Source organism: Muntiacus reevesi, chromosome 7 (assembly GCF_963930625.1).
Source record: "Muntiacus reevesi chromosome 7, mMunRee1.1, whole genome shotgun sequence".
Taxonomy (NCBI): domain Eukaryota; kingdom Metazoa; phylum Chordata; class Mammalia; order Artiodactyla; family Cervidae; genus Muntiacus; species Muntiacus reevesi.
In genome coordinates this window covers 73411226-73555404 of record NC_089255.1, presented here as the reverse complement: position 1 = coordinate 73555404, position 144179 = coordinate 73411226, and the positions used below count along the sequence as shown (strand labels likewise).

General features: G+C 39.1%; 2 protein-coding genes and 2 non-coding genes across 5 annotated transcripts; 1 reads left to right on the top strand and 3 right to left on the bottom strand.

Moving 5' to 3' along the window:
- Window positions 1-12642: 12642 nt before the first annotated feature.
- LOC136172781 (small nucleolar RNA SNORA42/SNORA80 family) lies at window positions 12643-12779 on the bottom strand. Its single transcript, XR_010664119.1, has one exon. It is a non-coding gene; the product is annotated as a small nucleolar RNA SNORA42/SNORA80 family (small nucleolar RNA).
- A 29842-nt stretch (window positions 12780-42621) lies between these two features.
- LOC136172079 (uncharacterized) lies at window positions 42622-86724 on the bottom strand. The gene is given in 9 exon segments (XM_065941194.1): window positions 42622-42948; window positions 43026-43398; window positions 57395-57563; window positions 57613-57732; window positions 57735-58306; window positions 58308-58759; window positions 83033-83302; window positions 83783-84013; window positions 86644-86724. Coding segments are annotated over 9 exon segments (2595 nt in total).
- An 8974-nt stretch (window positions 86725-95698) lies between these two features.
- Window positions 95699-95802, bottom strand: LOC136172753 (U6 spliceosomal RNA). Its single transcript, XR_010664099.1, has one exon. It is a non-coding gene; the product is annotated as a U6 spliceosomal RNA (small nuclear RNA).
- A 2600-nt stretch (window positions 95803-98402) lies between these two features.
- ESR2 (estrogen receptor 2) lies at window positions 98403-143851 on the top strand. 2 transcript variants are annotated; one of them, XM_065941359.1, is made up of 8 exons: window positions 98403-98755; window positions 100308-100480; window positions 107424-107540; window positions 113458-113757; window positions 116495-116633; window positions 122801-122934; window positions 140953-141133; window positions 143665-143851. In XM_065941359.1, the coding sequence occupies exons 1-8, from the start codon at window positions 98403-98405 to the stop codon at window positions 143849-143851; spliced, it is 1584 nt and encodes a 527-aa protein (XP_065797431.1). The 2 variants fall into 2 exon arrangements, with proteins under 2 accessions (XP_065797431.1, XP_065797432.1); XM_065941360.1 differs by lacking the exons at window positions 116495-116633; window positions 122801-122934.
- Window positions 143852-144179: the final 328 nt, after the last annotated feature.

Below are 144179 nucleotides of genomic sequence, written 5' to 3'. Positions count from 1 at the left end.
GGTGGACAGGACTGAGAACCACTAGATTAGATGACATTTGAAGAATAACTGTAGTGATTCTAGTATCAAGAATACGTAATAGGGATATGCTTTCTTAGAATACCAGTTTTTCAAACAAATCATATTTTGCTTTTACTACATTCCATAGTAGATGGAATCATCATTTTTCTCCTCCTTTCAAAGTACTTCTTTCTTGATGAGGTATAGGTGTTTGACCTATTCCAAGAATTTCACAAAGACCCAAAATATGAATTTCCCCTTTGCTGGAATGTTTACTTTTGGTGGAATCACTGTCCTAAGAATTTGTTAAGTTCTCTCATGCTTGATGAAGCCACTTTATGTTTTTCACTTCATTAATTAGGGAAATAAAGACTCAGAGGCCTTACTTTATCACTTTAGGAGGTCCCTTTACTATTCCCTTGACCTCTGTGATGCGTTGACCTAGCAACAGCTCCTTTGATGTACAAACATTCTTTTGGCAAATAGTGCAGGGCAGCCCCTCATATTGAACAATTCAGATTTCTTCTGGGAACTGAACTTGGAGTTGGAATTTTCTCTTGTGCCTGATATGGTAAACATTTATGGTTTTTACTTTCCACTAAATGAAGCATAGCCTACTGTATTTTTCTAATGTGAGTATTGATAAATCTTATGAATGTTGTAAAAGAATTCAGTAGTTATGTACAGACCTAAAATCATAGAATAATTGTGTCATATGGCTGTATTTTATTTTTCACTTCAGACTTCTATTGTATTTTTGTTATATTTTTGTACGGTAAATTTGGAAGAACAGTATTACCACTTATATGAGTTAACCTTGTATTTAAGAGTGGTGTTTTGTTTTGTTTTTCTTTTTTCCTGTTGGGTTCTTTAGTTGTTCAATCTGTATTTTTTGGAATAGTATGGAATGGTATGGAATGATAGAGATAGACCAGAAATAGATTCTGCTCTTAACGTATCTTTAATATAGTAGGAGAGATCAGATTTTTACCTCATACAATACTGAATGAGATAACAATCAAAGGAAACATATAGATCATATACTCTTAAGAATTAGGAAGAGAGATTATCCTCACCTTGCATGAATCAAGGAAGGAGATGGTACTTGAGATACTATAAGATCAGTTCATGCTTCTGGGAATATATTTTGGCTCACATAGTAGCTTGTTTCTTAGAAGCAATATAAATGAAACACGTAAGTTGTTTTTAATAGAGCATAAAATTCATAAAATGGTAAATAAAAATAAAAGCAGAGGATAGATTCTTAAGATCTTTGTCTCCAGTATGATCCTTGTTCCAGGACTGAGGAGCAGTTTATTCTTCCTTTTCAGTTCACCAAAACTTAAGTCAGTTCAGTTCAGTTCAGTCGGTCAATCGTGTCCGACTCTTTGCAACACCATGGACTGCAGCAGGCCAAGCCTCCCTGTCCATCGCAACTCTTAGGGTTTACTCAAACTCACGTCCATTGAGTCACTGATACCATCCAGCCATCTCATCCTCTGTCGTCTCCTTCTCCTCCCGCCGTCAATCTTTCCCAGCATCAGGGTCTTTTCCAGTGAGTCAGTTCTTTGCATCAGGTGGCCAAAGTATTGGAGTTTCAGCTTCAACATCAATGAATATTCTGGACTCATTTCCTTTAGGATGGACTGGTTGGATCTCCTTGCAGTCCAAGAGACTCTCAAGAGTCTTCTCTAACACCACAGTTCAAAAGCATCAATTCTTTGGTGCTCAGCTTTCTTTATAGTCCAACTCTCACATCCATACATGACTACTGGAAAAACCATAGCTTTGACTAGACGGACCTTTGTTGGCAAAGGAATGTCTCTGCTTTTTAATATGCTGTCTAGGTTGGTCATAATTTTTCTTCCAAGGAGCAAGCATCTTTTAATTTCATGGCTGCAATCACCATTTGCAATGATTTTGGAGCCCCAAAAAATAAAGTCTGTCACTGTTTCCCCAGGTATTTGCCATGAAATGATGGGACTGGATGCCATGATCTTAGTTTTCTGAATGTTGAGCTTTAAGCCAACTTTTTCACTCTCCTCTTTCACTTTCTTCAAGAGGCTCTTTAGTTCTTCTTCACTTTCTGCCATGAGGGTGGTGTCATCTGCTGTCAGAGAACGTTTCACAAGAGGATTCCTGTGTGCTGTTTTCTGTCTTTCATAAATCCTCTGTTCCTTATCAGTTCCTGGTAACAGGAACAAGTGGAACGGCACGCTGCTCCCAGGACTGAGGTCATAGGATGAGACACATGCATGGATTTCCTTCAGTAAACATTCTCCTTATGACAAAACTGCCTAGTCACGACCCTTTTTCTTGAAATATGGATTTTCTGACCTTATGACCATTGTTAATTCCTTGTTCCCTTGATAATGGTTGCTGTACATTTGGTTTTCTGATCTTTATCATTGTTGAAAGAACTTCCTTGTACACAGCCTATATATACTCACAGAAAGATCATTAAAACACCCTTGTTCCACCAGAGACTTGGGTCCCCATGTCTTTCTTTCTCTCTCTCTCCCTCTGGCTAATTCTCTGGAGCGTGGAAACCTGCCAAGCTCACTCTCCTGCCCGGGCTTTCAAGACCTCTTCGAGAGGGTGCCCTGTGCCTCCATGGGTACAAGCCCTCTCCTAGGGCTTTATTGGTTCTCTGTGTAACCTAGGGAATATTAGCTTCTTTCTCTTTCACTTTCTTATCATCGACTCTGGACCACCAGGTTCCAGTTCATTAAAGGACCCCAACAATCTGCATATCTGAGGTTACTGATATTTCTCCTGGCAATCTTGATTCGAGTTTGTGCTTCCTCCAGCCCAGCGTTTCTCATGATGTATGCTGCATATAAGTTAAATAAGCAGCATGACAATATATAGCCTTGATGTACTCCTTTCCCTATTTGGAACTCGTCTGTTGTTCCATGTCCAGTTCTAACTGTTGCTTCCTGACCTGAATACAGATTTCTCAAGAGGCAGGTCAGGTGGTCTGGTATTCCCATAGAAGAATTTTCCAGAGTTTGTCAAAGGCTTTGACATAGTCGATAAAGCAGAAGTAGATGTTTTTCTGGAACTCTCTTGCTTTTTGATGATCCAACAGATGTTGGCAATTTGATCTCTGGTTCCTCTGCCTTTTCTAAATCCATCTTGAACATCTGGAAGTTCATGGTTCGCATATTGTTGAAGCCTTGCTTGGAGAATTTTGAACATTACTTTGCTAGTATGTGAGATGAGTGCAATTGTGTGGTAGTTTGAGCATCCTTTGGCATTGCCTTTCTTTGGGATTGGAATGAAGACTGACTTTTTCCAGTTCTGTGGTCACTGCTGAGTTTTCCAAATTTGCTGGCATGTTGAGTGCAGCACTTTCACAGCATCATCTTTTAGGATTTGAAATAGTTCAACTGGAATTCCATCACCTCCATTAGCTTTGTTCGTAGTGATGCTTCCTAAGGCCCACTTGGCTTCGCATGCCAGGATGTCTGACTGTAGGTTGATGATCACACCATCATGATTATCTGGGTCTTGAAGGTCTTTTTTTGTATAGTTCTGTGTATTCTTGCCACCTCTTCTTAATATCTTCTGCTTCTGTCAGGTCTATACCATTTCTGTCCTTTATTGTGCTCATCTTGCATGAAATGTTCCCTTGGTATCTCTAATTTTCTTGAAGAAATCTCTAAACTTTCCAATTCTATTGTTTGCCTCTGTTTCTTTGCACTGATCACTGAGGAAGGCATTCTTTAAGTCTATTCTTTGGTTCTTAGAAAAGGAATTGATATAGTAATGATTTTAAGTATCAAATAATTAAAATGAGGACGAGACTAAAGTTTCATTAGAGATATTTGTTCTTTAATAATTGTCTTCAGTATTAATAAATCTAGAATAAATTAATAAAGGAGTTTCAAAATAGATTTCCAGGGTTAGTAAAGAAAACCAGGGCTTTATACTTTCAGCTCAATGTTCTTCAGCTCACACCCTCTTGATTTTTTTGTCCTCTTATAAACGTTCCTCTCATTCTGGAACTGTTCCATTTTCTGGGCGATACCACCAGCAAAGGAAACTCGTACTCTATTTGCATGCAGCCCTTCCAGTGCACGGTTTCTAAGTGCCACATTTCCCCCACTAGGGTTCATTCTCTGATCTTAAAAAAGAAATCTCCATCTTATTGCTTAATAAAATATATGGATAATAATTTGGAAGATTTCTTTCTTCTATTTCTCTTATTGAAAAGAAAGAATACATGAATTGAACTGGGTAGGGAAAATGGATTTAAGGCAGTATTGAGTTCTTAGGAAATTGAATTTATAAAATTCATAATGTGAGGTTACATTTTATGTTCCTCTGGGACAGAAAGCACTATGAGCTATCACATGTTACATTAACTCATTTTAGATGCTAGCTTTTGACTGAATCTTGAGGGATATAGTTATATTTCCTACAGATTCAGAAATTGAAAATGAAGGAAATTTGCAAGTCAGTTATCTAAAGATATGATTTACAAGTAGCGTTTAAATATGATATTATAACTGCATATGTGTATATCAGCAGGATATTTTCAACCAGTTATAATTTAAGCACTGTTTTGATACTACCGTTAGAAACTAGATATGTCTTATCTCCAAGCTACAGGTTCAGTGGGCAGCTTCTTCTGTTTTCTGGCTAAACTGTAAGGATCTGACGTGGAACCTTTGCAGAGACATTGTTGTGGACGCTGGCCAGACCTCAGCATCTTTTCCTGACCACTCTATGAAAACTCTTCTTGGAAGCACCTTGGTTCACCATTAGTAGATCTGGTTCATGCTTCTTTTATCTCCAGCATGTCAAGCCCTGTCCAGTTTTTAAGCCACTCAAATCCAGGGAAACTGGCTACTGCCCAAAGCAAAGGGCCCCGCAAGGCTAAGCCGTTGGAAGTAAAAAAAAATTTATCAGCTTACACATCTTGGAAAAATAGCTCAGGGGTGAGTTGTACTCTGGCATTTATTTAATTTTTTCCATCCTCAGGAGGAAGAGGTAAAACAGCCTCTTGCATAAGCGAGAGCTGGCAGAAAGGAAAATTCGGTTCTGTTTGCCCCCTTGCCTGTGGAGCACCTTTCCAATGCATGATGCAAGACATGAGTCAAAGATCTCACTTCTAGTTCCTGACTTAACTCTAGAACAAGCAGCAGTGAAACTTCTGAATCTAATGGAACCTCAAAGTGAATTTTACCTTATTTTTGCCTTTTTGGTGATTCTGATATTTCACCAAGACCCACAATCCCAAAACAATATACAAAATAGACTATAAAGGGCCTCTGAGTTAATTTGACCAACCCTATCATTTTGCAGATTAGCAAACTGAACACTGGAAAGAGGCCACAGTGATTTAAGGGCAGAACTGAGTAGTCTGACTCATTACCTTTCTGTTGTCCCATATTACCCCCTTGATATACAGTCTTGTTTTATTAGAGCTGGACCCTGATGAGACTGTTTCTGGAAATTAAATACCCTCTCGGGTCAGATGATATTTTTAAGACCATTAGACAGATCCATCTATTCTTTAGCTTGTAAGTAACTCCTAGTAGATGAAGTCTGAGCTGTGGGGTAAGGGTGGGGGCTTAGGGGATTGGTTTATTTCCATCCACTATTGTCTTTAAATGAGAATAATTAGCCTAGTTTCTTCCGTAGGAAAGGAAATGTATTACATTAAAAGTAAATAAGTCAACAGATGAATGGATAAAGAAAATGTGATATATGTATTCTTTAAAAAGAATATTCTTCAGCCTTTAAAAAAAAGGAAATCCTGCCATCTTCAACAACATAGATGAACCTGCAGGACATTATACTTAGTGAAATAAGCCGAACAAAGACTAATACTACATGATCTCACTTATATGTAAAATCTAAAACAAACTTATAGAAGCAGAGAGTGGAATGGTGATTTCCTGAGGTGGTGGGAAGAGGGAAATGAGGAGATGTTGGTCAAAGGGTACATTAGTTATGAAAGATGAATAAGTTCTGGAGATCTAATGTTCAGCAATGTGACTATAGTTAACAATACTGAATTGTATACTTGAAACTGCCAAAAGTTTAGATCTTAAATGTTCTCATCACAAAAAAAAAGAAAAAATGATAAATGTGTTAGGTGATGGATATGTTAATTAGCTTGATTGTAAAGATTATTTCACAATGTATACAAATATCAAAACATTGTTTTAATTTTCAACTATACGTCTATGAAGATGGGGAAAAGTAACTGATACAATGAAGAAGGACATTGTTCTACAATCTCTAACTCCTTTCAAGTGCATAAATGCTCATAAATCCCTCTAGGAATATAAAAAATTGTTTTACCATTTTTAACAAATTTTAACACCATAAAATATATATTTAAATATTGGTACATTATGAAGTTTATATTAATAAAATTGTCTTATTAGCGTGTCCTCATTTAACTATGAACTTTATTTTAAATCAATTATAAAACAAAATGCTTGAGTTTGTAACAAGTTTAAAAATAGCATGTTTTTTTTTTTTTTTTTTTTTTTTTTTTTTTTTTTTTTTTAATATTATTTTATTAGTTGGAGGCCAATCACTTTACAACATTTCAGTGGGTTTTGTCATACATTGACATGAATCAGCCATATAGTTACATGTATTCCCCATCCCGATCCCCCCTCCCACCTCCCTCCCCACCCGACTCCTCAGGGTCCTCCCAGTGCACCAGGCCCGAGCACCTGACTCATGTATCCCACCTGGGCTGGTGGTCCGTTTCACCATAGATAATATACATGCTGTTCTTTCAAAACATCCCACCCTCACGTTCTCCCCCAGAGTTCAAAAGTCTGTTCTGTATTTCTGTGTCTCTTTTTCTGTTTTGCATATAGGGTTATCGCCACCATCTATCTAAATTCCGTATATATGTGTTAGTATACTGTAATGTTCTTTATCTTTCTGACTTACTTCACTCTGTATAATGGGCTCCAGTTTCATCCATCTCATTAGAACTGATTCAAATGAATTCTTTTTAACGGCTGAGTAATATTCCATGGTGTATATGTACCACAGCTTCCTTATCCATTCATCTGCTGATGGGCATCTAGGTTGCTTCCATGTCCTGGCTATTATAAACAGTGCTGCGATGAACATTGGGGTGCACGTGTCTCTTTCAGATCTGGATTTCTCAGTGTGTATGCCCAGAAGTGGTATTGCTGGGTCATATGGCAGTTCTATTTCCAGTTTTTTAAGAAATCTCCACACTGTTTTCCATAGTGGCTGTACTAGTTTGCATTCCCACCAACAGTGTAAGAGGGTTCCCTTTTCTCCACACCCTCTCCAGCATTTATTGCTTGTAGACTTTTGGATAGCAGCCATCCTGACTGGCGTGTAATGGTACCTCATTGTGGTTTTGATTTGCATTTCTCTGATGATGAGTGATGTTGAGCATCTTTTCATGTGTTTGTTAGCCATCTGTATGTCTTCTTTGGAGAAATGTCTGTTTAGTTCTTTGGCCCATTTTTTGATTGGGTCGTTTATTTTTCTGGAATTGAGCTTCAGGAGTTGCTTGTATATTTTTGAGATTAATCCTTTGTCTGTTTCCTCATTTGTTATTATTTTCTCCCAATCTGAGGGCTGTCTTTTCACCTTACTTATAGTTTCCTTTGTTGTGCAAAAGCTTTTAATTTTCATTAAGTCCCATTTGTTTATTTTTGCTTTTATTTCCAATATTCTGGGAGGTGGGTCATAGAAGATCTTGCTGTGATTTATGTCGGAGAGTGTTTTGCCTATGTTCTCCTCTAGGAGTTTTATAGTTTCTGGTCTTACATTTAGATCTTTAATCCATTTTGAGTTTATTTTTGTGTATGGTGTTAGGAAGTGTTCTAGTTTCATTCTTTTACAAGTGGTTAACCAGTTTTCCCAGCACCACTTGTTAAAGAGATTGTCTTTTTTCCATTGTATATCCTTGCCTCCTTTGTCAAAGATAAGCTGTCCATAGGTTCGTGGATTTATCTCTGGGCTTTCTATTCTGTTCCATTGATCTATATTTCTGTCTTTGTGCCAGTACCATACTGTCTTGATGACTGTGGCTTTGTAGTAGAGTCTGAAGTCAGGCAGGTTGATTCCTCCAGTTCCATTCTTCTTTCTCAAGATTACTTTGGCTATTCGAGGTTTTTTGTATTTCCATACAAATTGTGAAATTATTTGTTCTAATTCTGTGAAAAATACCGTTGGTAGCTTGATAGGGATTGCATTGAATCTATAGATTGCTTTGGGTAGAATAGCCATTTTGACAATATTGATTCTTCCAATCCATGAACACGGTATGTTTCTCCAACTGTTTGTGTCCTCTTTGATTTCTTTCATCAGTGTTTTATAGTTTTCTATGTATAGGTCTTTTGTTTCTTTAGGTAGACATACTCCTAAGTATTTTATTCTTTTTGTTGCAATGGTGAATGGTATTGTTTCCTTAATTTCTCTTTCTGTTTTTTCATTGTTAGTGTATAGGAATGCAAGGGATTTCTGTGTGTTAATTTTATATCCTGCAACTTTACTATATTCATTAATTAGCTCTAGTAATTTTCTGGTAGAGTCTTTAGGGTTTTCTATGTAGAGGATCATGTCATCTGCAAACAGCGAGAGTTTCACTTCTTCTTTTCCTATCTGGATTCCTTTTATGTCTTTTTCTGCTCTGATTGCTGTGGCCAAAACTTCCAACACTATGTTGAATAGTAGTGGTGAGAGTGGGCATCCTTGTCTTGTTCCTGATTTCAGAGGAAATGCTTTCAATTTTTCACCATTGAGGGTGATGCTTGCTGTGGGTTTGTCATATATAGCTTTTATTATGTTGAGGTATGTTCCCTCTATTCCTGCTTTCTGGAGAGTTTTAATCATAAATGAGTGTTGAATTTTGTCAAAGGCTTTCTCTGCATCTATTGAGATAATCATATGTTTTTTATCTTTCAATTTGTTAATGTGGTGTATTACGTTGATCGATTTGCGGATATTAAAGAATCCTTGCATTCCTGGGATAAAGCCCACTTGGTCATGGTGTATGATTTTTTTAATATGTTGTTGGATTCTGTTTGCTAGAATTTTGTTAAGGATTTTTGCATCTATGTTCATCAGTGATATTGGCCTGTAGTTTTCTTTTTTTGTGGCATCTTTGTCTGGTTTTGGAATTAGGGTGATGGTGGCCTCATAGAATGAGTTTGGAAGTTTACCTTCTTCTGCAATTTTCTGGAAGAGTTTGAGTAAGATAGGTGTTAGCTCTTCTCTAAATTTTTGGTAGAATTCAGCTGTGAAGCCATCTGGTCCTGGGCTTTTGTTTGCTGGAAGATTTCTGATTACAGTTTCGATTTCCTTGCTTGTGATGGCTCTGTTAAGATCTTAAAAATAGCATGTTTTAAAAAAAATAGTATGTTTTCTTTGGGACTGTGTGTGTGTGTTAGTTGCTCAGTAGTGTATGACTCTTTGCGATCCCATGGACTGTAGCCCGCCATGCTCTTCTGTCCATGGGATTCTCCCAGCATGGATACTGGAGTAACGTGCCATTTCATACTTCAGGGGCTCTTCCCTACCCAGGTATCAAACCCATCTATTACATCTCCTTCATTGACAGGTGGAGACAGATTCTTTTTCACTAGCGCCACCTGGGAGTGAAGTGAAGTGAAAGTTGCTCAGCAATGTCCAACTGTTTGCGACCCCAGGGACTATACAGTTCATGGAGTTCTCCAGGCCAGAATACTGGAGTGGGTAGCCTTTTCCTTCTCCAGGGGATCGTCCCAACCCAGGGATCGAACCCAGGTCTCCCGCATTGCAGGCAGGTTCCTCACCCGCTGAGCTACGTGGGAAACCAGTGCCACCTGGGAAGGCCTACGGAAAAGTATAGAGACTGATACACCAGGTACCTACATTGCGTACTTAAATTTGACACTTCCCTCCAAACTTGCTTTAGTTGTTCTTTTAAGAAAATAAAACTTCACTGATAAAATTGAAGGCCACTTTGTAACCTCTCATCCTTCTCCAGTCTTGGGTTGCATGCATGCGTGCATGCTGAGTCACTTCAGTTGTGTCCAATTCTTTGCCACCCTATGGACTGTAGCATGCCAGGCTCCTCTGTCAGTGGGATTCTCCAGGCAAGAATACTGGAGTGGGTTGCCATGCCCTTCTCCAAGGGATCTTCCCAACCCAGGGATCGAACCTGCATCTCTTATGTCTTGTGCATTGGCAAGCGCGTTCTACTCTAGCGCCACATGGGAAGCCCCTCTTGGGGTGGGTAATATAAATAAATTTAACAGTACAATCAGACATCAGCCAGTAAGAATCTTTGCCACTCTTAGCTCTAGGGCAGTTCCTGGGGCCTCTGGCATTAGTCATCTTGGTAAGGGAAGTGAGTGGATTCAGGGTCTGGGATGGTGAGAGATGAGGGCATTACGGTAGCTACTGTTACAAGTCTGTGTGAAAGTACTGCTGGACCATCCTGGACCTTTTTTTTTTTTCTTTTCAGAGATAATTTCTGAAGTGAGTATATAGCCTTTGTGTCCATGTTTTTAATGTTTCAGTTCAATTCAGTCACTCAGTCGTGTCTGACTCTTTGCGACCCCATGAATCACAGCAAGCCAGGCCTCCCTGTCAGTCACCAACTCCTGGAGTTTACCCAAACTCATGTCCATTTAGTCGGTGATGCCATCCAGCCATCTCATGCTCTGTTGTCCCCTTCCCCTCCTGCCCCCAATCCCTCCCAGCATCAGGGTCTTTTCCAATGAGTCAACTCTTCGCATGAGGTGGCCAAAGTATTGGAGTTTCAGCTTCAACATCAGTCCTCCCAGTGAACACCCAGGACTGATCTCCTTTAGGATGGACTGGCTGGATCTCCTTGCAGTTCAAGGGACTCTCAAGAGTCTTCTCTAACACCACAGTTCAAAAGCATCAATTCTTCGGTGCTCAGCTTTCTTCACAGTCCAACTCTCACATCTATACATGACCACTGGAAAAATGTTTAGATATATGTGAATGCTTCTTATATTGTTTTGGCCATTTTAAAAATTACATTAATGATATTCTACTAAACCTAACTTTCTACCTTGCTATTTGCACTCAGTCTTTTTGTTGTTCAGTTGCTCAGTCGTGTCCAACTCTTTGCAACCCCATGGACTGTAGCACACTAGGCTTCCCTGTCCTTCATTATCTCCCAGAGCTTGCTCAAACTCATGTCCATTGAGTCAGTGATGCCATCCAACCATCTCATCGTCTGTCGTCCTTTTGTCCTCCTGCCTTCAATCTTTCCCAGCATTAGGGTCTTTTCCAGTGAGTCAGCTCTTCGCATCAGGTGACTGAAGTATTGGAGCTTCAGCTTACATCATTCCTTCCAATGAACACCCAGGACTGATCTCCTTTAGGATTGACTGGTTGGATCTCCTTGCATTCCAAGGGACTCTCAAGTCTTCTGCAACACCGCAGTTCAAAAGCATCAATTCTTCAGCTCTTAGCCTTATGTGGGTATTTTCTGTTTGTTTGTTTTTTGGTGGTCTTTTTTTGTTTTATTTAATGAACTTTTTTTAAAAATGGAGTATAGCTGCTTTATGATGCTGTGTTAGTTTCTTTTTATAGTGAAGTGAATCAGCTATATGTATGCATATATCCACTCCCTCTTGGACCTTCCTCGTACCCTCTGCTCCTGCCATCCCATTCATCTAAGTCACCACACAGAGCCCCCAAGCTTAGCTCACTGCTATACAGTAGGTTCCCACTATCTACTTTATACATGGCTATGCACACATGTCAATTCCAATCTCTCAATTCATCCCCTACCCTGCCAATGTTCATGTATCTGTTTTCTATGTGTGTGTCTATTCCTGCCCTGAAAAGAGGGTATGTTTTTGAGAGTAGTTTTTTTTATTCATATAAATTTAGTCTGTGCATGAAAATTCCTGCATAGAATTCCATTACAAATTATGTTACTATATCAATTTTTATGCAGTTTAGTTTTTTATTGTATAAACAAGCTTCAGTGAGCTTCATATACAGCTTCATATACAGCATGCCTCTTTGTTCATTTCTTCTAAACTATGAAATAAAAAAATTTGAAAGAACTTGGCTATAAAAATTAATTGCAGGTTGAATGTTTCTTATTTTTATAAATAAAAGCCTAATTGAACATAATGGTTACTGTTTTTTTTTTTATTACTGGTGTTTGAAATCTTAGTGATATTGTGATGTATTAAATAAGAATTTAGCTCATTTTAATCAGTTTGCTCTTTTGTTTTATATCTAAGGTACATTGTCAAGTTAATCATGCTTAGTTTGTGGTGCAATATCATCTTTCTGTTCAGGGCTACTCTCGCTTTACTTTTTCTCCATCTCCATTTCTGTCTCATCTAGTATATTTGATGTATGTCTTTGGATATATATGCATCTTTTAAAAATATGTAGTTTTGTTTTGTGAATGAATTTTTAAAAATATGTCATATGTAGAAAAGAACTATAAAATGTATATGCACAGGTTAGGTAGTAAAACAAATACCTGTAAACCCACCACCCAATATCTTAAAACACTCCAGTACCTTAGAAGCTTCCTCTTTGCCCCTTACTAACTGAATCCCTTTATTCCTACCTATATTTAAAAATAGTGGGTATTTTGAGTTTTTTTTTTTTTCTTCTTTTTTTTTTCTTTTCTTCCACTGTGCAACCCGCTTCAGTACCTGCAGCCTACTGGCAGAGGCCAGGCAATGGTTCGGGGCCGCGTTTGCTCTGGCATGGGACGCTGTGAGAGGCCCAGGGGGATATTTTGAGTTTTATATCAATCATTCTCTTGCTTTTCTTCCTAGTTCTGGCACTTATGTAAGAATCCCTAATAAATATTAATTTATGTTTAAAAGTTTGTTTAATGTAATTACACTGTTTTTGTCTTTCTGTTACTTCTTTCACTTCATGAGATTTGTGTCATTCTGTGTGCAGTTATTCAGTAATGATTCTGTTGTATACCATATATATATACATATATATATAGTATACCAATATACCATAAATTATCCATTAAATTCTTACTTGAAATATGGTTTGTTTTCAGTTTTTGCTTTTTCAGGTAACATTGATAATCTTTGCTTTTAACTGGAAAGTTTAGTCCATTTACATTTATTGATATTATTGATTATGTTGGTGTGTTTCTATTATCATATGTTTAATCTATTTGTCCTGTTATATTTGTTTCCTTTTCTCTCCTTCTATCATATCCAAAACTGATTGTTTTTGTTTTGTTGTATCGCATTTCTTTCTTTTTCTCTCGTTCTATTTTTTTTTCTTCTACAAGTTTAGGAGTTATATGTTGTATGACTTGTTTTAGTAGTATTTTAGTTATTTTAAAATATATACTCAGCAAAGGTAACTGAAATTTTTACAGTTACTTTTGAGAAATCTGAATATTTTATAATGCTTTAAACTAATTTTCTCTTCTCAGTCTATATGCTTTTATTTTGTCCTGCACTGGTTCTGTTCTTTATTTTCAACTCCATAAGCCACGATTTTAAAATTAATGTTTATGTAATTGTGTTCACATAATATTTACTGTTATTTTTTTATTAATTTTTCTTTCTTGTATCTCAGACTTTGTGAGTTCATTTTCTCTCTTTAGAATTCTCTTAAGTAAGGGCCTGTTGGTGGTAAATTCAATTTTTGTTTGTCTAAAATGTGTTTATTTTACTCTTAATCTTGAAACATAATTTAAGTAGAAGTTCTGGTTGGCACTTACTTTATATCTTTGATTTGAACAAGTAGTCCTGTCTTAGCCACTATTTTGAAATTTGAAAGTGTGCTTTTGGCTAACCAAGCCACACATGAGTTAGCAGCAATTCTAAGATGCAGCCCAGATGCAGAGATGTGAAAATTTGTGGCTCTTACACTCAGTGAAAGATGACATATTTTTCTTAGTACCTTACAGATGTCATTTTGCTGTTTCTCAGCTTCTGTTACTATTGAGAAGTTGCTCACCTGTCTAATTGCTATTTCTTTGTAATTATGTCCTTTCTATTATCTGCTTTTTAGATCTCTTTCTTTGAAGTTCTGTAGTTTCATTATGAGTGTGTTGGTAAAGAAATTTTTTAAATTTACTTTTCTTGGGACTTGCTGAACCACCTAGATTAGTATCTTTCAACAATTCTGTAAAATTATCAAGGCATTATTTCTTCAAATATTGCCTCTTCATCATTCTATAGAATATAGCCTTCTTGGCCTCCAAACAGACATATGATAGACCTTTTCATTTTAATCTCTCTGCCTTAAACTCTCTTTCACCATTTATTCCTGTATGCTAAAAAGTTTCCTTCATATTTGAGTTCATTCGTTCCTCAGCTATGTCTAATTGCTTTTTAATGTGTTCATTTAGTTTTCAAATTAAAGTTGTTATATTTTTTATTTCAAAAAGTTGTTTTTCCAAAATGTTTTCCAATGTTAATTCTTTGTGGTCTCTTGTGACTTAGTCATATTTTCAAAAGTTCTCTTTATTTTTTTTAAGCATTCAAATATAGTCATTTTGTATTCTCTTGCAGATCTGCATTCCTAGTATCTTGGTAAGAATAAAATTTTAAAAACTGATAACTTTAGAAAAATGCATTTTGTTTTTTAATACAATAAGTACCATGTGATACATTTATACACTTTTTAGAGATTTAGATCAATATAGTTTTCTTGGTTTCATTTGAATCATATAAACCTTGTTCTTAACCAGTTATGCTAATTAAATTTAGAACATTATATAGTCTCTTTTGGTAAGAGGAGGAGATATTGTAATACAGATAAATCTCCCTAAGTTTTACTCTCAGTAAAGTGTGAAAGAAACACAAAATTGATGTTGATTTACTGAAATCAGATTTTTTTAAAAAATAAGTTTGTATAAGATATAAGCATAGGAATTTACTTATAATAAAAATAAAACAAATACTGGTAAATCTTTCACCAGTGACCTTGTAATAGTTTAAGTTTCTGTAAAGGCTTTATTAGGTGTGAATTAAGATTTTCTGACATTTTATGTGTGCTTTCTTTCCTATGCTCTCAGAAATTATATTTATTAGATGTGCTGCATTTACTTATGGCTGGTATTATAAATTACTGGGTAAGAATTTTTAGAGAAATGTAAAGTAGACTTTTAGGTTATCATGTTACTTTCTACTTTTTGAGACCTATTTCATTTGTTAGAATACTACCTCAAAATGAATATTTTATTTTATTTTATTTTATTTTTTCAAAATGAATATTTAAAGTTGTATTTTAGAGTTACTTATTTGAGTTTGTGGGTTAAAACAGTGCAGTTTTTATTATAGGGTACATGTTTAGCTAATTAATTTGAAATTTCTTTTTGTAGGCTTGTCTTAACCCACCTCTTGAAGTGGTTCCCACCAGGAACCCAGTCAAGTGCACCAAAAGGGCAACTGACTCAGTCCATCCTGACCTTGCTGGTTTGTTGGTGAAAAACAAGAATCTTTTAGCTGAGGTATATGGATTACTTGAAAATAAAACACCACGGGAAATTATATCCTCTGTAGGGAGAGAAACATTCTGATAAAAGTCTCCAAGTATTATCTAAACTCAGTTTTGCTTTTTTTCCCTCAATACTGAACCCTTTTATCACTGAGGGGCACTAATGTAGATCCAAATCTATCTTTTGCCAGAGAAGTCCCTTTGGAGATGGTACATGTTGCTGCTTTTGAGTGATTACTGAATGACATGGGAACTGCCATGCTCAAAATGTACATAATAATAATCTGCCTGTGCATGCTCAGTTGTGTCCGACTCTTTGTGACCCCAGGGGCTGTAGACCACTAGGCTTCTCTGTCCATGGAATTTCCTAGACAAGAATAGTGGAGTGGGGTGCCATTTTCTACTCCAGGGGATCTTCCCAACCCAGGGATTGAACCTGTGTCTCTCATGTCTACTGCACTGGCAGGCAGATTCTTTACCACTGCGCCACCTGGGAAGACAACAGTTACATGTATCAAGCATTTTTCCGATGGAAAGGATGAGTTCTTACTTTCAGTAAAGTGCCAAATGGCAAATATCTACTAATCTTATTAAATACTTGATGAAACATCTGAGTAGTATCAACAGATGAAAAAGAAACCACATTTGTAAGAAGTGCCTTGACTTTGCCTTTGATACCCTGCAATGAAATAAAGGATACTTGCAGAAATTTTTTAGCTGAACTCTAGTACCCTAAAATATTTGTTGCAGGAGATTGATAATCAAGATTGGAATCCCAAGGCCACTGTCATTTTTAAAGATAACATAATGTGGATGCGAGTCTGTATTGCTTCTATGGTTATCTTTAAGTAAAATGTTCTGAGTGCTTTTATTGTGGGATATTGAATAATGCCTTCTGAATAAATAACTATCTGTTGCTTCTATATTGGTTTGCTTGGGCTGCTGTACTAAAGTGCCATGGACTGGCTGGCTTAGATAACAGAAATTTACTTTTTCACAATTCTGGAGGTGAGAAGTCCAATATAAGGTGTCAACAGGGCTAGTTTCTTCTTCTTTTTATTGTGTTCCCCAGCTTTATTGCCATATAACTGACATAACATTGTGTAAATTTAAGATGTACAATGTGGTGATTTGATGTACATATGTGTTGTGAAATGATTACCACAATAAGTTTGATTAATAACATCCATCACCTCACATAATTACTTTTTTTTTTTCATGATGAGATGGTTAGTTTCTTCTGAGGCCTCTCTCCTGGGCTTGTAGATGGTCATCTGTTTTCTGTGTCCTCACTTGTTCACTGTGTCCAGGAGTTTATGTCTATCTCTAATTCATAAAAAACCTTTCAACAGATTTAAAGAAAATATGTAAGCTATTCATATAGAATGAATTCTATTCATATAGAATTTCCAAGTACTTCCTAAAAGCAATTTTTTACATGTACACAAAGCATTTGGTACCTATACATATTTTTTGTTTGTCAAAATAGATATCTAGAAGCTTCTACAAGGTCTCATTGTGAATTGATTTCAGAGGCTATATACTTGAAAAAGTATTTCATAACTCACATTGCCATTTTCTAAATTTAATAAAAATCAGTGACAATTTAACTCCAAGCTTTTAAAAAAAAAACAAAAACAGAAACAAAACGATTCCCTGGTGGTCCAGTAGTTAGTACTCCATACTCTCCTGCCAAGGGTCTGAGTTCAGTCCCTGGTCAGGGAACTAAAATCCTACAAGCTGTGCTGCCGAAAGAAAATGAAAAAAAAAAAAAAAAAACACTTCAATAAATAAAATAAAAACCAAATTTTAAAGAAGTCTGTTAGTTATAATAGAATACCTTCAGCTTGAGTCATCTTTCCCTTTCCCAAAAACCTATTATTTAATCCTATAGTAACACAATTGTCTTGACGAGACAGTTTTTCTCTTCATGCATACATTTAAGTCTTTTTGTTATAATTGTCTCTTTGTGGGACATACAAAAATAATTACCATATGTTTCTGTCCAATAATGGAGAAACAGGTGCAAAAAACTATATTTAGGAAAAGTCAGATACAGATGAGATAAATATTAAAGATCAGTTGGTGACTGGATCGTCTAATTTAGGCAATATGATATTGAGCTAAAACTCTTGCATAGTGCTAGGAAGGCTGCTGTAGTCATAAAAGTTAAACAGGGAATTCCCTGGTGGTCCAGGTGTTAGGACTTAGCACTTCCACTGCAGAAGGCCTGGGTTAGATCCCTGGTCTTGGAACTAAGATCGCAAGAGCTGTGAGGCTCATTGAAGCGAGCTAACAACTTGTTAAAAAAAATTACTGATAATATGTATAATAAGGTCTACTTAAATTTAAGATAAATTTAATGTGTTTTGCCAGTATTTTTAATTTGATTTTCAAGGAAATTTCTGTTTATGAGGGCAATATGACTGTTTTTGCAGATTTTTTTTCCCTTAGTGTAGTAACAAGGCAAATAATAGAAACCTGGTGAATGCACCAGTTCTGGAGGGGGTGAATGGAGGCAACATAAATTTTGCAGCTAAAGAAAAAAAATCATGAGAACCAGTTATTGTTAATTTTAGTTGAACTTTTTATTGAGATAATTATAGATTCATTTGCAGTTTTAAGAAATAATACAGAGATATTCATTGTAAACTTTGCACAGTTTCTCCCAAATTTTGCAAAACTGTAAATGTAACAGCCTAAATATTGACATTGATGCAATACAATCCACCAGTATTATTCAGGTTTCCCCAGTTTTACTTGTACTCGTTTGTGTGTATTATGTTCTAAATAATCAGTCAAAATACTGAACAATTAGTTTTAACAGCACAAAGATCCTTCACATTGCCATTTGATATGCACATCCACTTCCTTCCCATCCCAACTCCTGGCAACCACTAATCTCTTCACCATTTCTAAAATGCTGTCATTTCAAAAATGCTATATACTGGGAAAAAAAAGTTATATACTGAAAAGCTAAACATAGAGTTGCCATGTGACTCAACAGTCACACTCCTAGGTAGAAACACAGAGAATTAGAAATATTTTCACATAAAAACTTGTAAATGAATGTTCATTATAGCATTTTCTGTAAAATCAAAAAGTAGACATAACACAAATATCCATTGATGAGTAAATGTGCAAAATATGGTATATCCACACAGTAGAATATTATTTAGCCATGAAAAGGAATGAAGTACTAATTGATGCTTACATGGATGACCCTTGAAAACACTATGGTAAGTGAAAAAAAGCCAGTCACAAAAGACAGCATATTGTGTGATTCCCTTTATATAAACGTCCAGAATAGGCAAATCCATAGAAACAGAGAACAGATGAGTGGTTTCCAAGGGCTGGGGTGGAGGTAACTACTAATGGGTATGGGATTCTTTAAGGGATAATGAAAATGTTTTGGAATTAGATCACAGTGATGGTTACACAACTGTGAATATACTAAAAACTGAATGGTATACTATAAAGGATGAGTTTTACAGTGTATAGGTTATATCTCAATTTAAAAAGTAAAAAAAAAAAAGTTCAATATGGCTACACAACTCTATGAATATACCAAAAACCATTCAGCTGTGTACTTTAAATGGATAAATCTGTGAATTATACCCAATAAAGCTGTTTTTTAAAATGTTTTGCAAATAGAATCATGCATATACAACCTTTTTAGATTGGTTTGTTTCACTCAGCATAATTTCCTGGAGATTTGTTCAAGCTGTTGTATCAATAGTTTGGTCCTTCTTATTGCTGAGATTGTGGTATATATATACCACAGTTTGTTTAACCATTCACTTGTTGACAAATACCTGGATAACTTCCAGTTTTTTAGCTATCAAAAGTAAAGTTGCTATGAACATTCATGTACAGATTTTTGTGTGAACATAATTTTTCATTTCTCTGGGATAAGTGCTCCAAAATACAATAGCTGGGTCATATGGTATTTGCATATTTAGTTTTATAAGAAACTGCCAAACAATTTTCTAGAGTATTTGGACTGTTCTATTTTCCTACCAGCAACATATGAGTGATCCAGTTTCTTTGCATCCTCACCAGGATCTGGTGTTGTCCCTGTTTTGTATTTTATATATTTTAATATTAATACATAGGGAGTGTTATCTCACTGTGGATTTAATTTGCATATCCTTAATGGCTGGTGATGTTAAATCTATTTTTATGTGCTTGTTTGCCATCCATATATCCTTTCTGGTAAAATTTCTGTCCAAGTCTTTTGCCCAGTTTTTTAATCAGATCATTTTCTGAGAATTTAGAATTCTTTATATTAATATATTCTATTCTAAATATCTAATATATTTATATTCTATATAAATCCTTTGTTGACAGTTTTTATGAACAAGCAGTTTTTATGAGTTTTGGGGTACCTAAATTTTGTTAAGTTCTGAATATATTTCAGGTTTCATTATGTCCAAATCCAACATCAAGCTATTAAGAAATTTGGATTATTTAGCATAAACGATAGCAGGCAGACCTCTTTTATTGTGTTCCACTTTATTTCACCTCACAGATTCTGTGTTTTTTATAAATCGAAGGTCTGTGGCAGCCTTGCATTGAGCAGGTCTGTCAGCATTCTTTTTCCACTAGCATCTGCTCACTTTGTGCCTCTGTGTCACATTTTGGTAACTCTTGCAATATTTCAGACTTTTTCATTGTTATATTTGTTGTGGTGATCTGTGATCAGTGATTTTTGATGTTACTATTGTAATTATTTTGGGGCACCATGAACTGTACCCATATAAGATAGTGAGCTTAGTTGGTAAATATTGGGAGTTTTGACTGCTCCATTTACCTGCCATTCCCTCTCTCTCCCTCTCCTCTGGCCTCCCTATTCCCTGAGATACAACAATATTAAAACTAGGCCAATTTATAACCTTACAATGACATGTAAGTGTTAAAGTGGTAGGAAGAGTTGCACATCTCTCACTTTAAATCAAAAGCTAGAAATGACTAGCTCAGTGAGGAAAGCAAGTCAAAACCCAAGATAGGTTGAAAGCTAGGCCTCTTGCCCCAAACTGTCAGCTTAGCTGTGAATGCAAAGGAAGAGTTCTTGAAAGAAATTAAAAGTGCTATTCTGGTGAACACTCAAACGATAAGAAAGTGAAACAGCTTTATTGATGATATGGATAAAGTCCTTGTGGTCTGGAGAGAGATCAAATCCAGCATTCCCTTAAGCCAGAGCCTAATCCAGAGCAAGGCCCCAACTCTCTTCAGTTCTAGGAAGGCTAAGAGAAGTAAAGAAGCTGCAGAAGAAAAGTTTAAAGCTAGCAGAGGTTGGTTTATAAGGTTTAAGGAAAAAGTTGTTTCCATTACATGAAAGTACAAGGTGAGGCAGCAAGTGCTGACATAGTAGCTGCAATAAGATCCAGACGATCTGGCTAAGATCAAGATGAAGGTGGCCACACTAAACAACAAATTTTCAATGTAGACAAAACAGCCTCTTGGAAGAAGATGCCATCTAGGGCTTTCATAGTTTGAGAGGAGAAGTCGATGCCTGGCTTCAAAGCTTCAAAGGGCAGGCTGACTCTCTCATTAGAGGCTAATGCAGCTGGTGACTTTCACTTGAAGCCAGTGATCAATCCCAGTCTTAGAACCCTTGAGAATTATTCTAAATCTACTTTGCATGTGCTCTGTAAATTGAACAACAAAACTTGGATGACAGCACATTTGTTTACAACATGGGGTAACTGAGTATTTTAAATCTGCCGTTGAGTTTTACTGTTGAGAAAAAAAGCCATTTCAAAACATTATTGCTCTTGGTCACCCAAGAGCTCTGATGGAGATGTACAGTGAGGTTAAATTTGTTTTCATGCCTGCTAATACAATCTCCATGGGTCAGTGGTCTGCAGTATCTCTGAGGTATGCCTGTAATGCAAGAGTGGTGTTTTTGCTTTCTTTTGTCGTTTATAAAATCATGACTTTTTAATCAAAATATTTGTCAATCACAGTTTTTCATTATACAAGCTGTAATTTTTTCAGACTTTCCTGAATATTCCACTACATGTATCAAACTATCTTTTTAAAAAAATTTTATTATTTTTGCCATACATTGACATGAATCAGCCATGGATTTACATGTGTTCCCCATCCCAATTCCCCCTCCCGCCTCCCTCGCCATCCCATCCCTCTGGGTCTTCCCAGTGCACCACAATATTGTAAAGTAATTAGCCTCCAACTAATAAAAATAAATGAAAAAAATAAAAATAAAAACAAACAAATGAAAGAAAAAAAATTTATTATAGTTAATTTACAATGTTGGGTTAATTTCAGATGTATAGCAAAGTGGATCAGTTATATATGTATCTACTCTTTTTTAGATTATTTTCCTATATAGGTCATTATAGAATATTGATTAGAGGTCCCTGTGCTATACAGTAGGTCCTTATTATCTATTTTATATATAGTAGTATATATATGTAAAATTCAGTCTCCCAATTTATCCCTCTCCTCCTTACCCCTTGGGAGCCATAAGTTTAATGCTGATGAGAATAAAATTACTTATTTCAAATCTTTTGTATCAATTTGATATGATTTTTTAAAATTTATTTATTTTTGGCGGCACTTGGTCTTTTGTTGCTGCACATAGGCTTTCTCTAGTTGTGGCTCACAGGCTTTGTTGCTTCACAGCATTTTGGGGATCTTCTCAGACCAGGGATCAAACCCATGTCCCCTGCATTGCAAGACAGATTCTTAACCACTGGACCACCAGGGAAGCCCTGATAGGATTTTTTAAGTGTATTTAATATTGGAATCTACTGTTAGGAGATTCCAAAATCCTCATTTTATTGTGTAACGTATAATTTAAATGCTCATAATGATTTTAAAATCATGGATTTTCTAAAGCCAAAATTATAAATGACTTTAAAATAACACTTGTCTTTTCTCATTAGCTAAGAAATCTTCGAAACAAACTTTTCATAAAAGAAACTTCATTGCAAGAGATGAAGAGTGAGCTAGAAACTTACAAAGAAAATAATGTGCAACAGTCATTCCAGATAATGTCCCTGAAAGATGATATCAAGGACTTAGAGGAACTTATTGCTTCTCTAACCAGAATTAAATCTTTGAAAAACACCAGTATTCAGAGTCTTGAAAGAGGCAACTGGGATCTAACTGAAAGAATTACAGAACTAGAAAATCTTCTAAGGTAGGGAATTTTCTGGTTTGTTTTCAAAAATGTCATTCATTTTTCATAAGCTTACAAATATTAAATGAACATCATACTCCTGACTGATCACAGAATTTAAATCTAATAAAATTACAAACAAGAAAAAAAAGAATAAAAAAAAGATAAATCTAACAAAATTAACATACCTGACTCAAAATTAAATTTTTAATTGAGATATAATTTCCATTCCATTAAAATTCACCCTTTTGCAGCATACAGTTTAGTAGTTTTTAGTATATTCACAAGGTTGTACAAACATCACCACGCTCTAATTCTAGAACACTTCATCAACCCCTAAAAATATCCATGCCAACTAATAGTTACTCCCCAGTCCACTCTCTCCAGCTTCTGACAACCAGCAGTCTACTGTCTTTCTCTATGGGCTTGCCTTTTCTTGACATTTCATATGAATGAAATGCTACAATATATGGCCTCTGTGTCTGACTTCTTTAATTTAACACAGTGTTTCTAAGATACATCAGTGTTTAGCCTGAATCAGTACTTAATTTTTTTATGGCTGAATAATATTCTGTTATAAGGTTATACCACATTTTGTTTGTCCATTCATCAGTTGATGAACATTGGGTTGCTTTCTTTGCAAGGGACTTTATGAATGAGCTGTTATGTACATTGTTGTGTGAACTCTTACATGACTGTAAGTTTTATTTCTCTTAGTTAAATGCCTTAGGAGTAGAATTGCTGGGTTGTAAAGTAACTCTGTGTTTAACTGAGCAACTTCCAGGCTGTTTTCTAAAAATTTTTGATGAAGCTTACCTTTTTATTCTTTTGTCATTTTGTGTCTTTGGTGTTATAGCAAAGAAACCTAATCTAGTATCACAAAGGTTTACACATATGTTTTATTTTAATAGTTACTGTTTTAATACTTAAAATTTTATCTTTGATCCATTTTGACTAATTTATTTATTCATTTATTTTTGACTGACTGGTGCTTCATTGCTGTGTGCAGGCTTACTCTAGTTGCTGTGAGAAGAGGCTACTCTCTAGCTGCAATGCGTGGGCTTCTCATTGTGGTGGCTTTTCTTGTTGTTGTAGGTGTGTGGGCTTTAGTAGTTGTGGCTTATGGGTTCAATTGTTAGCTATCCTATGGCAAATGGAATCTTCTCAGACCGGAGGTCAAACCTGTGTCCCCTGAATTGGCAGGTGGATTCTTTTTTTTTCCACTTATTTTTATTAGTTGGAGGCTAATTACTTTACAGTATTATAGTGGGTTTTGTCATACATTGACATGAATCAGCCATGGAGTTACATGTATTCTGCATCCCGATCCCCCCTCCCACCTCCCTCTCCACCCGATTCCTCTGGGTCTTCCCAGTGCACCAGGCCTGAGCACTTGTCTCATGCATCCAACCTGGGCTGGTGATCTGTTTCACTATAGATAATATACATGTTTCAATGCTGTTCTCTCGAAACATCCCACCCTCGTCTTCTCCCACAGAGTCCAAAAGTCTGTTCTGTATTTCTGTGTCTCTTTTTCTGTTTTGCATATAGGGTTATCGTTACCATCTTTCTAAATTCCATATATATGTGTTAGTATGCTGTAATGTTCTTTATCTTTCTGGCTTACTTCACTCTGTATAATGGGCTCCAGTTTCATCCATCTCAATAGAACTGATTCAAATGAATTCTTTTTAATGGCTGAGTAATATTCCATGGTGTATATGTACCACAGCTTCCTTATCCATTTGTCTGTTGATGGGCATCTAGGTTGCTTCCATGTCCTGGCTATTATAAACAGTGCTGCAATGAACATTGGGGTGCACGTGTCTCTTTCAGATCTGGTTTCCTCAGTGTGTATGCCCAGAAGTGGGATTGCTGGGTCATATGGCAGTTCTATTTCCAGTTTTTTAAGAAATCTACACAGTGTTTTCCATAGTGGCTGTACTAGTTTGCATTCCCACCAACAGTGTAAGAGGGTTCCCTTTTCTCCACACCCTCTCCAGCATTTATTGCTTGTAGACTTGGATAGGAGCCATCCTGACTGGTGTGTAATGGTGCCTCATTGTGGTTTTGATTTGCATTTCTCTGATAATGAGTGATATCGAGCATCTTTTCATGTGTTTGTTAGTCATCTGTATGTCTTCTTTGGAGAAATGTCTGTTTAGTTCTTTGACCCATTTTTTGATTGGGTCATTTATTTTTCTGGAATTGAGCTACAGGAGTTGCTTGTATATTTTTGAGATTAATCCTTTGTCTGTTGCTTCATTTGCTATTATTTTCTCCCAATCTGAGGGCTGTCTTTTCACCTTGCTGAAGAATCAATATTGTCAAAATGGCTATACTACCCAAAGCAATCTATAGATTCAGTGCAATCCCTATCAAGCTACCAACGGTATTTTTCACAGAACTAGAACAAATAATTTCACAATTTGTATGGAAATACAAAAAACCTTGAATAGCCAAAGTATCTTGAGAAAGAAGAATGGAACTGGAGGAATCAACCTGCCTGACTTCAAACTCTACTACAAAGCCACAGTCATCAAGACAGTATGGTACTGGCACAAAGACAGAAATATAGATCAATGGAACAGAATAGAAAGCCCAGAGATAAATCCATGAACCTATGGACACCTTATCTTCAACAAAGGAGGCAAGGATATACAATGGAAAAAAGACAACCTCTTTAACAAGTGGTGCTGGGAAAACTGGTCAACCACTTGTAAAAGAATGAAACTAGAACACTTTCTGACACCATACACAAAAATAAACTCAAAATGGATTAAAAATCTAAATGTAAGACCAGAAACTATAAAACTCCTAGAGGAGAACATAGGCAAAACACTCTCCGACATGAATCACAGCAGGATCCTCTATGACCCACCTCCCAGAATATTGGAAATAAAAGCAAAAATAAACAAATGGGACCTAATGAAACTTAAAAGCCTTTGCACAACAAAGGAAACTATAAGCAAGGTTAAATATCTTTTAAATTATCATTAACTTTTTACCTTAGACCTTGTGATTACAATTAAAGTCTAGATTAGTACTGTTATGTTATCTGAAAATAGAAATCTTATAACAACGTAACTCTACTTACCCATTTTATGCTCCTGTACTATTGTTATGATACATTTTACTTTTCCAAATGTTATAAATCTCATAAGATATTAATTTTCAGTATTAATTTTTATTGACCCACACACTCACTCCTGGTGCTTTTCATTCCTTTCTACAGTTCTGTGTAGTCACCAGGGATGGTTTTCCTTTATATTGAAAAATTGCCTGTAATTTTTCTGCAATTTAATGCAGTTCTTCTAAGGATGAATTTTTCCATTTTTCCTTCTGAAAGGGTTTTTGTTTTTTTTTTTTTTTTTTTTAATGAGTATAGAGCTCTAGGTTGCCAGTATTTTTTCTTTCTGCACTCTAAAGTATTCTTCAATTATCTTCTGACTTACATGGTTTCTCTTTGAAAAGCCGGTGTTCAGTCTTATAGCTATATGTTAGAAGGTAACATATGCTTTTCCTCTGACTTTTTTTTTTTTTTTTTTTTTTCCTCTGACTTTTAATTGGTAGAAATTTGATGATGATATGTCTTGGTGTGGTGCCTTTGTATCTATCCTACTTTGGATTTGCAGAATTTACTTAATCTATCAATTGATGTTTTTCATCAGGTTTCAAAAATTCCTGGGAGGTATTTTTTAAAGTATTGTTTCTATCTCATTCCGTGTCTACTCTCATTCTAAGGCTCTAATTACAAGGAATGACCTTTTGAGTGTGACCTACATGTCTCCAATATAATTTTATTGAATTATGTTTTCTCTGAGATAATTCAGATATTTTCTTTGACCTGACCCATATTCACTAGTTCTGTATGATGGAAATCCTCTATAGAAAAGAATATAACTAACATGGAAGGTGGACTGAAACTTTAACTTAGCTTCAAGGTAGAAAATATTATCAAACCTATCAATTATTAATCAAAACAAGAACCAAATAATTAGTTGTTTGTATTTGATAATAAAACAAATTTTTACATATGCTGTTTTCTATTGTACCATTTCTAATTCCTTTACCTTTCTTGAAACTCTATTCAGGGATTCAGTTGGAGTGCCCATGAGGGTGTTACTAAAATGGGAATACAGTTGTCCTTCATCCCTTGTGCCTCAGTGTCTGCAGGGGATGGTTCTAGGACCCTTGAGACTACCAAAATCTGCACATGCTAAATCCTTTATATAAAATAGTACAGTATTTGCATATAACCTATGCACATCTCTTGTGTACTTTAAATCAACTCTAGATTACATGTAATAGCTAATCCTATGTAGATGGTTGCTGGTTTAAGACAAATTTAAGTTTCACTTTTTGGAACTTTCTGAAAAAAATTTTTTTGAATAGTTTCAATCCATGGCTGCTTGAATCCATGGATGTGGAACTTGCAAATACAGGCCCATGGTACTTGTACCCATGTGGAACCTTCTGATCATCACAATATTATCATAGTAGCAGAGACATATTCATACTCAAATTTCCTCTTGAAAAAGAGTGGTTTCAAAATTGACCTCTCCCAACTACTACAGACTTAACATTGAATCATTCTCTCCATTTCTCATCTCTTCCTAGAAATAATTTGGGAACTTGCACAGCTCTTTTCATAAGGCATACATTTTTACTTGATACACATATTTAATTTGTTTTACATGGGGATATTTCTTGTTATTATTTGAAGTTTGAAAAATTAGTTTCATGATATTGTTACCTGCCAATACACAGGGTACATCTGATTGAAAGAAAAAGAGCAGAGCAAAAAGCAGACCTTTTGGAGAAAAAGTTAGCAGGTGCTAACAGATTCACCCCTTATATGAGTATGAAAGAACAAGAAGATTCCTTGGATAGTTTCATGACAAAGGTGAGAACAAATTTTGATTGATTTTTGAATAAAAAGGATTTTTGTTACTTTATGTTATCCCAAGAGATAATTGGCAAATGTTGAGTGGTCTGTTGGTCCTCTTCTTGTGGAGGATAAAAGGAAGCAGTACAGCACGGTGAACTGAAAGCGTTTCTGAAGTATGGAGAGAAAGTGCAAGGCAGATCTGAAGGTCTCTGTGATACTAAAGAGGAGGTTAGAGAGAATGGAGCTGTGAGAGAATTGGGGGGAGGTGGTGGTTAGAGAGTGAAATATTGAAGTTTTAAATTTCTGGTATGGGGTAGTTCCTGCTGCTGACAAAATCTGGGTTTTTGGATTTGGGTATAAGGATTGAATAGGGGTGTAGAAGAAAGTCATTGAAACTGAGGCATAAGGGTCACAAAACTAAACTGGTGGATCATCTACACTGGATACTGAAATCTAGATGTATTCATGAGTTGGGTTTAGAAGGAAGAGGTTAGCCTGGTCCCTAGTAGATAGCAATTCACAGGATGAATAGAAGTTTTATGGAGGAATGTTGAAGGAGGATGGGAGATGAATTGCTGTCAAGGAAGTGGTAAAAGTTTATTCTGAAATCATAGACTATAATTGTTTACTATATGCATGCTAAGTTGCTTCAGTCATGTCTGACTCTTTGCAACCCCATGGGCAGTAGCCCGCCAGGCTACTCTGTCTGTGTAATTTTTGAGGCAAGAATACTGGAGTTGGTTGCCATGCCCTTCTCCAGGTTTATAATATTCTGAATGTAAAATAAGGTCCATCATGATACAATTAATATGAGGGGTTCCAAAAAAAATTCAGCAACTACTTTCGCAGTTTAAAGTAATTCCAATTTTTAATTACCTCTTTCAAGTAATTCACAGTAACACTTTCTATGTTTTTCACTTCTCTGTCATATCTCTGAAAAACTCTCCCACACCAGTCTGTGTAGCTCTGACCTTTTCTTCCACTGCTCTTTTATTCTACCTCTTTTCTTCCCCCTAGGCTTTTAGTGAGACAAACCCATCATTACTTCAACAAGTCTAGCTCCCCTTCTATCTCCCAGTTTCACAAGACAAAAAGTCCAGAAAGTAAACTTATTTACTCAGTTTTCAGAACTGAAGGTGAAAAGAATTTATAAAGGCAGAATCTTCCTGGGAGAAGTAGGGTGAAGGAGTAGTATTGCATTATTTTTTATTTTTTCCTGTTTACAATGAAAGCAGGGTGCTTACAAGGGAAAGGTTGGGGGGAAAGAAATGTGACTTATTTATGATTTTACATTATCAAAACTGTTACTATTAAATGATGTTCTATAATCATAGTTAAGTCTTTATGAAAATATACACTTCCCTGCCAACTTTTCACTTAGTCTTAGCATTCATTGATGATCCTTGCCTGAATCAGTTATTTTGTTAGGAGAACCAAAATGCTGACCTGTGAATTTCTATCATTCCTTCTACATTTATTACCTCAAAATATTCTGTAAACAGTTCCTTCATAAACTGGAGCAGTTGGTTAGCCACTTCTCTAGGTTAAACTTCCTGTGTTCTCAAAATACTTTCTCCGTGACATCACTTTTTTTGCCCTTCCCATATGCCCCCCAAGAAGTATTTTAATACCTCTTGATGTTCTAATTTACTCTTATGAGTATATTCTTATCTCTCTTATAACTCTGTAACTCTTTGTTTCTATAGAGAGCCTTTTCTCCTCAAGTTCTGTGTTTGACTATACTTATATTTCAAAAGGACAGAAAAAGATGTCTCAATGTTAAATTCCAAATGAGAAGTTTAACACGTGTGTTTGTATATTTAGGATAAGGATGAAGCTATCCTGTTTGAGAAAGACAACATTTTTTGCTCTGAAGGACCAAAAGATGGACAGAAAATTTGGGATAAGTGTCAACAAGATTTGATCCATGAGGAAAAACAAATACCTGAGTTAGATAGACCTACACATTCATACAACTGGGAAACTAAAACAGCGCGATCCGACTATCAGAAATTCCTCAGTCAGCTGTCTGCTCTTCCCAGCAACAGTGTTGAACCCATACCAGCCATAGAGGAAGCTATGAAAGAGCGCATTCTGGAGACTGGTGCAAATGAGCAATCTTGGAAGTTTGTAAGTGTATCAACAGATGAGTTTTCAAATTAGTTTTAAGATGTGAATTTTGATGTTAATTCGGTAAGCCCTGTGGCTCTGATTTGATTACTATAGTGATAAGAGGGACGAAGATGTCCATCACAATAGGGGTAATATAGTATGTTTAAGAGCAGAGAGGCTGGGTATGAATTCCAGCTCTGCGATTACCAAATGTGTGCTCTTGGGCAGGTTATTTATGCTCTCTGTGCCTCAGTTTTGTAAATTTTGGCAGGAGTGGGAGTGGGTTTGGGGGGGATATAGTTCGTGTACCACAGAATGGTTGTAAGGATTAAATGGATTAATATATAATAAATGCTTAGTACAGGTCAGTGTAAGCTCAATGAATGTTAGTTTAAAAATAGTGGTGTGGTGAGGATGATGTTTCTGTCATGACCAAACACTGGTCAGTTTAGTCAGTACAGTGAAGTAAATTATCAAGTCAGTCATTTGTGTGAATATACTGGTCAAGTCTATCAAAAGATTGATCCAGCAAGTTCAAGTGGATATATCTCCTGTTATGTTCAAATTATTGCAGTAAAATTTCATCACTGTTCATCCTAACATTCAAATGAAAATAGGTGTTGCTTAAATTCAGTGTGTTAGTGGAGAAGGCAATGGCACCCCACTCCAGTACTCTTGCCTGGAAAATCCCATGGACGGAGGAGCCTGGTAGGCTGCGGTCCATGGGGTCGAGAAGAGTCAGACACGACTGAGCAACTTCACTTTCGCTTTTCACTTTCATGCGTTGGAGAAGGAAATGGCAACCCACTCCAGTGTTCTTGCCTGGAAAATCCCAGGTACGGGGGAGCCTGGTGGGCTGCCGTCTATGGGATCCCACAGAATCAGACGCGACTGAAACGACTTAGCAGCAGCAGCAGCAGCAGTGTTAGTAAAACCTGCTACACGGTAGTATGCTTATTGTACAGTTATAATTTTTTTACACTCTCTCTTAAAATTCATTATACTACTTTATTTCTCAGTACTCACTAAAATGTCTTATTTTTGTATATCAAATCTTTGTTTCTTTTTTTTAAAACCAGCTTATACATGTTGAGTCTTCTTAAACATCTTCCCCATTCATCTATTTAGTAACAGTGTTCAGTTCAGTTCAGTCGCTCAGTTGTGTCTGACTCTGCGACACCATGGACTGCAGCACGCCAGACCTCCCTGTCCATCACCAACTCCTGGAGTTTACTCAAACTCATGTTCATTGAGTTGGTCATGCCATCCAGCCATCGCATCCTCTGTCGTCCCTTTCTCCTCCTGCCTTCAATCTTTCCCAGCATCAGGGTCTTTTCCAATGAGTCAGCTCTTCGCATCAGGTGGCCAAAGTATTGGAGTTTCAGCTTCAACATCATTCCTTCCAATGAACACCCAGGACTGATCTCCTTTAGGATGGATTGGTTGGATCTCCTTGCAGTTCAAGGGACTCTCAAGAGTCTTCTCCAACACCACAGTTCAAAAGCATCAATTCTTCGGCGCTCAGCTTTCTTTATAGTCCAACTTAACATCCATAAACAACTACTGGAAAAACCATAGCCTTGACTAGATGGACCTTTGTTGGCAAAGTAATGTCTCTGCTTTTTAATATGCTGTCTAGGTTGGTCATAACTTTCCTTCCAAGGAGTAAGAGTCTTTTAATTTCATTACTACAATGTTGATATAAATAGAACTTGCACATAGTTTTGAAAATAGAAATCATGGACCATTGGGATGTTTTCTCTATTTTTTTTCCCCTACAGAGAGCTGAAGTCCTCCAGCAGGAAATTCAGATGCTCACTAAGCGATTGGAGAAGCAATCTCATCATTCTGAAGAAACTGCTAGAGAACTATCCGACACTGAGAAAAAATATATGGAACAAAAAAGACCCTTGAAATGTCTGGAAGGAAAAATTGCTATTAGTAACCTTTTTCAAGGGAAATTAGATTTGGACACGAACAAAGTAAGAATTTCCTGAAGTATAAGGCATTTTTTTGACAATGAAAATGATCATCTTATATCATCTAATGTTCAAAGCTATTTATGCTATTTGTACTTTTTTAATAGTGGGAAAGGGAGGAAATTTTGCTACAAATTTTGAACCTTCTGATTTTATCAAAAAAACCTCTCCTTATTCCATATCTCTCATTTTTCTACTGTACACATTTGATATTTATTGTAAGGGCATTTGTTGATATATATATTTTTTTAATTGGAGGATAATTGCTTTACAATGTTGTAGTGGTTTCTGCCATACATCAGTGTGAATCAGTAATAATAATACAGATAGTCCCTTCCTCTTGAGCCTCTCTCCTGCCCGTTCCACCCCTCTAGATCATCACAGAGCGCCAGGCTGGGCTCCTTGTGTTACACAGCAGCTTCCTGCTAGTTACCTGTTTTACACAGGGTAGTGTATATATGTCAGTGCTACTTTCTCAGTTTGTCCTACCCTCTCCTTCCTCCACTGTGTCCACCAGTCCACTCTCTACATCTGCCTCTCCATTTCTTCTCTGTAAATATGTGCATCAGTACTATTTTTCTAGATGCCATATACATTAATAAACAATGTACTTCTTAATATACTTTTAAAAGAAGATTAGAGGGAAATGAATTCAAAGGAATGATTCTCTAAAGATGGAATTTTAGCTACCGTGTCAGATACGGTGGGCATTGGGAAGGGGCTATTGGTGAAATTCCTCAATAACTACCTTATAGACCATTTCCTTTTCTATTTTTTGCTTCTCTGCATCTATAAAGTCAATCCTAAAAGTGGAATGGGAATAGGTAGGATGTTTTTCAGGAGATTTTGATTCTATTTCACTACCTCTTCACAGAATTGCTTGTCATACCCATACCCATGCTATACTATTTCTATACTTGCTGTGCCCCAGAGTATAAACTCACTCACTCACTACTGAGTCTTGTCATTCCATTCATTCCTTCATTCATTGACCCCATATAGTTTGATCACTCAGTTTTTAAAAACTTCCAACACTTGGTAAAGTGGTATTGGCAATGCACTCCAGAGCACAAAGATGAATCCAGCATCTACCTCTGCTCTTGAAAATGTAGTTGACAATGATTCATTTCCACATAAAAATTTTAAAAATATATTATGTTAAAATTTAAGAATATATAAACAGCACATGTTTTCCACAGCCCTTGAAACCATGCTAAAAGATTTGCTGAAAACAATAATAATCTTCTCTAACCCTCTTTCTGCCTATTTCACCTCAGTAACCAATGTATCTGTATCTTCTCTAACTATTGCAGTGATTATGGAAATATATGAGTATATACATATATGTAAATGTTGACATTTTTACAAAATTGGGACTGTACTAGTCAAAATACTCATCTTACTTGATAGTAAGTACTTCGTGGTCTTTCCTTAGATCAAAAGATACAGGTTTAACTCATTCCTTTACAGTTGCATAATATTCCATACTATATATATAACTTATTTAACCAGTTCCCTGTTAAGAACTATTGATGGTCATTCTCTTATTCCTACTTTTTATGCCACTACAAATAATGCTGAAATAAGTATGTTCATACATATGTATTTCCACGCTGGTGCTTTCTCCCTCTATGGGTGGGTGTGTGTGTGCTCAGTCACTTAGTTGTGTTCTGCTTGGCTACCCCATGGACTGTAGCCCATCAGGACCCTCTGTCCATGGAATTTTCCAGCAGGAATCCTAGAGTGGGTTGCCATTTCCTAGTCCAGGGGATCTTCTTGACCCAGGAATTGAACCCTCATCTTTTTGCATCTACTGCATTGGCAGGCAGATCCTTTACCGCTAGCACCACCTGGGAAGCCCCCTCTCTCTATGGGATTGAGTTCTAAATGTGTTCAGTTAGTGTTATGAGTTCAATACAGTGTATGAGTATTTTTTTTTCCTTTGGTTGCACCACATAGCTTGCAGGATTTTTGTTCCCTGACCAGCAATCAAATCCAGGGCCCTGGCAGTGAGAGTGCTGAGTCCTATCCACTGGACCACCAGGAAGTTTCCTCAGTATTTAAAAGTTTAATGGCTTCCCTGGTGACTCAGATGTAAAGAATCCACCTGCAATGCGGGAGACCCAGGTTCAATCCCTGGGTCAGGAAGATCCCCTGGAGAAGGAAATGGCAACCCACTCCAGTATTCTTGCCTGGAGAATCCCATGGACTGAGAAGCCTGGCAGGCTACAGTCTACGGGTCGCAAAGAGTCGGACAGAACTGTGCGACTGAGCTCACGCACGTGTACGCATGCACCACCTTACTGAATTTACTTATAAAGTTCAATAATTTACTAGAGTTCTAGGGATTTCTTGATACAGTTGAATATTATATTGTTTTATAGGAAACCATGTATTTCTTTTAGGTTTCAACTTATTGCCACTGAGTTACAAAGTAGTGTTTAGAATTCTTTTCATGTTTTCTATATCTGTGTATTCTGTATGTTTCTCCTTTCTAATATTGTGTGTTTTCACTTTCTCTCTTTCCTCCTTAACCAGACTTGCCTGGGACATCTATTTTATCTTTTCAAAGAACTAATGATTCTTTTTTATATACATTTTACCAGTTTAGTTTTGATGTATACATAATGAAAATATATGGTATCTTTATTAAATCTATACCCCTTGTTTCTCTTTTTCCTTATGTGAATATGCTCTTTGGGGGGGGGGTTCCCTTGTTTTAATTGATAAAAACAGCAAAGGCTGTAAATATTCCTCTCTAAGTTGTTCAGTATATTTTTATATGAAGTTCTTTCACTGTATTTTATAAATGTTTATAATTGTTCTATTAATTTTCATTTCTTCTTTGAGCTGCAGTTATTTAGGAGAATTTTTTTATCTTTTACACTTATATGTATATATTATACATACATATATTTTTTTAAAATTAAATATACCACATGTCTTCTATTGAAAAGCAGCAGCCCATTTCTGTACTTTCACCTATCCTATTTCCCAGAGGGAACTACTTTTAACCATTTTAGCTATTGCTTCTGGTAGTAAATTCCATTTTCTTAAATAATTTGCTTATATTGCTATGTGTGCTGTGCTGTGCTTACTCGGTGCTCAGTCATGTCCAACTCTTTGCAACTCCAAGGACTGTATGTAGCCTGCCAGGTTCCTCAATACATGAGGATTCTCCAGGCAAGAATACTGGAGTGGATTGTCATGCCCTCCTCCAGGGTATCTTCCCAACCCAGGAATTGAACCAGGAACTCCTGCATTGCAGGTGGATTCTTACCAGCTAAGTTACCAGGGAAGCCCTTATATTGCTATGTCTTGAGTTATTTGTTTTAGACATTATCTGTTGACTTCCTATTATACGATAGATGAAGGTTTATCTCTTTCCCCCTCCACCTTCTATCGTCCCAGTATATCTATGTCAGTATTTTTAGATAAACCCCTAATCAGCATTTACTTCACTATGACACTAAATAATGTTTGCAAAATGCCCAGTATTATACTCTTGTGACATTTCCTTTCTTGTAGTAGTGTGTGTTATTTTTCCTAGAATTAATAGTTTTCTCGTGTTTTCATATGTATAATTTTCAACATTCACTTATTAGTTTTTCCCCAATACTATGTCAGATGATCTTATAATCTACAAAAATCTCCCATTCTTTCTCACCCAGACTCCTTAATTCTCTTGCATCAGTCTGGACTGTTTGCTCTGTGGGCATGGGCACAGCTATAATCCTGTGACTTTTCTTCTCCAGTCTCTTGGTTAGGTTGCACTGTTTCCTGAATCTTTTGTCTTCCTTTCTTTTGATTAACTTTCTTATTTTGCTGGGGTACATCTTCTAATAGATTTCTAAGAAATGGTATCTTGGAGGGAAAAAATTCTGTGACTAACTTACAAGGTCTTTTTGTTGTTGTTTACCTTCAGGATCAGTTGATAGTTGGGTTTAGACTTTATTTTCACACAGAGATTTGAAGGCATTACTCCATTGTCTTCTGATTTCCAGTGTGTTTTTAAGAAAAATGGTGGCATTCTCATTCTTATTCCTTAATATGTTACTTGTTTTATTTTTTTAATGGATTAAGACATTTGTAATAACATTTTAAGTAACTTTTTTCTCATTATAAAACTAATTTATGTACATTAGTTCTGTATGTTTCTCTTTCCTAATAGTATTTTCATTTTCTCTTCCTTTTTTTAAAATTTAAAAAATGTATTTATTTATTTATTTATTTTGGCTGCGCTGGGTGTTCATTGCTGGGTGCAGGCTTTCTCTAGTTGCAGCAGGCAGGGGCTATTCTCTAGTTCTGCTGCACAAGCCTCTTGTTCAGGTGGCTTCTCTTGTTGTATATCATGGGCTCCAGAGCAAGTGGGCTTTAGCAGTTGTGGCAAGTGGGCTCAGCAGTTTCAGCACACTGGCTCAGTAGTTGCGGTTTGTGGGCCTAGTACTTATGGAACATGGCTTAGTTGCTCCCTGGCATGTGGAATATTCCAGGACCAAGGATCGAACCTGTGTCCCCTGTATTGGCAGGCAGATTCTCAACCACTGCACCACCAGAGCAGTCCTCTCTTTCTTCTTTAACTGGCCTTGCCTGGAGTATCTACTTTCTTATTGGAAGAACTAGTGATTCTTTTAAATATATTTTATTAATTTTTAGTTCATGTATAATGAAAATATGTGGTATCTTTATTAAATTTGCACCTCTTCTCTTTCTCTCTCTTTTCTGGTAGTAACTTTACAAAGTACAAAATAGTAGAAAGGATACAATGAAAATAGTCAGTAATTCTACCACTTTGAGATAACCAGTGTTAACATATAGGTATATTTTACTACGACTATTTTGCATAGTCATACTTTTCTTCATCCTGCTTCTTTCATTTAACTATATCATTAGCATTTTCTCTTAGTAAGTATTTTTGAAAACTTGATTTATAAGAAATGTATTAATCAGAATGGAATGCTAGATTTATAATTTTAAAAAAAGGATATGTAACAAGCCACAAAGGTTTACTGTATAGCACAGGAAACAATAGTCAATATCTTATAATAACCTATAATGGAAAATAATCTGAAAAATAATATATGTGTATATGTATAACCAAATCACCTTACTGTGTACCTGAAATACTGTAAGTCAACTATAATTTCAATAAAATGTATATATTAAGGAAAAAAAACCCCAAAAAGAAATATATTAATTCATAATACATGAAATGTATTCATTAATCACATGTAATTTAATTATTTTTTGACATTGGTATTTCTGCATGTTATAAATAATGTTGTAGAGGATATCTTTCTGCTTGAATCTTTATCTAAATATTTTATTATTTCCTAATCATACCTTATTAGAAAAGTTAAACTAATACATGCTATCATGTGGTGTTTATAAATTATCTGCTTAAATGTATCCTTGTTAGCATTAAGCCATCACTTTTACTGTCATATTTTATTTTCTGAATTATTATAATGCATATTTATGGTGAAAACTATCCTATTTATATAAGAATTAAGTCTATAATTTATCAGTCTAGAGTAGATCTGGTATGCTAATGTGGAATACCATCTTAAAGCATAGCTTCTTTATTTCAATACTGTTGATTTCTGTAAAGGAAAACTCTCAATCTAAGATTTCCCAGGTGGATAAGCATGGCAAAACATTCAAGCAGCTAGGGAAAGACAACAAGCAAGAAACATTACTGAATATTCAGCAGAATTTTCAGACTGTTACAACTCAAAGATTAGAGGAGAAAATTCAGAAACTTCAGAAACAGCTCAGTGACTTGAAATTGTCAAATAAAAATATGAAAACTCAACTGACAAGAGTAAATATCCTTAAAGTAAGTAAAGGACGTGAGACTTTCAAAAATTCACTTAAGTTTTGTTCTGTTACTGTTTTTGCTGTATGTTTCTATTGAACTTTAAAATTATTTTACACCCATAAAAATAATATATATAATTAAACATATAGAATAATAAAGTTAGATGTTGTAAATCCACCACTCATCTTAAGAATCAGAGTATCTTTGGATCTTCGCTACATCAAGCTTCAGTTGTAGTATTTCGAAAGTACATTTTATGTCTGAAACCAAAGATGCACTAGACACTTATTGATCAACTTTTTTCGCCAGTTTATCAAGAATATTTATTCTTACTGTATCCAGTTATTCTCTATTTCTGTGTTTGATTACCACAGACTAAGACTCTTGAGAACATGGAACATGTGTTAAACCTCTTTAAATCCCAAATGCCTAGTTAATAAAAGTTCTCATTAACTATTGGTTATTGATGAACATAGTGGAGAAATGTCCTCTTAATTCATAAATTGTGGAATTTTCTTTTTCTACATTATCTAGCTCATAAAAGAAAAAGAAAGAGAGAGGAAGAAAGTATAAAAGCATGAGTTATCATGCATCATGCCTGTCTGTTACTTAGAAGAAATCTAATCATAGTCTTCTCCTTTCCCACAACCTCTACCTTCATAGGACAAAACAATTGAGAAGCTCAGGGAATCTCTAACCAAAGTTGAAGCAATGAAAGGGAAGGCAGCTATGGAAACAGACCTGAATACCACAGTAGACTCTGATGAGCAAGAAGCAAGATGGAATAAAAAGAAGGTCCATCAAATGTTAGAAACTGCTACTCCTGAGCTCAGCACAGCAAAGAGCACACTTGAAGAAGTACCGAGAAAACAAGAAGAGGTTTGTTTTCTTTTAATACTATATTAAAATTCTTTAAGTTGAAGTGATAAACACCCACCTCAATTTAGACTACCCTAACTTAAAAAAAAGATAATTGATTGCCTTGTGGAATCAGAGTTAAACAACCAGAGCTCCAAGAAGACAGAGAGATGCACCTGGGCTATGGATCAGCACCTGGAATCTTCAATATAAGGCCTTTGTCACATTTCTTCTTGGCATCTCTCAGTCAACTTCTGTCTGACTGACAGCCACAGGGTTAGAGTTTCTGTGACAGGAGAGAGAATCTCAAGAAAGGGTCTTATGAGCCCTGAACAGTTTGGATGTTAGTGCTTTTCTGTTTTCTTCTCATCACAATTTTGAATGTGTATTTGCCATTTATCTATTCACTTTAAAATCCCTTTAATTGCCTTGCCCTCTCAATTTCAGGTATTTCTATTTTAGTACTAGGGGGCAGGGTTTACATACTAGGTTTCTTAACTCAATACCACCCTCTTCCGTTGACATGATGAGTGCAGTTTCTTAGTTTACTTAGGAAGTCAAGCCTTTTATTTTGGGGTGGGGTTTATGTGATGTCTGTTTCTGCAGTACTCTCTTGTTTATATAAGTCCCTAATTTCCAGGGCTTGCTTTTTCCTTTTCCTTTATCACGAAGCCTCCTCAGAAACCTTGCCCTCTAGATCTGCCTTTTCTGCTCTCACATACTTTTATGCACCTTTCTTTTCCTTCCAAAGACACCAGTGTTCTGATCTACCAGTTCTGACTTGTTCTTAGTATTCCCTCCTTTGTGAACTGTCCCGAATCTGGGACACCGGAGGAATCTAGCTGCATACTCCAGCTTGGGTTCTGAACTAGCCTTTGCTGGTTTAGAATATTTATTTCCCCACTTATATGCAGAATGAAGTTTGTGGTAGTCTCTACTTGTGCTTTAGGCATGATTTATGGATGATTTTATCTACTCTCCTGTTGATCATTATAGTTTTTAGAGAATGTGTGGAGAGAGATGTACTTCGGGGACTCTATTACCTACAGCAAATCAGAAGCCCCCAAAATAATTACCTCATGGTTGAAAAACAAGCAGCAATAAAATTAAGTTTATCCTATAAAACTGTAAAACTAAAAACAAATCTTAAAATACAAAAGTAAGTTTAGATTTCTTATAATAGAGTTTTTTTAGCTTAAAAATACATTTGAATGTAGAATATGTTATACTTCATAAAGAAATGTTTAATAAAACTAAATTTCTTAATATTTCATTGTACATAGTAAGGTGATCAACTCATGACATATCTTGATTTTTGTGGGGTGGTTCTTTGTAGCTTGTTGACTTTCGAGAAACTATTATGAAGATGTTGGGCTTTAACATGAAAACAGCAGACAATAAAATCATCAATCACCTAAGGCTTATTATACAAGTATATGAAGCATCTGACAAATCAAAGATGGCTTCTGAGCGTGAGACTGGACAGGATAATGAATAAAGAATTTCTGCCAACAAGAACTCACAAATATGGACATTTCCTCTAGCATCTTGAATATGGTTACATTATGAATAAAATGCATTTGAAACTTTTCAGTTAAATCTGTTCTCTCCTTTGATATATGGCAATTCACTTTTCTTTGTTGCAATCATGTTCTGTACATTTATTTGTGGTCTAGTCTGGATGGTTATTATAATGTATAGTATCTAATTATATTTATTACCTGTATTTTAAGCAGAACTAGCCCTTAGTTGGAATATTCGTATCTACGTTAATGGCTTGTGTCTAGAATGAATGGTTTCTTGGGGTATACCCCCTTATGAATCTAGGTAAAGTTACAGTCTATAATTTGAATCTATTTTATCTATTTGAGTAACTGAGAGTTTGAAAATCAGATATGAAATGTTGAAAGGTAGGAAACTCATTAAGAATTATTAGTAATGTGCAAGACTATAGTTTATTTTTCTTAGTTAATAGTGTCTGCCAGTGTTTTCCTAATTGTAGATAGATCTCTAAGTTAGTGGCATTTTAAAATATATTATTTCTTAAATTTTACTTAGAACAGGAAACTGTTCATCTTACAAGCTAGTTTTAGATTTATCCAAGATGTCCTCTGTAGGAACAGGTCAAAATCTGGACAGGCCTGTGGACAATCAGTGCCTGCTGTTGTCATTTGAAAAGATCTCCTGTAGGGCTTAGTTTTAGAGGGATCTCCAGGGTGGAAGAAGTGACGTTACACTGGACCTTATAGTGGTAACACTTTGGGAGAAAATGATTCTCTTGAATACTCATTCAAGGAAAAGATGAGTCAACTTCTAAAATGCTCACAGCCATGGTTCTCAAATGTGTGCCAAGGCACTCTGGAGCACTACAAGATCTCAGCATGCCATGGAGTGTTTAAAATTTTAAAGGGACACAGTGACATTTGACACTTGTCAGGAAAGTACTTGAACTACTAGCCCCTACTAGTTTATAGTTTGAACACTGGCTCACTCTTCATTCCTTTTGATGACATACATTTTTAATAAAAACTGCTCAGGGCTTCTGAGGACTTTTGAATTTGTTGCCAAGTGGGGGTCAGCAGTTGGTGGTATCATTACCAAGTAAGGTAATTCCAGGATCTCTGGAGGCAATGTAAGAGGTTCACTTACCTTTTTTTCTTAAGAATATCCTTAAGGAAAGGTAGGGACACCCTGCACAGAGCCTCCACCTACAGCCCAACCTGCTCAAGCTCTAAGAAAACCACCTTGTTCAGGATTCCCCCAGGGTCAGTGGTCAGGGGGTCAGGGGACTGCTCCAGCCTCAGCTTCTAAGAGCTGGAAGGATAGCACAACCCCATGAGCCTGACAAGCTGCCGGACCCCTTCTCCCAGCTCCTCCTTTCTGAGGAACTGCAAGTACTACCAGTTCCAGGGTCAAGTTCTACATGAATGTGAGCAGTGGCAAGGTCTGGCAGTCTCAAAGAGTCAGTTCATAAGCATGTTAAAGAAAATTCATCTTTAAGTACAGAGTCCTTAGTCTTAAGGCTCCTTTATGAATTGTGTTAATAGAAACTGTTCCACCACACAGCACTGTATAAGGTCAGCTATATTAGCTCTGAGCAGAGGAGGGAAAGGAACCCTTCCAGTACCTGGAACGTCTTTTCTAGAACTGCTTTTATCTTGTGACCAAATTGCTGCCACTCTGTTCAGTTAATGAGAGATGAATTTAGACTTAAGGACTTAGACAAGTAATTTTCAACCTTCAAGATGCAGCAAAATCATCTAATTTAAAAGAATACATTTTCTGGACCTATCTGGAGATTCCAGTTCAGTGCATGTGGGATAAAGTATGACATGTATTCAAAGCTGTTTAAGTGTATGAATTGGTAAAATTACTTTGGAAAAGTTTGGCAGTGTATCAGTTTCCTATTGCTGCTGTAACAAGTTATCACAAACTTTGTGGCTGAATCAAATGTTTATTATGCTACATTTCTGGAGGTCTCAGAGCTATGTTCCTTCTGAGGAGGGGAGATAATTCATTTCCTTATCTTCCCCAGCTTCTAGAAGAATCCCACAGTCTATGCTCATTGCCTTCTCTCTTCAAAGCCAGGGTCTTGAGGCTTGCCAAGTCTTTCTAACACTACTATTTCTCTTATTCTCCTTCTGCCGCCCTCCTCCTCTCTTAAGGATTCTTTTCATTGCATCAGGCCCACCTGGATCGATTCAAAATAAAATCCCTATTATAAGGCCAGCTGATTTGTGAGTTCAACTCTAGATTCCAGGCATCCCCGATTGTGGCAAACACTTTCGGGCCAGTTTACAGGAGCTTGTTGCCACAGAAGTATAAGAGCCAGCAGGTACAGCCACCAGGCACTTATTGCCCGAGGACACTTCCTCACTGCAAGGCGCCTATTGTCCCTTTCCCAGAAGGGCTATTAGTGCCCCTTCCCTACTCTGAGCCTTTGCCAGCTTTCCAACACACCCTAGAGACAAGTGCAGCTGCAGAGGCGACTCCACCTTACAGTGCAGCATTTCTACTCAAGATTCCACTGGGGAATGTAGCCAAACTCCCTCTCCAATGCGTTCAGTTCAGTTCAGTCGCTCAGTCATGTCTGACTCTTTGCAACCCCATGGACTGCAGCACGCCAGGCCTCCCTGTCCATCACCAACTCCCGGGGCTTCCTCAAACTCATGTCCATGGAGTCGGTGCTGCCATCCAGCCATCTCATTCTCTGTCGTCCCCTTCTCCTCCCGCCTTCAATCTTTCCCAGCATCAGGGTCTTTCCCAATGAGTCAGTTCTTCGCATCAGGTGGCCAAAGTATTGGAGTGTAATATTCAGGACTGATTTCCTTTAGGATGGACTGATTGGATCTCCTTTGGAACGGTCCATTCCACTAGCTTAGGCAGCTTGCAAGTTCGCGCAGGCAACGCCGGAAGCACTTGTTTTTGTGGGGCTTTCTCTGTGAAAGAGAAAAGAGGGCGGGGGAGATACGGAGCTGACGATGACTGGCTGAGGGAAATGATTGGCTGGTGGAAAGACCATTCCAAATCGCACCTTCGTGTAGGCGGGGAACCAGCTGAATAGGGGATCCAGCCGGTAGGTGGCGGGGCAGGTCGGAGCCGAGGGGCGGACTCGCTGATTAGTCGGGCCCGCGCGGGGGCGCAACGCGGGCTGCGGGCGCAGGTCTTCCCCTGAAGGGTTCTGGCTCGGCTCCCTCGTGGGGAGCTTCAGAGTGTGGGGCTGTGTCCAGCGTTCTCGGTCCCGGCACCCTCAGACTGCTGTTGGGGCCCCCAACCCGATACTGAATCGGAGGGTCTGGGTGGCGCCCCTGACTGTTTCGAAATACTTCTCGGGAGAAGCTGACACTTGGCCAGGGTTGAAGCCCAGCCCGCCGTTGCCCGCCGGCGGAGCTGGAACGCGGCGTGATTTCCGTCAGGGTTCTGGGTAACCGCAGGTTGGCCAGTGAGGTGGTCAGCTTTGCAAGTCTCGATTTTGTCCGATCCCCCACGCAGATCTGGGGTTAGATGCCACGTGACCAACGAGGGCGGACACTCTTCCTCGTAGGCGGATTGGGCGTTTGCATAGGTAGCAGGCTGGAAGACTGGGGAGCAGCGCTCCGGCCCGGCAAGTTGAGTCCGTTGAGTGCTGTCTCTACTTGAGGAACTTGGCTGGTTTCTTAGGCGCTCAGATTACAAACGGTTACCTTGATACAGTTATGTAATTAATCTGTTACGCTGATCACGTTGCACCAAATATCTGGGTTTCTTCTACAGACCATTTCTTAGGATGGTGTAAATCAATGGCAGGGCTCATCTACTGAACTTTATTCATTTTTGTTTGTTTAGGGGTTTTGGCAGATGGCTTTTTGTTATTGTTTAGTTGCTCAGTCGTGTCCGGCTCTTGTTTTACCTTATTCTTAAATTCTGAGGATATCATCAGTTTAGTCACTCTGTCGTGTCCAACTCTTTGTGACCCCATGGGCTGCAGCATGCCAGGCTTCCCTGTCCATCAACAACTCTCTGAGCTTACTCAAACTGATGTCCGTGAAGTAGGTGATGCCATCCAACCAACTCATCCTCTGTTGTCCCCTTCTCCTCCTGCCTTCAATATTTCCCAGCATCAGGGTCTTTTCCAGTGAGTCAGTTCTTCACATCAGGTGGCCATAGTATTGGAGTTTCAGCTTCAGCATCAGTCCTTCCAATAAATATTCAGGACTGATTTTCTTTAGGATTGACTGGTTTCATCTCCTTGTAGTTCAAGGGACTCTCAAGAGTCTCCAACACCACAGTTCAAAAGCATCATTTCTTTGGCACTCAGCTCTTTATATTCCAACTCTCACATCCATACATGACTACTGGAAAAACCATAGCTTTGACTAGACAGACCTTTGTTGGCAAAGTAATGTCTCTGCTTTTTAATATGCTGTCTAGTTTGGTCATAACTTTTCTTCCGGTGGAGCAAGCATATTTTAATTTCATGGCTGCAATCACCATCTGCAGTGATTTTGGAGCCCAAAAACGATATAAGAGCCACAAATATGGAATTAGAGAATCTCTTATGAACAGTTTTATTGAGATGTAATTTACATACTATGAAATGAACCAGTTTTAGGTAAACAATGCAATGATTTTTAACATATTTATAGAGTTCTGCAACCATCACCATAATGGAATTAGGTGATTTTTTCCCCCCCTGGTAATAGTCTTTACTATTCTCAAAAGTTAGTCTAAGTGGACATTTTGGAAATACAACCTAAGAGCCTCTGAAAATGTAAGTGCAAGTCATTTTATACTTGAGCAGGTGAAATTAAGAGGAGAATTGAAGCAAATGTTCCTAGAAGTTGCAGGTAGTGAAACTTTTGTGTATTGTAATACGAAGTAGATTGTAATCATTCCAAGTGTTTTGTTTTATGAAGAATATGGCATAAATCCCATTTTACAGACAAAAGAGTTTGAATAAGTTGCCTAAAGCTATATATTTGTGCCTAGGCTAGGCCCCAACCCTGGATGCTTTATCTGCCTTTGCCACCTCACTGGACTGATTCCCAATTATATATGACCTGTACAATTCATCCATTTATTGAGGAAATAATTATATAGTGACCACTATGCCAACAACAACCAAAAACACTCCTCGAAGTGCTGGAGGTACCATAGTGAACCAGCTAAGTTTCTAACTTCACCTAATATTCTAATGAGGAGACAATGATCAATTGAAGAGAGAAAGTGAAAGTGTTAGTTGCTCTGTTGCTTCAGACTCTTTGCGACTCTGTGGACTGTAGCCCACCAGGCTCCTCTATTCATGGAATTCTCCAGGCAAGAATACTGGAGTGGGTTGCCATGCCCTTCTCCAAGAGATCTTCCTGACCCAGGGGTCAAACCTGGGTCCCCCACATTGCAGGCAGATTCTTTACCATCTGAACCTTGAGGGAAGATTCATGATCAACTGAATATATATATATATATATATATATATATATATATATATATTCTAATTTTAAATATTGGGAGATGCTATTTTCTCTGTTTTGGCTATGCTGCAAGGCTTATGGAGTCATCATTCCCCAGCCAGGGATTGAACCCAGGTCCCAGCAGTGAAAGCATGAGTCCTAACAACTTGACCACCACCCAAGACATGCTATTTTTTTAAAAAATAGTTAAATTAAGAGTATAGGAAATGGTGGTGGAAGGCAGGATCTGATTTTGAACAAAAATCTGAGAGAAGAGAGAAAGTTGGGGCATAAGACAAAGAAAGCAAGGATTTGGTTTGAGCAACTGGAAAGATGGTGTTGCCATTTACTGAGTTGAAATCTATTAGGTAACACTATGGAAGTACCAGGTTTGGGGATTAAGATTCAGCTTTAGATATATTTTGATGCCTCTTAGTCATCCATGCAGTGATGACTAAGAGAAACAGCAAATGTTATCTGACTAAGGGAATGGGGTCGGTAGAGAGAGGACCAAGAACTGATTCTTTATGACACTTCAATATCTGGAATTCAATGAGATGACAAGGAACCTGGAAAGAAGATTGAAAAGGCTAGTTCATTGTGTTAGGAAGAAAACCAGGTGAGGATTCAGCCTTAGAAGACAAGTAAAGAAAGTGTTTTGTAGAAGAAGGGGTATGTCAAAAGTTACAGATGGATCAAATAAAATGAAGACTGAGAATGGCCCATTTGTTAGAGAAATAATTAAAATCTTTTGATCTAAATGTTCATGCTGGCAATAGCTATAGAAACAGAAACCCCATGTTGGGATTATTGTTCTTAAAGGAAGACGAAAGGAGACTTGAACTCTGTTCTCTTTGCCATGTGTGGACACTACAAGCAAGGAAGTGGGGGCTTATCAGGGACTGAATTGACTGATATCTTGATCTTGGACTTACCAGTCTCCAGAACTGTAAGAAATGAATGTTCATTGTTTAAACCATCCAATCTATGGTAGGGCTAGCAGCCCTAGCCTTATTAGATGGTAAACTTATGTTTTCTAACAGAATGTATTGTATGATCTCAGTTATTTTAATATATCCATAGGAGGCCTATCTAATCACACCATCAAAAATTACTTCCTCATTTACTGTGCCTGAACACTGTTACATTATTCTTTCCTATCTGTGGCACTTATCACTATCTAAGATTATTTTATTAATTTTTATGCTTATTTACTGTCTTTCTTGTTATCGTAGGAGGTAAACACTGTTACATTATTCTTTCCTATCTGTCGCACTTACCACTGTCTAAGACTATTTTATTAATTTTTATGCTTATTTACTATTTTTCTTGTCATTGTAGGAGGTAAGTTCTATCACATTTTTGCCTCTGTTATTTTTCTTTGTATCCCCAGTGCAGGGGTATGTAATTTTTAAATACATTGTTTTAGGTGAAAAACCCAAACAAACAGTATTCCTGTGGTGGTTTTAAAATAAGACCACAAATTCACTGATACTGTTCCCTGCAAAGTCTGGTGGCTGATTCCCCTCTTCTTGAGTGTGGGCTGGATTTAGTAACTAGCTTCTAATAAGTAAAATATGGCAGAAGGGGAGGCATGTCAATAGGTCATAAAAGGCATCCATCATGACTTCCTCTGTCTCCCTCCCTTGGCTCATTCATTCTGCTAAACCATCTGCCCATATCATACATGCATGCTTAGTCACTTCAGTCGTGTCTAACTCATTGTGACTCTATGGACTGTAGCTCACCAGGCTCCTCTGTCCATGGGATTCTCCAGGCAAGGATACTGGAGTGGGTGGCCATACCCTTCTCCAGGGGATCTTCCCAACCCAATGGTCTAACCCACCTCTCCTGCATCTCATGCATTGCAGGTGGATTCTCTACCACTGAGCCCTATCATGAGGACATATCAAGTCGTACTTTGGAGAGGCCCATGGGGCCAGAAACTGAACTCTATTCCCAACAGCCAGGGAAGAACTGAAGCATCCTGCCAACAATTATATGCACGAACCACCTTAGAAACATTTTTTTCCTGGCCCCAGTCATGCCTTTAGATGTTTGTGTCTCTAGGTGACAACTTAACAGCAGTATCACAGGAGACCCTGCACCAGATCATTCAAGTAAGCCACTCTCAAAATTCTCTTAGATAATACATTTTTGTTGTTTTCAGCCACTATGTTTTGGGGGCGGTATTGTTATCAACAGTAAATAGTAACAGTTTTTTGGTAAATGTTATATTCTATTTTAGTTAATAATTATTAGTTCCATTCCTAAGAAAGTCACATTTCTCACTGCCTGAGGGGTTTTCTTTAAGCTCATTTTATTATATTATATATTTATTTATTTTTGGCCGTGCTGAGTCTTTGTTGTTGCGTGGGCTTTTCTCTAGTTGTGGCAAGTGGGGGGCTACCTTGTAGTTATAGAGCGTGGGTTTCTCATTGCGGTGGCTTCTCTTGTTGCAGAGTACAGGCTCTAAGGCACACAGGCTTCAGTAGTTTCGGCTCATGGGTTCAGTAGTTATGGCTCCTGGGCCCCAGAGCACAGGCTTAATAGTTGTGGCCCACATAGTACATGGTTTCTTTTCAAAAACTCTTGTGCTTCTTTGGCACATTTTTGTTAAATCACATGACATACATCAAGCTGTGTTTCAGAGCATTATGTCAGGATTTAGAAGTCTTGTATCCTAATACTCACCTCTATCATGAGCTGTGATTGTGACCCCAAACTTGTAGTTTTTTTTTATCTGTAGCATAGAAGTACAAAATCTTAGAAGTGTAAACAATATTAAAATTTATATACCAATTTTTCAGTCAACATTCTTTACAGGTATTTCTCTACTTCTATTTCTGCATTTATAGTGACTTACTCTCCCCCCACTGAAGCCATTACATTTTCAGATAGCTCCAATTGTAATAAAATTCTTATTTTTTAAAGCTAAAACCTACTTCCTTCTAACTTTCATCTTTTTAATTCCCTTTAAAATTTTCCTTCTCTATGGTCAGTTACTGAATTCTAGAAATGATTTCCTAATATTATCATTTCAAAACCTGTTAGCATTCTAGTTTGATGACTCATAAGTCTCTCTTTCTATGTGGGTTTTTTTGTTCTGAAGTTTCATGCTATGACTGTATTTACATTGCAAAAGGAGAAAAATAGATGTCTTCATAGTAGATTCTAAATGGGAAGTTTAACATGTATGTCAGTATATTTAGGATAAAGATGAAGCTATCCTGGGGACTTCCCTGATGATCCAATGGTTAGAACTGAGCACTTCCAATGCAGGCAGGGGGTGCAGGTTCAATCCCTGGCCAGGGAACTAAGATCCCACATGCCATGGGGTGCAGCCATGAAAAAAAGAAAAAAAAAGTGAAGCTATCCTGGCTGAGAACTTTGGAAGAGACATTTTTTGCTTCAAAGGACAAGAAGATGGGCAGAATATTTGGAATAAATGTCAACAATATTTGATCAATAAGGAAAAATGAATATCTGAATTAGATATATCTCCTTGTTTATTCCACTGGAAAACTAAGACTATGTAATCCCATTATCAGAAATTCCTTAGTCAGTTGTCTGTGCTTCTCGGCAAGTGCTGCCCCATACTAGCAATGAAGGCAGCTGTGAAAGTGAGAATTTTGGAAATTGGTGCAAATGAGCCATCTTAAATGTCTATAAGAATATTGGCAAATAGATGAGTTACTCTTTCAAATTTGTTTCTTTTGAAAGATCTAGATTTTGATATTAGCCAATTGATAAACTCTGTGGCTCTGAACATTAATTTGGATTTTGTTCCTATAAACATAAATGATAACTATCAGGTAGTGTTTTTTTCCTTTTCTGTTGAGAAAGGACGATTTTCAGTAGGAAATTCAGATGCTCACTCAGCAAATGGAGCAGCTGCACGTCTTTATGAATAAAATGTTTATGAATTATCCCAGGCTAAAAAAAGTAAAGGGAACAGAAAACAGCCTTGAAATATCTGAAAAGAAAAATTGCTGTGAGCTTTTTTTTAAGAAAGATTTGTCTTAGTTTTTAAAAAGCCTTTTCTGAATGATAGATGTTAATTTGGGTAAACAAAATGATGATATATTATTGTAATATTGATAACTAATTTTGTTTATTGTAGAAACCTGATAAAACTATTTTAGTTCAGTTCAGTTCAGTCGCTCAGTCATGTCTGACGCTTTGCGACACCATGAACCGCAGCATGCCAGGCCTCCCTGTCTGTCACCAATTCCCAGAGTTTACCCAAACTCATGTCCATTGAGTCAGTGATGCCATCCAACCATCTCATCCTCTGTCATCCGCTTCTTCTCCTGCCCTTAATCTTTCCCAACATCAGGGTCTTTTCAAATATGTCAGTTCTTAGCATCAGGTGACCAAAATGTTGGAGTTTCAGCTTCAAAATCAGTCCTTCCAATGAACACCCAGGACTGATTTTCCTTTAGGATGTACTGGTTGGATCTCCTTGCAGTCCAAGGGGCTCTCAAGAGTCTTCTCCAACACCACAGTTCAAAAGCATCAATTCTTCTCTGCTCAGCTTTCTTTATAGTCCAATTCTCATGACTACTAGAAAAACAATAACCTTGACTAGACGGACCTTTGTTGACAAAGTAATGTCTCTGCTTTTTAATATGCTGTCTAGGTTGGTCATAACTTTTCTTTCAAGGAGCAAGCGTCTTTTAACCTCATGACTGCAATCACCATCTGCAGTGATTTTGGAGCCCAAAAAAATAAAGTCAGCCACTGTTTCCCCATCTATTTGCCATGAAGGGATGGGACCAGATGCCATGATCTTAGTTTTCTGAATGTTGAGATTTAATTCAACTTTTTCACTCTCCTCTTTCACTTTCATCAAGAGGCTCTTTAGTTCTTCTTCACCTTCTGCCATTAAGAGTGGTGTCATCTGTATTTCTGAGGTTATTGATATTTTTCCTGGCAATCTTGATTCGAGCTGATGCTTCCTCCAGCCCAGCGTTTCTCATGATGTACTCTGCATAGAAGTTAAATAAGCAGGGTGACAATATACAGCCTTGACGTACTGCTTTTCCTATTTGGAACCAGTCTGTTGTTCCATGTTCAGTTCTAACTGTTGCTTCCTGACCTGCATACAGGTTTCTCAAGAGGCAGGTCAGGTGGTCTGGTATTCCCATCTCTTTCAGAATTTTCCACAGTTTATTGTGATCTGCACAGTCAAAGGCTTTGGCATAGTCAATAAAGTAGAAATATATGTTTTTCTGGACTCTCTTGCTTTTTCGATGATCCAGCGAATGTTGGCAATTTGATCTCTGGTTCCTCTGCCTTTTCTAAAACCAGCTTGAACATCTGGAAGTTCACGGTTCACCTAAGTGAGGAAAGTGAAGTGAAGGTCCCTCAGTCGTGTCCGACTTTTTGCACCCCATAGACTATACAGTCTATGGAATTCTCTAGGTCAGAATACTGGAGTGGGCAACCTTTCCCTTCTCCAGGGGATCTTCCGAACCCAGGGATCAAACTCAGGTCTCCTGCATTGCAGGCAGATTCTTTGCCAGCTGAGTCACAAGGGAAGCCCTAAATGAAGTAAAACAGCTATAAATCCTTAAAGTGATGTGTCTATCTTCACCAAAAAGCCTTTCCTTTTGTGTATTTTATGCTTTTTGATTGTATATGTATTTGATATTTGCTATGAGAGCACTTATATATAATTCTTAATGTACTTATAAGGATGATTATAGGGAAAGGAACTCAAAGGAATGACTCTCTAATAGTGGAATTTAGGCACTGTGGTTCCTAGATATGGTGGGTATTGGGTACTGGGGCCTTTGATGATATCCCTTAATAGTGACTGTGTAGATTATTGTTTTTCTACCTTTTTCCCCTTGCATCTGCAAAGACAATGTCAGATATATCACACTTTAAAAAATCAACGGACTATTCTTTAGAGCATTTTTAGGTTTACAGAAAAAACTGTACACACTAGTTTCTCTTATTATTAATGTCTTTTTTTTTTTTTTAGTGTGGTATATTTGTTACAATACGGGAACCATGAACTTCCAGATGTTCAAGCTGGTTTTAGAAAAGGCAGAGGAACCAGAGATCAAATTGCCAACATTCGCTGGATCATCAAAAAAGCAAGAGAGTCCAGAAAAACGTATATTTCTGCTTTATTGACTATGCCAAAGCCTTTGACTGTGCAGATCACAATAAACTGTGGAAAATTCTGAAAGAGATGGGAATACCAGACCACCTGATCTGCCTCTTGAGAAACCTGTATGCAGGTCAGGAAGCAACAGTTAGAACTGAACATGGAACAACAGACTGGTTCCAAATAGGAAAAGCAGTACGTCAAGGTTGTATATTGTCACCCTGCTTATTTAACTTCTATGCAGAGTACATCATGAGAAACACTGGGCTAGATGAAGCACAAGCTGGAATCAAGATTGCTGGGAGAAATATCAATGACCTCAGAAATGCAGATGACACCACTCTTATGGCAGAAAGTGAAGAGGAACTAAAGAGCCTCTTGATGAAAGTGAAAGAGGAGAGTGAAAAAGTTGGCTTAAAGCTCAACATTCAGAAAACTAAGATCATAGCATCTGGTCCTATCACTTCATGGCAAATAGATGGGGAAACAATGGAAACAGTGACAGACTTTGTTTTTCTGGGCTCCAAAATCACTGCAGATGGTGATTGCAGTCATGAGGTTAAAAGACGCTTACTCCTTGAAAGAAAAGTTATGACCAACCTAGACAGCACATTAAAAAGCAGAGTCATTCTTTTGCCAACAAAGGTCCGTCTAGCCAAGCTATGGTTTTTATGGTAGTCATGTGTGGATGTGAGAGTTGGACTATAAAGAAAGCTGAGTGCCAAAGAATTGATGCTTTTGAACTGTGGTGTTGGAGAAGACTCTTGAGAGTTCCTTGGACCACAAGGAGATGAAACCAGTACATCCTAAAGGAAATCAGTCCTGGGTGTTCATTGGAAGGACTGATGCTGAAGCTAAAACTCCAATACTTTGGCCACCTGATGTGAAGAACTGACACATTTGAAAAGACCCTGATGCTGGGAGAGATTGAAGGTTGGAGGAGAAGGAGACAACAGAAGGTGAGATGGTTGGATGGCATCACCGACTCGATGGGCATCAGTTTACATAAGCTCTGGGAGTTGGTGATGGACAGGGAAGCCTGGTGTGCTGCAGTCCATGGGGTCGCAAAGCGTCAGACAGGACTGAGCGACTGAATTTACTGAACTGAACTGAACTGAAGGATATATGATGTAAGTATATTTGTGTTTGCTTCTTTGCCATCTGTATATCTTCTTTGGTGAGGTTCTCTTCAAGAACCTTTGCTCATTTTAAAGTTTTTTTTTTATTGTTGAGTTTAAGATTTCTTTGTATATTTTGGATACCAATATTTTATCAGGTATGTATTTTGCAAAGATTATCTACCAGTTTGTGGCTTATCTTTTCATTTTCTTACCAGTGTCTTTCACAAAGCAGAAGTTTGTTTAATTAATACTTTTTTTAGAAGAGTTTAAGGTTCACAGCAAAACTGAGGGGAAGATAAAGATATTTCCTACATACCACCCCACACATGCATAGTTTCTTCCGTTTTCAACATTCCTTATCAGAGTGGTACATTTATTACAATTGATGAATCTACATTGATACACCATAAACATCCAAAGCCCATAGTTTACATTATAGTTTCCCTTGGTGTTGTATATAAAGTAGAAGTTTCTGGCTTTAATGAAATCCAACTTACTAATTTTTTCTTTCATGAATTATACTTTTGGTATTGTATCTAAAAAGTCACTTCCAAGCTTAAGATAACCTCTATTTTTTCCCATGTTTTCTTCTAGGAGTTTTAGAGTTCATGTTTTATGTTTAGGTCTGTGATCCATTTTGATTTATTAATAATTTTTGTGAAAAGTGAAAGTCCTATGTCTAGATTTATCTACTTATTTTTGCATGTTGATATCCAGTTGTTTCACAGTATTTTTGAAAAGACTATCCTTTCTCCATTGAATTGCCTTAGTTCTTTTGTCAGAGATCAATTGACTATTTTTACATGGGTCTATTCTGAGCCTCTAGTATGTCCATTTTTCCACCCCTACTACATTGTCTTGATTACTTTAGCTTTATAGTACATCTCTTTTTTTTTTTATAGTAAATCTTGATGTTGGTTATTATTAGTCCTCAAACTTTTTTCTTCTCCTTCAATATTGTATTGGGTCTTTTGCCTTTTGATATTAACTTCAGAATCAGTTTGATGATATCCACAAAAATAACTTGCTGGAATTTTGATTGGGATTGTGTTGAATTTACAGATTAAGTTGGAAAGAATTGACATTTAATAATATTGAGTGGGTCTTTTTATGCATGGACATTGAATATCTCTCCATTTATTTAGATCTTTGATTTCTTTCATACAAAGATTTCATTTTCTTCATGATGACCTTATACATGTTTTGGTAGATTTATACCTATGTATTTTACTTTGGTTAGTGATAATTTAAATAGTATTGGGCTTTTAATTTCAATTTCCTGTTATTACTGGCATATAGGAAAGCAATTGATTTTTGTAATGTTAACCTTGTAGCCTGTGACCTTGCTATAATCTCTTACTAATTCCAGGCTGTTTGTTGTTGTTGTTGTTGATTTGTTGATATTCTCATACAGGCAATAATATATTTCTGATCTGTATTCATTTTATTTCATTTTCTTGTCTTACTGCTCTGGCTAGATCTTCAAGCACTGTTTTCAGTGAGAATGACGAGCATAGACATCTTCTTCCCAATCTTAGAGGGAAAGGGTTCAGTTTTTCAATATTAAATATAATGTTAGATATATATTTTTGGTACATACTTTTTATTAGGTTAAGGAATTTCACTCGTATTTCCATTTTTCTGAGTTTTTATCATGAATGAGCTTTGAATATTGTCAAATGTGTTTTCTGTGCTATTGACATGATAACATGATTTTTATTTTCTAGCATGTTGATATGGTAAGTTATACTGATGTTTGACTGTTGAACCAGTCTTCTACCCTTAGAATAAACCCTACTTGGCCATGGTATATAATTTTTATATATTGCTAAGTTTGATTTGCTAATATTTTGATAAGAATTTTTGTGTTTATTCATGCTGTATATTGGTCTGTATTAGGTTGGTACAAACATAATTGCAGTTTTGAATTGTGAACTTTAAATCATTATAACTCAACTCAAACACATCTTTATTAATCAAAATAGCAATCATTACAATCAATACATTTTAGCCAACAATAAATAAGTTTGTTTATTCCTATAGCATAGACATCCATGCTTCGGGACTCAACAAACACTTGGAAAGCATTTTCTGCTTCCTGCTGGTTGTGGAAGCATTTTCTCTGCAAAAACTTGTTGAGAAGTGGTAGTCAGTTGGCAAGAGGTCAGATGAATATGGCAGAAAAGGCAAAATTTCATGGCCCAATTTGTTCAACTTTTGAAGCATTGGTTGTACACTGTGTGGTTGGACATTGTCATAGAGAAGAATTGGGCTCATTCTGTTGACAAATGCCGACTGCAGGCGTTGTAGTTTGCAGTGCGTCTCATTGATTTTTGAGCATACTTCTCAGATATAATGTTTTCACTGGGATTCAGAAAGCTGTAATGGATCAGATGGGCAGCAGACCACCAAACAGTGACCATGGCATTTTTTGGTGCAAGTTTGACTTTGGGAAGTGCTTTGGAGCCTCCTCTCTGCCCAACCACTGTTGCTGGTTGTTGTATAAAGTCCACTTTTCATCACGGATCATAATCTGATTAAGAAATGGTTCGTTGTTGTTGCATAGAATAAGAGATGACATTTCAAAATGACAATTTTTTTGATTTATGGTCAGCTCATGAGGTGCCCACTTACTACCTTTCCAATTTGCTTCAAATGCTGAATGACATAGAATGGTTGACATTGAGTTCTTTGGCAACTTCTCTTTGTTAGTTGTAAGAGGATCAGCTTCGATGATCCTCTCAGTTGATCACTGTCAACTTCCAATGGCCAACCACTGCATTCTTCATCTTCAAGGCTTTCATCTCCTTTGCAAAACTTCTTGAACCACCAAGTTTGGTTCACTGTACCAAACTGTATGTTGGTTAGCTGTTCCTGGTCCAAATGCATTGTTGATGTTGCAGGTTGTTTCTGCTGCTTTACAACCCATTTTGAACTCAAATAAGAAAATCATTTGAATTTGCTGTTTGTCTAACATCATTTCCATAGTCTAAAATACATATAAATAAGTAGCAAGTAATGTCATTAGCAAAAAGACATAAAGCAAGAAATGTGCATTAAAATAATGTATAAGATAACCACATTTATTTAAGAACCACGTTTATTTATGTATTCTAATACTTAATGGCAAAGTTCAACAATGCAAAACCACAATTACTTCTGTACCAACCTAATAGTTTTCTTCTTTTCTATTGTCTTTCTTTTGTTTTTGTGTCTGGATAATACTAGCTTCGTAAAATGAATTGAGTCAAATAAATCATTGTGTTGTATACTTAAAAGAATGGCATGTGAAAATTTCATCTCAAATTTTTTAATAAGATGAAAAATACTTTAAAAATGAATTGGGAAATAGTCTTTTCTTCTCCATTTTTTTGAAGATATTGTGTAGAATTGATGTTAACTCTCTTTAAATGTTTGGTAGAAATCTCCAGTTAAGTCATCTGAACCTGAAGGGATTTTTGGAGAGGAGTGTTTAAATTATGAATTCAATTTTACTAATATTTATAGGGCAATTATATTATCTATTTAATATTTGATGAGTTGTGGTGAGTTTTGTTTTGCAAAGAATTGGTCCAGTTCATCTAAGTTTATACATTACTTTACACATAGATATCACCAAATGGTCAATACCAAAATCAAATTGATTACATTCTTTGTAGCTGAAGATGGAGAAGCTGTATACAGTCAGCAAAAACAAAACCTGGAGCTGACTGTGGCTCAGATCATCAGCTTCTCCTAGCAAAATGCAGGCTTAAACTAAAGAAAACGGAACAAACCACTAGGCCAGCCAGGTACAACTTAAATCAAATCCCCTGTGAATATGCAGTGGAGGTAATGAATAGTTTCAAAGGATTAGAACTTGTAAACAGTGTGCCTGAAGAACTATGAACAGAGGTCTGTAATATTGTACAGGAGGCAGCGAACAAAACCATCCAAAGAAACAAGAAAAGCAAGAAGGCAAAGTGGTTATCTGCGGAGGCCTTACAAATAACTAAAGAAAGAAAAGAAGCTAAAAGCAAGGGAGAAAGGGAAAGGTATATCCAACTAAATGCAGATTGCCAAAGAACAGCATGGAGCAACAAGAAGGCCATCTTCAATGAACAGTGCATAAAACTAGAAGAAAACAACAGAAGGGGAAAGATAAGAGATCTCTTCAGGAAAACTGGAGATATCAAGGGAACATTTTGCCCAAAAAGATGGACACAGTAAAGGACAGAAACAGTAGAGACCTGGTCGATGCTGAATAGGTCAAGAAGAGATATAAAGAATACACAGAAGAACTGTACAAAAAAGATTTTAATGAACCAGATTACTATGATGGTGTGATCAGCCACCCAGAGCCAGATATTCTGGAGAGCAAAGTCAAGTGGGCCCTAGGAAGCAGTGCTGTTAATAAAGCTAGTGGATGCGACAGAAGTCCAGTAGAGCTATTCAAAACCCTAAAGGATGATGCCATCAAGGTGTTGCATTCAATATGTCAGCAAATCTGAAAGACCTAGCAGTGGCCACAGGACTGGAAAAGGTCAATCCTCATCCCAATTCCCAAGAAGAGTAGTTCTAAAGAATGTGCTAACCATCGGACAGTTGCACTCATCTCTCATGCTAGTAGGGTCATGCTTAAAATCTTGCATGCTAGGCTTCAGCATTATGTGAACCAAGAATTTCCAGATGTCCAAGCTGGGTTTATTTATTTATTTATTTTTAAAGGTTATCTGTTATTTTATTTTGACAATTAATTTTCTTTCCCCTTAAACAGGAGGTAGGGTGTTTCCATATGAGGTTGTCTGGATGGGAAGAATCTTCAGCTTTGACTTGGCTTCATGAATTTGAGGATAAAATGCTTACATGAGAGCACATGTATCAAGTTGAAAGTGGGCAACTCAGAGCACGCGGCATCTCTGGCATCTCGAGGCACTGGACTCCCGGAAGGCTCACTGCTGGAGAAGTCACTGGCTGAGGGACCACTGCAGAGCCTCATACATTGCTCGATCCTCTTTTGATATAGATGATTTTACTTTCTTGAAAGCTTCTTCAAAGTGCTTCTGACTAACCTTCAGTTCACCTTTTTCACTTCCACTCTTCTGTCTTGCCATTTCCTGCTTCAGGGCACAGATAGAAGCCTCCCGTACCAAAGCAGAAAGATCTGCAGCTGTATAACAATCACAGCGAAGGTCACCAGCAATTGCTTCCAAGTTTACATCTGCATCCAGTGGGGGTTTTGTGCCATTTTTTGTGATAGTTTTTAACATGGCGGTTGACTGCACACATGGCTGCCTCTCAGCAGAGCGCCATCAGGTCAGCACCAACGAATCCCGGGTGAGGTGTGCTAAGTGACAAAAATGAAAAGTTTCAGGAAGTCTCAGTTTTCTGCACAAAGTTTGAAGTATTCTTTCTCTGGATGCTTCATCTGGGATACCTAGGCATATTGCTCGGTCAAATCTTCCTGCACGTCTCAAAGCAGGGTCTAAGGAGTCTGGTCGGTTGGTAGTTCCAATGACTAGGACCCGAGTTGTAGCGGCCACGTTATTCAGATCATCCATGCAGGTTAGGAGCTGGGCTACAATTCTTCGCTCCATATCTTTTGAAGCAATTTCTCTTTTGGGGGTAATAGCATCAATTTCATCAATAAAGAGGATACATGGTACATTTGACACAGCTTGTTCAAATAGTTCTCTTAGCTTCTGTTCGGATTCTCCAGACACGCCAGATACAATCTCCGTAGCAGCTGCTTTCAGAATTGGAAGATCAAGTTCCCCAGCAATTGCATGTGCAAGTAACGTCTTCCCACAGCCTGGTGGTCCATGAATGAAAACTCCACGTGGGGGTATGACGCCCAGGTGGTGGTACACCTCTGGGTGACGCATGTGTATAAGCATCTTGCAGACCTCCTTTCTTCTGCAGGATAGCTTCTATTTCCCCATCTACTTCCTGGAGATCTTTCTTCTTTTTGCTTCCTTTGCTGTTTAGCTTGCCTTTTCTTTTTTTGTTACTCTCCAGAAGAGAAGAATCTTTTGAATTCTGTGGGTCTGGGTAATCTTCCATACTTGAATCATCAGAATAGCTTTCAGCATACTCATTATCCTCTTCACCGTGTCTTGCTCTTTTGGCCAAATGTTCATCTTCTAAGTCTGCTAGATCCTTATGTTCTTTCTCACTACTAATTATGCTAAAAACTTTTTCCACCTGAATCCTAAAGGCATTTCTTTTCCTTCGACCATAGTCTATACTGTACATTCTTTGTAGATCAGATGCTAAGACTCCAGTGTCCACATATTTGCCGCATCTGTTACTGGTGAGGTACTGGATGACGCACTGCTTCAGTTTATTATCCACGAACCTCCCAAACTGGGTTTATAAAAGGAAGAGGAACCAGAGATCAAATTGCCAACATTCGCTGGATCATAAAGAAAACCAGGGAATCTCAGAAAAACATCTACCTCTGCTTCATTGACTATGCCAAAGCCTTTGACTGTGTGGATCATAATAAACTGTGGAAAACTCTTAAAGAGATGGGAATATCAGAACATCTTACTGTCTCTTGAGAAACCTATATGCAGATGAAGAAACAAGAGTTAGAACTCTGTATGGAACAACTGATTGGTTCAAACTTGATAAAGGAGTACGACAGGGCTGTCTGTTGTCACCCTGTTTGTTTAATCTATATGCTGAGCACATCATGAGAAATGCCGGCCTGGATGAGTTACAGGCTGGAATCGAGATAGGTGGGAGAAACATCAACAACCTCAGATATGCAGATGATACTGCTCTAATGGCAGAAAGTAAAGAGGAATTAAAGAGCCTGTTGATGCCGTTAAAAAGAATTCATTTGAATCAGTTCTAATGAGATGGATGAAACTGGAGCACATTATACAGAGTGAAGTAAGCCAGAAAGATAAAGAACATTACAGCATACTAACACATATATATGGAATTTAGAAAGATGGTAACGGTAACCCTATATGCAAAACATAAAAAGAGACACAGAAGTACAGAACAGACTTTTGAACTCTGTGGGAGAAGGTGAGGGTGGGATGTTTCGAGAGAACAGCATGTATATTATCTATGGTGAAACAGATCACCAGCCCAGGTGGGATACATGAGTCAAGTGCTCGGGCCTGGTGGGCTGGGAAGACCCAGAGGAATCAGGTGGAGAGGGAGGTGGGAGGGGGGATCGGGATGGGGAATACGTGTAACTCTATGGCTGATTCATATCAATGTATGACAAAACCCACTGAAAAATTAAAAAAAAAAAAAATTGAATAATAGCTGGAAAAAAAAAAAAAAGAGCCTGTTGATAAGGGTGAAGAAGGAGAGTGAAAGAGCTGGCTTAAAACTGAATGTTAAAAACAACTAGGATCATGGCATCCAGCCCCGTTACTTCATGGCAAATAGAAGGGGAAAAGTGGAAGTAGTGACAGATTTCCTCTTCTTGGGCTCTAAAATCACAGCAAATGGTGACTGCAGCTATGAAATCAGAAGACATTTGCTTCTTGGCAGGAAAGCTATGACAAACCTAGACAGTGTGTTTATTACTCTGCTAACAAAGGTCCGTATATACAGTCAAAGCTATGGTCTTCCAATTGGTCATGTATAGTTATGAGAGCTGGACCGTAAAGAAGGCAGAGTACTAAAGAATTGGTGCCTTCAAATTGTGGTGCTAGAGAAGACTCCTGAGAGTTCCTTGGACAGCACAGAGATCAAACCAGTCAATCTTAAGGGAGATCAACCCTGAATACTTGTTGGAAGGGCTGATGCTGAAACTCCACTATTTTGGTCATCTGATGCGAACAGATGACTCATTGGAAAAGTCCCTGATGCTGACAAAGACTGAGGGCAGAAGGAGAAGAGGGCGTCAGAGGATGAGATGGCTGGGTGGCATCACCAATCAGTGGACATGAACTGGGAGATGGTGAGGGACAGGGAGGCCTGGCGTGCTGTAGTCCGTGGGGTCGCAAAGAGTCAGACACAACTGGGCAATTGAATAACAACAACAAGAATTCTCCAGTTAAGTCATCTGGATCTAGAAGGTTTTTGGGAGGGATGTTTAAATTATTGATTCAGTTTTCCTAATATTTATAGGGCCATTATATTATCTATTTCATATCTGATGAGTTGTGTGTGGGTTTTGTTATTCAAAGAACTGATCCATTTCATCTAAGTTTTCAACTTTATGTGTGTGGAGTTGTTTATGGTGTGAATGTTTGCATCCACTCCCAAATCATATGTTGAAACCCTAACGCCAAATGTAATGGTACTGGGAAGTGGGGGCTTTGGGAGGTGATTAGGTCATGAGGTAAGAACACTCATGAATTGGATTAGTGCCCTTATAAAAGAGATTCCAGAGAGATACCTTATCTCCTTCCACTGTATATGGACCCAATGTGGACTTCCTAGTCTCCAGAACTATGAGAAATAAAATTATGTTGCTACCCAGAGTGTGGTGTTTTGTTATATCAACTCAAATGAACTAAGAGAGTAATATTCCCTTGTTATTTTTTAGATGTGGGCATTTCTGGGCAGCTGACTCCTCCTTTTCCAATTCTGAGATATATGAGATATAAAAGAAAACCCAGGTAACTAAATATGCTGTTCCTCAGGGTCCAAGGTCCCTAGTTGGTCTGTTTTATTCTCTCCATCTATTAGAGTCTCCTTATGGTTTGTTTTATATACAATGTCCAGAGTTGTAGTTTTATTTAAGTAGCAGGAAGAATAGGAAAAAGTATATCTACTCTACTTTCCTAGAGTGAAAGTTTCCATCTTAAGTTTTTCTTTTTTTTCCATCTTAAGTTTTTTATATTATTGTGTGGTTTGTCTTGCTAAGGTATTTGTGGCCAAATCATTTTTGACAAGATAAAGTGTCACCATTACTATAAGATCATTGTTGTCCATTTGGCAAACCTAATTACATTCAGTTGCCTAAGATGCTTGGTGAATATGACTTTTGAACATGTGGAAATGTTTTAAGTATTGACTTAGAGCAAACTATTTATATAATAGCAAAAGTTTGCCCTAATTTCATTCGTGAGTAGATATTTGTACATAAAACTTTATTTGACAAATAAAATATGATCATTTAATTCTTCAAGGGCAGTTTACAGGCATATCTGCTTTTGGTTAATTATAGATGTCTCAACCCTGTATTTGATTTCACAGATAAATGAATAAGTAGAAGAGAAACACTGCAAACAATTGAGTATAAATGTGCACTAAGATAACAACTTTAATAATTAAACTTATGCCTTCAACTCTTCCTGACAAGAATGTCATATCCATTTCTCATACTTACATTGATTGGTCCAGTAACCTGAAATAAGTGTTCTGAGATTGTTAGTCTGTGTTTAAAATCTTTCCAATTTAGTCAGAGGGAGTAACCAAATCACACACACACCTTTTTCTGTGGAATAAATATGGCTGTTCTGGCCTCTGAAAAAATCCATGTTCTATTTTTGCTAATAATTTCCCCTTCTGTGTTCACATAGCTTTTATAGCAGTGTTTTCATAAACAATACATTATCTTACATCTAGAATTGGTATGTATGTTTCACAGAGAATTGCGAGACTTCTTGATGCCGTCAATGTTCATCATCACTGATTGTATCATTGTAAATGAGTAGTAGAGAATGTAGAACCTTGAAAAAATGTTGACTTTGAAAACATAAAGCAAAAGTGTTATACTAGTTGGCAATGTCAAGAGGCCCAAATATGAATTTAAGTTAGAGTTTTATAAAGTAATATAAGTTCTCCTTTTAATACATTTTAATATAATTTTCTTTAGCATCCTTTAACACCCTCTAAGTCAATAGTTCCCCATAATTATTTTAAAGTCAATGTCCTTTCTCTGTAATTTTGCCATCTCCCATTCTCCTAATAAGCACAGCTGCAAGTTGAAATGATTTTAGAGAACTGTGAGCAAAAATCTAATACCAAAAAAAACCCCAAAAAACCTCTTGTCATTTTGAAGAGACGGCATACTAGGTAATTGACAGAGATTGACCAGGAACATGGACATGGAAGTGGGTCAAACAGATTAAATTGTTAAGTATTTTGAATGCACTGTAAATGAGATTTTGAACTCAATATGCCATTTTGGTTGCATCCAATACGGACTTTTAAAGATAGAGGCAGGATAGAAAAATATGTAATACTGCTTTGTTCAGCCTTGCTAGTACAAATGAAAGTGCTGTGTGTATTAAGTTCCCCAGAATCTCTTGAAAAAGGCAAACCTCACTCTTCTATAATTTTGCCTTTAGAACAAGGTGTTTAAAATTGTATATGAGATAGTTGTATGCTAAATACTGTTGCAATATACATGATGCTAATTTTCATCTTGTAACATCTTACTGTCTTTTTATTGTTATTATTTTAGGATTTTCCTTAATAGCTCTTGACTGGATACAAACTTACTGAGGTTACTCCATCTTTTATTATGCTGCATTCAAATGTAGGGATTCTAAGCAGCCCTGACTCCTCAAGGAATTGATATTCTAAGTGTAGCAGATACTTTTGGTTTCATACCCAATAGCCATTTCCTTTTTGTTCTCTTCTATGGTCCCATACGCTGGGCTGGATGAAGCACAAGCTGGAATCAAGATTGCCGGGAGAAATAATAACTTCAGATATGTGAATGACACCACCCTTATGGCAGAAAGTGAAGAACTAAAGAGCCTCTTGATGAAAGTGAAAGAGGAGAGTGAAAAAGTTAGCTTAAAACTCAACATTCAGAAAACTAAGATCATGGCATCTGGCCCCATCACTGCATGGCAAATAGATGGGCAAACAGTGGAAACAGTGACAGACTTTATTTTTTGGGCTCCAAAATCACTGCAAATGGTGACCACAGCCATGAAATTAAAAGATGCTTGCTCCTTGGAAGAAAAATTATGACCAACCTAGACAGCATATTAAAAAGCAGAGACATTACTTTGCCAACAAAGGTCTGTCTAGTCAAAACTATGGTTTTTCCAGTAGTCATGTATGGATGTGAGAGTTGAACTATAAAGAAAGCTGAGCACTGAAGAATTGATGCTTTTGAACTGTGGTGTTGGAGAAGACTCTTGAGAGTCCCTTGGACTGCAAGGAGATCCAACCAGTCCATCCTAAAGGAGATCAGTCCTGGGTGTTCATTGGAAGGACTGATGCTGAAGCTGAAACTCCAATAATTTGGCCACCTGATGTGATGAACTGACTCATTGGAAAAGACCCTGATGCTGGGAAAGATTGAAGGTGGGAGGAGAAGGGGAGGACAGAGGATGACATGGTTGGATGGCATCCCTGACTCAATGGACATGAGTTTGAGTAAACTCCAGGAGTTGGTGATGGACAGGGAGGTCTGGCGTGCTGCAGTCCATAGGGTTGCAAAGAGTCAGACACGACTGAGCAACTGAGCTGACAGCCCCATATATGTTAGGGTGCCACCCTTTCTTTGCAGTCTTGTGCTCAGTGAAGAGATAAATCCCAATAGGTACAAGCTAGTCAAAGTGGCCTTTTCCCTTAGCCAGTGATTGACTTAGAGGCTGAATTTGAACCAGTTTGGTTAAGGAGACATGAGAAATGTGCTGGAGAAACTCAGTTTTTCCTTGCTCTCAAAAAAAGATGGAGGGTAGAGATAGTCCTTTTTTCTACCAAATGTCCTGTCTTATTGTGACCTTTGGCCTGCTGCTGTTGTCTAGAATCTGAGAAGAGCTGACCTGAGGACAAAGTGAAGCACACTGAAGATGGCAGAACAGAGAATGAAAAGAACAGACTCAATGACGATATTGAGTTTCTGATTTGGAATGAAAGTTACAACTGCCCTATACCTAGACTTGTTGAGTGACATTGCCTGTTTCCAGGAATTTATCCGTTTCTTCTAGGTTTTCTTTTATTTTTTTCATGATATTCTCTTACAACTGATATCTCTGTGATATCAGTTGTAATTTCTCATTTCTTATTTTGTTTGAGTCCTCTTTCTTACCACATTATTGACCAAGGGATTTTTTCAGAAACTGATGCCTGTGGCCTATCTCTGATCAATAATGTGTTAATGAACCTGGCTAAAGGCTTGTCAATTTTGTTTATCTTTTCAAAAAACAGCTCTTGGTTTCCTTAATCTTTTCTATTTTTTTTTTTTTTTGGTCTCTATTTTATTCATGTTCTCTCTGATCTTTATTATTTCTTTTCTTCTGCCAACTTTAGGCCTTGCTCTTTTCTCATTTTTTTCCCATTTATTTTTATTAGTTGGAGGCTAATTTTTCTCATTTTTTTTAGGTAGTATGTTAGGTTGTTCATTTGTGATTTTTGTTGTTTATTGAGGTAGGCCTGTATCACTGTGAACTTTCTTCTTATAACTATTTTTGCTGTGTCCCATAGATTTTGGAAAGCTGTGTTTTTATTTTCATTTGTCTTAAGGTGTTTTCTGATTTCCTCTTTGATTTCTCGGGACAATTCTCAATCCACTGCTTCTGTGAATGCCAGTAATGGCCATCCTCACCCGCTTCAGATACAGTACCAGGTCCAAGCCTGCTCTGACTGCCACAAATGAGCATGCTCCTTGGCACCGGCAGCTTTCACTCTAGTGGGGAGCTGCCCCAGAACAAGGGGTGGCAGAATGGGCGCTCAGCATGGGCTGGGGCATGCACTAGGGCAGTCATGGGAAACTGACCAGAGTGCTAGGTGGTTTACAATCTGCTTCCTCCACCTTGCCCCTCGGAATAAGCAGGCACTGTGTGCATTCTTTGCAAGCTGAATCTAGGTTTCTTACAGCCCTCCTGTTGGTCCCACTCTTTTTCAAACCAGCTAAGGCTTAAATTCAATTATGTGTGTGTGTGTGTGTGTATGAATTCAGTTATAACAAAATAATTAGGAATTTTTGAAACAGAGGTAAGAAATATAACTGCTATGGTCTCAATGTTTATGTCCCCCCAATTCATGTTGAAATCTAATGCCCAAGGTGATGGTCTTAGGAGGTGAAACCTTTGGGAGGTGATTGATCTTGAGGGTAGAGCTTTCATGAGTATGATTAACATCCTTATAAAAAGACCCCTTCCACCATATGAGGACACAGTGAGAAGTCAGCAGTCTGACGGCCAGAAAAGGGCTCTCACCAAGGCTTGACCATGCTTATACCCTCATCTTAAATTTCTAGCCTCTTTAATTCTGAGAATGTATTTCTGTTGTTTATAAGCTACTCAGTCTGTGATATTTTGTTATAGTAGCCCAAAAGGACTAAAATCATAACTTTTAGGAAAAAATTGTGAATTACGTATGCTTTCATCTGTAATCTGTGCTTAGTCACTTAGTCATGTCTGACTCTTTGTGACCCCTTGGACTGTAGCCCGCCAGGCTCCTCTCTCTATGGGATTCTCCAGGCAAGAATACTGGAGTGGGTTGCTGTGCAAATCCTCCAGGGGATTTTCCCAACCCAGGGATTGAACCCAGGTTCAATTGCAAGTGGATTCTTTACCATCTGAGCCCCTGGGGAAGTCCATGTTTTCATATTATTGTCTGACCCTTTGTGATCCCATGGACTGTAGCCCGCCAGGCTCCTCTGTCTATGGGATTCTCCAGGCAAGAATACTGGAGTGGGTTGCTGTGCAAATCCTCCAGGGGATTTTCCCAACCCAGGGATTGAACCCAGGTTCAATTACAAGTGGATTCTTTACCATCTGAGCCCCTGGGGAAGCCCATGTTTTCATATTATTATTCAATCAAATATTATTATGCATCCAGTCACTGTTGTCCTGTCAACTGAACCTACACATGCATGATAATAATTGATTTCAGTCATTTTTTATTTTTTTTCAACTTTTATTTTTTTAATTTTTTATTTTTTAGTGGGTTTTGTCATACATTGATATGAATCAGCCATAGAGTTACACGTATTCCCCATCCCGGTCCCCCATCCCACCTCCCTCTCCACCCGATTCCTCTGGGTCTTCCCAGCCCACCAGGCCCAAGCACTTGACTCATGTATCCCACCTGGGCTGGTGGTCTGTTTCACCACAGATAATATACATGCTGTTCTTTCGAAACATCCCACCCTCACCTTCTCCCACAAAGTTCAAAAGTCTGTTCTGTACTTCTGCGTCTCTTCTGCCCTGCATATAGGGCCATCGTTACCATCTTTCTAAATTCCGTATATATGTGTTAGTATACTGTAATGTTCTTTATCTTTCTGGCTTACTTCACTCTGTATAATGTGCTCCAGTTTCATCCATCTCATTAGAACTGATTCAAATGAATTCTTTTTAATGGCTGAGTAATATTCCATGGTGTATATGTACCATAGCTTCCTTATCCATTCATCTGCTGATGGGCATCTAGGTTGCTTCCATGTCCTGGCTATTATAAACAGTGCTGCGATGAACATTGGGGTGCACGTGTCTCTTTCAGATCTGGATTCCTCAGTGTGTATGCCCAGAAGTGGTATTGCTGGGTCATATGGTAGTTCTATTTCCAGTTTTTTAAGAAATCTCCACACTGTTTTCCATAGTGGCTGTACTAGTTTGCATTCCCACCAACTGTGTAAGAGGGTTCCCTTTTCTCCACACCCTCTCCAGCATTTATTGCTTGTAGACTTTTGGATAGCAGCCATCCTGACTGGCGTGTAATGGTACCTCATTGTGGTTTTGATTTGCATTTCTCTGATAATGAGTGATGTTGAGCATCTTTTCATGTGTTTGTTAGCCATCTGTATGTCTTCTTTGGAGAAATGTCTGTTTAGTTCTTTGGCCCATTTTTTGATTGGGTCACTTATTTTTCTGGAATTGAGGTTCAGGAGTTGCTTGTATATTTTTGAGATTAATCCTTTGTCTGTTTCCTCATTTGCTATTATTTTCTCCCAATCTGAGGGCTGTCTTTTCACCTTACTTATAGTTTCCTTTGTTGTGCAAAAGCTTTTAATTTTCATTAGGTCCCATTTGTTTATTTTTGCTTTTATTTCCAATATTCTGGGAGGTGGGTCATAGAAGATCTTGCTGTGATTTATGTCGGAGAGTGTTTTGCCTATGTTCTCCTCTAGGAGTTTTATAGTTTCTGGTCTTACATTTAGATCTTTAATCCATTTTGAGTTTATTTTTGTGTATGGTGTTAGAAAGTGTTCTAGTTTCATTCTTTTACAAGTGGTTGACCAGTTTTCCCAGCACCACTTGTTAAAGAGGTTGTCTTTTTTCCATTGTATATCCTTGCCTCCTTTGTCAAAGATAAGGTGTCCATAGGTTCGTGGATTTATCTCTGGGCTTTCTATTCTGTTCCATTGATCTATATTTCTGTCTGTGCCAGTACCATACTGTCTTGATGACTGTGGCTTTGTAGTAGAGTCTGAAGTCAGGCAGGGTGATTCCTCCAGTTCCATTCTTCTTTCTCAAGATTACTTTGGCTATTCGAGGTTTTTTGTATTTCCATACAAAGAAGTTTTGGCCACAGCAATCAGAGCAGAAAAAGAAGTAAAAGGAATCCAGATAGGAAAAGAAGAAGTGAAACTCTCGCTGTTTGCAGATGACATGATCCTCTACATAGAAAACCCTAAAGACTCTTCCAGAAAATTACTAGAGCTAATCAATGAATATAGTAAAGTTGCAGGATATAAAATTAACACACAGAAATCCCTTGCATTCCTATATACTAACAATGAATAAACAGAAAGAGAAATTAAGGAAACAATACCATTCACCATTGCAACAAAAAGAATAAAATACTTAGGAGTATATCTACCTAAAGAAACAAAAGACCTATACACAGAAAACTATAAAACATTGATGAAAGAAATCAAAGAGGACACAAACAGATGGAGAAACATACCGTGTTCATGGATTGGAAGAATCAATATTGTCAAAATGGCTATTCTACCCAAAGCAATCTATAGATTCAATGCAATCCCTATGAAGTTACCAACGGTATTTTTCATTTTTGATATTTTGCCAGCTTCCAGTCCTAGTAAACCACACTTTTACATATAGTTTTCAATTTTGTCATTTCAGAGGTGTATTTGCAAAATATATTTGTATGATAGAATACATTTTATTTAACAATTCTTTAGCTTACTTATCACATTTAAAAATTTAAACTGTGGCATATGAGCCTTCGTTTGTATGTTTGAGGTCCTGAAGATGTTAGGGACAGCCTCAAGGAGGGCTTCTTTAAGGTCTTGGAGCTATTCCTGTGGTCGCTGTGGAAACATCTGATCTGAGTCAACCCTGGCTAATCTCCTCTTCTTCCTTTCCTCCCTCTTGTTTTTGTTATTGAAAACTGGGTGAGAGGGAGAAGGAATCTCTTGGAGATCAGTCTATACACTTTCCCTTTCCAAGAAAGACTCACAGGGGCTGAGGAGCCACTGGAGTGGCTTAAGAGGCACCTGGAAAGACTTTTGTGTATGCATTGACCTGCAAGGGGCCTGGCTGACTTCCTCATCCTCACCTAGTTCTGCTCAGTGCTGAAGGATGCATAAAATTCCACCCTTGGAACTTTATCTTAAATTTTAACTCTTGTCTATCTTTTAGCATATTTGTACTTCTTGATTTTGGGAAAGCATCAGAGAGGATCTGGGTTTCCAGGACAACAGAGAGGAAGAACCACAGAATATAGTGGAACTGAGAGAGAGAGAGATGAAGGGAGCTGTCATGGAGTTAGGGGAACTGGGAGGAGGTGAGGGGAGGTGTGATGGAGACAGGGGAGATGGGTGGAGATGAAGGGAGATGAGATGAAGATGAGGGGAGATGAGATAGAGTTGGGAAAGAAGATGAGAAAGTCTAACTGCCTTTTCAGCCGTTTTGCCTAGTGGTGGAATGAAGGGGAGAATGTTGGAAGTCAGGTTTGACAGTGAGAGGGAATTAGGCTTTCTGTAGAATAACTAAGAGAGGGCCTTGTTATGCTGATACTTGAAAACACGGGCTTCAGACAGATGAGCTCAAATCCATCTGACACTTTTTCGCTATCTAACCTTGGACAAGCTGATTAATCTGCTTGAGCCTCAGTAATATCACTTGTAAAATTTAGCAGAATAAAGTAGGACCTATTTCATAGGATTATCCTGAGGACGAATGAGGTGTCATTTGATAAGTATTTGCTGGAATGCCTAGCACATTCTAAGTAAATTACAGTTATTGGGTAATTTACTCTCCTTTCCAATAATTCATTTGAGTAAAGACTCCGTGAATTTTCTTTAACCTAAACTCATCCAAGCCTATTTCTATTCTTACCGTCCAGACATTCTGACCCTAGATAACAGGCTTTGAAGCAGGAAAATTACCAAAAAGGAGTCTGATTCTATTTTGCTCTAGCCTAGACTTCATTGAATCTTCCCTCAACATTAACCACCAGGATGACACTTTAAAATGTGAATCTACTTTTTACTTTCCTGCTAAAGTCTTTGAATAGTTCCTTGTCTCCAAAGCAGAGTGAAAGCTCTTTAGCTTGCCATAGCAAGTCCTCCTTGACCTGGCCTCTGGTGATCTTCCCTCTGTTTTATGTGTATGTGAATTTTCTCCCAAGTAACTGAACACAGGACCTGCCTCATTTATTTCTGTCTTTTCAGTGTTTCGTTTTGATTAGGAAATATCTTCACATGACTTATAGTGTTAAATATGTAAAAGAAATACAGTGAAAACTCTCTTACCTCTGTTTTCTAGATACACTGTTACTCTTCTAGGAGGAAACCAAGTAATGTTAATAGTTTTTTTAACATCTTTTGGGAAATAATTCATGTGACCGTGTGTCTGTGTGCGTGTATTCTTTCTTCTCCCTTTTTAAACAAGTGGTAGCGTATTATTCATACCATTCTGTCCTCTGATTTTTCCCCTTAATGTATCAGCAATCTTTCTATCTCAATATACAGCACATTTTCTCAGTCGTTTTTTTGCCATTGCATGGTGTTATTCATATCTTTATACCTCAACATCTGGCACATAAATGATAAATATTGAGTGAATGAAAACAAAAGGACACCTTCATGCCACTCTTGGAACTAACTGAATAAGCATTATTCATTACATCCCATAACTATAGGTTGTTTCATGTTACATGAATTGAGCATGACAAAGACAAACCATAGAAGTCTTCTGATCTAACAACAAATAGAAACAAGTAGAAATCTAACTTGTCTTATTCTTTCCCATCCATTAGAGGGAGACATGAACCTGTTGTGTAAAGCCAACATGTAGATTCTCTAACTTGAAAATCTGAACCAACTCTACAGCAGGTGTTCCTTTGTAGAGTTCTTAGCTCTTAATAAAGCTACCCAGGACTGTACAATCTGGGATGATAAAGGAAGTCAATTGCAGGAGGAGAAAGCATAATACTAGGAGGGAGAACATAGGTGAGTTCTGTTCAGTTACTAACAGCAAGACAAATTCATCACCTTTGCTCAGTGCTGTCCTAGTAAACCAGTTCTCAAAAAAACAGTCCCACTTGTTTGTAATAATGTTTATAGGTTCCCTAGAGAAAAAGATAATATTCAAAGTGAGCCAGGAGCCAAAAACCATAGAATAGTCAAGAAGCGTCCACGTCAATCAAGTTCTGAAGGAAACAGACCTGAGCACCCCTAACGGTTTCTCTGACCAAGAGACATCTGTAGTGTAACTACTCACCAGGCTGATTTCAAGCTATTACTGGTTAAACAACTGAATTGCAAATTCCTTGCGCATTTAACAATAAGCTCTCCTGAGTGTGACCAGGCTCCTGCATACTTCTTGCTGTGCTTTGTTGGACCATAGTTATTTTGCCTGTAAAATAGGGACAGTAAATCACATATTATACAGTGGACACATTAGCACTTTGAACACTTCAAAGTGATGTTCCCCAAACACCCTAGATTATAAAATCACCCAGTAGCTTGTGGAAAATACACATTTCCAGGACCTGTCCCAGAGCTCCTGGTTTAGAGTCTGCCGGGAAGGAGGGACCTGTAAGTCTGCATTTTCCTTTAAATTTTTAATTGATTTATATTAACAAACAATATTGTGTTAGTGTCAGGCATACAGCATAGTGACTCAATACTTTTATGCATTATGAAATGATCACCGCTGTAGTTTAGTTACCATTTGTCACCATACAGAGTTGCCACAATATTATTGACTAAATGTTCACTATGTGTACATTACATCCCATAACATTTATTTTATAGCTGGGAATTTGTATCTTTTAATTTCCTCCACTGGATTTCATCTGACTCCCCAAACCCCATCCTTCTGGCAATCATCAGTTTGTTTTCTGTATCTATGAGTTTATTTCTGTTTTGTTCATTTGTTTTGTTTTTTAGATTCCACATGTGAGGTCATATAGTATTTGTTTTTCTGTAAACTTATTTCACTTAATATAATATCCTCTAGAACAATTCATGTTGCTCTATATGGCAAGATTTCACTTTTTTTTAAATGGTTGACTAATATTCATGTGTATGTGTGTATATATATAACACATTTTCTTTATCCATTCATCTATTGATGGACATTTCAGTTGTTTGCACATTTCCATGTCTTGCCTACTATAAATAGTGCTGCAGTGAACATAGGGGTACACATATCTTTTTTTTTTTTTAACACATATCTTTTTAAATTAGTATTTTCATTTTCTTTGGATAAATACTCAAAAGTGGAATTGCTGAATCATATGGTAATTTTATTTTTAACTTTTTGAGGAATCTCCATACTCTTTTCCATAGTGGCTGCACCAGTTTGCATTCCTACCAACAGTACACAAGGGTTCCCTTTTCTCCACTTCCTTGTCAACACTTTTGCTTCTTATCTTATTGATAATAGCCATTTCGACAGGTATGAGGTGGCTTCTCATTGTAGTTTTAATTTGCATTTCTCTGATGATTAGTGATGTTGAGCACCTTTTCATGTTCCTGTTGGCCTTTTGTATGTCTTCTTTGGAAAAAATGTCTATTCAGGTGCTCTACCCATTTTTCAAATGAGATGCTTTTTGGATATTGAGTTGTATGAGATCTTCATATATTTTAATTGGCCCCTTACTGGGTATATCATTGGAAAATATCTTCTCACATTCAGTAGGTTGCCTTGTCATTTTGTTGGAAGTTCCTTTCACTGTGCAAAAACTTTTCAGTTTCACGTAGTCCCATTTTTTGATTTTTATGTTGTCTTTGCCTGAGGAGACGTATCCAAAAAATATTGCTGAGACAGATGTCAAAGATGTCACTGCCAACTTTTACTTCTAGGAGTTTTATAGTTTCAGTCTTATGTTTAAGTCTTCAATCCATTTGCAGTTTATTTTTGTATTTGATGTTATCAAGTGGTCCAGTTTCATTCTTTTGCAGTAGCTGTCTAGTTTTCCCAGCACCATTTATTTGTCTTTTCCTCACTGTATTTTCTTGCCTTTTTTGTTAAAGATTAATTGACCATATGAGCATGGGTTTATTTCCGGGCTTTTTTTTGTGTGTGTGCCACACCACATGGCATGTGGGATCCCAGTTCCCTGACTAGGGATTGAACCACCCCCCCACATTGAATATGCCCCCACAGTGGAAGCATAGATTCGCAAATGCTGAACTGCCAGGGAAATCCCTGGGTTCTATTTTGTTCCAGTACCATACACTTGATTACTGTAGCTTCATAGCATAGTTTCAAGTCTGGCAGATGATATATCCAGTTTTATTATTCTTTCTCAGTGTTGCTTTGGCAATCGGGTCTTTTGTGGTTCCATACACATTTTAGGATTATTTGTTCTAGTTTTGTCAAAAATGTCATGGATATTTTTATATAGATTGCATTGAATTGATAGATTACTTTGAGTAGTGTTGGTATTTAGGTGGTATTGATTCTTCCAATTCATGAGCACAGTGTATCTTTATATTTATTTGTGTTGTCTTCAATTTCTTTCCTCAGAATCTTATCGTTTTCAGAGTACAGGATTTTTACCTTCTTGGTTAAATTTATTCCTAAGTATTTTATTATTTTTGATGCAGTTGTGTAATAAATAGGATTGTTTACCTTACTTCTCTTTCTGATGGTTTGTTGTTAGTGTATAGAAATGCAACAGATTCCTATGTATGAATTTTGTATCCTACAATTTTACTGAATTCATTTGTTAGTTTGAATAGTTTTTTTGTTTGTTTTGGTGGAATCTTTGAGGTTTTCTACATATAATAGCATTTGCAAATAGTAACAGCTTTACTTCTTCTTTTCCAGTTTGGATAACTTTTGTTTTTCTTGCCTAAATGCTGTGGCTAGGACTTCCAATACTATGTTGAATAAAAGTCGTGAAAGTAGGCATCCTTGTTCCTGATTTTAGAGGAAATGGTGTCAGTTTTCCACCACTGAGCATAATGTTAGCTGAGGGTTTGTAATAGATGGCCTTTATTATGTTGAAGTATGTTCCCTCTGTACCCACTTTGTTGAAAGTTTTTCTCATAAATCAATGTTGAATTTTGTTAAGTACTTTTTCTGTATCTATTGAGGTAATCATATGATTTTTATCCATTTTGTTAATGTGCTGTGTTACATTGATTGATTTATGGATTTTAAGCCATCCTTGTCTCCCTGGACTGAATCCCTCTTGATCATGTGTATGATCCTTTTAATGTATTATTGAATTCAATTTGCTGTATGATCCTGTTAATGTATTATTGAATTCAGTTTGCTAATCTTTTGTTGATTATTTTTTTTCAGTTATGTTCATCAATGATATTAGCCTGTAATTTTCTTTTTTGTATATGGTATCTTTGTCTGGTTTTGGTATCAGAGTAATGCCAGTCTTGTAAAATAACTTTGGAAATGTCCCTTCCTCTTCAATTTTTTGGACTTGTTTGAGAAAAACAGATATTGACTCTTTTTTAAATGTTTGGTAGAATTCACCTGTAAGCCATCTGGAGCTGAACTTTTGTTTTGGGGGAATTTTTTAAATTACTGATTCAATTTTATTACTAGTTATTTGTCTATTCAGATTTTATATTTCTTCCTTGTTCAGTCTTGGAAGATTGTATGTTTTGGTGAATTTATCCGTTTCTTATAGATTTTCTGATCTGTTGGCATATAGTAGTTCATAATATTCTCTTATGATCTTTTATATTTCTGTGATATTATAAATTTTCCTCTTTCATTTACAATTTTATTTATTTGGGTCCTTTCTCTTTTTTTCCTCAGTGAATCTGGCTAAAGAGTTGTCAAATTTGTTTATCTTTTCAAAGAACCATTTCTTAGTTTCATTGATCTTCTATTTTATTTTAAAATTTTAGTCTCTATTTCATTTATTTCTGGCATGCTGTTTATGATTTCCTTGTTCCAACCAACTTTGGACTTTGCTTGATCTTTTTCTAATTCTTTAAATGTGAATTTAGGTTGTTTATTTGAGATTTTTCTTGTTTATTGAGGTAGGTCTGTATCACTGTGAACTTCTTAGAGCTACTTTTGCTGTGTCCCATAGATTTTGGAAAGTTGTGTTTCCATGTTCACTTGTCTTCAGGAATTTTTTTCATTTTCTCTTTGTTTTTTTCAGTGGCCCATTGATTGTTTAGTAGCATTGTTGTTTAGTCTCCACGTTTGTGTTTTTTTCCAGTTTTCTTCTTGTAATTGCTTTATAGTTTCATACTGTTGTGGTCATAAAAAATGCTTGATGTGATTTCAGTCTTCTAAAAATGATTGAAACTTGGGCTTCCCTGGTGGTCCAGTGGTAATGCCAATGCAGGGCACACGGGTTCAATCCCTTGTCTGGAGAGATTCCACATGCTGAGGGGCAACTAAGCCTGTGCGCTATGACTACTGAGCCCATGCTCTGGAACCTGTGAGCCACAGCTATTGAGCCCGTGGCTAGAGCCTGTGTTCTTCAACAAGAGAAACCAATGCAATGAGAATCCCTCATTCCAAAATTAGAGAGGAGCCCCCACTCACCACAACTAGAGAAAGCCCATGTGCAGCAATAAACGCCCAGGTCAACCCCAAATAATAAATAAATAAATAAAAATTTTTTTAAAAAGTGAATTTAGTAAGGATCTAAGGTTATTAGAGGAGAAGGCAATGGCACCCCACTCTGGTACTCTTGCCTGGAAAATCCCATGGTTGGAGGAGCCTGGTAGGCTGCAGTCCATGGGGTCGCAAAGAGTCAGACAGGACTGAGCGACTTCACTTTCACTTTTCACTTTTATGCATTGGAGAAGGAAATGGCAACCCACTCCAGTGTTCTTGCCTGGAGAATCCCAGGGATGGGGTCGCACAGAGTCGGACACGACTGAAGTGACTTAGCAGTAGCAGCAGCAAGGTTATCAGAAAAAGGTTTTATCTCTGTATGACATCAATAGGTACTTCGAAATAAAAATTTGAAAAAAAATTATTGAAGCTTGTTTTGTGACCTATGTGATCTATCCTGGTGGCTTTAACAGACCAGCTGGGGCTGGAGTGGGCACAGCTCAGAGAAGTCCCTGGGAAGAGCCACACTGAGGCCATCTTAAGAGCATTTCTAGAACTGGTGTGAGCACAGACCTGGGACGGTACTGGGGCACACCACACCCAAGACTGCCTTAGTAGGACATCTGGAGCTGGAGCAGGCATGAGGGGTTCCTGGGGGAACCTAAACAATGGCACTTGCCAGCGCCTCTGACCCCAGAGACGGCTGCAGCAGTTCCCTGCCTATTCAGCAGAAGTTCTAGGCTTAGTCATTGATTTCCTTCTAGTACAGTCTAGGTGCGCTGTAAACGGACAGTGTTTTGCTGTGTCACAGGACTGGCCCGTTTATGTTTGGGTCCCTCAGCAGCATCCCTCCCCACTGTAGGCTGCCGTGTGAAGAGGGTATTCCTGTGTCTCCACCTCTTCTCCTGGTTACTGTGGGGTTCTTCTGCGTGCAATTGCTGTCCAGTCGGCCCTCAGGTCTTCGTCAGGAGGAACTGCTCTACATGTAGGTGTAGATTTTACACGGCTCTGGGAGGAAGTGAGCTCAGGGTCTTCCTACCTGCCATCTTGGACCCCTGCTGGGGATCTGCATTTTAAACAAGTGACCCAGGTAACCCTGAGGATACAGGAAGGTGGGGAAATAATGTTCTCAATTAGTCTGCTCTTTTGGTCACCCGTCAGTAGGTCTTTCTCTGACTTCCTTCACAATGGGGCTTGCCTGAAGAGATGTATTCAGAGTTCTAGGACTAACTCCAGGTAGGCATGTAATTTCTGTACTACTCCTCCACCCTCTGAGCCTATACATCTCATATCAGGAAACTTGCTCCTTGCACTTTCCTAGGCCTGGGTTCCCTTATATCCAAGAAGTCCTTTGTTCGAAAGACAGCTCTGTTGTTTTAAAGCTGTCAGTTATTGGGAATTTACCAGGTGTCAGGCATGTTACAACTCATCCTTCCTTTTCATGCATTCAACAAACCTGTGGAATCGATTCTTAATATGTTCTTCCCATTTTACAGAGGAAGATCAAAGAGGCCAGGAAAGTGTTCAAGGGCAAACGACTGGAAGTGGTTAGGCTGAAAACCCAACCCAGGACCCACTGACCCCAAACCTGGACTCCATCCTGCTGTGGGCTCTTGTGGCCTGCCCACACAGGCGCCTTCGTGCTGACTCTCCTGTCTCTGGGAGTCCTGAATGCAGATGCCAGAGGCCAGAGCAGAATAATGAGGGATTCTGAGGGAAGCTTGCAGAGTTGGGCCTGGGCACCTGCAGAATTTGGAGGAGACCCAAGGGGAGATCAGTGCCCTAAGTGTCTAAAACTCAGTGAGCTCTGGTCATGAATTCTGGGGGCAGGGGGTTAATGTAAATCTCTCCCTAAGAGGAACTCAAGCACTCAGGGAAGAGTATTCTCATCCTCTGAATGTCCACAAAACTCCCGGTTTCCACCATTCGTTTGCCATTTATCATTCATAATAGTTCTCATAGGTCATTTCTTAGGCATTTGTCTTCTCTACTTGTTTTTCAATCTCTAACTCGTGTCCGACTCTTTGTGACCCATGGACTGCAGCACACCAGGCTTCCCTGTCCTCCACTATCTCCTGGAGTTTGCTCAAGTAAATGTCCATTGAATCAGTGATGCCATCCAACCACCTCATCCTCCTTAAGTAGAGTATAAAGCCTTAGGGAGGTCAGCAGTTCAGAGAGAATAGGCATTAGACTAAAGCAGATCTCATTTCAACTCTCTGTCCTTACTTTACTAGCTGTATGATAATTGGGCATGTTACTTAAACTTTCTGAGCCTTAGTCTTCTCATCTGTTAAATGGGAACATCAGTCATACCTACCTTGTGAGATTGTTTTAAGGATTAAATGAAATAGTGCAGATAGAGGGTTTACAAGAAATTGCTGAATAAGTGGTAATCACAGCCTCCTCCATCTCCTCCTTCATTCCCACCATCTGAGAGCAAACACCTTCACATGCCTTTGTGTTTCAGGCAGGCTGTTAAAGCACTTGTTCTTCAGCGTTAATGGGGCATTTTCACAATGATACAAATGCATAAGGTCAAGAAGTATTCTAAAAAAAAAGTGTTTTATGCAAGAATAAATGTAATCTCGAGTGTCAGAGTAATTTTAAGGTGAAAAAACACTAAAGAAGCTGTCAGTGATGTTCTCTTCCTTGAATGGAATTTTAGACTGATACAGAGTGGGAAGGGCAGAGGGAAGGGAAGGGGTCAGACTGACCTAAGTCTAGAGACGCCAGTAGCAGCATGGAGTACATTCAGAGACTCCAGTGCTTGGAATGTGGGAAATGAATCTGCTGACGGGAGGCATGTATGGACCTATGTGATGTGTCAGGTGACCGGGGTTCCTGTAACTATAAACCTGGCGGACTCACTTTAATTTCTTTATCTGCAAAATGAAGATAAAATCATTGTTTCAGAGCTGGTGTGAAACTGAAGCATTACGTGGACACCTACGTGATCTATTAACTGTAAAGTGACAGTGAAAGTGTTAGTTGCTCAGTCAACTCTTTGTGAATCCACCAACTGTAGCCCGCCAGACTTCTCTGTTCATGGGATTTTCCAAGCAAGAATGCTGGAGTGGGTTGCTATTCCCTTCTCCAGGGGATCTTCCCGACCCAGGGATCAAACCTGGGTCTCCTGCTTTGCACCAGGGGCTACTATTAACTGTAAAAGCAATCTGTAATCTGTTATCCTAGGGGAGCAGTTCTTAGTAAGCTGTGGCTGGAAGAGTGGGTGGGAACAGGCTGAGGAATCCTATGGCCTGGACATGAGCAGAATCTGAAGGAGAGACAAGTGAGTAAAACTGCCTGGATGGATAGGGGGGAAAGTGTAGACCTGTAGAAAGAAGAGGAAAAAGGTTGGGGGTGGGGATGCAAGAATTCTAGTACATTGGACAACACTGACAAGACCTCAGAAGCTGTATGAACTATTTGGAGAAAATTTTTTCCTGGCTGTAATTCCCAGCAAAGGAGGAGATTGAATACTGGAGAAGACCATTCCTTTCTCCCATTAGGCTCATCAGATCAAGTAGTAAGTAACATATATGAAAGAAACACCTTCTCTCTGTACACAAAAGACAGGATCTGTAGTTTTATAAAAGCCACCATTGCAATGTGCATCACTGGAGTGTTCATTGATGTGGGTCTAAAGGACAATGTGAGACATTTCTAGTAACTTCCCATGATATGAACAAAGAATTTGAACATGTCAAATACATTTATAAGAAATAAAAAAACAAAATTAGTTTTTTTTAAAATTCTAAACTCTAGGGAATCAGACAGTTTTATTAGAATCTGTGGCTTCTTAAGCCATGTATGTCTATAACCTATCTCTTTTTTGACCTTATTTCTGGGAATATTACACTGGCAGACCTGTTATTAATAATATGTTATTCTATGCCAAAAGAGGTAAGGAAGTTGCATTTCTGGAATTGCATTTGAGTCATTTGTGAAATTGCACATTACAATTTCCCACCATTTCTAACAGTTCTTCAAGATGTTCTTTCTCAGCTGGGTTTTCAAATTCATGCCAGTAACCTCCAGGGGCTAGCTACTTTTCTAGCTCAAGATGGGATTTCTTCAAATCAGAATTGGGGCTGAGGTCAGGAACGTATATTCTTCACATTGTTTGGTTTCAGTGGATAAAAAACTAGAAACTCAAGGTCTGCGAGAGATTTGTGTGAAATTTAAGTACCTTCCAGAAGAAGACAGGACAAAAAGTTATTTTACCTGTATATTTGCAAATGTCAAAGACCAAGACTGAAAAAAATAAGGATGACTTGTCAGGAGTTGGCTATACATGCTGACTGCCAGGTGGTTCATTTCAACTGTGGGTCAGAGTAACGTTGTTCTGTGGTCTGGGTGCCCAGGCATTAGGTTAGGTCTATCTTGCAGCTTATATCCTCGGTCACCTTACTAGAGGCTCTAGTCAAATACATGTCAATAAGGAATAAAGTTATGTAAATATGCACACAGGTGGTCAGGCCTAGAGAAGAACTTGGCAAAAATTCATTCAGCAATATCCAGGCTCTTCAGGACAAATATCCCCCAGTTTCTACAACAAATATGAAAAGCATCACAGGATAACAGGAGAAAGCGAGGGATTAGCAGGTAGATGGTAGATAGATGACACAGAGCTGGAACTTTCACTCTGTCATATGCACTTGGGTGATCCTACCAAAATACTCTGCCTCATTTTCTCCATAGGGAGCAGAGATGGCCACAGGGATGTTATCTGGATTAAATGAAATAAAGTGAGCCAGTTTGTGTAGGCCTGCCCATTGTATTGGGGCTAGAAATAGAAAGATGGCATAAATATTAGGTTCACTTTAATTTCTACAGAAGACCTAATCCTGAAGAGCTCTGTCCAAATTCAGCTTTCAAATATCAAGTTCTATTTTACAAACCCTGATTTATGAGCAGCTGAGGTAACCTCTAGTACATTGCATTAGTAACACCACCATCCCAATTTGTCGCCATCAAATAAAAGTGTTATTGCTGGTGCAATGAACCTTTCCCTTCTCTTTTATTAATTTCATCACTTTAGGGTTTCATCTCTTGGATCCTCTTAAAACAGAGCAATTTATACCCATGTAATATGAAGGTACCTGATCCTGTTATACTTTGGAACACATAAGAACATCCCAGAGTCTAAATCCTCCCACCTGCCCTCAGGCTGAGAAGAGAAAGAGTAATGATCCCACACCATTCTGTAGCATGACACTCTTCAGGTCATCTGTAATTCTCCTTCCCCTTTACACTTTTGCACATCAGCTTTTGCTTTCTTGTCTTCAACAGCATTTATTTCTTTAGCCCCTTGGTAGTTTCTTTGCTATAGAAAATCTCTCCCCTTTACCTCTGATCTTTCCAAGTTGAAGCCTTCACGAAGTATTTGTTGAATGCCTGGGTTGTTTTAAGTGGGTACCATGGGCAGGATGCTGCCGTGGTGGGGGGTGCTGGAGATACAAGACGGGCATGGTGCAGTCACAGTGCAGACAGTACTGACAAGGAGGCTGAGCGCTAGGGGAGGCAGTGTGCATGTTCTGCTGGACTTTCACAGTCTTCACTTTACTTAGGCCCTTGGCTTCTCCAGACAGAGAAGGGCTGAGATGAGAAGATGAGGGAGATGCTTCCCATTGGACATGCTTCCCTTTTTCCTACAGCAAAATGCACCGAGTCTTACTCTGACATCCTTTGATTTTCCAGGTGACATTTAGCTCATCTTGCAAGCTCATCTCATGAATGTATTTATAAATGCTAGTAAAATTAATATTATACATCTTATACAACTGAATTATACCAATTCAGAGCTTTAACCCCAAAGGAGGATTGAATGGTGAGGCTTTCAGTCCTTATCGTAGGATATTTGGGAGAGGGAAAAGCTTTTCTATGTCGTTCCATGTGGGTGCTTCCTTAGGTAGGTCATAGGTGAAGTGGAAGTGAAAGACCCTGCTGAAAAAAGGTACGTCCACAGCGCTCGATTTCAGGTGTTATTTGGCCTCACTAATGGTATTAACTGTTTCAAGAATCCCTTCTTGGTTTTAGCCTTAGTTCAGGGGGAGTTGGAATAGTCACCTTGCCCACTCACTGCATTCAGCTAGGCAAGTTTCCATCCCTAAGGTACCATTATCTTTGTTGATCCACAGGGTGAGTCAGAAGGAAATGTCCTCACTCCCATTCATTCTCTTTGCTTAATATTTCCTGCAGTGAGGTTTCCTTGAGTGATAAACAGCTTCTGTGGGTGTTTGAGGGTCTTTAAAAAGAGAACATGTTGTTCTGGTGAGTGGAATGACTTCTGAAGGAAGCATCACAGCAAACAGGGAGCTCTAGTTCCCTGAGTTGAGCAGAAGCTTTTTTCACAGGTGGCAGGAGGCTTTAAGGTGGGGCTTGTCTGCAGGAGATACAATGTTCTGACATTCAAGCCATCTTTATTTCCAATTGATTGCAGCCATGGTGCAGATGAAAACAGTCTTGAGCTCTCACTGGCCTGGATTCAAGTTCTTCTCAGCCATTGACTGGCCATTTGCTCAATCATAAAATGGGGCTAATTAATAACAGAGTTGACACAGAGGCTTGTTGTAGAATGAAATAATATGTATAGAAAGTGAAAAGTGAAAGTCGCTTGGTCAAGTCCAACTCTTTGCGACCCCATGGACTACACAGTCCATGGAATTGTCCAGGCCAGAATACTGGAGTGGGTAGCTGTTCCCTTCTCCAGGGGCTCTTCCTATCCCAGGGACCCAACCCAGGTCTCCTACCTTGCAGGCGGATTCTTCACGAGGGAAGCCCATAGAAGGTGGAGCATGGCTAAATGCCCAATAAGTGGTAGCTGTTTATGAAAGCATTGTTGCTACTGGGTTCTTTTCTTACTATGCATGACTTCAGGTAGCTGATATAAGCTCTGTGGGCCTCTCTCTGTTACCCCATCTGAGAAGTGGGGTCAATGAGGATTAAATGAGATGCTGTGCAAGCACTTAACACACTTTCTGGCATGATGCAGATACTTAATAGATGTCAGTTTTCTTAGCTGTTCCATAATCTTTGTCTCCTCATTGGCCCATGCATGACTGGAATTCCTTCATAACAATTTTCATTCTGGGATATCTGTTGACAAGTACTAAAAATGGAACTGATTTTTTAAAAAAACAAAACAAAACCATCCTTTAAAATTTTCTCCTTCAAGTGAAATGAAGGAAAAAGCACATGGGTATTAGGTACTGGAGAAATACCTAGGAAAAGGAACAGGGGAGCAAAGGCTGGCAAAGATAAGCATTTTGTCTTCTGCCATCCTCCACAGGGTGGATCTTGCCAGCTATACACTCTCCTGTCTAAACTTCTCAGCCTCAATGACCAGGAAACTCTGCCCTACAATTTGAGAGAATCCAGGAGTCCAACTTTCAATGAAACTTGGAGGTGGGGAGAGTACAAATTTTTGATAACTATTGTTTATAAAGTAGGTGACTCTCCATATTTGGAGCGTGTCTCCACCACCTGTGGACTTGACTCTTACAAGCCCAGGGCACACTAGCATCCCTCTAGGTTATTTTTGGTTAAACCCCAGCACTTAAGTCTGCAAAAGTTTCCTTCCATATGCCCCTTTGGTCTTCCTGCATCTGAAATCTGGAGCTGCAACTGCATCAAGAACCGTGTCCGTTTGCCACGGGTATAGATATTAATGACTTAAATCTACTAGTCTATACTGTGGGATACTGCCGGGTTGGGTGGGTGAGAAGCGTGCAGGGGACCGTGCAGACTTGGGAAACTGGAACTACCACCAGGGGGCGCTCGCCTGCGGAGAGAGTTTGACCGAGGCGCCGCCGGGGACCGGGGCCGCCTCCGCAGAGAAGCACAGTACCACTTCTCCGCCCCGGATCCCCTGGGGTTCCTTGCAGTAGGTGAGCTTAAGGAGCTTCCCGGGATCTTGCTCTAGGGCGAGACGGCCTTCCCAGCCAGCCCTTGAGAGATGAGAACCCCCACCCTCCACCTCCCGACCCGTGCCGCGAGGCTTCGCCTCTCCGAGGGCACTTGCCGCTGGGGACTGGGCAAATCCAACGCCTCGCTTAAAGAGGCAGAGTTCTTTATTTAATGACACCGAAGCATACAGCTCCTCTCGGACTCAACGTGGCTCAGAGTCTGGGGAGTCGTCCGTCAATGCGAGGCCCCCAGCCCGGCAGTTTCAGTTTTCGGCATCACCTGTTAGGAATGCACAATCGCAGGCCCGCGCCCCAGATCTCCCGAATCCTAGACAGGGGAGGGGCGCCGTGTGTGCCTGGTAGCCCCTGAGAGTGACAGTGAGGCGTGGACGGTGACAGCCCCTGCCCTGGGGGCTTCCCACTTCGCTCAGGTGAGCGTGGATAGCGAGGCGGGCAGCCCGGGTCCTCCTGCGATCTCCTGGCCGCAGGCTAGGTGGTCACGTGGGCTCTCGGCATCTCCACCCCTCCCCACCCCCGCCGCCTCGCGTCTTTAAGAGGAAGGAGCGGCTCCTAGTTAAGTCGTTTGTGATCTTTGCAGTGTGTCGGACTGCTGGCCCTTCGGATACCCACTCCCCGGCCCCTGCTGCTAGGCCGCTGCGAGCGCGGAGGCTTCGAGAGACGCCTCTGGAAACTTGCAGAGCAGATAAGGGGCGGCGGGAGCCCGACCATAGGGGGACCATCCTGGGCTGCGGCTGGCATCCGATGCTGCGGGTGCAGGCGGGCGTTTGGGTCTGGGCTGCGCGGGGTGCGCTCGCTCTCCGTTTGCGGGGTGCCCCAGCCGCGTGCGGGGCACAGAACTAGTCCGGGGAAAGCACGTGCCGCGGGTTAGCGATTGCTAGGCTGGTGTGCACACGGAAGGTAAGTGCCTCTTCTCTCCAAGTGTGATTTAATAGCCTGATCTAATGTTTGAAATCCAACGGTGGGAAAACAGTACTATTGAGAACAATAAAAGACACTCCCTAATCCGCCCCCCACCCCGAAAATTACTGGAAACAGACATTTCATGTTTTGACTAAATATTTTCATTCAAGAGACTGGCGTATTAACTAATGAGTTTGTGCCTGTAAGCTCCGGGTTCATTGTGCTAATAGACGTTTTCCAAGGAAAAACCTGTATATTCTCTAGGAATTTCCCGACCGTGGATGAAATGGTAACAGAAAAGTTGACCAGGGCGCTTCATGCTTGAGTTTTGTGGGCCTGGGAAGAGGTACATGCATCAGGCAGGTAGCTAGTATTTTTAAATGTATTTAACTGGGAAACCTTAGTCATACCAGAAAAGCAGATTTAACTTCTTTGCTGGCGGATTGAGCGAGATTGAGATCACCTGGACTGTTTCATGTGCTGACCTGGAACCCCGCCGCTGTTCTCTTAACCCGTTGCTTCCCCGTTCCTGCCTAATTAATGTTGGATATTAAATTAAGTCAAGGGAATATTATTTTTGTGACAAACAAAACTTTGGATTTGGGTGAATATTTAGGAAAAAATAAGGTTGACTCAATTTTACTAGCTTCATAAAAAACAGCTTTGTGCTTTGTGTTGGCACACACTTTTGAGGAAAGATTGTATTTTGTTAGGTTTCTACTATTTACATAGGCATTCCATTGGGGATTTTTATTTTTGTTTTAAGTTTTCAGACTCACAGTGGCTGTTTTCCTTTGTGTTTGGGAAAGAGGTTTGTTATTTAGAAAATGAACATGTGGAAAGATTTGTGCTGTGGGTATTGTAAAAAGTAAATGTACTGTGACTATGAAAAAAACATTGTACACTTATTCTTTGGCTTTTGTCTTTGTCCTGCAGAAAAACCTATGTTTCTGCCTACATTCTAGAAGAGGGGAAAATGTTTGGATCTGTTTATCAGCAGGTGGTAAAGCGTAAAACTTAGAATTCCATTTTATGTTCAAGCTTTTTTTTTTTTTTTTTTTAAATTTGAGTTACAGAACCATTTTTATTTCAAAAGTTGCCAGTCTCCTGTAACATTTAAGACATACAAGTCTCTGAAGTCAGTTTAAAAAACGTTTAGGACATCTTTCATAGAGGGATACAAATGAATCATATCACCATTTACATTTCTCAATTTATAAAATGGAATACATAGATTAGTAGAGTCAACCCTTCAAAATAGCACTTGATATGTCTATTTTTAAGAATATTACACCACAGTTTTCTACACATGTGTGTCCAACAGGTAATTCAAGATATATCATTTAATAATTTAAAATCATGTTTTGAATCATTTTACATAATATCTATAAATAATAAAATAATAGGATACTGAAGGCTGAACTTGAACCACTTACTGGCACGTTTTTTGGTAATTACGTTTAGAATCCTTGAGAAATGTATACTTGAATTTTAGATTTCATCATTCAGCATCAAGCACAGTTTTAGACATATAACATTTTTGAAAAGTCAAGCTTATTACTGTATAATTTACAGAGAATAAAATCTGGCCTCTTCAGGTATATCACACTCTGAATCTTGACATTTGCACACAGTCGTATAATCCCCTCCATGATCAAGGCATGGAGCCCTTCCATCAACCCCAGAAGTGCCCTTTGTAGTTGACCCTCTCCACTCAACCCCAGCCCCTGGAAATCACTGTTTGCTGACTATATCGTGTTGCTCTTTAATATATTCTTACTCAGAAATAATTGCTGTCCTTTCCTTTTCTCAGAAGAAAACCTCAGTTCTTCTCCTTTTTTGAGGATGAGCCAGGTTGTCATATTTTTGTTTTAATTCTGTCCCCTTGGGATAAATTGAAGCAAAGACAAAACTATTTTGAAAAGGGGAAACCAGAGACTTGGACTCCATGTTAAATTTATATTGGGCTAATAGATTTAATTCTTAGCAAATTCAGATCCCATTGTGGTATAAGCCTTTGGTTACAGTGTGCATCATTCGTTATTCTGAACTGAATTACAAGGCCATTTAAAACATTTATTACTTATGTAATATTAATAGAATACATGGTTTTTTATAATCTTGCCTTTAAGAGATACTTTTATTATATTTGAGATTAAGAAAGTTACTTGAAATTACATACTATCAAATAATGAGAAGCATAAGAAGAATTGCAAATGACAATTTGTAGTCATTTAAAATTATAGAGTGATTGAGACTACATAGGTTAAAATATTTAATAGTCTCCTTAGTAGGAGCTAAGGTCTGTGCCTAATTTATTGTAGATGTCAGTTTTTTTCTTTTCTTTGTCCATGTCGTGAAATTTAGATTTTTCTGTAGGACATAGATATAACATCTTTTATAAACCAATATTTGTTTCCTGTTTAATACATAATTCATTTCAGTAAGCAGGAGCCTGTAATTGCTAGGCACTCCTAGTAAAGATACGTCAGATTGATGTCGTTTTCCTTTTCCCTTGGTGTTGTGAAAAACAAGAGCCTGTCTTTTAAATGTGCATACAACTTACCTTTCGGAGAACTACACTGGCGGTGACCAGCATACGCAGACTGGCAAGTTTATCAAGACCAGCAAACTGGGTAGTTGGCATTTCTGACTGGAACAGTTACAGCTCTTGATAATAGTTAAGGGCTTTACGAAGGGAATCTTTTGCAGGTGTCCTTGAGAAAGGACAGAAGAATGAGGGTCACCTGGAAAGACAAATTACTGGACTCTCATATTTCCACAAAGCAGGACTGCAGTTTTGTTGATGAATGTTTTGTGTTCTACTCTCAGACCCCGGACTGGCAGGAGACTTGAATGTGCTCAACTCTGCAATGATCACGTCCTTTTGAATATCTTCACCCACAGCTCTCCTCCACCCTCCTCCAAATACTTTAATGTGGATCGGTTTCCTAAAAGTGGAGCATTGTCACTGACAGTTGGTATTGGGAAGGAGCAAAGACTTGATGATGAAGGAGAAGACTGATGGACTTGCCCTCCACAGCCCCACCCTGACTGTGATGACCGTGGGGCTGAGGCTTTGTCCTCTTCCTGTATTCAAGCCCTCAAAATTCTATCTCCTGTCCAACTCAGTAGGCTACGGGGGAAGTTAGTTTTCTCATTTTGGATAATACCTGTACACGGTCTTAAGAGTTGCATGTGAGTCAATTATTAATGATGATTGCATGATGATGTAAGAGTGTTTTTTATTTCTAATATTAAATTGAGAGCATTAATATTTTTCTTTGGGAAAGATACATTTAAGGCTAATGATTGGCAAGTAGCCACCTATACACATCAAGGACACTTGACACCTAAAACATACTTTTTAAATTCCTTCCATTGTCTGCTTTTTTTTTTTTTTCCATTTATTTATATTAGTTGGAGGCTAATTACTTTACAATATTGTAGTGGTTTTTGCCATACATTGATATGAATCAGCCATGGATTTCCATGTGTTCCCCATCCTGAACCCCCCTCCCACCTCCCTCCCTATCCCATCCCTCTGGGTCATCCCAGTGCACCAGCCCTGAGCACTTGTCTCATGCATCCAACCTGGGCTGGTGATCTGTTTCACCCTTGATAGTATACTTGTTTCAATGCTATTCTCTCAGATCATCCCACCCTCGCCTTCTTCCAGAGTCCAAAAGTCTGTTCTATACATCTGTGTCTCTTTTTCTGTCTTGCATATAGGGTTATCATTACCATCTTTCTAAATTCCACATATATGCGTTAGTATACTGTATTGGTGTTTTTCTTTCTGGATTACTTCACTCTGTACAATGGGCTCAGTTTCATCCATCTCATTAGAACTGATTCAAATGAATTCTTTTTAATGGCTGAGTAATATTCTATTGTGTATATGTACCACAGCCTTCTTATCCATTCGTCTGCTGATGGGCATCTAGGTTGCTTCCATGTCCTGGCTATTATAAACAGTGCTGCGATGAACATTGGGGTGCACGTGTCTCTTTCAATTCTGGTTTCCCTCGTGTGTACACCCAGGAGTGGGATTGCTGGGTCGTATGGCAGTTCTATTTCCAGTTTTCTAAGGAATCTCCACACTGTTCTCCATAGTGGCTGTACTAGTTTGCATTCCCACCAACAGTGTAAGAGGGTTCCCTTTTCTCCACACCCTCTCCAGCATTTATTGCTTGTATATTTTTGGATAGCAGCCATTCTGACTGGCGTGAAATGGTACCTCATTGTGGTTTTGATTTGCATTGCTCTAATAATGAGTGACGTTGAGCATCTTTTCATGTGTGTGTTAGCCATCTGTATGTCTTCTTTGGAGAAAAGTCTGTTTAGTTCTTTGGCCCATTTTTTGATTGGGTCATTTATTTTTCTGGAATTGAGCTTCAGGAGTTGCTTGTATATTTTTGAGATTAATTCTTTGTTGCTTTGTTTGCTACCATTGTCTGCTTTGTGAATGTGAGTTTATGACTTCTGCAGGCACAGATGTGGGGTGTTAGTGCTGAATGCTTGGACAAGTGTGATGGGCAGACTGGAAAATACAGCATAGGAGCATGTGGTATTTTGTGTCCCACGCAGGCTACTTGCAGCTCAGCTTTTTGGACAGTGATGGTAGACTGTCAGGAAGGTAAGAGTAAAATTAGGAGGCAGAAATCTTCAGGGTGGCCAAAAGGGCATCTGAATCTAAATCGTCTCTAAATCCTGTCTAACACTCTAAGCATATTCAGTGGCATACCGATAGACCTCATCCTCTTGGATATGTAATGACACCTTGTGGGATGCTCTCATGTACATCATTTCGCTTCATCCTCTAAGCACTGTGATAAGGGGGAACCTGTGTTAGGTCCCTGTTTTTTACTGAAGATGTGGGAACTCAGGGAGTTTATGTGATTTGTCTAAGGTCACCTGGCCTTCAGGCATAGCTGGGCATTGGGCCCAGTGTTCTGCTCTGTCCTCTGGACAAGAATATGTATAAAAACAGGCCTGGTGGTGACTGCCTTCTGATTTTTTTTTTTTAACCAGACTTAATAGGCACTTTGATAAAAATCAGTCTACTCTTTCTAGAGTGTCTGTGCCATTTCTAGGGCCTGCCCTTTTCTTTGGCAAGGAATCACTGTCAATATTTGGATTTTTAAAAATTTTTAAAAAGTTAAAAAAATTATTTTTTAGTTTAAGAGCTGTAGTGCATTCCCCAGCTAGTACATTAGAACACTGTATAATCACAGGTGTGCAAAAAGCTTTCATGCTGGACGCAGACGTGACCTGAGAGGGCTCCACACAGGTGTGTGTGCTGGAAGAGTGTGAGAGAGAAAACTTTGGGCAGAAGACAATGGCTATTCATCATGAAGGATATGGGCCACCTGTTTTAGGCCATGGTGAGGAATCAAAACCAGCACGCCAAGAAATGATTACTTATTGATTCAGGATGTCCGGGTAGACATTTTTTTGTTGGCCTGGTGAAATTCTACACCTGCCAGGCCCAGCAATTAAGGTGTTTAGAGACTGTTTTTCCTTGTTATACCAGAGCTTGTGGTCACAGAGGGAATGCTTGTATGTTCAAACCAATGTGTCGGGAAAATCCAGTTTGTACATCACTGTAAAAATTTATTCTTTTGGGAATTCTTTCCTTCAGTCAGTTTATATTCCTGGTTTAGAGCAGAACTGCTTAAATGACCACAGGTTGTTTATTCACTTTTCTAGACCTCCAATGGAGAAGACTTTCCTTTTGCTACCTGTTCTCTTGTGTCCCAGGTCTCCTGCAGTGATTTCAATTCATTAACCTTTGTTGTGTCTTTGCTTAAGAAGGAAAACACCCTTTGCATTGGCTACCAAGTTATTAGTTACCAAAGACTCCACTGACAAATAGTTGTCATGTGAATCTGGATAATTAAAACATACCCAACCAAAACCCAGCACATCCTCTTAAGCACTGTCCAGCAACCAGCTATCACATTAATTATCATGGTACTGGGGTGTGTGTGGAAATCCCAGAGAAGTTGGTGGATATGTATAAAACCCGTGTTTTCTAAACAAGGTTGCTTTTTTTTTTTTTTTAATTTTTATCAGGGGAAAGCGCGAACGCAGTTGCTGTGGTATCCATTTGATTGCCTGGATGAATCTCCTGGCATTTGCTATTTTGCGGTATGCATCTGACAGGTCATTTCAGCATTTCTGGGTTGAGAATGAACATTTCAGTTGTAGGTGAAAAAGTTTAATGGAATTGATTCTTTGCTCTTGAGAGAAATGTCATTTTCATTTTAAATGGCATTTGCTCTTTCAAACTGGATAATGGGGAGTATTATTTCAAGTTCATGGGTTTCCTTGCTACTATTCATCACTTTGTGTTCATAGAAACTTGATGGTTTTAAGAGGCCTAATGAAAGGAAAAGATAGCCTTGGTTTTCTGATAGTTTAGTGGGTTGACTTTTCTGAGTTACGTAAGCTGAAATGCCAAATACATTTCTTTTGGGCAATGTAAAGTTGAGACAACATGAAAGTCAGTCCAACCCTGATTGGCCAAAATGTTCAGAGAATGATTTTTTTGTTTAAACAATTTAGTTGGTTTTTAAAAGTTGAGTATTTCATTGAAGCCTGTTTTCAAATTCTTATTTTAAAATATACTGCTCTCCTGTTTAATTTCTTGAATATAATTTGATCTTCATTCGATGATTGAGAGTGTTGAACTTATCCTTATGCAAGTTTACTGTGAGTAGTGTTCTATATAAGAAATAGGCTTACCCAGAGGCTCAGCAGTAAAGAATTCGCCTGCAATGCAGAAGATGTGGGTTGGCTTCCTAGGTCGGGAAGATCCTCTGGAGAAGGAAATGGCAACCCACTCCAGGATTCTTGCCTGGGAAATCCCATGGACAGAGAGGAGTCTGGTGGGCTATAGTCCATGGGGTTGCAAATGAGGTGGGCATGACTTAATGACTAAATAACTGTTTAAGAAAGATGGGGTACTCACCATGGTGATCACACTAAACTTTGGATATGCTTTTTTAAAATTATTATTAAATCATGTAAGCCATCTTGTTTTAAGTTCAAGAAATAAAAATTTAATACTGTAAATTAACTATGTGCATGCATGCTAAGTCACTTCAGTCGTGTCCAACTCTTTGGGACCCTGTGAACTGTAGCCTGCCAGGCTCCTCTGTCCATGGAATTTTCTGGGCAAAAATACTGGAGTGGGTTGCCATTTTCTTCTCCATAGGATCTTCCAGACCCAGGGATTGAATCCAAGTCTCATGTCTTCTGCATTGGCAGGTGGATTCTTTACCACTAGAGCCACCTAGGAAGCCCAAATCAGCTATACTTCAGTATTGCTTCTAGATTACATTATGAATAAATACAATTTTTATACATATTACCTTAAGTATTTTGTTCTCAATCATATACTGTTTAAGTTGTGTTTTAAAATATTTTAAATGTCTTTTGATTAAATACTTGGCCACATAAGATGCTCAGATCATTTAGCAAAAATCATGCACTAAAATACAGTCACCGAGGTACAGTATGGAAGGCATAAGCACAGTGAGCAGGTGTATGTGTAGGTGGATTGAAATGGGAGAGGTGTTTTTAGGACAAATGGAGGGATAAAAAGCCTCCTAACAGTACTGTCAATTTTGGAGCTGACATCTAAAGGCTACCAGTGACCTAATTACCAACTCCTGTATTCAGTCGCTTACTCTAACAGGTCATTTTCATGGTTCTATAAATGTTTTCAAGGATCTCTATTAAAGACCTTCCTTGATAGACACAATGTGGTGTAAACATCAGTGGAATATTATTCAGCCTTAAAAAAGAAATTCTGACACTTGTGTCAACATGGGTGAACCTTGAGGGCATTAGGCTTGGTGAAATAAGCCAGTCACAAAAGAACGAATACTGTATGATTCTTCGTATGTGAGGTACTAAACAGTTTAAATCTGTACAGACAGATGGAGAAGGCAATGGCAACCCACTCCAATACTCTTGCCTGGAGAATCCCATGGACAGAGAGCCTGGTAGGCTACAGTCCATGGGGTCACAAAGAGTCAGACATGACTGAAGTGACTTAGCACATACAGAGAGAAGTAGAATGGTGGTTGCCAAGGAGCTGGGGGAGGGAGGAATGGCGAAGTTGTTTAACATGTGTAGAGCCTTAGTTTTGCAAGATGAAGAGTTCTAGAGATTGGTTGCATGACAAAAAGAATGTATTCTACATTACTGAACTGTAAACTTAGAAATAGTTAAGGAGGTAAGCTTGATGTGTATTTTACTACAACTTTTTAAAGTTTGGAAATTGCTAGTTTTGACAATAACTAGCATTATGCTTTATCCTTCATATTTTCTTTTAGGAATCAGGGATTATATACGTTGACTTGGAATCTAAGTAGCTGAAATATGGAATCCTGTGCTCATGATTAATAAATACACACAGATATTTTTTAAAACTTCCTTGATCTTATATTCATCTTCAGCTACCATGCTCTTTCCAGCCCCTTGTGGTCAGTCTGTGTTGATTGGAAGTGTTAGCACCTTTGTATTAGTTCCTTGTTATTTGGCCTGGTCTGCCTGCCTCCCTTACTGGGCACCATGGCTCCTTGAAGGCAGGGTGCATGTCTTGGGACTCCTTCAGATCCTCTGTATCTGCTTAATACGATGCCTACTGAAAGTGCTCCATCTTTGATTAATACTCTTTACTGGCTGAAAGTATGTATTTTTGACACATTTCTTCATTTTTTCCTTGTTTTTAATCTGCACCAAGTGGGATCTTAGTTCCCTGACCACAGATCAAACCTGTGCTGCCTGCATTGAGAACGTGGAGTCTTAACCACTGGACTGCTAGGGAAGTTTCTACATATTCTTTTTTTACAATATATATTCATAGCATTGTATTGAACAGTGACTAAAATATAGTGTGTGCTTTCAGGGAGCTTAAAATCTAATTGTACGTACTTCTTACTCTCCCACTCCACTGTTACCACTTCCAAGGATTCAGTATAGTTGTCATCTAATAGGGGTGCTAGTTTGAAAAAAGTGTTAAGGCATAGAATGCCAACCACTTCACAATGTACTCCGTGTATTTCTTATGGACGTGGCAGGTTTTCTGTAGGAAAATGAGGGAGGTTAGAGTGGAGTGATGAGTTGGGGCAACATAGTGGAATGCCTTGATCGTTAGAAGAGCATGGCTTAGAAGAGGCTGGTGGGGAGCAGAGGGTTGCTCAGAGCTGAGTTTTTAAGAATGTTAATCTGGGGCCCTGCTGCTGCTAAGTCGCTTCAGTCGTGTCTGACCCTGTGCGACCCCATAGATGGCAGCCCACCAGGGGCCCTGGAGAGAGCTAATTGGAGTCTAGGAGCAGTGAAGAACCTATTTAAGATGCACAGGTAAGAAGTACCAAGAGCTTGCTCCAATGGTGGCAAAAGACTTAATAGGGAAAGGCATAAGGGAGAGAAAAACTCATGATGGGTTTGATGAAAGGCAGCTGGATGAAGGGGAGAAGACAGATAACTGTAATGGGCTTTGTCATTAACACAAATAGGAAATGAGTGGCTTGGGGGAGGAAAATGATTAATTTTTCCATGGATGTTTTACCAGTTGGGCTTCCCAGGTGGCATTAACGGTAAAGAACCCGCCTGCCAATGCTACAGATTTAAGAGGCTCGGGTTCGATCTCTGGGTCAGGAAGATCCCCTGGAGGAAGACATGGCAACCCACTCCAGTATTCCTGCCTGGGGAATCCCATGGACAGAGGAGCCTGGAGGGCTATAGTCCATAGGGTCGCAAAGAGTTGGACATAACTAACGATTTAGCATGCATGCATGTATTGTACCATTAGCTAGTGCTCTATAACAAATTGTCAAGCTTAGCAACTTAAAATGACAAACATCTCACGTGGTTTCTGAGAGGAATCCAGAAGCAGTTTAGCTAGGATATTGTCCAGGGCTGCAGTCACCTGACTGTTAGACTGGGGCTTTAGTTCCTTACTGGCTGTTGGCAAGAGGCCGCTGTAGGGCTACTTGAGTGCCCTCACAATATGGCAGGTAGCTTTCCCGCAGAATGAGTGATCCAAGAGAGCAAGCCAGCGGCTGCAGTGCCCTTTACATCCTACTCATGGGAGTGCATGCCATCCATTCTGCCATAATTTATTCTAGAAGGGCGTCACTAAATGTAGCCCTTACTCAAATGGGAGGTTAGACACCATCTTTTGAAGGGAAGAGTGTTGAGGACTGTGGATTTTTTTTTTAAACCACCACAAATATATTGTTTTGATGACAAATGGAGTGAGCATTCAAAGGAAAATGTCAGGAAGAAGGAATTGGGAGCTTTAGAGAGCCAAGCTGCCTGCATATGGAGGTAGGTGCCAGCTGGAGCTGAAAATACTGAAAATGAAGAACTTCTCTAGGCAAATTTCTTAATGATCTCTCTCCACCAGTCTCATTATTAAAGGTCATTGTTCCCTTCCCCAAATTATATTATTCCAGATATTTTAACTTTTTTTTTAAGTTTCCATTTTTAATTTCTTGTATTATTTTGTTTTTTCTCCAAGCTTCTTATCATGAAAAATCTGTTATAGAAAAGTTGAAAGACTAGTATAATGTTCACTATCTGGAATCAGTAATTATCAGCATTTTGATTTATTTGCCTGCTTTATCTATCTATCTATCCATCTGAATATTTTTCTGAACTACTTATTGAGTGACATTCTTTGGTAAAGGGTTTCCCCCTCTATCTTGGGATAAACTACAGGTCCTCTTAAAAAGGCAGAGTACAGGTTTCTTTTCGCCTAATTACTAATTATCAGAGTGAGGACCTGATGTAACAGTCACTTGCAATGGTAGCAGATGATTTTATTTGAGCATCAGTATGGACTCATAGTCCAAAGCATATGTAATTTTGCTATCTATTGCCAAATATCCATGGAAGTTGTGCCATTTTGCATTCTCACCAACAGTGTAGAAGCCAGTCCATGTTTTTTTCCATAACCTTGCCAAGAGAGTCTGTTGTAAAACATTTGAGTTTTTGGCAAACATCAGCGAGAAATGGTATTTTGGTACAGTTTAATTTGTATCTCTTTATTGAACAAAGTTGAACATCTTTTTATGTGTTTTAAGAGCCATTTGCCTTCCTTTTTATGTGTTCTTTTTTGTGTTTTTTGCCTGTTTTTCTAATGAAGTTTGGGTTTTTTAAATCTTAATTTAAGAGCTCTCTCTATATACCAGAGACATTAACCCTTTGTTTCTAATATGAGTTAGGAGTATTTTTTTTTCCAATTTTTCATTAACATTTTGAGTTATGATGTTTTTAAAAATTAATTTTTAGTGGAATATAGTTGACTTACAAGGTTGTGTTAGTTTCTACTATACAGCAAAGTGGATCAGTTATACAAATACACATTCACTCTTTTTAAAAATTCTATTCCCATGTAAGTCAGTATGGAGTATCGAGTAGAGTTCCCAGTGCTATACAGTAGGTTCTTATTGTTACCTGTTTTATATATAGTAATGTATATATGTCAGTCCCTCTCCCAATTTATCCTTCCCCCTTGATAACCATAAGTTTTCTACATCGTTCACTCTATTTCTGTTTTGTAAATAGATTTATTTGTACCTTTTTTAGATAGCATATGAAAAAATATGAAATGCTTCAAAATTTGCATGTCATGCATGCACAGGAGCCATGCTAATCTCTGTATTATTCCGGTTTTTAGTATATATGCTGCCAAAGTGAGCACTGACTTATGCTGATTTTATGATATGCAGATATTTACTTTCATGAGTTTATGTACTTTCATGCACGTCTTTTAGTTGCATCTGGATTTTGAGTCATAGTTAAGGTTTCCCCTACACCCGTATTATAAGGGGATTTATCTACGCTTTCTTCTAGTACCTGTGCAGCCCCCTCTTCCTCTCCCCATTCCTGTCTTACCCCCTCCCTTCCGCCTCCCTCTCCTTTCTCTTTCCGGTTCTCTCTTAACGTTTGGAGTTTATTCTGGCATACATTTCTTTTTCCAGTGATTATTCTGTGTTCCAATGTTTTTGTAGTGATTTGAGATATCACCTTTATCATATGACAAATTTCCAAAAACTTTGGACTTTTAAATTTGCTGTTTTGGGATTTTCTATTCTGTTGCATAGCAGTGTGTCCAGTCAGGAGAGAAACTACACAATAGGTTCAACAGGAGAAGTCTAATATAAGAATTGCCAACTGTGATGGGAGATTAAGTGTAAGAAGTAAGAAACTCTATAAGGCGCCCAAGAGCCGCGGTAGAGTACCCACGGAAGAACAAACTTTGGGGAGTGGGGGTGTTCGGACCTCCTTGGAAAAGATGGTTTGGCCACTAAAATGTTCACTGGTTTACCCAGACAGAGATGGTCTGGAGTTGCAGGTGGGGAGCAGGCAATCAGCATCTGGTGGTGTGGGCGTGCCCTGGAAATCCGGTTACCCGCCAGAGCGGATGGCCTTCAGAGCATGCAGGTGCTGGTGATGAAGCTTGCACAAGGAACAGCTTCTCTCCTCAGGCCATAGTCTGAACAGGTCATTGCAGAAAGGTTCTTGCTGTGCCAGGGCTACAAGTGTGCGATAGGATCTCGTTCTGGACTAGCACAGGCTCCACTGGCTGTTCTCACCCACAATGTCAGCCTCTGCCCCTGCCAGAAATCACAGCGGCCTCCTCCACCTGCAGTCCCTGCAGTGCCCTCTACCGAGAATTCTTAGCACTGGGCTCAGTTTAAATACTTGAAGGAATTCCATTGCCATAGAACATATATTGGGTATATTGAAGAGTACATTAGAAGGTGAGAGGCAATAAATTGATCATTGACAGGTGCACTGGCATATGTATTCCTTTATCATTGGCTATTCATAATATATTTGAAGATCTGTTAATGCTTGTCATGCTTACTGATCTATCCTTTGAGGTAGGTTTTTTTTAAATTTTTCTGTAAGAATTTAAAAATGAATTTATCTACTTCTACGGGAAAAAAAAAAACTGATTGGCATTTTTATTTAATCCTGTATTTTTTAAGTTTGTTTTTTTTTCCCGCAGAGATTGAACCCAGGCCACAGCACTGAGAGCCCAAAGTCCTAACCACTAGGCTACCAGGGAACTCCCTGTGTTTTTTAATTTTTAAAAGTATTCTATATTAAATTCTTATGGTAGAAAATTCTTATAGTTAACAGCAAAAGTTTTATGGAAGTGAATGAAGAAGAAAATGAATGCCATGCATTTTTTTAAAATGTGTTGACTATTTTTTTTTCATTTATTTTTATTAGTTGGAGGCTAATTACTTTACAATATTGTAGTGGTTTTTGTCATACATTGACATGAATCAGCCATGGATTTACATGTATTCCCCATCCCAATCCCCCCTCCCACCTCCCTCTCCACCCGATCCCTCTGGGTCTTCCCAGTGCACCAGGCCCAAGCACTTGTCTCATGCATCCAGCCTGGGCTGGTGATCTGTTTGACCCTAGATAATACACATGTTTCGATGCTGTTCTCTCAAAACATCCCACCCTCGCCTTCTCCCACAGAGTCCAAAAGTCTGTCCTGTACATCTGTGTCTCTTTTTATGTTTTGCATATAGGGTTATCGTTACCATCTTTCTAAATTCCATATATATGTGTTAGTATACTGTATTGGTCTTTATCTTTCTGACTTACTTCACTCTGTATAGTGGGCTCCAATTTCATCCGTCTCACTAGAACTGATTCAAATGAATTCTTTTTAATGGCTGAGTAATATTCCATGGTGTATATGTACCACAGCTTCCTTATCCATTCGTCTGCTGATGGGCATCTAGGTTGCTTCCATGTCCTGGCTATTATAAACAGTGCTGCGATGAACATTGGGGTGCACGTGTCTCTTTCAGATCTGGTTTCCTCAGTGTGTATGCTCAGAAGTGGGATTGCTGTGTCGTATGGCAGTTCTATTTCCAGTTTTTTAAGGATCTCCACACTGTTCTCCATAGAGGCTGTACTAGTTTGCATTCCCACCAACAGTGTAAGAGGGTTCCCTTTTCTCCACACCCTCTCCAGCATTTATTGCTTGTAAACTTTTGGATAGCAGCCATTCTGACTGAATGCCATGCCTTTTATTCCTATCCCTCTGAGGTTGTGTGTATATTTTTCAGGATGTATTTCTAGGTCCATATAAGTATGTGTATATAATAAAAATGTGTCAACCTTTTTCACAGTATGCTGTACCTGTAACTTAGAAATGTCTTTTCTTTTTTCTTTACAGCCATACCTGTCCATGACTCTGAGAACATTATAATGTCCTTTTGTGCCTCTTCTCACAAGGGGTTTCCCTAGCTGTTACCTACTCAAGACATGGATGTCAAAAACTCACCATCTAGCCTTAACTCTCCTGTCTCCTACAACTGTGGTCAATCCATCCTACCCCTGGAGCCAGGCCCCATATACTTACCTTCCTCCTATGTAGAGAGCCGCCATGAATACTCAGCCATGACATTCTATAGCCCTGCTGTGATGAATTACAGTATTCCCAATAACTCGGAAGATGGGCCTGGTCGACAGACCACAAGCCCAAATGTATTGTGGCCAACTCCTGGACACCTCTCTCCTTTAGCCATCCATTGCCAGTCGTCACTTCTGTATGCAGAACCTCAAAAGAGTCCTTGGTGTGAAACCAGATCATTAGAACACACCTTACCTGTGAACAGGTAAATCCAGTCTTCATTCTGAATTATATTATGGCCGATATTCAGATTGCTTTATGATTTAGTGAGAAGAAAGATATGTGTTATGCAAGGTCTTCAATATCACATAGAGCACCTAAAACATCTGATGTTCTGAATTCTAGGATATCTATTCTGCTATTCTAGTCCTTACTAAAAAGTTGAGTGTTTAGATCTGTGTTGTGGGGGAGAATTCACGTCATGACTGTCTTTGGAAAATATTTAACTTAAATCACTTTCTTATTGATGAAGTGATTTGAGTTTGAAAAAGGAATTTTTACTTTCAAGTTAGATCCATCCTATCTTGAAGTGAAATCACAACTTAGTGTTCATGACAAATTATGTCCAAGATAAAAGTAACCATCGGTATTACAACTTGATGAAATACTAGCCAGGTGAAAAGACAAACATTGGTACAAATTTTTAAACAGTGAATTAAATAACATAAAGATTGATGGGAAACTAAATGTGGACTTTAGTTGAACATTCTTAAACTCGAAGTGCAAGGTAACATAATGGATTATTTGCATTCAATTTGTTATACACATACACGTATATATTTTGTGCTATGTGGCTTATGGGATCTTACTTCCCCAACCAGGGATTGAACTCAGATTGTTTTAATGATAATCATGGCTATGGAGGGCAGAGGTGGTATAGGGGGAAGCATGAGGGGGCATAACTTTACAGAACAACCCAAGTACTAAGTTATAGCATATTTAATATTGAAATTTATTACTTTCAAATATCATAAAACTTTGAGAAAGCTGTATTACACACTAACTTTATTTTTCTTCTTTTTTAAAGAACTTTTTGATTGGTAAAAGAGAATATGAAAAATGTAGATAACTTTGTAAAAATAATGTCTTCTCATTCAACTTTTAAAGGAAGAAATATCTTATTTCTGAGGACAAGTTCTAATCAGAGTTCTGCTAATATTTGGGTACATTAAACTGCAGCATATTAAATGTATAAATCAATTACCTCTACCATGTCCTTTCCAAAGGAAACATGCTGTAGCAAAATTAGGAACTAGCCCGGTGTGTCCTTGTGGATTCTCCCTCCCTCTGTGGTAAGCCCTGGCCCTCTCTCCACCCTGCACTGAACACCTGCTTTCTTCAGAGCCGTCTCAAGGGACAGGCATGTGTTTATGCTCTCCCCCTCTCTCCTCTTCTCCTTCGCTCTCCCCTTTTCCCTACTGTTTCCACCCAGACTTGATGTGGTCACTGATTACAGAGATGTACACCCTGATGGCTGTAGCTAGTTCTCCATGGTAACTGGTGTTCATCCGCATTGCGTGAATGGGTGTAAACTCACCTACCCACTTTCAGACACCAGCCATCCTGACAGGGAGAGTCTTAATAGATTTGGTATCAGTAACAAAGGTTTTGCCTGATCACACCTCTTGGAATATATTTATTATGAAGCCTGGAGGGCAAAGAGATACATGAGGCAGTGTTCATGCTGTTCCTTTTTCTAGAAAGGCCTTGTTTTACCGTCAGTGTTCTTTTACAGTGAATGTTCTCTTTGCCCCTAGGGAGACATTGAAAAGGAAGGCTAGTGGGAGCAGTTGTGCCAGCCCTGTTGCTAGTCCAAGTTCAAAGAGGGATGCCCACTTCTGTGCTGTCTGCAGCGATTATGCATCGGGATATCACTATGGAGTCTGGTCGTGTGAAGGATGTAAGGCCTTTTTTAAAAGAAGCATTCAAGGTACAAGAGTGTTGTTAGCCACTTTTTTTGTTTTCCACTTTGCTTTTAAACAACTTTGTGGATGACCTGGTAGAAATTTCACTTTTGTTTGACCTGCTTGATACAGAGTACTTGATGAGTGGTTCAGAGGATCATGTGTCTCTGGGGGTGGGGGTGGGGGGTTGTTTCAAGTAAAGAGTACTTTATCTTTCACACAGATCTCTACCCCCAAACCCAAATAGATCTTGCACCACCATCACCTGTTGCCATCTTCCTAGGAGAAAACATCTTATAACCTTTGTGAAGGTTGGAAAAAATGTGTGCCCATTAGGAACTGCGAAGATTGTTTCTTCCTTTGACTTATGTTTAATATATAGCATACGTAACTGTTAAGATGGTGGGCTGGCTCCTCAGGAAGAGAGAATATGTTTTATGCGGTCAGTAGCTCAACTAGTGGAACCGCCTTCACAATCACGTTTTTCTGGTCTGAGTTTAGACTGTGTCCCCATCCTTCTCCAGATTTCTGCTAGGCTGGCTTTTTGTTTCTGTGATTTTGTTAAATCATCTCTTTAATCAATTTCAATTTGTACGCACCTGGTTTCAAGGCCAGTCAGCCCCTCGCCAGTCCTACTTTGCTGCGGACACTTTCTTGCTTGCTTTGTGCTCTCAGCTGTCTCTCTTCCCTATGACCCCTCCCTCGTCAGCCCTCCTTGCAGGCGGTGTCTCAGAGCTCCCTTCCCTTTTCTGCCAAAGCCTTGTTCTTAACCGGTTGAGGAAAGCTACCTTAAAGCAATTCATAGTGTGCAAGTTGCAAGCAGCAATTTATTGAGTAAATTCACCCAATGAAACTCTAGGTTGAGAGCATTTTACCTCAAGCAGAGAAGCTGATGTAATCTAGAGGGAGATAGGTAGAATGTTAGTAGATAAGGAATCACCTTCCTCTGAGTCCCTGGGAAGTTCACCCTTCATAGATGAGCGCCTCTTTGTCCTCAACCCTCCACTTAGTAGCTCTGTGACTTGATGTCCCGGCCTGGTTCCTCATCTGTGAAATGAAGGTAGTTATTCAAAAACTGAAATGAGGTGAGTTATGTGAAAATATTTGGTCAGTTATGAACACTGCAAGAGAAGAACTACTTGCAAATTCAAGTTATTCTAACTTTTCTTTTAATTCTTTTGTTTTCAAATGTCAGCGTCTTTTCTTGCTGCCTGCGTTGTTTCTCTTCTAACCTTAACCTCATTTAAACCCATCTCCTCTAAAATCTTCATAGTTAGGTGGATGAGGGCCTCTGCCATTTCCAAGCTCCTTTACTTGGCAAAAGGAAAAACAACACAGATAAAGGAAGCTGATGTCATCAAATATTATCAAAACATAAATCATGTTTGGCTATTTTTTCTTTTATATACACAGAACTTTTCTGCATTTAACATTTTCAGTGCTTAAAATTTTTTTGTTATCATTGTAGATTATTAGGTCAGGTCCAGTTTCTTGTGATATATGAGAACAATTAGATTTTCTGAAATTCAGAGCCAAACTCTTGATATGATGACAATTCTCTACTTTGTTGAAGTTCTAGAATTTTATATTCTAAAGGAAGTTTTGATCCAAAACAACTAACTACATCCTTAAAAGAAAGACTTTTGCTTATTTGCTCTTTGGGAAAAATCTCTGCATGGACTATATTTCATGAACCCTGAGACTGCAGTTGATAACAATAAGTTTACTATGCTTTCCCCACATCATTCCTTCCTAATGCATCAGCAAAGGAGCTGTTAGGAAAGGGAAAAGGCATGTCATATCCTAAGAGTGCAATTGGTAATGTTAGTGCTTTTACAACTGCTTAATGACGAACTGATTATTTCTTTGGACTCTGCCTATTTTTGCTGCCCTCTGGTTTAAATGCATTGCAGTAAGTCAAAACAGCTACTCAATTTTTTTGGTATGTTGAATGGAGTGAGAATCAAATATATTTTCATAAATTGAAAAAGAATAAAACAAATTATTTTGGGATTCCCTGGTGGCTCAGCTGGTAAGGAATCCGCCTGTAATGTGGGAGACCTGGGTTCGATCCCTGGGTTGGGTAGATCCCCTGGAGAAGGGAATAGCCATCCATACCTGTATTCTGGCCTGGAGAATTCCGTGGACTGTATAGTCCATGGGGTCACAAAGAGTTGGACACGACTGAGCAACTTTCACTTCACTTCACTTTGTTTTATTAAATAAATACATTTTCATTGATTTAAAAAATATAAGACCTTATTTTCTTGTTATTTGAGATATAATTTACATACAACAGAATTCCTCTATTTTAATTTTATAGTTTCTTGGGATATTTTTGGCCAAGCCATGAGGCATGTGGGATCCTAGTTCCCCACCAGAAATTGAACCCACGCTTCTTGCAGTGGAAGAGTGGAGTCTTAACCAGTGGACCACCAGGGAAGCCACAAATTTTACAGTTTTATGAATTTTGAAAATATATGTAGTCATGTAACCAACACTGTAATTAAGATACGGAACATTGCTGTAACCTCAAAATATTCCTTCATACCCATGGCAGCCAATTTCACCCAAGCTTCCCAGGCTCTGGTGACCCTTGATCTATTTTCTGTCCTTATAATTTTGCCTTTTCTAGAATGTCATATAATTGCACCTTAAAGTTTGTAACCATTTGTATATGGTTTCTTTCACTTGTCATGATGCTTTTAAGATTTATCTGTGTTGTTGGATGTATTAGTAGTTCATTCCATTTTGTTAATAATATTCCAGTAAGTGTACCCCATTTTGTTTATTTTTTTTTTTTTGGTCACATTGCAAGGTTTGTGGGATCTTAGTTCTCCTACCAGGGAGAGAGCTCTGGGATGGAAGTGTGGAGTCCTAACCACTGAACCAGCAGGGAATTACATGTTTATTTGTTCATTTGAATTGTTTCTAGTTTTATGCTATTTTGAATAAAACTGCTGTGAACATTTATGCATATCTCTATGTTTAGACATATCTTCTTGTTTCTTTTGGGTAAATGCTTATGAGTAAAATTGCTACTTGTATGATAAACTCCTTTTGTGGTGCTAGGGGTAAAGAATCTGCCTACCAATGCAGGAAACGTAAGAGATGCAAGTTCGACCCCTGCATCAGGAAGATCACCTGGAGGAGGGATTGGCAACCCACTCCAGAATTCTTGCCTGGAGAATCCCATGGACAGAGGAGCCTGGTGGGCTACAGTCCATGCGGTCGCAAAGAGTCAGGTATGGGTAGCCATTCCCTTCTCCAGGGGATCTTCCACCCAGGGATCAAACTCAGATATTCTGCATTGCAGGCAGATTCTTTACTATCTGAGCCACAGGGGAAGCCCACAAATACATATGCATTCATTTATTCAAAAACTGTAATTGAGTACTTTGTATAGATTCAGTTTAGTCACTCAGTCGTGTTTGACTCTTTGTGACTCCATGGACTGCAGCAAGCCAGGCCTCCCTGTAAAGCTTTATATCTTAAAGAATTAGCTTCATGATTTGCCTTTAATTTTGCTTCGCATCTTTCTTAGTTCTGTTCATATAGAGTAGTGTTCGTCTCAGACTGTTGCACGGAGCAAGAAAACCATTTTAATATGTGCAGTGTTTGGTGCAGTTCAAGGAGGACTTTTTTCTTTTTGCCAGAAATGAATTACTATGACCTTCTTGCACAAGGCATTCTCTAGGCTATTTTCTTCATATTATTGTGTTTTCCAATCCTTTTTAAAAAAATTAAAATGCTTTTTTACAGCTAATTCTGAGACCAACTTCTCAATTCAGTTCAGTTGCTCAGTCATGTTTGACTCTTTGTGACCCCATGAATCGCAGCACACCAGGCCTCCCTGTCCATCACCAATTCCTGGAGTCCACCCAAACCCACATCCATTGAGTCGGTGATGCCGTCCAACCATCTCATCCTCTGTCTTCCCTTTCTCCTGCCCTCAATCTTTCCCAGCATCAGGGTCTTTTCCAATGAGTCAGCTCTTTACATTAGGTGGCCAAAGTATTGGTTTCAGCTTCAACATCAGTCCTTCCAGTGAACACCCAGAACTGATCTCCTTTAGGATGGACTGGTTTGATCTCCTTGCAGTCCAAGGGACTCTCAAGAGTCTTCTCCAACCCCACAGTTCAAAAGCATCAATTCTTTGGCACTCAGCTATCTTTATAGTCCAACTCTCACATCCACACATGACCACTGGAAAAACCATAGCCTTGACTAGATGGACCTAGACAAAGTAATGTCTCTGCTTTTTAATATGCTATCTAGGTTGGTCATAACTTTCCTTCCAAGGAGTAAGTGTCTTTTAATTTCATGGCTGCAATCACCATCTGCAGTGATTTTGGAGCCCCCCAAAATAAAGTCAGCCACTGTTTCCCCATCTATTTGCCATGAAGTGATGGGACTGGATGCCATGATCTTAATTTTCTGAATGTTGAGCTTTAAGCCAACTTTTTCACTCTCCTCTTTCACTTCATCAAGAGTCTCTTTAGTTCTTCACTTTCTGCCATAAGGGTGATGTCATCTGCACACCTGAGGTTATTGATATTTCTCCCAGCAGTCTTGATTCCAGTTTGTGCTTCTGCCAGTCCAGCATTTCTCATGATGTACTCTGCATGTAAGTTAAATAAACAGGGTGACAATATACAGCCTTGACATACTCCTTTTCCTATTTGGGACCAGTCAGTTGTTCCATGTCCAGTTCTAACTGTTGCTTCCTGACCTGCATACAGGTTTCTCAAGAGGCAGGTCAGGTGGTCTGATATTCCCATCTCCTTCAGAATTTTCCATAGTTTATTGTGATCCGCACAGTCAAAGGCTTTGGCATAGTCAATAAAGTAGAAATAGATGTTTTTCTGGAACCCTCTTGGTTTTTCGATGATCCAGTGGACGTTGGCAATTTGATCTCTGGTTCCTCTGCCTTTTCTAGGGCCTGGGGCAGCTCCTCTTGGCCGTGCCTGTGTGCCATCGCAGCCACTGTGATCAACCTCTAGTTGTTCCTTGAATGCTTACTGTTGTAAACCTCATTATAAAATCAGGATAACATCATGTACAGTTCTTTGAGGCTTTAGAAGATATGTAAAAGATTGCTCCTGCTATGAGAAGTACTGTGGGATTACCTTCTAACTATAAAGCATTATATTCAAAACTACAGTAGAAAGTCTCTGATTAGAAGTATATTTTGGTTTATAAAATTTATTTCTGAATATAAGTGAGTATAAAACCAATAACAAGATAATTATCTGTCCCTTAAAATGTTTTATGGTGGTGGTGGTTTAGTCGCTAAGTCGTGTCCTCCTCTTGCGACCCCATGAACTGTAGCCCGCCAGGCTCCTCTGTCCATGGGATTTTCCAGGCAAGAATACTGAAGTGGTTTGCCATTTCCTTCTCCAGAGGATCTTCCTGACCCAAGAATCGAACCCAGGTCTCCTGTATTGCAGGCAGATTCTTTACCAACTGAGCTGTGAGGGAATAGCCATAAATATAAATTAAAATGTTTTATAGCACACCTTATATTACCCCCATTCTCGAGTGTGTATAGAACCTGTATATATGATGAGTGACTGCGTTAGTTAGGTTACATTGTATGGCAAATGGTGATGGGGTCGCCTCTTGTGATTATGCTGTGGTCATCCACAGCATATGTAAGACTCCATCATAGCAGCCTGGGGAGGGGAGTGGAGTTAGAGATGCACTCCTCCTACCCTGCAAGAAAGCAGCCATCTTACTGTCAAGTGCTTCTGGGCAAGTGCCGCTAGGAGCAGTGTCCAGACTATAACTAGCAAGAAAATGGGACCTCAGTCCTACAACTGCAAGGAATTAATTCTGTCAACAACTTGAATGAGCTTGGAAGAGGACCCTGTACCTCAGATGAGGCAACAGCCCCGTCAACACATTGGTTGCAGCTTTGTTGGGACCCTGAGTAGAGTAAACTTTTCCTTGAACTCTCTATTCATGGGAACTATGAGATAATAAATTTGTTTTATTTTAAGCTTTTAAAGGATTTATTATGCAAAGTGAAAAACTAAAGCAGTAATTTTAAGATTATTGAACTGAGCTTAAGTGTTTTCATTTGTAAAATCGGGATCATAGTGCTTTATAGGGAAGTTATATGAGTAAATGAGGTGCTCATGAAAAGAACCTGGAAATCAGTAGGAGGTCAGAAATGTTGATGTGTCAGGCTAAGAAGACATTGCTTTCTGTACATGGCCAGGATGGAGGGTCACTTGAGAGAGTGGTTTTTGCATCTCTCTGGTGCCTTTGCCGGTACCCAAGCTAACTCAGGGCATGGCTGGCAAGTCACATACAACTGAAGTTCAATTTATGTTTTGTTGAACAAATGTTACTGGAATCTGGAATCTACCTGAAAAGAGAAAGGATTATAAAATTTCATTATGTTTCAATCATGGAACTATGTCTTTTTGAAGTAGTCTTTAAAATCTGGTGATTATCAAGTGGCCCTTCTTTCTTTCTTTCTTTGCTGATTTTTATATTCTCTTATTGACCAGTTTAGTTCTCTTAGTTAGCTATGAATTCCCACTAAAAAGTCATGTTAAATCCCAAAGAAAAATGTATGCAAAAGAGTACAAGTTTAGTTTGGTGACCTGACACCAAGTACTACTCTTGAGGAGTTTTGTGACTTGGAGCAAATCAATTTCAGGTGACTGTCTCACTTTCCATGTCCGAAGAAGAGTATTTCTAAATGTATCTCTTGAGAATTCTAAGAACGTGCAGAGAATAACCTACTGGTCAAGATGTAGGATATCAAAATATTCCTAGACTTCCTTTACTCACTCACGAGGCACTGATGAGGCGGCCCTTCATTTTTACACCTGTTCCTGTAGCTAGACGCTGTTTTCCTATCTCTCAGCTGGTGGCATTAGCTGCCTTGTTGACCAGAAAAGAGAATTATCCAAAATATTGCAACAATAAACTTCCTTTTTTTTTTCTTTGTTGTAGGACATAATGATTATATTTGTCCAGCTACAAATCAGTGTACCATAGATAAGAACAGACGTAAAAGCTGTCAGGCCTGTCGACTTCGGAAGTGCTATGAGGTCGGAATGGTGAAGTGTGGTGAGTGTTCCCTTCCGCTTCTGTGGTACGTGGGACATGCCGAGAGCCAGGTCAAACGGGACAGTTTGAGGATCTGAAGACATGAGTCTGGGTGAGAGGAGATTCAGGACGTGGTAATTATCTTCAAGTGTTTGTGTGCTGTCCCATGGCAGGCGCGTTGACTTGTTCTCTGTAACTGTGGAGGACAGGGCTGGGGTGGACAGGAACACGTTGCAGGAGGCAGATTTTGGCCCAGCATAAAGAAGAACTTTCTACAGGTCAAATGGTCTGACACCGGAATAGGCTGCTGCCTGGATTAGAGAACTCTAGCCACTGAAGTGCTCAGATGGGCTGGGTGACCATCTGCCTGAGGCCTTGAAAAGTCCCAGGATGAAGTTCTGGTACATGTTCACAGTTCAAGCTGTGACAAGAAGGTAGACTGTATTGTGGGTTACTTGGGATGATTCATGCCTGTCCTTCCATTAACTTTCTAGAAGTGGAAAAAATATATATGCAGGAGTCGGAAACACGATAGACCTATGGAAAGCACATAGAGCATGAATTTTATTCTAAGATGGTATGTATGCATATATATGTGTATACACACATGTATACATGCATGAAAAGACAAAGGGAAGTGGGAACACTGGTGTAACAACTGACAATGATGCTTACGGCCTGCTTCCTCCACCCAGCTAACTCAATTCACTTGTCTGTACTCATTTGCTTGTTTATATACACTCATGTCAACTCTGCCTAAACTTTTCTTATTCTTCTGCCTGCCAGTATTTTAGCAGTAGTTTGGTGTAATTTTTCTCTTGGTAACTATTTGAAAAAAATTTTTTTAAGTCCTCTCTTTTCTGATAACCTCTTAGTAGCTCTGCCTTCAAACATTCTCTGTCCCCTCCTCTAGTTCAGAATTACAGCAGAAGTTCTTTTAATTTAATCAGTTCTCTGGCTTCCTAAAATCACTGATGTTCTCCATTTCCTCTGTAAAATGCCCTGCCAATGACCTCCCAGTGGGTATTGGTTGCTTTCATAAATGCCACTCCAGTTATATCCTTATCAGTAACCACTAGCTTCTTCCCAACCTGCTTCTACTCACTTTAATTGTTAAATCATATAATTTAAAATTTATGCAAACATATGAAATATGAGTAGGAAAAGATAGTTCTGTGAAAGCTTTGAGTAAAATGTGAAGGACTAACAGCTATTGGGTTAGGTATGGGTAAGATTAGGGCAAAGTCATCATAAACCTAGAAAGAGTCTGCATTCAGATTGCTTTATGAGTGTCTAAGTTCTTGCTCTGTTTTAAGAAAGCTGAAACTGAAAATCTAGAGACAGTGTAACTTGTGATTTAAATTGGCAGAAGTGTTTAAAGAGAAATCTCTTGGCCTTCTAATTAAAGACTGCAAATAAGCAGTATTTTAAATTGCATACTTTAAAGAAATGATTTCTATTATAATCTTAGGAAAAGAATGTTTTCAATGTGCTAGGATCTGTTAGTGGCTGTGGTTCTCTTGGTTTGGAACGGGGCAGTAGCACATACACTCGACCTGTAGGGGGCAGTATATGTGGTGAGAGGAACAGGAGGACTGAATCCCTGCGTAGATGGAATCGCATGTTTTTGTCTCATCACTTCTTGCTGTAACAGTGCTTAAATGACCTAACCTCGATTTCCTTATCCCTGAAGCAGAGATCTCTGCTTCACTGAGTTTTGTGAGAAATAAAGACCTAGTACAGTGTGTGGCGTTGAATATTACTTTCCCTTCCTTTCTCTCCCTCTTTTGTTGAAAAACACATGTAAGTTAGGAGTACCAGAATTCAGGGATATACCTAAAATTTTCCTGGAAAAGGTCACTGAATTTGACCAAAAAGTCACTGGATAGAGCTAAGAAAAAGATTTACATTATCTTTGGAGATTACAGAAGAAATGAGATGGGTTGATGTGCAAACAGATGGGTATTTTGGCTCTTTACTGACCACGAGGAAAGACCATTAGGAGTGAATTTCTTTAACTGTGCTTTTCTTCTTTTTCAGCCCTCTTGACTGCCCTCCTGAGAAAATCCTTCATCTAGATTCTTCTATCTAATCTCAGAGGATTAGGGATTCTCCCTGTATTCTGGATCCTCCTGTGTAATTCCACTTCCCCCTTTTATTCAGAAATCCTTTCCCTTCAGTCAGCACCTTTTTCCTCATTTCCAATCTTGTCCTTTCCACGGAGGTATTAATAAGGTTGTTTAAGTGGTAGAAGGATACCCACCCAGGCTAGCTTCAGAGGAAAAGCTTCATTATAAGAATACACTGCAATGCAAATAGCCAGCAAACTGATCTGAATAACTATATCTGATCTGTAGCCCTCTGTTGGGACAACAGCTCAGCATCTTTCGATGCCATCTCTTTATTTGCCTGCTGTATGGGTACTTGAAAGTGATTTGTTGGGGAGGTGATATAAAATAGTAGTTAAAAGCACCAGCTCTGGATTCAGACCACTGATTGGGTTTCGGTCCTGCTTCTGCTATTTTCTAGCTTTTCTACCTTGGGCAAGTTACTTGAGCTGTTGGGCCTGGATCCTCCCCTGTATGTTGAAGATAGTAACACCACCTGTCCTCTCAAGCAGTTGTCAGAAAGGGATAATCTATGTACAGTAATACACAAAGCCTGGCACATAGAAGCTTCCAGTCTATGATAACTGCTATGATCATCATTTACCATTGTTGTTGTTGTCATCATGTTTTTGCTGGGGCACTTTCTAATATGGAGCGCTCCTATTTGATAATTTCTCATTAAGCTCACTCAGAGGCACATTGAGTGACTCTGCCTAGATTACAGTGTCAAAGCCATAACCCTGGGAATGTCCTTGGTACAGAAATGTGAGTTCTTTGTCACTGGGTTTATTTTTTGAACTTCTCAATTTCATTTTATTCCAGTGTATAGAATACAACTTGATTTACCATAGGAGCTCTATCAATAGATTCTAAGGACTTTATTTTATTGATCATAACTTAGAACAGGGTCCAGTACATGGAACTTTGTTGGGAAAATTTGGTCAAATAAATTTGAATCTTGGTATTCAATACCTTTCACTTTGTATGGAATCTGTTTTGTAAACTCCTTATCCTCATATTCTCCACAAAAGAGAAATGTGTGATTAGAAAGATACTTTCTTAAGCAATACATTTTATCGCATTTTACCCCAGAAGTACAGTTTATCTTTAATAATAATAACATAATATTATATGTAAATAATAATAGCTCTCTATGTGATTACTAATAAAATGTATAGTCTAGGCTTTTAATTCTTTTCTTGAATATTTTGTTTGATTCAGTTATCCCTAGATGAAAAGAGCCCTTCTTTCTACTGTAATTAGCCAAGGATAAGAGAAATTCAGATAAATTTTCTTGGAAGTAAATAAATTTGCTCATACCACCTAACTCATTTCCTTTTATAAATGTGGACAATTGAATTTAGTGAACAAAGGCAATGGTGGGAGTATAGAAAGTAGGCATTCTGATTTTAAGTTTTAGATTTTTTTATAGGGAAAATTTATATAAATGTTTGTGCCCATGCTAATGACATCCTGATTTGTGTCTTTTTAAATTCCATTTAGGGAGGTGGGAGGGGGATCGGGATGGGGAATACATGTAAATCCATGGCTGATTCATGTCAATGTATGACAAAAACCACTATAATATTGTAAAGTAATTAGCCTCCAACTAATAAAAATAAATGGAAAAAAATAAATTCCATTTTACATTTTTTACATTTTACATTTAAACAATGGGTATTTAGAAATATTTTGCCTATATATATGTATATACATAGGGCTTCGGGAATTATATTTTTGTTACTGACTTCTATTTTTATTTTATTGTGGTCAGAGAATATGATCTATATAATAGCAGTTTTAGTTAAAGTTGACCTAGTATGTAATAATTTTTGCAAATTGTTTTGATGTATATGAGTTTAGAATTATTTATCTTTCTTTTATAATCTACTTATGAGACCTTAATAATGATTTTCGTCTTAAAGTTTGTCAGATGTTGACAGTAACTCCAATTTATCTGGTTAACCTTTGCCAAATCTTTTTCTGCTCTGTTGCTTTCAGTTTTTCTGTATGTTAGATGTATCCCTTAGTAACCAGCCGATGTTGTTTTTCAGTTGCTCAGTCATGTCATACTCTTTGTGACCCCATGGACTGCAGCAAGCCAGGCTTCCTTGTTCTTCACTGTCTCCCAGAGCTTGCTCAAACTCATGTCCATTGAGTCACTGATGCCATCTATCCATCTCATCCTCTGTTATCCCCTTCTCCTCCTACCTTCAATCTTTCCCACCATTAGGGTGTTTTCTAATGAGTTGGCTCTTGGCATTAGGTGGCCAAAGTATTGGAGCTTCAGCATCAGTCCTTCCAATGAATATTCAGGACTGATTTCCTTTAGGATTGACTGGTTTCATCTCGTTGCAGTTCAAGGGACTCTCAAGAGTCTTTTCCAACACCACAGTTCAAAAGCATCAATTTTTTGGCACTCAGCTTTCTTTATGGTCCAACTCTTACATCCATACATGACTACTGGAAAACCATAGCTTTGACTAGATGGACCTTTGTCGGCAAAGTAATGTCTCTGCTTTTTAATATGCTGTCTAGGTTGGTCATAACTTTTCTTCCAAGGAGCAAGCGTCTTTTAATTTCATGGCTGCAATCACCATCTGCAGTGATTTTGGAGCTCAAGAAAATAAAGTCTCTCACTGTTTCCATTGTTTCCTCATCTATTTGCCATGAAGTGATGGGACTAGATGCCATGATCTTAGTTTTTTGAATGTTGAGCTTTAAGTCAACTTTTTCACTCTCCTCTTTCACCTTCATCAAGAGGCTCTTTAGCTCCTTTTTGCTTTCTGTCATAAGGGTAGTGTATTCTGCATATGAGGTTATTGATATTTCTCCATGCAATCTTGATTCCAGCTTGTACTTCATCCAGCCTGGCATTTTGCATGATGTACTCTGCATATAAGTTAAATAAGCAGGGTGACAGTATGCAGCCTTGATATACTCCTTTCCCAATTTGAAACCAGTCCGTTGTTCCATGTCCAGCTCTAACTATTGCTTCTTGACCTGCATACAGATTTCTCAGGAGACAGGTAAGGTGATCTGGTATTCCCATCTTTTGAAGAACTTCCCACAGCTTGTTGTGATCCACACAGTCAGTCTTTAGCATAGTCAATGAAGCAGATGAAGTAGATGTTTTTCTGGAATTCTCTTGCTTTTTCTATGATACAATGGATGTTGGCAATTTGATATCTGGTTCCTCTGCCTTTTCTAAATCTAGCTTGAACATCTGGAAGTTCTCAGTTCATATCCTGTTGAAGCCTAGCTTGGGAATTTTGAGCATTATGTCTAGATTAAAAAAATATATCTAATCTCAAATTTTTTCAGTTAACTTATTATTTGAAATAAACTTATTTGTGTAAGTATGTAAAAAGAATACACAGACACACATACTCACATGCAAAAAAATATTTAAGCATGTATTATAAAAATGTATTATTTATAGTCAGTTCCTATTTTTCCCTATCTTCTGCTTGAAGAAAATTCCTAATTTTATGATTTGGAAACTGAAGTCTGTTAGTACTCTTTAAAATAAAGATGGATTTAGATTTAGAAATGGAATAGGTGATCTTGAAATGTAAACCTAAAGATCATTTGGGCTATTGTCTCTAAAAAGTCATTATTGATTTTGCTAATACAGTCACAAATGTAGTAATCTTTAGTACATGCCTCACAGGCTCCAGAAATAAAAGTCAGACTCCTGTTCTAAGACAGATTCTGTGAATAGACTTGGGTTTTACAATGATTTCTGTTTTCATCCTGGTGACTGGGGGAACCTGATGCTGCGTTGGGGAAGAGACGGGAAAAGCGCTGTGTTATCTGCTCTCTTTTAGGCTCCCGGAGAGAAAGGTGTGGGTACCGCATAGTGCGAAAGCAGAGAAATTCTGATGAGCGGCTGCACTGCCTGAGCAAAACCAAGAGGAATGGTGGACCCATGACCCGAGTGAAGGAGCTGCTGCTGAATGCCCTGAGCCCAGAGCAGCTGGTGCTCACGCTCCTGGAGGCCGAGCCGCCCCACGTGCTCGTGAGCCGCCCCAGCGTGCCCTTCACCGAGGCCTCCATGATGATGTCCCTGACCAAGCTGGCCGACAAGGAACTGGTACATATGATCAGCTGGGCCAAGAAGATTCCGGGTAGGGCCTTCTGAGTCTTAGCTTTAAACTGATGTGTAGAAAGGCCTGCTCCTCACATTTATGGGCCACGAATACAGAATGGAGGTCCGCAAGCTGTGTCTTGAGTATTTAGCGGTTTGACAGCTTGATTTATATGCTTTAAATGGAATACGTCCTTTCTTCTTATCTTGACACTTGTGCCTTCAACACAGGTGGCCAGGTTTCAGTTTAGAATTCCTGAATTCCTCCGAGTTCTGTACCAGACATGGCAGTGCAGAAGGAGTTGTATGTGGTGGGCCCCTTCTCTTCCTGTCTCTCTTCGTGTCCACCCCTGTCCCCTGCTCCACTGATCCCACACTACCTTGCACACACCGAATCCCACCTGTTCACGTCTACAGACATTAGCTGGTTTGGCTATATCTCATGCCTAGATATGTTCTGGGGAGATAGACCCAGGGAAGAGACCCACCCATGCTCTGGATGTGGGTGTGGGGCCATTTAGGCAGGGAATTTTAAGGTCCTGGGACCTGGAGCATGGTCTAAAAGAAAGGAGTCTGGGCTCCACCTTAACCCATCTCTTGGTTGCGGACCCATCACCTTGGGAGGAGGGGTGTGGTCAGGTGGGGGTGGGGTGGGGCACAGTATGACCTTTCACAGTATGAAAGTGAAAAGTAGGAATAGTAAAATTTTGTTCCAATAAAGAAAAAAATCAGTAATACATACATAAATGAACAAAATGGTTAGAGTAAATCAGCTATAAAAGTAACATGAATCATCAATAAACCTGGAATGCTTTTTGACTTGATAAAATTAAAAATGAGTTTGGTTATTCCTGAATTGTCATTTAAAACATGCGTTTTTTTTATTCTATAGTGTGTTCATTTTACCAGACCAGTTAGTAACATATACACCCAAGGTACTGCATGGTCACCATCTAGCTGTCATTTGAACTGGTATTTCCGTGAAGAAATGAATCAAGGATTCTAACATAGATTGACAACAACCCATGCTTCCTCTGGAAGGGCTTCTCCATGTACATCTTTCCATTTGTCTAAGAAATGAGGTCTCCAAGTTCTAAGTCATTAGGGATGATTCCCGTGGCCTCGAGGGCAGCAACTGCATTAGGCACATTTTAAAGATTGAGGGAGCTGGGGGAAGAGCACCTGGATTTGGGGGTCTCAGATAATAGGATCCATAGGGGTCATTTGTTGGCTTCTGAGCTTTCTGAGAATTTTCAGGTTTTCCACTTCAGTTTTGATGATTTAGCATCTTCTTCTTTGCCAGAATGATGTATGTTTCTTTTCTGAGCTCTTTCCCAAAGGAGGAGATGCTGGTGCAGTTTCCTCTAACTTTTGTTCTACGTGTATGCCAAACCTAGTTTTCAAGACCCCACGTGGAGAGTGGTGATTAATTATTTCTGAGAGCTGTGTAGCTTCTTTGTGCCAAAGCAAAATGGATCTCTCAAGCTGCATCAGTCCCTCTTCAAGCCCGGTGTTTTGGAAAATTTTCTGAAAGCTTAGGCATAGTCTGAAGTTGTGGGATTTTTTTCTCCCACTTTCTCAGCTAGCATGGTCATTGTCTAGACCAAAAAAAAAAAAAAAAAATTTAGTCTATCACCTAGCTTTGGCTTTGTTGAAGATCTATAAGTATGAAAAGCTTGATCTCCCTTGGGCAGGCTTATTGTCTGTAACTGTGGGTGAGGTTGGAATGTGTACACTCAGGAATGTGAACCGAGTGTGTAGGATGTGGCTTTGGAAAGGATTTATCCATCTTTCCATTCAGTTCTCCTTTGTTCGGATTTCTGTTATAATTGTCTAAAGAGTTGAACCACATGTGTTCCCTGTGCCATGGTTTCCTCATCTGTGAAATGAGGATGATCTTACCTCTAGGAAATCCTCAGAGGTAGGCATTGTTGCCCCCATTTTTCCTGTAAGATAAACAAAGACTTAAAAGAAGATTAAGTAACTAGCTGGGATGAGGCTGAGCAGGGGTGCTAACCAAAGTCCATTGCACTCCAAGGTCATTTGTTTGTTGACTGTATTTATTTTATACGGCTTCCTCCTGTTATCATGACTTATGGAGGAAGCACCAGTGATCTCTGCTTCTGAAGTTCTCCCTTAGGCACCTGTTTCTGTTGTTATGTGTGTTCTTCAGCATAGAATAGCCCAGAGACAAGTGCACCCACTCAGGAGAATGATTCTAATACTAGATGGTAATGGTAGGCAATTGGAGAAACTCTTTCAGCTGGAACTTTGACTTTCTGCAGGAGCTGGTCCTGTTTTCTCTGCAAGTCTCCCACCCATCACCCCCACTGTCCTGTCCCCCTGCTCCTCCTGCCCCCATCATGGGTTGGGCCAGACAGGCTGCCCCTCTGGCTGGCGTCTGAACTCTATCTTTCTCAGTAGTGCAGAGGGATTAGTGGGATGTAACTAACAAAGGTCAGTGCCAGCTTTCTCTTCTTCCCTAGCATCTTTCTGGGAGCTGTATAAGCCCAGCTAATAATCCTTTGGAAATTCTGAATGATGTACATTTCTCTGTAGAAGGGGTTCAAGACTAGAAATTGTGAGTTACTCACTGTGAATTTAGGACTTTCTTCCTCGTCAGCTATTAACCACATCTTTAAAATATTGATTTCCCCTGCCCTCTGGGTGATTTGTATTTTCTTAGCTTTTTAAAACTTGCTCTTTATTATTTTTTTAATGGAATCAGGGAGCTGAGGAGGAGGGCAGGTATGCTCACAGACTCTTGCTTTCCCCAGGCTTCGTGGAGCTCAGCCTGTATGACCAAGTGCGGCTCTTGGAGAGCTGCTGGTTGGAAGTGCTCATGGTGGGGCTGATGTGGCGCTCCATCGACCACCCCGGCAAGCTCATCTTTGCTCCAGACCTCGTTCTGGACAGGTGAGACACAAATTCCTTGTATTTCTTCTCCAACTTGAGTGAAGTGCCAAGTGAAGTGGGAACAGAGTCCTGAGTTCTGCAGTGAAAACCTCGCTCCTGAAAGGGCAGGTAGGAGGAGGGGAAGGTCGTGAGCTTCTTCACCGGGTCAAGAACTTGAGAAGCAGAGCATGAGTGCAACGATTCAGTGTCCTGTGACTCATTCTTACCTGCGGTGCAGCAGCATTCACTGGCCAGACCATTCAAGGGCCCATGTGTGGCACTCAAGAGTGAAGGTCGCCTTAGGTTTTTCTACATTACAAAAAATCCATTTTTGGGTTTTAATTTTTAAGCTGTCCTGCTGTTCTTTCCACTAGTAGGGGCCATTTATATCTCCAGCTATCTGGGCAGGTGGTAAAATTCTTATAAATCTACCAAGTTTATTTTTACATGCTTTAACTCACTCTAACTACACATACTATATAGCATTTTGGGCAAAGCAGTGGAAGGAGTGGTTATTAAAACCAGATGAAAGTTGATGGAAACTGGGGAATGATAGTGTTAATGCTATAATTTCTTGCATTTAGTTTTCTTTTGAAGATGACGTGGAAAAGAAACCACTTTTTAATTGACTGTACCTGGAGGGAAAGCTGGAATGTACAGCAACACTGAAGCTTTTTAGTAGGAAAAGTAGAACACTTTCTTGGTGTTGTATTTGAACAGTTTGAGAATCTCCATGGAAATTGATTTTTGTCTTCCTTGTATTGAAAAAGTGCTGGTGTTGAGTGTGCAGTCACTATTGGGCCCTAAGCCTGAAGGGAAAGGATGCCTACTGCTGTGAATAGAAAGGATCTGCCCCCAGCTCTTGGCACTACCTCTTTAGATCTTCAGAAGCTCCCCATGCACACCTTACTCAGATGAAAAGTAATAGCCAGGGTGTTAGCACCTATTCCTCCTGTTGTCGGGGATGATGGCATTGACAAAGGGCACTATTCTAAGTGATGGAGGTGTTTTGGTGGAGAGCAGGGCCTTTGGGAGGAGCTGGAGCATGGACTATGGCTCTAGCAGGAGCAAGCCCAGAGGGAGGTTCTGGAAGCCCATACCCTTCAGTAGCAATCAAAATAGCTAACTTATTGGCCTATATGTGCCAGGCACCATCTTGAGCACTAATGTCTTAGGTCATTACATCTTCACAGTAGCCCTTTTTGGGTGAGCACCATTCTTATCCCTTTTCTTCAGCTATGGAAGTGGGAGGTTGGGTAAATTGCCTGCAGTTACGGTGATGGAGCTGGACACGGGCTGGCTGTGAAGTTCACCCTCTTACCAACAACAGTACATGCCTCTCAGCAGGATGGAGAACTGGATGAGGAAAGAGGAGGAGGCTGAAGGCAAAGCAACTTTCTGCTTTATTCTTTTATCTTAGAACAACTCTATTTTACTCTCTGGCCATTTCAGAAAACTTATTCCTCCAGCTGTCATTTCAGGGTACCATGTTGCAAGGCAGGCTGAAAGGCCAAGCACCCGGTCACACTATCACTGTCATTCATTCCTGCATTCAATGTGTTCCACTTGGAATTTAGATGAAGGTACACACACACACACACACACACACACACACACACACACACACACACACACACACACACACGAATATACACACATAATTCCCTGGAAGTTAGTGCTAGGAAGAAGTGCTATCCTTTGGTGAACTAATACATTTGCAAACTTTGGGACTGCATTTGCTTTTTTGTGTTGATTTCTAAAGTGTTGCCATATTTAGTGTTTATTTTCAGTGACTGTTTCATTCCTGGTTTTTAGTACAACAAACTCGCCTCTTTGTATGGGTTCAACTCCTATATGTAAATAGGTTACTGTAAATTGACACAAATCCCAGATAAATTTTAGGCCTACCTGCTGGTTAAATAATAGAAGAAAAAGAAGTAATTTTTCTTATATATTTATTTTAATTAGACTCACATTAGAAGAGAAGAATTGATAGAAATTGTGTATATTTGAGTGTAGAAGAGGAGTTCTTGGGAATTGTAAATGCATTCACATTGAAGAGGCATTTTTCTTTGTCTACTAGTGGTTATTTTTTGCTGCAGTCCCTACTTGTTTTGAGCACTCTGTAAAGCCTAGAATTTCAAGTCTCAGATTTTTAGTACATCTGTTATATATACAGTATAAGTATATTTTAGTGTAACGGGTATATATCTGGAGGAGTTGCTTATTCAAGCATGTTGAAAAAATTTTGACAATTCCAAAAGTCAAATTATTTACCATAAAGGAGTTCTAATGGGAATCTTTTCTGTAATGTGAATAAAACTTTTTCACACTTCTTGAAAGTAACTGTCTTTTGGTGGATTGTCCTGTCAGAGTTCCTTTATGTAGTAGTATGACCAATTAAGCAGTGAATACAGCTAAACTAGCCTATTTATTTGTGGAGACTGAGACTGTAATTTTTGTTTCCCTTTATTCTTGTTGAGGCTTCTGCAGCAAAAAACCTTGAACCTACTGAGGATGAGAGGAAAATCCAGGTATCTCAGCTTATTTCTAACAAGGGAGCTATTTAGGTAATCATTAGAATCCCAATTCACGTGAAGATCTACCAGAGAATTTGAACTTCTACTTATTCGAGAAATCATATATGCTAAGACGTTATGTGTCCTTAACATCAGTAGAAAACTCTCAAATGTTATTAAAAAGTCAGAGGAAGTGGATGTTTATGGAGTTCTGTGGACTGACAAGTGTAAATGTGCTGAGTTTTCATTCATGTTACGTATTTTTATACTGAATTTTCTTCAAGAGACCCACAGAATTTTCACTTCTGAATTTTTATTTCCCCTTTGTACTCAGATCATTTCACCTTAGTTGAATAGTAAACTCCTTCCCATGTGTCTCCAACCCCATTGTATCTCACACAGGTAGACAAGTTGTGGTCCATTAGCCACATGTTTGCTCTCAGTACAAAGCAGTGAGCCCCAAAGGGAAGCCTACTCTTTCAAGATGTCCTTGGTTTCAAACAGAATATTTTCCTTTTGTGAAAGGTGGTTATCAATAATAGTCTGCTTGAAACTACTACTATTATTTTTATTTAGCACTGGTGTATGGGTAAATGGGCTTCCCTGGTAGCTCAGCTGGTAAGGAATCTGCCTGCAATGCAGGAGACCCTGATTGAATTCGTGGGTCAGGAAGATCCCCTGGAGAAGGGATAGGCTACCCACTCTAGTATTCTTGTTCTTCCCTGGTGGCTCAGGTGGGTTTGATCCCTGGGTTGGGAAGATCCCCTGGAGAAAGGAACGGCTACCCACTCCAGTATTCTGGCCTGGAGAATTCCATGGACTGTATAGTCCATGGGGTCGCAAAGAGTCGGACACGAGTAAGTGACTTTCACTTTTTCACTTTCACTGTGGATAAATGGGATGTAAAAGTAAATTTCCATGAGTAGTTTTGTTTGATATATTATTTTAATATCCAACTCATTTACCTACTAGATTGACAACTCATACACCCAGTTGGTTGAATTCAAATCTTTTAAACCTGTCCTGATATCTTACTCATAAATCAGTGTCAATCCATAGTTACTTACAGGATAAATGAAATAGGTCTTGTTGATATTTCCTCACTGTTCTGTATAATTCATCTTAAAGTAGAACTTTAATTAGGGTGTCCTTTATAAAGTAAGGGCTTCCCTGACAGCTCAGTTGGTAAAGAATCTGCCTGCAATGCAGGAGACCCCGGTTCCATTCTTGGGTCAGGAAGATCTGGTGGAGAAGGGATAGGCTACCCACTCCAGTACTCTTGGGCTTCCCTTGTGACTCAGTTGGTAAAGAATCCGCCTGCAGTGCAGGAGACCTGGGATCAATCCCCGGGTTGGGAAGATCCCCTGGAGAAGGGAAAGGCTACCCACTCCGGCATTCTAGCCTGGAGAATTCCATGGACTGTATAGTCCATGGAGTCGCAAAGAGTCGGACATGACTGAGAGACTGTCACTTTATAAAGTATTTTACCTTATTGCCTCTGTGTTTGTCATATTTCTTTTCTAAAAATTTGTTTGGTTTCTACAGTCTGTGAAGTGAATAAAAATATTCTAACCTTTCCCAACCTCCCCCCCCCCCCCCCCACCCCACATGAGATGGTTGGCTATCACACTTGCTGGAGAAAGCAATCAGACCTAGTTCTTTACAATGGGTTTAGAAATTCTCTTTTTCCATGAGGTACATATGTTCTGATTTTTGTGAGTTGCAGCATTCATCAGGGCTTAAGATACCATGTAATATAAGTTCTCCCTCCATTTTTGAAATATGAATTTACACTTAAAATACTATGCATTTTAATGAGAAAACAGTGGTAATTTCAGTATTTAGGGGTGTGTTCTTAGGCTTAGGTGACAGCTTCTGCAAAATAGGATAAATTTCAAAGGAGTCCTCTTATACTACTTGGGGAAGTGGATGTATGCGTGTGTGCGCATGTGTGCCTATGACTTCTCTGAGTCTCACAAAAGAGTAAACAGCCAAACTACTAAACTGTCAATGCAGGACTTGTTGGATTTTTTGTTTTTGGCCCCAGAGATATTTTAAAACTAACTTTTCTCAGTATCAAATGTCCTTAAACCCATCAATTACAATTCCCAATAACTCATTATCCTAGGCAGAGTGATTTGGTGATTGGCTTGAGGGGCACTCAGTGAGTCAGTATTCCTTGTGTCTCTGCTGTGTTCAGGGCATGCATGTCCTTACTGGACAGTTGCAGCAAGCTGCCTGGGAAAGGCCAGAGCAGGGGAGGTGGGTGGATGGCATGTGGAGGGCTGAGGTTTCCTATAGGTTTGGGCATCTTTGGCTCTGATTCTCCAAAGTGGCCTTTCCCTTAGAAGTGATTTCTAAGGGGCATGATATTTTATCATTTAAACTGTACGCTTTCAGAAATTCTAGACTGGTTGTTGAAGATACCATGCTTGTTTGCCAAAGTGTGCAGTTTGCACACTTGTAACTGTGTGCAGTGAGTTTGCAGGAATGTGAGTGCTGTGGCCTGCAGGACACTGGGGAAGGGCCATCATAGCACCAGAGAGGAAAGGCTTTACCAGGATTGGTGGTACCCGCTGGTGTCAGTTCACTGAACTCTACAGAGGCCCTTTTCCCAAACACCACCATCACTGGAAATGAAGATCTCAGGTCCCCTTCAGGGGCTGCTCCAGAGACTGAAAATGAAATTTTCATGATTTCACCTTTACCACAGCTGTCCTTTGCTGTGTACTGCAGGCTTTTAGAAGCAAATGAAACTTTCATGACAAAATCATCGTAACTGCTTGCTTGTCAAGGACTTACAATAGCTCTATGACTGATGATAATGCATGGTTTGGGGGGGGCAGTGAGGTGGAATAATATGTGTCTGACTGGAGTGAATTGAAGCTGGTATTTTCTTGATGCAGTTCAAGTAATTTACTTCAAAAGTACACTTATACAGTTCATTTCCATAAGGAGTACTCAAAAGAATTTTGATTATATGGTCCAATGTTTGTCTAAAGCTTTTGCTTAAAAATAATCTTTGGCAAGGCAAAATTACCACGTCTCCATTTCTACCTTCCTTTCCTGATTCTGATCTATCTTCTATAATTTTGATTTCTTTGTATGTCATAGTAGCTTTTTTTCAAACTACATTTAAATGTCTATTCATTGCCCCACGAGTTTCTAACTGACCACCAGGATATGAGAGTTAAGCTCTAGATATAAAGTGTTATTTCTTTTTGGAATATTTGCTTCTGTAATAATCAGTCTTTTCTCATTAATACTTTAGAGTCTTCTGGTGAGAACATGAACTGTCTCTTTTTAGTAAAATATGTCATATTTTGAGGGTTGGCTGAAATAGTTTAGATCGAAAATAATAAACAGAACTGGTATTCCTTTAAGAAAACATTTGGTAAACAGGTAGAAGGAAAATGTACTTCCAGTGCACACTATTGCCTAAATAGTATTTATTCAAATATTTGGTTCAGGGACTTACAGGAAATGCCCTGTCTTCCTTATATAAAAATTATTCTGGTAAGTTCATATTTCTGGGTGTGCTCTCATTACTACCTTGTTATAGTTAAAGGGTGTACCAGATGAAATTTGAGATTAAAAAGAAAATACTCCTTACTTTTGATGCTTACCTGAAGCTATATGTTTCTTACATTTCCAAATGGACTTTTGTAGGGATGAAGGGAAATGTGTTGAAGGAATTCTGGAAATCTTTGACATGCTTCTGGCAACAACTTCAAGGTTTCGTGAGTTAAAACTCCAACACAAAGAATATCTCTGTGTCAAGGCCATGATCCTCCTCAACTCCAGTAAGTAACCACACAGCTGGGCCATGTTTTATGGGGGAGAGATGCTGTTTCTAGAGTCGGCATGGTGTTGAGGAGTACAGAATTTCTTATTTTATTTAAAAAGGGGAAAATGGCTTTCTTTCTGACTTCTTTGTTTCATTTATAGGGATTTAAACTGTACTTAGCTTTTGGTAATTTGAATATAAATTATTCATTAGGTGAATTAGTGGTGGTAATTTAAAAAGTGGCTCAAGCCACTCCACTGGAAAAGGGTAAAATGGACTTTAAAACGTTTACCTTGCATCGTTTTGTGTTTTTTTTGACATTCTAATTTATTTTATTGTGGTGTAACTGACATATTGGGCTTCCCAGGTGACTCAGTGGCAAAGAATCTGCCTGCCAATGCGGGAGATGCAGGAGACTGAGGTTTGATCCATGGGTCAAGACGATCCCCTGGAGTAGGAAATGGCAACTCCAATATATATATATATTTTTTTATTTTATTTTATTTTATATATATTTTAAGATGCTTCAGTATTCTTGCTTCGGAAATTCCTTGGACAGAGGAGCCTGGTGGGCTGCAGTCCCTGGGGTCACAAAGAGTCAGACAACTTAGTGACTGAGCACCCACACAATTGACATAACATGGTATTATTTAACATGTACAACATAAATGATTTGAATTTGTGTAATTGAGAGATGATCACATTGTGTGTATGTCAATTCCAATCTCCCAATTTATCCTCTTCCCCCCACAAGTTTGTTTTCTACATCTGTGACTCTATTTCTGTTTTGAATTAATAAGTTCATTTGTATCATTTTTTAAGATTTCACATATAAGCAATATAATATTTGTCTTTCTCTAACTTACTTTACTTAGTTTGATAATCTCTAGGTCCATCCATGTTATTGTAAACAGTGTTTTTTCATTCTTTTTAATGGCTGAGTAATATTCTGTTGTATATATGGACCACTTCTTCTTCATCCAGTCATCTGTAGGTGGACATGTAGGTTGTTTCCATGTCTTGACTACTGTAAATAGTGCTGCAATGAACAATGGGGTTGCATGTGTCTGTTTGAATTATGGTTTTCTCCAGATATATGCCCAGGAGTGGAATTACAGGATCATATGGTAGTTCTATTTTTATTTTTTAATGAACCTCTGTACTGTTCTCCAGTACAGATGCTATACTAATTTATATTTGCAGCAACAGTGTAGGAGAGTTTCCTTTTCTCCACACTCTCTCCAGCATTTATTATTTGTAGACTTTTTTTTTTTTTTTTTTGGTAGACTTTTTTTTTTTTTTTTTAAATATTATTTTATTAGTTGGAGGCCAATCACTTTACAACATTTCAGTGGGTTTTGTCATACATTGACATGAATCAGCCATATAGTTACACGTATTCCCCATCCCGATTCCCCCTCCCACCTCCCTCCCCACCTGCTTTTTGATGATGGCCTTTCTGACTAGTGTGAGGTGATACTTCATTGTAGTTTCGATTTGGATTTCTCTGATAATTAGTGGTGTTGAGCATCTTTTCATGTACTTTCTGGCCATCTGTATGTCTTCTTTGGAGAAATATCTGTTTATATCTTCTGTTCATTTTTCAGTTGGGCTGTTTGTTTTTCTTTGATATTGAGCTTCATGAACTGCTTGTATATTTTGAAGATTAATCCCTTGTTGGCTGCTTCATTTACAAATATTTTCTCCCATTCTGTGGGTTGTCTTCTTGTTTATGGTTTCCTTTGATGTGCAGAAGCTTTTAGGTTTAATTAGGCCCAAATTAAATTTAAATAAACAAATTTAATTTATTTTTGCTTTTATTTTCATTACTCTAGGAAGTGAATCAAAAAAGATTTATGTCAGAGAGTGTCCTGCTTAGGGCTTCCCAGGTGGCCCTAGTGGTAAAGAACCTGCCTGCAATTCGGGAGACATAAGAGACACAGGTTCGATCCCTGTGTTGGGAAGATCCCCTGGAGAAAAGCATGCCAATCCACTTCAGTATTCTTGCCTGGAGAGTCCCATGAACAGAGGAGCCTGATGGGCTGCAGTCCATAGGTCACAAAGAGTCAGACATGACTTAGCATGAATGCATGTGTTTTGCTTATGTTTTCCTCTAAGAGATTTATAGTATTTGGCCTTACATTTAGGTCTTTCATCCATTTCAAATTTATTTTTGTGTATGGTGTTAGAAAGTGTCCTAATTTCATTTTTTTTACATGTAGCTGTCCAGTTTTCCCAGCACCACTTATTGAAGATACTGTCTTTTCTCCATTGTATTTTCTTGCCTCCTTTGTCATAGAGTAGTTGACCATAAGTCCCTGAGTTTATTTCTGGGCTTTCTATCTTGTTCCATTGATCTACATTTCTGTTTTTGTGTCAGTACCATACTATTTGATTACTGTGGCTTTGTAGTATAGTTTGAGGTCAGGGAGTCTGATTCCTCTAGCTTTGTTTTGCTTTCTCAGGATTTCTTTGGTTATTCAGGGTGTTTTGTGTTCCTGTATAAATTTTAGGATTTTTTTGTTCCAGTTCTGTGAAAAATGTCATTGGTAATTTGATAGGGATTGCCTTGGATCATTTTGACAGTATTGGTTCTTAAGATACAAGAATCCTTCTACATGGATAGTTGTGCCAAGCTTAGTTGCTCAGTTGTGTCCAACTCTTTGCGACCCCGTGGACTGTAGCTCACCAGGCTCTTCTGTCCATGCGGATTCTCCAGGGAAGAATATTGGAATGGGTTGCCCTGCCCTCCTCCAGGGGATCTTCCCAACCCAGGCTTAGAACCCAGGCCTCCTGCATTGCAAGTGGATTCTTTACCATTTGAGCCACCAGGAAAGCCCATGAATACTGGAGGGAGTAGCCTATCCCTTCTGCAGGGCATCTTCCCGACCTAGGAATCAAACTGGGGTCTCCTGCATTGCAGGCAAATTCCCTGCAGCTGAGCTACCAGGCAATCTCTATGGATAGTTACTTTCATAAAATAAAAAAAAAAAAATTTGAAAAGTATTAAGCCCTAGTATTTCACTGTTACATTCAGCTAATTTAAAGTTACTCTATCAGTTGCTATAAGAGTTTCCAAATGCTTACGCTCAATTTTTACTTCTCTCTTTGTGTACTGGTAACAGGTCATACCTTGAGTAACTCTAGTATTGAGCAGGAAATATTGTCTGGGAGATAACTGGATCCTGGTATAGGGACAGGGTGAGGGGAGGAAGTTAGGTCTTGAAGGAGGGGAGAGGGGGAATGAAGAAGAAATTTGAAGGTTGTGTGAAGCTCAGAGACCCTGAAGACAGCTCTGGGTACTTCCTTGTTGGGTCAATCTGGCCTTACTTATAAGACAAGACATTTCCCCTGCACCCAATGCACTCTCTACACCATATCTAGAAAACAAACATTTGTGAGTAGGAATAGTAAATCGTTGGACAAGTGAAAATTGTAGGGGAAGTCAAGAAGACTGCTAAGTGTTTTGCGGCTTTTATCACCTTCTCACCATTGAGCACACAGCTTACATCAGCGATTAAGTTGATGTGCATATAGGTAATGACCAGGTGGGACATTTGAAACTGCTTGCGGAAGGAAATCAGCTTTTTCAGATCTTGTCTTTGAATCTACCTACCTACATTATCTCAAATGTTTGCTGCTGTTTGTCTCTGTTAAAGGGAAGATTTCCCTGGAAAGTTCATTTGTACCTTGGCACAAGAGGATCATCAAATGCCAAATTATGGGACTTCTCTCACTTGCAGAAATAACTTAGGACTCTTGTCTGTGTAGCAGAGTGCTCCTTGGAAAGCGGTTGCTTCTTGTTAGAACACTTTGATGTGTAAAGGCTTCTGTTTCGCGAGGCTCCTTACAAACATTTTAGCCTCTGAGACATCATATTGTGTTGTTAGGAAGCTAGAAGCATCATCTGTGCAAATGGGAAAGATTAAGGCTGCGGCGTTCCTCCTGCAGCATCTCACGGAGCTGCCATGTGGAGGGAATTACAGAGGGTAAGACAGGCATGTGATGTAATGATCACTCATGGTGGTAAATGGGTAGAATTTGTTTACAGTAAACCCAATTTTAAGAAATCTTCTTTTAAAAAGTTTTTTTGGCCTGGTGGTCAAAACAGTTGTCAAAGTGAATATATATATATATATATATATATATATATATATATATTTTTTTTTTTTTTTTTTTTTTTTTTTAGTTGTGCCACATGGCATATGGGATCTTTGTTCCCTGACCAGGGATCAAACCTGTGTCCCCTGCAGGGAAAGCACAGAGTCTAACCTCTGGATCATCAGGGAAGTCCCAAAAGTGAATTTATTCTGTTCAGTATTACTGTTCAGAAAATGGGGTTCTCATTCTATTGGAAAATTTCCACCGTTAGGAGAGGTCTTTTCTCTGCTAGATTTTAAGCATTTCAAGTTACAGGCTATTTTTCCTTTTGATTATTTACAACATTAACTTGAAAACAAATACAGGGACAGAATCCACTTAGGCACCTTAAATTTAAGAAACCCTACAGAATATATAAAACAGACACAGGCCACAAAGGACAGTGATTCCCAAGAGAAGAGACACAAAATGAGTCCTTTGACCGACCAGTTTACTGCCTTGAGCCAGTTTCCAGATTGTAACACAGGGAGAAGTAACCCAAGTGGACACGAGGGGTCTTCCTGAACTGAGGGGACGGAGTTGTGAGTTTGGGGAGGCTAAGGCAGCTCGGATCTGCAGGGGACCGTACTGGGGAGGAAAGAGCTGGCCAGAGAGCCTTTTGAGATCTGCAGAGGGTTCCCTTCAGGTCTCAGCTGAACGTCAATTTCATGCTTATTATGATAATAACTAAGGACAGGGAAAGAATCACCAGAGAGAAGCAGGAAGAACAACCCCTGGGAGTTCACACAGGGCCGGGAATAGCTCGTGTTCTCACCAGTCACAGGGAAAAACCTTGAGCCCTACTGGATATTGCCTGTGGTACTCAGGAAGGTGTTGTTTCAGTAGTGAGGTAACATGAGCTCTAGAATAAAGGCTGCTCTGGTTCTACCAAATGAAACTTAAAAACAGGTCTGAGGGATCAAACTATTGCCAAGTAACTTAACTGCACCCAAGAATAAAGCTCCAGACAATTTAAAGGAATAGAAGAATATACAGCACCTAACAGGGTAAATCAATCAAATGTTGGCAGGCATGCAAAGAAGCAGAAAATATGACCTAAAATGAAGGAAATAACAATAACTGGAAAAGATGCCAGATGATGCAGATGATAAAATTAGTTGACAAGGACATTAAAACAGTTAGTATATTTCTTATTTCTGAGGAGTACTAGAGAGGAAAAAGTTGGCCAGAGAGGCTTTCAAGATCTGCAGAGGGTCCCCTTCAGGTCTTCAGCTGAACATGTTTTGTGCTTATTACAATACTAACCAAGAACAGGGGCAAGAATCACCAGAAAGAGGAAAGCATGAACAGGTTAGAAGAGACATAGAGAATGTGAAACACACTCAAACTGAATTTCTAAATGTGAAAACTATGTTTAGATGGATTTACAACCTAGAAAGATCGCCTGGAGAAGGGAAAGGCTACCCACTCCAGTATTCTGGGCTGGACAGTTCCATGGACTGTATCGTCCATGGGGTCACAAAGAGTTGTGACTTTCACTTTCACATCCGATTAGGCATAGCAGAAGAAAAAAATAGTGGATGTTAAGCGATAGCAATAGAAACTATCAAAAAGAATGGAAAGAAGAAAAGTTTTAAAAAATGAACAGATTATTAGGAAGCTATGGGACAACTATAGTTATTAATATACATGAATTTGGAGTCCCTGAAAGCAGAGGGGTAAAAAAATACTTGAAGAAACAATGGTTGAAATTTTTCCAAATTTAATGAAAATTATAAACACACTAGGATTTCCTTTTCCTAAAGGAAAATCAATTGGATTGATTTTCTGAATATTCATTGGAAAGAGTGATGCTGAAGTTGAAGCTCCAGTACTTTGGCCACCTGATGCAAAGAGCCGACTCATTGGAAAAGACCCTGATGCTGGGAAAGATTGAAGGCAAAAGGAGAAGAGGGTGGTAGACAATGAGATGGTTAGATAGCATCACTGGCTCAGTGGACATGAATTTGAGCAAACTCGGGGTGACAGTGAAAGACAGGGAAGCCTGGTGTGGTGCTGTCCATGGGGGCACACAGAATTGGACATAACTTAGTGACTGAACAACAACAACAAACACACAAATCCAAGAAGCTTGATGTATCCCAAGAACAGGAAACATGAAGAAAACCACACTAAGGCACATTGTTTTCAAGTTGCTTAAAATCAGTGATAAAGAGAAAAATCTTAAAAGCAACTAAAGAATAAAGATATTACATACAGAGGAACAAAGAAGAGGATGACAGCAAATTTCTGTTCTGATGCAAGTGAATAGGGCAAGGGAGCAGCATTTTCAAAATACTTTTAGAAAAAAATTGTTAAAGTAGAATTCCTTTTAGTATACATGCTGCCAAAGCGAGCACTAAAGTAGAATTCCTTACACAATGAAAATCGTTTTCAAAAAACGAAGGCAGGGGACTTCCCTGGTAGCCCAGTGGTTAGGACTTTGTCTCCCAGTGCAAGGAGTATGGGTTTAATCCCCAGTCAGGCAGCTAAGATCCCACATGCCTCACAGCCAAAAAACCAAAACACAAAAACAGAAGAAATATAAAAAACTGGGAAATAGAACTGCCATATGACCCAGCAATACCACTTCTGGGCATACACACTGAGGAATCCAGATCTGAAAGAGACACGTGCACCCCAATGTTCATCGCAGCACTGTTTATAATAGCCAGGACATGGAAGCAACCTAGATGCCCATCAGCAGACGAATGGATAAGAAAGCTGTGGTACATATACACCATGGAATATTACACAGCCGTTAAAAAGAATTCATTTGAATCAGTTCTAATGAGATGGATGAAACTAGAGCCCATTATACAGAGTGAAGTAAGCCAGAAAGATAAAGAACATTACAGTATACTAACGCATATATATGGAATTTAGATAGATGGTAGCGATAACCCTATATGCAAAACAGAAAAAGAGACACAGAAGTACAGAACAGACTTTTGAACTCTGGGGGAGAAGGTGAGGGTGGGATGTTTTGAAAGAACAGCATGTATATTATCTATGGTGAAACAGACCACCAGCCCAGGTGGGATGCATGAGTCAAGTGCTCGGGCCTGGTGCACTGGGAGGACCCTGAGGAGTTGGGTGGAGAGGGAGGTGGGAGGGGGGATCGGGATGGGGAATACGTGTAACTCTATGGCTGATTCATGTCAATGTATGACGAAACCCACTGAAATGTTGTGAAGTGATTGGCCTCCAACTAATAAAATAATATTAAAAAAAATAATAATAAAATTAAAAAAATAAAATTGAAAAAATAAAAAATAAAAAAAATAAAAATGAAAAAATAAAAAATAAAAAAAATAAAAACTAAAACTTGTATATATGTAAAAAAAAAAAAAAAGAAGAAATATTGTAACAAATGTAATAAAAACTTTAAAAGTAGTCCACATCAAAAGAAAAATCTAAAAAAATGAAGGCAAAATAAAAACTAAAAATAAAAATATTTTCAGACATACAAAAACTCAAAAGTATTCATCACTAGCACTATAATATTAGTGGAAGTCTTTCAAGCAGGAGGAAAATGATACCAGATGTAAATATGGATCCATGCAAAGGAATAAAGAGGTCCTGCAGATGATAACAATGTGGGTAAATATAATGCATTTATCTTATTATTTAAGACTCTTTACTTTCATTTAAAAGATAATCTAATGTTTATAGCAAAAAGAAAAACCCATATATTGTGGGTTTATATAGAAGTAAAGCAGATGACAAGACCACAAAGGCTGGGATAGAACAAATGGAAGTGTAGTGTGGTATAAGGTTTTTATTTTGTACATGAAGTTCTATAGTAGTACTTGAAGATAAATTGTAGTAAGTTAAAATGTATATCACAAACCCAAATGCAACCATGAAAATAACAAAGAATTAGAGCTAATACCAACAATGGTGATAAAATGGAACCATAAAAATTAGCCAAAAAGAAGAAAAAAAGGCAGTATAAAGCATAGATAGGACAAATAGAAAACAATAAACAAGATGGTAAATTCCTAATTAATTAATCCTAACAATAATTATATTAAACCTCAATTGAAAGGAAAACATTTTCAGATTGGATAAACAGCACAACTGTTTACTACTAACAAGAAGTTCATTTAAAAATATAAGTTAATGGTAAAGGATGGGGAAAGATATTACATTCTATGACTAATCAAGAGAAAGCTGGAGTGGCTATATTAATGTTATAAAAAAGTAAATTTTAGAGCAAAATTTCTAGGAATAAAGAAATTCATTTCATAATGATAAATGAATCAGTTTGTCAAGAAGATGTAAATACCCTAAACATTTATGCACCAAATAAGAGAACCTCAAACATTACGAAGTAAAATCTGATAAAACTGCTGGGAGGGGACTTCCTTGGTGGTCCAGTAGTTAAGAATCTGCCTTCTATTACAGGGGACACAGGTTCAATCCATGGTCTGGGAACTAAAATCCTCCATGCCGTGGGACAACGAAGCCCAACTAAAGAGCCCATATGCTGCAACTGCTGAGCCTGCGCTTCACAACTGGAGAAGCCCTCACACTCCCCAAGACCCAGTGCAGCCAAAATAAATAAATAAAAATAAAACTCATCAAAATTAAAAAAAAAAAAGCTACAGGGAGAAATGAACAAATCCTTTATTATAGTTGGATATTAATACCCCTTAATAATCGATAGAACAAGTAGACAGAAAATCAGCAAGTATAGGGAAGTCTTGAATAACACTGCCAGCCAACTTTACCTAATTGACATTTTAAAAACACTCAACCCCCAAACAGCAGAAGACACATTTTTTGTAAGTGTTCATTAAATATTTACCAGGATAGACCATATTCTGAACCATTAAATCTGAATATATTTAAAAGAATTTAACTCATACAAAGTGTTTTCTTTGACACTATGGAACTATATTAGAAATTAATATTAGAAAGATACTGGAAAATTTTCAAACACTTGGAAGCCAAATAACATATATCTAAATAATCTGTAAATCACAGGAAAAATAATCAAAATTAGCATTTTGAACTAACTGAAAATAAAAGTAGAACACAGCCAAATTTGGGGGTTACAACTTACTCAACAGTTGAGGGAAATTTATAGCACTCAAGGCTCATATTCCAATAAAAGGAACCTCTCAAAATTTTTCTTGCTTCCTGAGGTAAGCTTATATTGCTAGAAAACTTCCTTCTTAGAATTGTTTTTGTGGCATCCCGTACATTTCTTTTTTTTTTTTTAATTTTTTTTTATTAGTGGAGGCTAATTACTTCACAACATTTCAGTGGGTTTTGTCATACATTGACATGAATCAGCCATAGAGTTACACGTATTCCCCATCCCGATCCCCCCTCCCACCTCCCTCTCCACCCGACATCCCGTAGATTTCGAATCATGTGTTTCCATTTTCATTTGTCTCCAGGTATATTTTTATTTCCTATTTGATTTTTTCAGTGACCCATTGATTTTTTAGTAGTAGCTGTTTAGACTCTATGTGTTTGTGTTTTTTGCAGTTTTTTTTCTTGTTGTTGATTTCTAGTCTCACAAAGTTATAGCCAAAAGATGTTTGATGTAATTTGAATTTTCTTAAGTTTATTAAGACTTGTTTTCTGGCCTAGCCTGTGATCCATCCTGGAGAATGTTCTATGTGTACTTGGAGAGAACGTGTATTCTAGTATTTATGTACAACAGTGTTCACTGAGGGTTTACCTAGTGGCTCAGTGGTAAAGAATTCGCCTGCCAGTGAAGGAGACATGGGTTCAATCCCTGGGTTGGGAAGATCCCCTGGAGAAAGAAATGGCAACTTAGCCCAGTATTGTTGCCTGGGAAATCCCATGGACAGAGGAGTCTGGCAGGCTGTAGTCCATGGGGTCGCAAAAGAGTCAGACACAACTTAGTGACTAAACAAAACAAAACAAATGTTCACTGGAGCCTTATTTACAGTAGCCGAGATATCGAAGCCACCTAAGTGTCCATCAATAGATGAGTGAATTTTAAAAATGTCATATATATGTGTGTGTAAATACACATGAGTGTGTGGAATATGAGTGGAATATTACTCATATATTAAAAATTGAAACCCTGACATTTGCAACAACATGGAACGATCTAGAGGGCATTATACTAAGTGAAATAAATCAGAGAAAGAGAAATACTGTATGATCTCACTTATATGTGGAATTTAAAAAGCAAAACACAAAAATAGACTAAATGAATACTGAGAACAAACAGGTGGTTGTTGGAGGCAAAAAGCATGAAATAACATGTGAAAGGAACTAAGAGGTACAAACCTGCAGTTATTAAAAAAAAAAAAAGAAAGCTATGGGGAAGCAATATATAACGTTAGGAATATGGTCAATAATATTGTAATATCTTTGTATGGAGACAGATGGTTACTCAATTTATTGTGGTGATCATTTCATAGTGTACACAAATGCCAAATCGATATACAGTACACTTGAACCTGACGTAGAATTGTGTGTCAACTATATTTCAATTAGAAATCAAGGTCTGAAGTGAAAGACTTCAGCTTTCAACCTTAAAGTGACTTAGGAAAAGAAGAGAAAATGAAATCCCAAGTAAGCAGAAGAAAAGAAATAATAAAGGATATAGTGGAAAACAATGGAACAGAAAATAGAAAATAGTAGATGAAAATTGAGAGAGTCAAAAGCTTCTTCTTTGAGAAGATCAATGAAACTGATGAGCCTCTAGCCAGACTGATCATAATAAAGAAGATACAAATTACCAATATTAGTAGTGGGACATGTACCATTGTTTTTCTTCAGATATTAAAAAGAATAATAAGATAATATTATAAACACCATATGCCAATTCACTTGAATATTAAGTGAAATGGACAGATTATTTGGATGATACAAATTATTGAAGCTTAATGAAAAAGAAACTTAAAAATTATGAATAACTATTTGTCAAAGACACTGAAGTTTTAGTTTAAGACTATCACACAAAGAAAACTCTAGGCACAGATGACTTTTCTGGAAGAATTCTACCAAACATTTAAGGAATAAATAATACCAAGTTTATACATATTCTCGCAGAAAACTGAGGAGCCAAGAATAACTTTCCAACTCATTACTCTTAACAGTAAACCCAGACCAACATATTAGAAGAAAAGACAACAGATGAATATTTCTCATGTACACAGATGGAGAAATTCTCAATTTTTTAAAGAAGTAGAATCCAATAGTATATAACAAACAAATGTGATTTTTCCAAGGAATACAAGGGTTCTTTAACATTTGATAATTGATCAGCATAATTTACCATGTTAACAAGAGTAATTAGTGAAAAATCACATGATTTTTCCAGTAAGTATAAAGAAAGCATTTGACAAAATCTATGCCCATTCTTGCTAAAAACTCTCAACAAACTAGTAAATGGGAAGAAACTTCCTTAACCCAATCAAGGGCATTAATGAATAAACCTACAGCTAATGTTATACTTTTTATCAGGAACAAGGCAAGAATATCTACTGTTATGAATTCTGTTCAGTGTTTTATTGGAAGTTTTAGTGCCACAAGGCAAGGAAAGAGGTAAAAGTACATCCATCAACATTATAGAGGTAGAAGTAAAACTCTTTATTTGAAAACATGATAATCTGTGTAGAAAATTATGTGTGTGCTCAGTCGCAGCCGTTTCCGAACTCATGTGACTCCATTCACGGTCTGTAGCCTGCAAGGCTCCTCTGTTGAAATTATCCATGCAGAATACTGGAGTGGGTTGCCATTTCCTACTCCAGGGGATCTTCCTGACCCAGGGATCAAACCCAGGTCTCTTGGGTCTCCACATTGGCAGGCAGATTCTTTACCGTCTTTCTACCCATGTGGAAACTATTAGTAAGAGTTTACAAAAAAGTGAGTTTAACAGGATTGAAGGATATGGTGGTGGTTTAGTCGTTAAGTCGTGTCCGACTCTTGCAATCCCGTGGACTATTCCTGCCAGGCCTCTCTGTCCATGGGATTCTCCAGGCAAGAATACTGGAGTGGATTGTCATTTCCTTCTTCAGGGGATCTTCCTGATCGAGGAATTGAAACCAGGTCTCCTTCATTGTAGGATATAGGGGAAATATATAAAAAATAATTATATTTCTATATGGTAGCAATGAACAATTAGTATTTGAAATTAAAAATCAATACCATTTATAATAGCATAAAAATTATGAAACCTTAGGATAAATTTGACAAAAGATGTGAAACTGTACACTGAAAACTGTAAAACATTGCAGAGAGAAATTAAAGAAATTCTAAATAAGTGGGGAGAGATGTTAATGGGTTAGCAGATTCAGTGTGTTAAGAGGTCAGTCCTCCTCACAAATACTAAATTAACTTGATCCCAACAAAATTAGTGGTAATGAATAGATACAATGCTTTTGGTCTAGAATAAGGTTATACACTCTTACAGTTAATGAGATGTCTGATCCTTACCAAGCTTAGGAGAAGTACATGTTCCTTTCTGTGGGGAGAGATGGGATGAGGGCAGTACCACCTGGACTTCCCTCTCAGCAAATCTTCCTCCACCATGCAGAGGTAAGATGTGCGAGCACGTAGAATTGCTGTATTAGAGATACTCAGTCTTTGATGTGGCTTCTGAAACTCAGAGACAAGAGCAATGTTGCATTTTACACAAACCATTAAAATATTGTTAAGGTGTTTTAGAAACTTGAAGGTGTTATGTGAGTGTTGTAGTTAACATAATAACATATCCAAATTAACAGTCGTGGGACCAGCCATTCATCATCTAGAAACCTGAAAACTAGAGAAGTCCTCCCTTGCATAGAATTAGAGGCTACTGAATCTAGGAAACACAGTGGAATCAATCTGCAGATAAAAAGTCTTTTGAAAAATTTAAAATGAGGAATAAGATCTATTTATCTAAATAATTTTAGGGTTTATCAAGCTTTTGTACCTTTTTATTATGAAGTTTTCATATGGATGAAACTTTTCATTAAATGAAAGAACTAGTTAGAACTTGTTTATCCTATTTTGCATAAATAGGATTTTCTTATTTTACATAAAATTTTTAAGAGATATCAACTCAAGCTCTGGTTCACTCATGACATGGGTGGGTAGAGAAGGCCATGGCACAAAAGGATCCACAGAAGGACACTGAAGAGGTCAGATGGGTCTTCTCTTCTGTGCAGAGCACTGCGGTCATCAGCCTGCTGGGTCCATATCACTGTCACCTTTCAACACCAGTCCATTCTCGTGGTGCTGGGTGAGGAGGTGGTGATAGAGGAGATGGTCATTATCTTGTTGTTCAGTCACTAAGTTGTGTCCAGCTCTTTGTGACCCCATTGACTGCAGCACGTCAGGCTTCCCTGTCCTTCACTCTGTCCTGAAGTTTGTTCAAACTCAGGTCCATCGAGTCAGTGTTGCCATCCAACCATCTCATCCTCTATCACCTCCTCCTCCTCCTTCCCTCAGTCTAACCTAGCATCAGGATGTTTTCTAATGAGTCGGCTCTTCACATCTCGTGGCCAAAGTATTGGAGCTTCAGCATCAGCCCTTCCAGTGAATATTCAGGGTTGATTTCCTTTAGGATTGACTGGTTTGATCTCCTTGCTGTCCAAGAGAATCTCAAGAGGCTTCTCCAGCACCACAGTTTGAAAACTTCAATTCTTCAGCGTTCAGCCTTCTTTATGGTCCAACTCTCACATCCATACATGACTACCGGAAAAACCATAGCTTTGACTAGATGGACCTTTGTTGGTAAAGTAATGTCTCTGCTCTTTAATATGCTGTCTAGGTTGGTCATAGCTTTTCTTCCAAGGAGCAAGTGTCTTTTTATTTTCATGGCTGCAGTCACTGTCCACAGTGATTTTGGACCCCTCAAAAATAAAATCTGTCAGTTTCCACTTTTTCCCCATCTATTTGCCATGAAGTGATGGGACCAGATGCCTCCCGAAAGCCAGAACATTTTTCCTTTTGTCAGTGTTCTGAAATTTTTATTAAACACTTTATCTGTTCTGATTTATTTGCTTTTGGTCAAGGTGAGCTTATATCTTCATCTTTTGAACCCTAAGGATGTGGCAAATGGGGGGGGGGGGCGGGTTGCCCAGCTCTCTCATGTGCTGCTCAGAATGTCAGCAGGTGGGCTGGTGGAAGGAGCACACAGCTGTTCCCAGGCGATAAAGAGGAGAGGAAATTGTGTCCTTGACTTTATTTTATTTTCCTTGGTATGTGTGTGGTGTTGTGCCAAGATCTTGACTTTTTTTCTGTATTTCTTTAGTTTTAGGAAAAGTAACTTAATTTGATTCTAAAATGAAATCTGATGTTTTTACTCTTAGGGGCTGGGGGGGATTAATTCTTGCCATTTCCTATGTGTCTGGGCAGTGAGTGTCCTGGGGGAGGGGGCTTTGGGTCTTGTCCCTTGCCCCTCCCAGGGCCTGTCACTTAGCAATTACTCTGTACATACATTTTGATGAGTCAGAGCGTACATGAATGTCCAAAGTGCAGGCACAGCATTGCTGACTGAAGAGACAGTCAGGCAGCAAGGTCGCTTTTCTACAGCCTAGTTCCTTCCCAGGATGATTTTATATAGGTTAATCTTCCTGTATGTAAAATCTTTCCCATGTATAAAATTGATATAGCACATGCCTTTACAAAACCACAGTGACTGCTGTCCCCAGACCCCTCATCAGTGATGGACCCCGAGCCCTGTGTGGAGCTGTACCAGCCGCACAGCCTATAGAAGATCCAGGGCTCACCCTTGGCAGTGGCTGCTTGCTCATTTGTGAAGAACACGACCCAGTAGCCAACACAGGTTATTTGACGGGAGCCTTGGTCAGACATAGGGAGGTACTAAGGAGCTTTCTTTTTTTGTATTTAAAAATTTTTGTCTGCTTTGTGTCTTTGTTGTTGCGCATGGCTTTCCCTAGTTGTGGCAAGTGGGCTTCTCGTTGCAGAGCATGGGCGCTAGGGTGCATGGGCTCAGTAGTTGTGGCTCACAGGCTTAGCTGCCCTGTGAAGTGAAAGTGGCTCAGTGGTGTCTGACTCTTTGTGACCCCATGGACTGCAGCCCATCGGGCTCCTCTGTCCATGGAATTCTCCAGACAAGAATACTAGAGTGGGTAACCATTCCCTTTTCCAGGGGATCGTCCCAACCCAGGAATCAAACCAGGGTCTCCTGCATTGGCAGGTAGATTCTTTACCACCTGAGCCACTAGGGAAGGCTAGTTGCCCTACAGGATGTGGAATCTTCCTGGACCAGAGATCAGACCCATGTCTGCCCAATATATTGGCCCATGGATTTTTAATCGCTGGACACCAGGGATGTCCTGAGTTTAAAGCGTAGTGTCATTTAAAACATACAGTTCAGTGGTTTTTAGCATCTCTATAAGCTTGTGCCCCTGGTGGCTCCAAGGGTAAAGAATATGCCTGCAATGCAGGAGACCAGGGTTCAATTTCTGGGTGGAAAAGATCCCCTGGCGAAGGGAATGGCAACCCACTCCAGTATTCTTGCCTGGGAAATCCCATGGACAGAGAAGCCTGGTGGGCTACAGTCTGTGGGAGTCACAGAAGAGTCCGATACAACTTAGTGACTGAACAACAAAAAATATTCCATTATATAGATGTATATTTTGTTTATCCATTCATCAGTTGATGGACATCTGGGGTATTTCCACTTTTCGGCTATTATGAGTAATATTGCTATGAACATTTGTATAGTAGCCAAGTATTTTTACATTTTCACTTTTTGTCACTTTAGGCCAACGTATGTACAAGTACACAATTTTGACTCCTTTTAGAATCCAGAGATAAGACTTATTTATGGCAGTAGAAATACATGGAGCAGAATAAGCTAAAAGACTGCCAGTCTTTGCAGCCAGTGATGGGGATAGAATGGCATACAGACGGACAGGGTCTGTGCCCCTGAAGTACTGATGTTAGTCTTGCTGAGGGTCAGAGCATGGGTATGAGGACTTCCAGCCTGTGGCACAAGGTGATGCCCTCTGCTGGGAAAGCACATGGCGTCTTGGGAGCATCAGCTTCCACAGTAGTTGTGGCACACGGAATGTATGGAATCTAGAGGAGGAATGGATGCAGATAATCTGGAGGAGGGGTGCGGAAAGGAGGAGGAGGTGGAATGGAGGAGGGCAGGGAAGGAAGGGCAGGTCTAAGCAGAACGTTCAGCATGGCCAGTGCGTCACCTACGGTTCAAGTTGAGGCGTACTGGGAACTGAAGATGAAAAGATCAGAGAGAGGCCTGGTACCCTGATAATGGCATTAAGTGGTTTGGACTCCACCCCAAGAGCTGGGAAGTCATTGAAGGGTGCTTCGTGATCTGCATTTCCCATTTTGGTTACTCAAGGGCATGTTGGGTGGAGGGTGGGGGCAGTAAGAGGGCAGGTCATCTGCCGTGAGGGACAGTGGGAGACTTGAGGATGCGGGGGAGTCGGGAAGAGTCACTGTGGGGAACAAGGTGAGCAGGTGGCTTGGAGCAGCAGCTTCTGGGCCAAAGATGTATATCTTAAATCTGCATCATGAGACATCATGGAGGGACATGCCCCCAGGGATGTGGTAAAGCCCTGCACTGGCATGGTTGTGGTTCAGCATGTCCCTTGCCTTAATTGAACTGGGTTGAACTGAGTTGCCTTAATTGAACTGAAAATGCCAGTAAAAGTAGAGAACAAAAGCTGCCAAAACAAACTCTGTGGATGATCCTTCGTTCTCATCACAGTCAAAAGTCAGCAGCTCCCCTGTTGATTTCATGTATTTGCTATTTGTTCTTTGAAATCCAAAGCCTGGAAGAGAAGCTAATTACTTCCCTGTTGCCCAAAATCAAAAAGTCAGGGTTGGTAGGGGAGGGGGATGTTAGGGGCAAGGGTACACAACTGATCTGTTATTTTGTAACTTTCAGGAGGCCAGGTAGTTGTGGCACACGGAATGTATGGAATCTAGAGGAGGAATGGATGTAGATAATCTGGAGAAGGGGGTGCGGAAAGGAGGTGGAATGGAGGAGGGCAGGGAAGGAAGGGCGGGTCTAAGCAGTTCCTAGAGTCAGAGGAGAATTAAACAGAGGGCCAGGCAGGAAGGGGGAGGTGACCTACCTTGTGAGATAGTGTGAGGACCTCAGGACTCACATGCTTGTAAGCTTTGCTCAGTGAGGAGCTGACGCTAGAAGAACCAGGTCAGGGGCCAGAGAGCAAGAGATGGTGAATATAAAGTAGGTCTGTCTTATTGCAAATCAGTGATCTTCCTGCTCCACCAAGGCATCCCCTGAAGTGACATGCTGAGAGTCTGGACAGAGGTGAGGTGGCAGTGGGCCTGCCGTGTAAGGGGTGGGGGGCTGCATAGCAGTGATGATTAGCGTGTTTAGTAAACTCCTCCTAGACTGGTGGCCCTCCTAGGGACTAAGAGTTGGATTAACCTCACTTTCCTGGCCATCTCCATATGGGTATTGTTGCTGCAGCTGAGGGGTACCATGTCATGGTTTGAGGCAGCTGGGTATATTTCCTACTGTGGCACAGTCACACTTATGGGCCTGGCAGCCCTCTGAGAGGCTGCTGAGTCTGCCTGCATTCAGCCAGCTTTCCCTTCCAGCTCAATGACAGGGCTGAGTCTTGGGGGAATAGACAGCATGCAGAGGTGAAGCCATGCTTTTGAGGTTTCACCAGATATGCAGACATCAGAACCACCGAGACCACTTTGGTTTCCCTCCTGGAGAATGTAGGGGGAAGATCCCCAGGAGGAAGGCATGACAACCCACTCCAGTATACTTGCCTGGAGAATCTCATGGGCAGAGAAGCCTGGCAGGCTATAGTCCATAGGGTCACACAGAGTCAGACATGACTGAAGCAACTTAGCACACACATGCCTAATGGCTGAGCACATGACTTTGGTTTTCTCAGGGCAGTAACTCGTGGATTTTTAATTCTTTGTCCAGGTATGTACCCTTCAGCTACAGCACCCCAGGAGGCTGACAGTGGCCGGAAGCTGACTCACCTGCTGAATGCCGTGACGGACGCTCTGGTCTGGGTGATTGCCAAGAGCGGCGTGTCCTACCAGCAGCAGTCCATGCGCCTGGCTAACCTGCTGATGCTCCTCTCTCACGTCAGGCACGCCAGGTACGATCCCTGTGGGGTCTGCTCCACTGGGTGTGTGGTGGGAGGGAGGGTGCAGATGCTCACAGAAGGATGAAGAGCTTTGGAAAAAGGGTTTTGTAAGTTCAAGATGGATGAGGTAGAACTGCCACCTTTAAGGGAAAATGAACTGAAAGGGAAGGCAGGCATCATCACTATACACGCTGATGGCCCTTATAGGATGCAGTCATTATAGCAGCTTTATAGTGTCTTGTTACCCTGCCCAAGCTCGCTCTGCTTGCCGTAAGCTAGATGGCAAGAGACTAGTTGTTGAGGCAAGGAATTCAACTTTAGGCTGACCAAGAAGATGGCAGACTAATGTCTCAAAATAACTATCTTTTGAGGGTCTGGATGCCAGGTTCTTTTATAGATCAGAAGTGGGGGGAGATGAGGAAACAAAGTAAAAAGGCCATTAATCTTGCAAAAATCTCCTAGACTTCAACCCTCGGGCAGGGGATGTGTTAGTGCCGTCCTTCCTGCCGCCTACAGGCGGACCGGGTCCTGAACAAAGACTCTTTAGTAAGTCAGGCACAGGGGCAGGATTCTCTGAGGCAGGTCATCATGTGTGATTATAACAAGAGCAACAGAAAGCAAGTCAAAGACACAGTTCCAATATGGAGCCAGAATTGGCTTTTCCCTGCAGCACTCTGCTGGCTTATCTGGTTTTCAGTTGCTGGGGATTTTAGCTTGTTTGTGGATTCTGAAAGGGGCACTTAGTTCCTCCCTTAAAGTGAGCTGCCCCATCTTCCTGCACTACACAGGGCTGGGGTCCTGAGGTGTTTTCTTAAAGAGGTTAAACCCAGCTTCTCTAGAGCAGCTCTGGGGCTGATGATCTGGGGCGATCACAAAGGCTTCCTTAAGAGTCATCCTTTTCTTGCTATAGAAAAGGATATTATGTATCCTTGCAACACATCCCCTGCCCAAGGTTTGCCATTCTAGGAGATATTTGCCAGGTTAATGGTTTTTTATTTTTGTTTTCCTCATCTCCCCCCAACTCTGATATATAAAAGAACCTGGCATCCAGACCCTCAAAAGATAGTTATTTTGAGACATTAGTCTGCCATCTTCTTGGTCAGCCTAAAGTTGTATTCCCTGCCTCAACACCTCGTCTCTTGCCGTCTATCATATGGCAAGCAAAGCGAGCTTGGACTTGTTAACAAGACACCGTAAAGCTGCTATGACAACCGCATCCTATAAGGGCCATCAGCGTGTATAGTGATGATGCCCGCCTTCCCTTTCAGGAGTTCATTTTCCCTTCAAGGTGGCAAGTCTACCTTATCCACCTTGCAATATATCAGGATACTAAGAGAACTAGTGAGCCCAGTAGATTTGGGAAGGTAGGGCATGGGTAGAGTGTATCCAGGAAATGGACATTGTATGCGCTCAAGGAGGGAGATGGTGTCTGATGGTGGCTTCATGCCGGTGCTGTAAGGCTCAGTGCTGGCCGTCACCCAGGAGGAGGGTGGGGTGCTGGGGCTGGACAAGGGGAGAAGAGGAAGGAAGGTAAATGCTCCCTGGAGGAGGAGGAAAGTCTAGGGGCGGTGAGAAAGGACAACACACTCAAGAATTTTACCAAGGGGGAGGAAGTGGAAATGAGCTCTGCTCTGCTTACTCTTTAATGATTACTCAGCACACGACCATTTGCAGAGCAGAAACAGTCCATCCTCATTAATCCCAGACCCTCTACTTTGTGAATTTGCCTGCTTGCTGAAATGTATTTGTAACCCCCAAATCAATACTCATGGTGCTTTTGAGGTCATTTGAGGACATGTGCAGACTGGCAGAAAATTTGAGTTAGCCACACTGACGTTCCCAGTGGAGGTCATACCAGGAGCTGCTTGCTTTGCCTTCTCATTTCTGCTCTCAGAGTGTAAACAAGGGTGTGTTATATGGTCTATTTAGTACCTTGTTTTGGCATTTTGTGCCTGTTGGAGACTTCACAGCCCAAAAAGGATCCCCAAGAATAGTGCTAAAGTACTGTCTAGTTCCTAAGTGCAAGAAGCCTGTGATGTGCTTAGAGAGAAAATGCATGTTAGATAAGTTTCGTTCAGGCATGAATTTTAATGCTATAGGCTGCGAATGAAATGTTAATGGATCAACGATTTATGTTAAATAAGGCCCTTTAAACAATAACTCAGAAGAAACAAGATTATGTATTATTGGGCTGATGAAAATGTTGGGACCAGGATCTCTCAGAACCTAACCCTTATTTCTCCCAGGAGCAATGGTTCAGTATTTTCAAAGACCATGAAGATGTAACTATGGTGTTCAGAGATCCCATCACACTATGGGTCAAGTTGTTGGGGGTGGGTGGTGGGACACCATCATCCACGGGACATTGGCTTCATCCTCACCTGCAGATCATTGGAGGAGCCAGATGCAAGAACCATAGAGCAGAGGGCTGGGGTCGTGCTGGGGTGAAGGTGAGGACCAGCTCCATGGGGGAGAGTCGGGGAGATGTTAGGCTTCCTGTGGCTGCTTTAGGAAGGAATCTCAGCACCTTTTTGTCTTTCCAGTAACAAAGGCATGGAACACCTGCTCAACATGAAGTGCAAAAACGTGGTCCCCGTCTACGACCTGCTGCTGGAGATGCTAAATGCTCACACGCTTCGCGGCAACAAGTCTTTAGTCACAGGGTCTGAGCGCAACCTGGCGGAGGACAGTGAGAGCAAAGAGGACTCCCAGAACCCCCAGGCTCAGTGACGCTCAACCCCGAGCTGTGGTCAGGCTGCAGAGAAGGTCAGAGGCTGAAGCGTGAACTCCAGCATGGACCGTGAGCCCCGCCAGAAGGGGGCGGGCTTCCTTGGCTTTCTGCCATGTGGTCCTTCCTGTGGCTCCTCAATGTCATCCTTCCCCGACCTCCCCATCTCCTGGGAGTCAGGGTGCAAAGCCAGTGCTCCTTGTCATCAGGGGGCAGAGTTTGAGCATAGGGTTTATGTCTGGCTTGGCCTCATGGGGGCTCATTGTGGTCACTCCGTTACTTCCCATCTCCCTCCCACTCTTTGGAAAATATCTTAGGGATTTTGGAGTG

What these genes read in the sequence shown, in the direction of transcription:
- ESR2 (XM_065941359.1), top strand. Translation starts at nt 98,403, where the DNA reads ATGGATGTCAAAAACTCACCATCTAGCCTTAACTCTCCTGTCTCCTAC. An exon ending in CACACCTTACCTGTGAACAG is followed by an intron (nt 98,756 to 100,307) that starts GTAAATCCAGTC and finishes CTTTGCCCCTAG; the next exon opens with GGAGACATTGAAAAGGAAGG. An exon ending in TTTTAAAAGAAGCATTCAAG is followed by an intron (nt 100,481 to 107,423) that starts GTACAAGAGTGT and finishes TCTTTGTTGTAG; the next exon opens with GACATAATGATTATATTTGT.